Raw genomic sequence first — 144,179 nt, 5'->3', positions numbered from 1 at the left:
ATCGCCCCCAGACTCTACAAGCAAAATTCGGAATTTTAGCATAGGGGATTCAGTATACGCCCACAACTATGCAGGGGGAACGCTGTGGATGCCGGCAAGGGTAATAGGTATCACGAGTCCACGATCATACTTGCTGGAACTAGAAGATGGTAGAAATTGGAAAAGGCACATAGACCAACTCCGGGGTCGCCTAACACACTCAGACCTGCGATCAGCTAACAAGGACTATACTCCGTTGGAAAGTCAGCAACCCGAGAGCCCAAACACAGAGGAGCACAACACCCCGGAGCCCGGAGTGGAACCAGAGACCAACAATGGAGCGGAACAGCATCCGAGCGAGGAAAGCCTTCCACCCCTCGACTGCGGAACGGAACTAGACAAACAAGCCGCTCTCACACCCATTCCAGCTCAACCTGAACTCAGACGATCCACTTGCGTAAGACAGAAACCAACGTACTTAAAAGACTTTATTACTAACCGGAACACTCTGTCTAAGAGGGGAGGGGTGTTAGATATTAGCATATATCGGGTAAGTCTTCACTCAGGTCCACCGCTAGGGCGGGAACTAGGGATCATTCTGATTGGTCGAGAGGCGTACCCGATCCCTATAAAAGGGGAACCCTCAGACCACACACCAAGCTGGATCACTACTATTACAAATAAAGAGCTGTTAAGTCACTACGAGTCCGGAGTCTGTTCTCTCGTTGCCCAAATCTAACATTTATGTTTTCCACTCTTTTCCTTTCTTTTTTTACACTTCCATTCATATTCTTTCTTTTTTCTTTCTTTTTATTGTTTCTCTGGATTGTTAGTTTATGCTGCCTTTTTATGTGTGTGCTTTGCAAAATGTAATAACATTACTGGAAAATGAAAAGATAGCCACAGTCTATCTTCAAGACTTCAATGGAAATATATTCCTCCAATAAATTTACCATCATTCAACAGTCATATAAATTTAGAAATTCCAGAAAGAGACATAGAGACCAATCAAGTAAACATTCTACAGTTTAAGCTTAAGGAGAATTAGATGCTTGCAATATTGCTAAGATGTTTATTGTATGCCACCCAGATTTGCATCCAGTGAGATGGGTTGCCATATAAATGTGATAGATGAGTGGACGGGAGGGAGGAAGGGAGGAAGGAAGGGACAACATTCTAAGACAAAATAATAGTTTTGAAAATCACCGATATAACCCATTGGTTTTAAAGCACTATAATTACATCTGTGCTCCCTATTTTTCCCTAACATACACATTTAGTTTATTTTACTTCTTGATTTGCTAGGATATCAGTCCTATAAAAAACATTCAAGAATCATGCTTCAGGCCCATTAAAATTTGCCTCATGCATGGTGTTGCTCCATCCATCCAGTGCCTCAGGCACATATATCTTTCTTAACCTTATTTGAAGAAAATAGTGGTTGAATTGGAAATCCTTTCCATACAGAATGATGTGCAATTAAGCCCCAAAGGAATGTCAGCTTAGTATTCACAACTGTGGGGTTTCTAAGCCACTCCACCCAATAAACCATTCCAAATTGGCTACCTTGCATTTGAACAGCCAGAAATTTCTGGGGATCCAATAGTTATTTAAGATGTAGAAAGAAGGCAGTCACGAAATATTGACTATTGTAACAAACCCCTGAGTTCCGATGAAAGATCCACCTGAAAGATGTTAAAGAAAACTCAAATGGGAAATTATTGACCTCTAAGTGAGAAAATAAAAATTGTTACTCAAGTATGGCTCAGTGCTAAAGGCCTGGAAATTAGTCCTTTCTGAAGGAAACTTAGCATGAATTCCACAAAGGCGTCTCACCAGTCTTTTAGAGTTTCTTCAGAATGTCAGATTGCAAATAAAGATGCCAACGTTGTAATGTTCTTATATACGAAACAATGGTGTGTCCACATTTTCAGGTATTGCATAATATTCAGGTAGATCTTTATAGATCTATATTATCTGTCATTCCTAATGAATGTGCAATTCTGATATTGATAGATGGGAGTTATTAAACCTTACCCAGACACTTTCAAAATGAATATTATTCCCAGATTAATTTTTATTCTGAGAGGAATCTCAGTTCATATGCTTAGAAAATATCCTGTATACTACAGGATTCTTTGATTCCAAGAATATTGCAGAAAATGCAATTACCAATTAACACAGAAGAATTTGGTTTTCAAAATCTGGAGCTATATAATCATACTTACCTATTATCAAATATTAAATATTGGAAACCAAGAATTGGTATTAATTTTCCAATTTGGACAATTTTGGAATTTAAATATATATCGCCTTTGATTGGATGGATAGTATGAGAATTAAAATACACTAGAACTCTAGTATGTCTGGAAACAATTATGTCAGTTAGAAAGTTATGAAATGTAATGTCTATTAAAAGAAGATTTGACCCCTTTTCCCATGCTAGATTGACTTTATGGAAAAACTCAATTTTAAAAATTAGGAAATGGTAATATGGAAAATATTTTCATTAAAAGTTTTTTATTTTTATTCTCTTATATATAGTTACAGGTATACATTCACATAGTTATTCTTATTTATCTTTATCGCTTTTACATGTTTGTTTTTCCATATAAAAAGTTAAAACATACATCCCATTCACCTATTCTGTATTGTCACCACTCTATTTTTTCTTTTCACCCTCCCTCCCTTCTCTACTTTCTTCCTTCTTCTTCTCCTCTTTGGTAATATGGAAAATGTTGATGGAAGCAGGCATGTTGACTTTGGACCAACTAATACACAATGAGTATTTAATATGTTAATAAAATAATAGAATAACTTTATTGTCACTTTGAATGTACACTCATCGGCATACATTAAAATGAAATTTTGTTGTATACAGCTCTCAAAAGGTAGTCCCCTCCAATATATATACTACATAAACAGGACAAAAGAAATAAATAAATACAAAATTATGCATATACCCACATGTATTATATGACACAGAGAAACAACACAGTCTAGTCCGGATGTATACATGTTACATGGCAAGAAAAACAAGTCTTGCAAGTTTACCAGAGGGATGGCATAGGGAACAAAGCTGTTACAGAATCATGTAGTCCTGCTAGAAATACTTCGAAATCACACGATGACGTGTGGAGAGACCAGTTCAGATTGTTAGTTATCTGCACCCCCAGATACTTAACAGTGTTGACCATCTCTATAGCTGCATCTTTGATATGGAGTGAAGTATGATCATGCCGGCTCTTTTTAAAATCTACAATGATCTCCTTTGTTTTATTAACATTTAGAACCAGGTTAGTTTTATTGCACCAGTCCACCAGAGACTTCACCTCTTCCCCATAAAATATCTTCATTGTCATCCTGGATACGTCCCACCACTGCTGTGTCATCCTCATACTTCAAATAAGATTCATAGCAGATTTCAGATAGTATAGTCTTGATTGTCATTGCACATCATGTATACAACGAAATTGGCTTTAGCCTCACTGATGCAATCCATGACAAAAAATACAAAGAACATAAATAGTATAAAGAATAATCCCTATGCAAGTAATTAGGAAAAAAAATAGTCGTACGTTTCTGTGTGTGCGTGGAGTGATTGTTGTTGTGCTTAAGAATCTGACAGCCCAAGAATAGAAATTATTTTTAAACCCATTTGTTTGTCTGGCTATGCTTTGCTGTCTTCTGCCCGATGGTAGAAGTGTGAAGAGACTTCTAGATTTCACCCAGCAGTCATGGGTCATCCAAGTGAACAATAGCGGATGCAAGACACAGCCCTGTGCGGAACCCTTACTCAAGGAGATGGAACTGGAAACTTTTTTTCAACTTGCAGAAACTCATGTGGGGGCTATTAATTAGGATATCCAGTATACAATTACATAAAGAAGTATTAAAACCCAATAGGCCCTGTTTGTTCACCAAATGCTGAGGAATGATTGTGTTGAATGCCAAACTAATCAACAAACAGCATTTGCACATCAGTATTCTCCTCCACATGTGCCCAAGCTAAGATGAAGAACACAGGAAAGTGCATCTTTTATAGAGCAGTTCTTCTGATAGGCAAACTATATTGAGCCAAATGTAGGGGGGAGGCATGAAACCATGCAGTCCTTTACCAATTTCTCAAAACACTTCATCATAATGGAGGTGAGTGCAACTGGACGGTAATTGTTGGCAACAGCCCTTAGATTTATATACTGCTTTGCAGTGCTTTACAGCCCTCTCTAAGTGGTTTACAGAGTCAGCATATTTTCCCCAACACTCTGGATCCTCATTTTACCCACCTCGGAAGGATGGAAGGCTGAGTCAACCTTGAACTGGTGAGATTCGAACTGCCAAATTGCAGTCAGCAGAAGTAGCCATTAAGGCATCTGATGATAGTTTTTTGGGGGCACTGGTACAATGATTGCAGCCTTAGAACACGATGGCATGATACAATGAGAGATTGAAGATGTCTGTGAGAACAATGGTCACTCCTTAACTACTCACCCGAGGATATTATCAAAACCAGCAGCTTTCCAAATATCGACTTTCCGCAGAATCTTCCGAACACCAGTTGTATCAAACCTCAGAACCTGCTCATCAGGGAGGAGAACAGTCGTCCTTGCTGGATCGTTGTTTGTGACCTCAAGCTGTCCAAAATATATTTAGCTTGTTTAGAGTATCCATGTCAGCAATAACCTGAATACCTTGTCACATAGGTCTCACGTCCATCGGACTGTGATGGTGAATCTATGGCACGCATGCCAGAGGTGGCACTCACAGCCCTCTTTGTGGGCATGCGCTCCATTGCCAGCTTCTCTTCTACTTTTTGGCACGCACATGTGCGCTGGCCAGCTGGTCTTCACGGGCGCTGGAGCACCAGAAACCAGCCGAAAAATGGCCTGAAAACGCCCCCAAAATGGTGCAAAAAAAAGCCTGAAAAACAGGCACGTGCGCACCATCCAGCTGGTCTTTGGGTTTCCAGTGCTCTGATGTACGCAAAGATCAGCTGGCTGGCCTGCACATGCACACCAGCCAGCGTGTCTTCAGGTTTCCGGCGCACACACATACACGTGCATGCACGCATGTTCTGGTTTGGGCATTCAGTGCCGAAAAGGTTTGCCATCACTGCCATAGGATCTTGAAAGTAATTCTGTATTTTCTGACTATAGGCCCACTTTGCTGTTTTTATACCATGTCTCCAATCAGATGTAACCCAATGGCAATTTTCACGCCTACAACATTTGTTAACAACTTTATTAGATCCCCCAGCATTTTCATATTTGGAGACACCTACTAGAACAGCTTATTAAAACTAAAAATACTTACTATTAATATCATAAATATTTGATATTTGTTATTTATTATCAATACATTAGTTTGATAGGAAGGTGTTAAGAAATGAGTAGAATTAAGAGCTGGAAGTTCCTATATTGCCTAGATAATGAGAAAATGTCTTCACTTCTATATCATGAGTATCAATGAGTATTGAACTACAATATATAATAAAAATATTTAGAATTTATTAGAATGCAGGATTTACTTCTGTACATTATGTCTGTACAGAAAATAATTGTCTAGGACAGCATTTTGTTGGAGATGTGATAAGGATAATGCTTCTTTAAAACTCATGCTTTTCACAATGTACACTTATTAAGTTTTGGGGGAAAGTAGTTGATTATATAAATATGACTGTGTTACAAATATTAAAATGTTCAGAGGGTAATAGTCTCTCACATTACATATTTCATGAAATTTGACAATTGGACAATGTAAATGGATTCCCCCCGTCCTTAATAAGGTGAAAAGAACAATAATCCAGCATTGAAAAGATAAATGCACGGCCCAATTTACTGGATAGATTAAAGCAGGGGTCGGCTGCTACTGATTCACCTGGCTTTGGGAGAACCGGTATCTAACATTATGGCCGGTTCAGAGAACCTCCAGATCCCACCCCTGGCTGGCCTTGCCCATCCCACCCCACCCTTCCCAGGAGTCTCCACGCACCCCTTTTTTGATGAAAGGTAAGTTCAGGGCCCATGCAGAGCCTTGGGCAGGGGGAAAAACGGGCCTCCTGGAAGCTCCGAAGGGCCTCCGGAGCCCGGGGAGGCAGTTTTTGCCTTCCCAGAGGCTCGAGGGAAGCCTTCGAAGCGTGGACCCTAACCCAACTATGCCACGCCCATGCCCAACCAGCAAATGAGCAGAAAACCTGTTGCTGAAATTTTTGAAGCCTACCCCTGGATTGAAGTCGTGATTGCCACCTATGATAGACTGCTAAAGATGTAGACTTTGGATAATTCAAAGGACATAAGGGATGCATTTATACAAAGGATAAATAAAAGTTAAAGATAAATAATAGTTGTATAAATGTGTGCATATATATGTACGTGTGTATATGTGTATTCATTTTTCTTTCACTTAAAAAAACCCCACTTTTTATGCATTGTTTCTTTTTTATGAGAATGTATGTATCTACACTACAATTGTTCTTCTGTTTTATAAGATTCCTTTTTCTGTTATTACTTTAAAAGCAATAAAAATAAAATATGCATTTCCTATGCAATACTCTAGGTCTAGGAATTCGCGCCATGGCACTGTGGCTTTAGACTGTGCACAATCCTAACTTTGCTTAATCATATCAGATGACGTGGACCATCATTTGCTGGAATAGCCCTGGGGGTAGTGATTGCATTATAAAACAAGAGAAAGATTTTATGTCAGAAAGCCAGTTTTCTTGGATTCTCAACCACATTACTAGGCTGTTCAGCACTATTTGCTCTCCATAAAATACAGTCAGTGCTATCAACTGATGGAAAGATGATGGAGTCCTTCTGTAAGTGAATTATTTTGTTCTGAGTTTCCAATGCAGGTTAAAATGCATAACTATTTGTAACTCAGTATTATAATAAGCCTATGAAGCCAGAGATTTAGTTCCTGATTTTTTTCTGTTGAAAAAGTTGCGTTTCTCTGTAGTAGAGTAAGCTAAACTTATTTTTATTATTGTGTTTTTCTGTGATATACTGTGCCATGCTGAGTGATGATAGTAGAAGTCAATGTACGGAAGGCGCTATATTAGGAACCGTTAGGATTAGGCAGACCAATAATCTGATTTTGTATAAATGAATGAACCAACCAACTTTTTATTAAACTAGTAGGTTAACTGTGAATGCAGTAGGATGATTTCTCATAGTTAAAAAAATAGATAGAATGTTGAGCAGTGGAGTAAATGAAAAATTGTTGATTTAAGATATTTTGCCACGTATCAATCAAAATAATTTAGCATTTTAGTACTTGCATTCCTCCATTTATTTTATCTAGTGTTTATGTAGTGTTGCTATAAAGCAAATTTTCTAATGGAAATTCATGGCACAGATCTTCTTTGATTACTCATTTTTAGATCTTTGGTGGGGTTTTCCAGATCTCATAAATGCAAGTGAGATAGAACCTATGAAATGACAGAATAAAGGATGCAGAATTATTATAAATACATCATTCAAGTAGAAAGCTTTTGTTTTGCCCCTCAATTAATTTCAAAAATAAGTTTATTAGATCATGAATCATATATTCCCTAATTAATCTTTGAAGCATTTGACCACATAAATGAGTCAGGATTTAGTATTTATGATCCAAAGGCATAAAAGAGGAAATCTTAGAATAGCACGGGAGTTGGAGAACAGGAAAAGTGACATATCAGGGCTGCCAATTTTTGCTTTATTCTTGTTGGGTTCTGTTACTTTTTAATTTTTATTTTGTATTATTATATTATAGGCTTTAACTGTATATACTACTCAGTGCTGCCTATATAAGATGAGCAGCCATATAAATTAAATGTTACAGAAACATAATTAATTGCACTTACATCAGAAGAGGGTTGCTCCCGGTTTGGCCCGGATCGGGTGAACCGGTAGTGGCCGTAGTGGGAGACTCCGGCCACCTGCCTGGACACTTCTGCACATGCACGAGCAAACCAGTAGTAAAAAAAATGGAAACCCACCACTGACTTAGATTATTTTGAACTTTGTGCACATTATTCAAAACAATTTGGAATTCCTCAGGATAATTATAATATTATAAATTCAACTGCACAAAATATAGTTTTAAAAAATCCTCTGTGTTACAGTATATTGGAAAACAAATGGAATATATATTGACAATGACGATGATAATGATCTATCACGATTGTCATTGAGATCTTATGCATTGAAGACAAATTCCTTCTGTGTCTAATCACACTTGGCCGATAAAGAATTCTAATTCTAATTCTAATCCTAATTGTAATTTTAATATAAGGCTGTGATTCCACATCCAGTCGGCTTGCCTTTATATTGAATTTTTGGGGGAAGTCCATCATCAACAATATTTTAATCCACCATTAACACGATCTTCCATTTCCAATCATACTCAAGACTTTTCATAAAAATCATACTGGATTATTAATGGAAGTAGCTAGATTTTTTTTGGTGGAATGTTCTTACATTAATATTAACCCCAGTCCTTGTCAAAACATAGTCACACTCATGCAGTTTTCTTGGCAACAACTTCAGAAGTGTTTTGCCATTCCCTGTTTCCTAGAGCTGAGGGAGCGTGACTGGCTCAAAGTTCTCCAGCTGGCTTTGTGCCTAGAGCAGGACTTAGAGCTCATCACCTCCTAGTTTGTAGTCCTGGCCTTAACCACACCAAAAAAACCTGTTTCCCCCTTCCCCCAAAGAGGATGCCCAGTAGACATGATGATTAGCTGCTGTGTCGCATTTTCTACCGTGGGAAAATGGGAGGGGACCTGAAGGCCCAAATGTAAAAGACGGTTTCCAGGTCTGACATGCTGGGGATGAGGACAGAAAATTGGGGGAGGAGCCAGAGGGATTGAAGTGTTCCAAACTGTGACAAAATGGACTCCATGTTGCAATGTTTGTCAATCTATTGTCCATACTCTAAAGCAGTGTTTCTCAAACTTGGCGACTTTAAGTCCTGTGGACTTCAACTCCCAGAATTCCCCAGCCAGCCAAGTTTGAGAAACACTGCTCTAAAGTATTCAAAAGCTGTTAGATGCAACTGAAGTAGATATTAGTAGAGAATAAGAAGATATGTTTAGGATAAAAAAAATAAATTATTACTTGTTTTTGCTTATTTCTAGTACTACTTCTTTTAGTACTATTCTTGAGTGTGCCCAGATCAGAAAATCATGTTACCAAGGTGGAAGAGTGTTTCCAAGAGCCTGAATATGAGAACTGGCTGGCTACTGCCAGGCATGGTCTAAGAAGGACCTTGAAACCTAAGACGATTGTGATTGTCGGAGCAGGAATTAGTGGATTGACTGCTGCCAAATTACTCCGAGATGCTGGACATCAGGTAACTTACCCAATTGCCTTTTTACTCAGCTGACAAAAAGACAAATTAGATGTGTTTGGGATGGTTTCGGAACACAAAGCAGTCATTGGGATTGGCAGGTAGAGGTAGTCCTTGACTTTCAACTGTTTGTTTAGTGGCCTTTCGAAGTCACAATGCTACTGAAAGAAGTGAGTTGCAACCAGTCCTCATACTTACGACTGTCGCAGCTTCCCCATGGTCACATGATCAACATTCGGATGCGTGGCATGTATTTATGATGGTCCTGTGAATCACCATTTGTGACCTTCCCAGCTGGCTTCTGATAAGCAAAGTCAATGGGGGAAGCTGGGTTTGCTTAACAACCATGTGATTTGCTTAACAACCATGGCAAAAAATGGTAAAATTGTGCACACCTCACTTAGCAACTGCCTTGCTCAGCAATGGAAATTCTGGTCCCAATCGCAGTTGTAAGTTGAGGACTATGTCTATAATATTTGATGCATAGCACTTAGCCCTTAGTTATGGCACTTATATACTACTTCACAGTGCTTTACAGCCCTCTCTAAGCAGTTTACAGAGTCAGACCCAAGAATCTGGGTCCTCATTTTACCCACCTCAGAAAGATGAAAAGCCGAGTCAACCTTGAGCCTGGTGAGACATGAACTGGCAATCATTGATCAGCAGAAGTAGCCTGCAGCCTGAATAATATAAAGACTAAAAATGAATTATTATTTGTGAATATTTACTTCAATTATTTGATTATTTGATTAAATTCATGGTCTCCTAGAGGAGCCAGAATAGTGTAGACCAGGGACGTGCGATCGGGGGAGGCAGGGGAGGCAGAGCCTCACCGCTCTCATCATGAAAAAAAAAGGGGAAAGGGAAAAGGCGCTGAGGAGCCTTGGGGAATGGGACTGCGCGAGCTACGGTCCCCTTCATGTTGACTCAGGAAGGCGGGGAATGGGACCACATGTGCAGGACAGAGGGAGGTGCAGGAGGCTTCTCTAGCCTCAGCTTCCCTCCTGCACAGATGTCCCATTCCCCACCTTCTGTCGGGTTCTGACGCCGGAGCTCATGTTCCAGGGCGAATGCACATGCGCGAGCAGCTCCCTTCCTCGCACTGAGCAATGGCAGGTTTACGGGAAGTTGCTCGTGAAAGCAGAAAGTGCAACGGAGTTTTTGGACCGTCAGCTACCGTTTCCCTGCCAGCTCACTCACGAAAGGACCCTGGAAACCGAGTCGTAGCCAGTGCCTTGTTAAGAATTCCCCACCTTTCTGATGACGTCACCAGCCTCACCAGCCATAAACCTCACCGCACGTCACTGGTGTAGACAGGGTAGAAACATTAGAGACTGTGAGTTCTAGTTCTGCCTTAGGTTCAAAGCCAATTGGATGACCTGGGCCAACCAGTCACTCTTTCTCAGACCCTGGAAGGAGGCAATAGCAAATCACTCCTGAAAACTCTTTTCCAATAAAACTGTAGCGACTTGTCCAAGTAAGCTTTGAGGGAGGAAGGAGGAGGAATTAAAGGACCAAACTTTATAATAATTGCTGTAATATATTAATAGCCAACAGAGAATGTAACTCCAGCCAATAAGGATTTGCAAAGGTAAATCAAGGTTCATGTGAAATCAAAGGGAGATTTGCGAGGGGAGGCACACATAGGTACAGATCACCAAACACTTAATGAGAAGAGAAAGAAATTAGAACAACCCATTCCTCTTTTCTCCTAGGTTGTGATCCTGGAAGCCAGCAACCGGGTGGGAGGACGCATAAAAACTCACAGAGAAGACGACTGGTATGTGGATGTGGGGCCGATGCGATTGCCCAAAGCTCAGAGGTAAGGTTGATTGAAAGGTCTTTCTCCATCCATCATCTGATGTGAGAGGCAAATTCATTCACATTTAATAAATTGTTGCCTTCCTGAAATGCTAGATATATTGTTAGAAGATTTAGAACTGTTAAATTGCTTACTGGAACAGGACAACCGTTGTGTTGATAAGACTTGGCTCTGAAAACTATCCAGAAAGCTTGCACTAGTACATCTTGCAACATCATTTTTGGGTGGCCCATCAGAGGTGGTATTCAGCCGGTTCGGACCTGTTCAGGCAAACCAGTAGCTCCCACAATCAGTTGGCCCCACCCACCCACCCACCCACGCCCTATCTTGTCCTTTATTTCCGGATTTCTAACTCATCTCAATCACGCGGCACAGTACCCCCCCCCCCCCCGGTTCTACTTATCATTGCTGACTTGGAAGGTAAACAGCTGAGCTCCTAAACGCTCCATTTTCAGCGCTGTGCACAAGCACGTTAGACAAAGCACGCGCTCACTGAACCAGTTGTTAAATTGGAAGCATCCCACCACTGTGGCCCATACAAAAGTAAAATTCATTTAACGACATCTAATAACAATAGCTATAACTAATCTCTATAGAGCAGCAACGGTGGCCAATTTCATGGGCCTCATCAATGTGCTGAACCTGGGGAAATGGACACATTTTAAAAGTTTTCACAAATGCCGGCTGTGTCAAGGCCAGCTAGATTTTGGATGGTGGTGGAGAGTTCCAGAGAGGAGGAATAAAATTGTATAATTTTAGAAATGGTACTATTGTTTCAAACTTTTGTACTAAATTAAGGATAGATACTTCCTTCAAACTGTTTGACTCTCCTATAAAGACTCTGCTTCTGTCATGGAAAGCTGAGGCGGGGAACTTTTTTTAAAATATAATTTTACAGTGGGGGTTATACCAATTAACGGAGGATCTTACCTTGCTATCAAAGCAAGAAGTCATTAGGATTACAAGTAATGGTGGGATTCAGCCAGTTTGCAACCATTTCGGGAGAACCGGTTGTTAACTTTCTGAGCAGTTTGGCGAACTGGTTGTGGGAAGAAATCATTAGGGCAGAGAACCGGTTGTTAAATTATTTGAATCCCACCACTGATTATAAGGTATTACCTGGATCATGGCCAGTCTGTTTCTAAGGTGCAATTTCAGGAGAACAATGGTAGGGACAGACAATTATCCTTGGTGGTCATTGAGAACCAAATAAGGCTAGAGCAGAACAATCCTTAATCTGACAAATTTGTGTTTTTCTCTTGCTGTGATAAAGAAATAAGTTCGCAAATAAATCTGGGTCTCTTTCCCCTCACAGAATTGTACGTGAATACATTAAAAAGTTCAAACTTCATCTAAACTCCTTCAATCAGACTGATGGGAATGGCTGGTATTTAATTCGAAATGTCAGGGAAAAAATGTCACCCCACAATCCTGAAAACTTTGGATACCAACTTAACCCCAATGAGGAGGGAAAGTCTGCAAGCCAGCTGTTTGAGGAGACGCTGAACAAGGTAGTTTTAAGGAGTAGACGGGATGTACAAATCTAATGTACTCGCATACTTATGGTTTGTATTGTGAGAGTGGTAGAATAATATTGGGGATGGGAAAGGTTGGGGAAGGCTGCTATAATACTGAAATAATGTGCATAATGCATTTTATGTCACATACAAAATATTATATTAAATGACATGAAATATTTTAAAAGTGCACATTAAATAACAGAGTCACACAATTCAGTCTAGTTTTAATAATTTTAATAATCTTAATGATTTTAATAGTGTTATCTTATGGTTATCTCTCTTTCTCTCTCTCTGTCTATCTAGCTCTATGTATGTATGTATGTATGTATGTACCGTATTTATTCGAGTATAACGCGCACACGTGTATAACGCGCACCCCCTAATTTTTGATTAAAAATCGGTATAAAATTTTGTTTCACACCAAGCATTGTAATAGTAATGACTATTGCCGCCGGCGGGGAGGGAAGGGGGCGGAGGCGCGCCAGCTTTTGCTCTAGTCAAGACAAAATAAGACCAAACTCGCGGGAGGCATTGTAATGAGTAGGCGATTGCTGTATAGAGAAGAGGAAGAGCAGGCTAAAGGTCCAGCATAGAAGCGAAGCCGAAAGAGATCCTTGCGAGGCTCTGCAGGCTTCCTCGGAGTAAGGAAGGCAACAGCTCCCCTCACCCCCCAGAAAGCAGCGGGGCTCATCGCGATGAAAAAGGCAGCCCTGATGCCGAGCGCCGCTGCTGCCACCGAACGCTGGCAACAGGCGCGCACAGGCTGCCCACCAGACTGGCGAAGCTCCCCCCGCTTCTTTTGGTGCCTTTTCGGGCTTTTCCTTTCCGCCTCCTTGCAAGGCTCTCCTCGGCATCAGGGCTGCCTTTTTCATCGCAACGAGCCCCGCTGCTTTCTGGAGGGTGAGGGGAGCTGTTGCCTTCCTTACTCTGAGGAAGCCTGCAGAGCCTCGCAAGGATCTCTTTCGGCTTCGCTTCTATGCTGGACCTTCTGTAGGTAGAACAAGCGATGATTCCTTGGTTTAAACGGCGGCAGCAGCGGCGGGGAGACAAAGGAGGGGAAAGGCGGCAGGCAGCTGAGTTGCGACTATTGAGCACGGCGTGGCGCCGCCTGAGGCCAGGATCAAGGCTGCAGTCCGGAAATTTACAATTTACAATTCGCCACTGCCACCCCAGCCCAGCCCTCATTTATAATGCGCACCCAAACTTTGACTTCTTTTTTGGGTATAAAATTCTGCGCGTTATACTCGAATAAATACGGTATGTATGTATGTATGTATGTATGTATGTATGTATGTATGTATCTATGTATCTATGTATGTATGTATGTATGTATCTATCTATCTATCTATCTATCTATCTATCATCTATCTATCTATCTATCTATCTATCTATCTATCTATCTATCTATTTATCTATCATCTATGTCTGTCTGTCTGTCTGTGTCTGTCCGTCCATCCATCCACCCACCCACCCACCCACCCACCCACCCATCCATCCATCCATCCATCCATCCATCCATCCATCCATCTATCTCTACTGTATCAGTTCCATCTGGCAAATGTTCTAGAAAAGTTGCAAGCTGGTAGTAGATACAGGATATTAATTTTTCTGTTTCAAAGGAATCAGGTGAAAACAGAGGCTGCATTTAATGTGAAAGTGGTCATCCCTGTTCAGATGTGTTTTCCCAAAAGAGAGCAGGTCTTCTTAATGAGCAAAAGAAAACATTCAAAGAGTGATACACATTACCCAAAGCAAAACAGATTTTTTTTGCTTCATTTATATGGGGAGACCAACTTAGTTCAAGGCAAATGCAAATGGAAGGAAGCTGCAACTAACTATATGTATTTTCCTGCTCAGGTCACAGACAATTGTACCCTTCTGAAGGAAAAATACGATTCATTTTCCACAAAGGTAAAACTGACGTTGTTATTCATTCTTTTCACAAAATGAAAAGCTTCACTATCTTTTTCAGTTGATTATGTTGTAGGGGTCTGAGTATGGAATTAAAGAAGAGTGAATCACATTAATAACTTTCTATGGCTTTTCAACACTTAATAATAAGGGAAAAGGTCACATTCAATTGACAATACAGTTTTGAACCAGTCTAATGAATGAACTGCAACTCGCTAAGGTCCATGCTTTTTCAAGTTCGCAGTGTAGTTTACCAATTTAAAAAAAATCTATCAGAGAAAACTTGCAGAAAATTGGATGTATTAAGAATCAAAGTACAAAATATATTGAAGAACATGAATTGCCAAGCCTAGCCATGCTTGTCAAAATTTTAAAGAAAAGAAAAGTATGTTTGGAAAAATGTATATCAAACGGAGATACATTTTAATATGAACATGGTTAGAACTGCTCAAAATGGTAGGGAATTGCCTGGTTGAATTTATCAGTGGAGAAAAAAAAAACCCCAAAAGAAATGAAAACATCTGCAGCTGACAGAATTGTACAAAGAGATTACTAAAAATAAAAATTGACCCCTGCGTTTATCTTTTACTCATTGTGCATCATCCTATATTAATGTCAAGGTCGAAGGATCAGGACAATCCACTAAAATGCAGCATAGAATGTTTATTCAAGCCTACACCAAAGAACCCAGCTAAAGTTCAGCATGACATTGGAGCTAGATAAGGGTCAATGGAATTCTGTGGGAACCTAATGAGTCTTAGCTGATGGTGGACGTAACTTCACCTCCTCACCAATGTTCCCTCTAATTTTTTTTCGATGTGAGCAGAAAAGTATAGTGTTTGAGCGGCACATTTTCATGCCTGAGCACCCGAATTTTTTTCACAGATGTCACCTAAGACAACAACAAAATCAGTATTATTTGAAACTCAAAGTTATGTTTCTTCAAGGTACCCGCTTAATTCAAAGTGTTATATAATATCAGTATCACTTAACAACGCTCCTGCTTAGCAACCAAAATGTTGGCTCAGAAACTCTGGCATTTGAAGCACGCAACTCTTAAAGCTGTCAAGTTACAAGACCCTTGCACCCCTAACCCTTTAGGGAAAAAAACCCCCAGGGGTCTTCAAACCTGACAGTTTTAAGATTTGTGGACTTCAACTCCCAGAATTTCTCCTCCAGTCCTGTTGGCTCAGGAACTCTGGCATTTGAAGCATGGAAGTCTTAAAGCTGTCAAGTTACAAGACCCTTCCACCCCTAGAAAAAAATGCAGAGCTCTTCAAACCTGACAGCTTTAACACTTGTGGACTTCAACTCCCAGAATTCCTCCTCCAGTCATGTTGCAGCGACGTCATCTGCGTGGATCTGCTCCATCTCTGCTTTCTTCATTGTGGGCAGGGCTGCTGCTGAAGTTGCCGACGAGTTGCCACCAGAATAACTGCTGCTACCTCCTCCTCCTCCAACAGCACCACCAGATTTGCTCCTGAGCTCAGCGCTGGGTAACCCGTGCCCGCTCCTCCTCCTCCGTGCTTTTGAAGAACCATGAGGCTTTTTCCCCCCCTGCTCCCTCCCCGCCTTCCTACTGTCTCCCGCAGCCTCATGGCTCTTCAAAAGCACGGCGGAGGAGGAGGAGGGGGCAGGCAGTGGTAACCCAGCGCTGAGCTCAGGTGCTCGAAGCAGAGGGGAGGCGCCGCTGCCACGCGCCGAGATGCCGGCTGGAGCTTTGCTGGCTTCATCTCAGCCGCAGCGCCGGGCGGCAAATCCGGCAGTGCTGCTTGTTAGAGGAGGAGGAGGTGTCAGCAGTTCTTCCGGTGGCGGTGGGGGCTTTGGGGCTTCACAACTAGCCTCAGTCGCCCCGTGCTCCTCAAAGCAAGTCTGGGGAAGTCCTTTGCAGGCGGCCCGTTCTAGCTGCCTGCAAAGGACCTCCCCAGCTTCCAAAGCCTGTGGCAATAGAAATCACTGCGCGGCAGTTGAAAACTGCTGCGCGGTGTTTTCTTGCCACCTGCGCGCTAGCGCAGCCGCGCACCTTAGAGGGAACGTAGCTCCTCACCCCATCCCATTCTACCTGTTCTTATCCTACAATTTACAATGTAACTGGTTTTTCTGTCATTGGTGTGTGTGTGTGTGTGTAGGATTGGCAACATAACTTCTTATTGTTTTGAGGCAGAAAGGGGTACGAGCCTTGGGGATTGCCCTTGTGATCCACATTTTTCAGGATTTGCCACAAGCCACTTACCTTCAGGTCAGAGGTGGCATTCTATCGGTTCGTTTGCCCAAAATCGCAGGTAGCCCCACCCACCCACGCCCGACTCTATGGCATCCCATTTAGGCCATTTTTCTCACCAAAAGCGCACGCACGGAAAGTGGCATGCGCACAGTCACATTTGCAAACCGGTAGGGAAGGTATACCACCCCTGCTTCAAGTGGTGTTTTCGTTCTGTTGGCATACCCCTCAGCCCACCTGAGGCTTATTTGGGTCGCGTTACAGCTTCATTCGTAAAGTGGCTTCAAAGAATGCTCTTCCGCAGCCTTTGCAACCTACAAAATCCATGAGAAATCTCATCCTCACCTGATTTTCAGAGGCTCCAAATGACATACAAGAGCATAGTCCTCTTGCATGACCTCCAAGGTCCCCAAAAGTCACGTGAGAATGGAGCATGCTTTCGAGAATTGTTGTTGCTGGATGTGGGTGAACATTGGCATGTCACCCAAAACATCATGATGTGTCACCTTTGTCACATGTGTGATAGGTTTGCTATCACTGTGGTAGCCTATGGATATATTGCTATACTGTTTCCCTCATTCACCTACCTCCTGCACTTTTCCAGAAAGTTTAGTTGACCTCCTAAGGTTGTCTTGCCTTTGCATTAGATCCATGCAATCAAAGCAGAATTCTACTGTATATTCATGAGTGACAAAATTCAGTATTTCCCCCATCAAATATTCTTTGCATATTAGGAATATCTCATTAAGGAAGGAAATTTGAGTAAAGGAGCTGTTGAGATGATTGGTGATTTCCTGAATGAAGAAGCTGGGTTTTATTCCTCATTCCTCCTTTCTGCTATGGATCATTTCATTTTTTCGAATACCAGGTAAACAAGATGGTGGTGGGAAACCAAAGGCTACTTTTAAAAATAGTTAATTTCGTGTATTATTCTCCCCTTCATTTAGTGCATTTCTTGCTATTTGTTTTGATTGTTAAATTTTGTTTCTAACTTTTTTTTAGAATATAAATTATATTTGCTACCTTCTTGGCAATTATGACAGTTAAAAAGCTACCGAACTGAAACAGAAACTAACCTTTGATCTCAAATAGATGGGCTAAAATAACTGGTATTGGACTGCATTAACTGTCAAGGTTCTGTTGTGGCCTGCCAGTGGAGCTGGCAGCAGATTTGGACAGTGAGGAGAAAGTTGGGGAGGAACATGGGCCAGTCCTGGAGTCTGGGGAAGAGCTCTGAGGAGGACTCTGTGTCGGAGGCAGAGCGGGGGCCAGAGCTGTTTGGCAGTTGTCAGCTGCCTTCAGAGTTGGACATCAGTGGGGCAGAAGAACAGCTGGAGCCTGTTCCCAGTGTGCGCATGCGCAGAGTTGCCAAACAAAGGGAACAGTTAAGGAACAGGGGTCGATTCGGGAATAAAGCCATAGATGGACAGTGAATGGCCCCTCCCATAGGGAATAAAGAGGAGCAAAAGGGGAGTGGAGTTTGCAGGAGACAATTAGTTTACTTAATTAGTTTGTGACTCCCTGAGACTCCTTGCCAAGTTCTGCAGATATTGGCCTGTCAGCTCTCCAAGCCAGATAAGGTCTGTGACTGTAAATCTTCCCCTGAAAGACTTTGCTGGATGTGAATGAGCAGAATTCACAGTCAATTAATAAAAGGGGTTTTTGGTCGGGACAAGGACTTTGCTTCATGCTCTTGGGAAGCCTAGATCGGAATAGGTTCTGACTGATGAACCCAAACAAATCAGTACTCTGAAACGTCATCTTCTTCAAAGCACTAATGTATTGAGTACATCAATTGGGCATAGATGAGCTTAAAAACAACTCTGGCTATTTCCTGCTCTTTTGCATAGTTAAAAGTTAAGCATTCCCCCCTGCTCCCCTAGGTCACAGGTCCTGTTGTCCAATTGGGTGCTGTGACATCTCCTTGGCAACAACAATAATAATAATTAATAATTTATTAAATTTCTAGACCGCCCCCTCTCCCCGGAGGGACTCGGGGCGGTGTACAGGAATAAATTTAAAAACATACAAACAATCATATACATAGCTAAAAATCAAATTAAACACCCCCTGTACAAATTTATAAAAATTAAAAACATTAAAAACAGACCCTAAAACCAATCCTAAAAATTTAGAAATAAAACTGAGGTGGGAAAGATGGAATTAGGCCAAGCCGGCTAGCTGGAATAGGTGGGTTTTAAGTTTCTGACGGAAGAAGCGGAGATCCATAGTCATTCTAATGTCGGGGGGAAGGTCATTCCAGAGGGTCGGGCCCATCACAGAGAAGGCCCTTCCGCTAGGCGTCGCCCGCTGGCACAGCCTAGTGGACGGCACCCGGAGGAGTCCCTCTCTGTGTGAGCGAATCGACCGAAGGGATGTATGGAGCAGGATACGATCCCGCAAATAACTAGGTCCTGTGCCATGGAGCGCCTTAAAAATGATGGTCAACACCTTGAAACGCACTGGGGTTCAGTCTCTAGTCAGTGACGGTTGGGATGACCTTGGTTCCCAGGAGATAGCAAGTTGTTTTGGCAGGTATGTATTCTGAGCCTCTTCCGTCTCTGTCCCCTTCCCGAGGTGTCTGGCAACTAGAAACAGAAAGATGGCTGTGACAGGTCTGACCCATTCCAGAGTTGACATAAATTGCATTGTCTTCAGAAACAATGAACATTTTTTGGAATAACTTAGAAATACCTGATAAACTGTACATGTATTTGGTTTTTTTTCCTTCTCTCAAATTCAGTTTTGATGAAATTACTGGTGGCTTTGATCAACTTCCTCAAAGTTTCTTCCGGGAAATGGTTAGAATTGTCCATTTCAATTGCACTGTGGAGAAGATACTTCGCACCAAAAACAAAGTGAGAGTCTTCTACAAATGGTTGTCCAGGTCTACATCTCTAGTTGCTGACTATGTCCTCATCACAGCTACAGCAAGAGCCGTGCGACTCATCAAGTTTGTGCCACCTCTTTCCATTCCCAAGAACCGGGCATTGCGGTCTTTGACTTATGCAAGTGCTACTAAAATTGCCTTGGTTTGCACTGAGAAGTTTTGGGAGAAGGAGGGGATCCATGGAGGGAGATCAATCACAGATCTCCCATCACGAATAATTTACTATCCTAATCATGACTTCCCCCACGGACTAGGCGTCCTTCTGGCATCCTATACTTGGTATTCTGACTCTGATTTCTATACGGCACTCAGTGATGAAAAGTGTGTTGATGTAGTGATGGATGATCTTGTGGAAATCCATCAAGTATCTAAAGAGTATCTCAAATCGGTCTGTGGCAAATACGTGGTCCAAAAATGGAATCTTGACCAATACTCTATGGGAGCATTCAGCACCTACACCCCATACCAGATTACCCATTATACTCAGATACTGGCCCAGAATGAAGGGAGGATCTACTTTGCTGGTGAATACACAGCTCATCCACATGGTTGGATTGATACTTCCATGAAATCTGCCATAAGGGAAGCAATTAATATCCACAATGCATAAAAAAATAATTTATTGTGGAAGAATTTACTTGTTTATTGAAGAATAATTTACTTACAGAAGAAATATTTGGCTGTGATTCCAGATTAGAGTTTGGCATCAGCTCATGATGTTGTTAGCTCACAATGACAAACTGTCAAAAGCTGCCTGCCAACAGACAATGCAAATAAAAACAACTAGTTATAAGAGAAACTTGGGAAAGTATGTCAGGAGTTGGAAGCATGACTCGGAAGAGTTATGATCCCCACCTGCAGGAACTTTCCCACTAAAAATGTTCCAGCAAAACGTGCATTAGTATTGCACAAGGACCTTATTTTTTGTTTAATCTGCAATTCCGTATTAAATAACAATAGCACTTAGACTTATATATCGCTTTACAGTCCTCTCTAAGCAGTTTACAAAGTCAGCCTATTGCCCCCAACCATCTGGGTCCTCATTTTACCCACCTCAGAAGGATGGAAGGCTGAGTCAACCTTGAGCCTGGTGGGATTTGAACTGCCAAATTGCTGTCAGCTGGCAGCCTGCAGTACTGCACTCTAATCACTGCAAAGTCCAGATTGACTTTTTATCAATGATGTGCACATTCTTGGGTTATAATTGAAATGTTTTTGTTGTTTCTAATCCATAATGCTTTCTAATTTCTAAATAAAATATTTTAAATCTCAATTGTATTGTTTATACTGTTTCTTTATTTTTCTGTTGATGGTCTTGCTATATAAAGACAGATCTACTGCAGAGGTGGGTTGCTCCTCGTTTGGCCTGGTTTGGTTGAACTGGTAGTGTTATTTTTGCCTGGGTCGCAGAACCGGCACCGGCCCAGGCTTGCCACGCTCCCCAACTAGTTCCCTCACCGCCGTTGATGCCGCCGCCATGTTGTTTTCTAGTGACCGCTCATGTGCGGTTCAATGTAAATTGTTCTGCGCGTGCACAAATAACAATTTACATTGAACTGTGCACACGCATGTGGGCAAAGCGCGCGAGAAGCGAACTAGTAGTAAAACCAGCAGCAACCCACCACTGATCCACTGCCTCAGCAGACTAGCCAAAGCAAGGCATTTTTGCAGAATGTGATCTCAACACAACAGCCAATGCTATCTGGCATCCATAATTACACAATATTATATATTTTATATAAACTGTCTCAACATACTTCTATTCATTCTAATATTATCGTCGTTAACTACAAATTAGGGGATGACACATTGCTGAGGACACTTTCCGTGGTCCTGAGGCCAGCATGACTATAGACCAAGGCGCATGGAATGCTGTTGCATTCCCACCGAAGTGGTACCTATTTATCTACTCACATTTTCATACTTTCAAACTTCTTTCAAACTGCTAGGTGGGCAGAAGCTGTGGCAAAGTACGGGCACTCACCCCATTGTGCAGCACTCGGGCCTCGAACCCAGGCTGTGAGCTTTCCAGCTGACAAGCTCAGTGTCTTTAACCACTGAGCCACAGTGCCCCCTTTATGGGAAGGGATAGACTACCCCAAAACATTACTTTAACCTACTATCATCTTGGTAGAGGACACAATATTGCTGCAAAGAACTACAATGCTATCAGCTGTTTGCTTTTCCTAACAGATAGGAAACAGCAGGTGAAGCTAGGCAAAATCATGTCAGATACGTGTACAATTAGTACAGGAGCTCAGGGCTGGGTGCTCTCTCCACTTTTCTCTATATACCAATGATTGCATCTCAAACAATCCATCTGTTAAACTACTGAAGTTTGCAGATGATACAACAGTGATTGGTCTCATTCGAGACAATGATGAAACCGCATACAAACGGGAGGTTGAACAACTAGCTTCGTGGTGCGACCGGAACAATCTGGAATTGAACACACTCAAAACCATAGAAATAGTGGTAGACTTTAGGAGAATACAATACTAGACAACACAGTATCAACAGTAGAGACCTTTAAATTTCTAGGTTCTATCTTATCTCAAGATCTAAAATGGACACCTAACATCAAAAGCGTCATCAAAAAAGCACAACAAAGAATGTTCTCTTCCAAATAGCCACATTGATTGGCTCTGATGTGGCCCTTGTTAGGTGGGTTAGATATGCAACTTACATTTCTTAATGTGCTTTCTCAGTTCTAGTAGCACATCACGGTTCCTCAAACTGTATATCAAGGGATTTAGCATAGGAGTCACAATGTCACAGAACAAAGAAGCCACCTTATCCTGTTCTGGTGTTCGGTAAGACCGGGGTCTCATATATTTAAAACCTGCTGCCCCATAGAAGAGCCCCACCACACAGAGGTGGGAGAGACATGTACGAAATGCTTTATGCCTTCCTTCCACTGATTGCATTCCCAGGACCGTCAAAAGGATAGAGATGTAGGAAGCCAGGATGATGGAGAAGGGACCCAAGAGTAATATACTGCCAGTTAGGAACAACCAATTTTCATAGGTGGATGTTTCAGAACAAGATAATTTCAACAGAGCTTGGACTGTGCAGAAGAACTGATTCACTCTATTAGACTTACAGAAAGGCAGCTGGAACACACAAAAAGTGTGCACAATTGAATGAAGAATCGCCCCAAACCAGACTCCACCTGACATGGCCACACATACCCTCCTGCCCATGAGAACTGGATAGTGTAAAGGTTTGCAGATGGCCACGTACCTGTCATACGACATGACGGTCAGTAGGAGGCACTCTGCTCCTCCCATCATGAGGGTGGAAAAAATCTGAATCCCACATCCAGCCAAGGAAATTGTATTGTCTTTTTTCCAAAAATCCATGGACATTTTGGGGACAATGCTAGAAGTCTGGCAGATGTCTATAAAGGAGAGCTGGCTGAGGAAAAAGTACATAGGGACTCTGGAATACGAACCTACGACAATTACAAAAAAGAAAAGACAATTTCCCAATAAGGCAACAAAAAAAGTCAATAGGATCGCCCCGAAGAAAATGGTATGTATCACCGTGTGATTCAGAAGTCCAAGAAGAACGAATTCAGTCCACAAAGTTCTATTCATGATTTACCTTATAAGTTCTTCTGAAAACGTAACAGAAAATATTGGAATTAAAGCTAGAAAATCATGGGAGGTTGAGATGAAAACTGAATCAAAGCTGGTAATAGTTGGATAAGAATCACATCTAGGTCATGACTGAGAACCTCTACAGACTTTTAGTTATACAATTTGGGAGGAACAATTTGAATAGTATGGGAGTAGGAATGGATTTCCAGAGGACAAAATTGCAGACTACATAACCATTTGCACCACTCAGGTGACCCTGAGGTCACAGATTAACCTCCAAGTGCTTCAAAGACCCTCTAAAAGGATGCAAATGACTAGCTGTCTGCAAGGAGTATAAATCCTTCCATTCCTCACCATCCACTCAGAGCTGAAGAAGCTTCTTGGATGAGAAGTGAAACATCTTCAAAAGAAAAAAAAAACAAGAAAGTCCAGTTGCCTCCTGAAAAAGCACCTTTGGGACACACACACACACACACACACACACACACACACACACGAACACACATACAAACACACATACCTGTTGTCAGAAAATCCTTGAATCCTTTGGTGAGCTATCATCCACTATCAAACAGTTGGCTTTTTTTTTTTAAAAAAAAAACAAGTTCTTTAGTATTAGGAATAATATCCTGGCTTTAAATTCTACCCATTTCTTTAGAGAAAATTGGGGACCTGAACAGATGTCCTTTCATTATTACATCTGCAGTTGCAGTCTCTGGGTGAAAAAAATGTAGGTCTGGAAATGCATTTGATTCCCCCACCCCCAGGACTCCAATTATTATTCTAAGCAACAAGATTGTGTCTCACGTCCATACTTGCTTTCTTACCTAAGCGTTCAATCATCTACCTTTGTATTATGATCTTTGCCCTGACGAAAATTGGGGCTAAAGTGATGTCTGATGCCTGATGATTATTCTTCACAACAACCCAATGTCAATCCCAAAGCCATTATTACCTGCTAGATAGTATATATTACTTTCATTCATGATTTTCAGGGTTTCTCCTCCCGCTTCATTTTTAGCGGCATTCCTACATGCTTTCCACTGTCTAGTAACTTCTGTTATGTTGAACAAGCGATAGTAAGTAATTGTTTTATTTTGAAAGAATGGCTGATTAATTATTGCATCAGTTAGGCAACTGAAAATCTCACACCTCCAGGATAAAAAATAAAAATCTTCCCTCACTATTCCCAAGGCTTTAATTTGGGACTCACTAAAGTGAGTAATTCCCCTTGAGAAGCAGAGTGACAATGAAATACTTGTAGTCCTTGACGTACAACAACAATTGAGCCCAAAATTTCCATTGCTAAGAAAGGCAGTTGTAAGGTGAGTTTTGCCCCACGTTATGACCTTTTTGCCACAGATGTTAAGCAAATTACTGTAGTTGTTAAGTGAATCATGCAGTCGTTAAGTGAATCTGGCTTCCCCCATTTACTTTGGTTGTCAGAAAACAGCTGAGGGGGGGGAGGTAACAAATGTTGATCATGTGACCCTGGGACAGTACACCCAAAATAAAAGCAATAAGCACCAAAATTTTGATCATGGGACCATGGAAATGCTGCAACAATTATAAGTGTGAAAACTGGACATAAGCCACTTTTTTTCAGTGACATAACTCTGAAGAGTCACTAATTGAATGGCTTTATAGCAAACCATCATTTTCGGTGATTAGACTGGACAAGGTCGTCTCTAATATGCCAGCTATTCTGACTCCAATCTGCTGCACCAACAAGTTCAGTTAAAAGAGGTTGGTGGATTACTTTATTGATTTGGATGAAGGGAACATAAACAATAATCAGTAAAATGATTTGGGCATCATAGAACTGTAGATGGAACTGCATTTGTTTTATCCCATGGTTTATTTATTAATTAACATTATATGCCACTCATCTCTCAGTTGGAAGTGACTGAATGGCTTACAAGATCATGAAACGTAGAGATATAAAGACAATTATAAGTATAAAAACACATTAAAATCACCAAATGTTAAATACAGACTAAGGGACTGCTGGTTTGGAGCACAGCTGTGGTGGCACCTTCTCTGACATTGCACCAACGCACCTCTGGCCTAGAGCTTCTCCATCAGGGCCTCATACCAAAGGGCAGATCCAGGGTTTAAGGCTGTCCAGAATGGTGGGGGCAGATCTCACTTTGGTGCAATATGTTCCAAAGGGTGGGGGCCATGGCAGAAAAGGCTCTTCTCATGGACTCCACCAACTGAAATTCTTTGGCTGATGGAGTTCATGGTAGGCCTCTTCTGCCCAGGTTTTTTTTTTTTACTGCCGGTTTACTCAGGGACGCGCATCGGGCGCTTGCTATGAGCTATATGTGCATGTGCAGTAGTAAAAACAAGATGGCAGTGCCTATGGCGCGCTGATAAAACCGGTTCAGGGACGTGTTAGGCCGTAATTAACCTATTCGGCTAAACTGGTCCGAACCAGTAGGAACCCACCTCTGCTTCTGCCAGAATAGGTGCGGTAGGCCAATCCCATTGGGATGAGATAGTTCTTCAGGTAACCTGCACCCATGCCATGATCCATTCTAACAAAGCTATTTTGACCCAGTAATTATAATTTGGGGATGTATCATTTTTTCAAAGATTCAAACACAGCTCCTAGCTTCTATTTTTCTTTCTTTCTTAACTTTCTAGATAGTCTCTCTAAGGAAATCAGCCCGTCTAACTATCTTCTTAAGAATGAATTGATCTGCTCTGTAGCAATTAGAAGGCTATAATATTTATTTTCACACAATGGAACATTTTACTTTTAAAATTTTGGGGTGCCTTTGAGTATTGATTCTTGGTGACTGCCTAGAAAAGTCACAGAGGTCTCCTTGGCAATATTTTCAGTGGTTTGCCCTTGACGCCTTCCTCCTATGGCTGAGAGAGAAGGACTGGCCCAATGTCACCCAGCTGGCTTCATGCCCAAAATGGAACTAGATCACAGCCTTCCGTGAACATGAGCATAGAAATGAATATTACAGAAATATGCTATAATGTCTGTCTGTAAAAGTATTTTTTTATGTGTAGCCCAGTATAAAAGGTAAAGGTTCCCCTCGTACATATGTGCTAGCTCCTGATTCTAGGGGGCAGTGCTCATCTCCGTTACAAAGCTGAAGAGCCAGCGCTGTCCGAAGACGTCTTCGTGGTCATATGGCCAGCATGGCCAAATGGCAAAAGCGCAAGGAATGCTGTTACCTTCCCACCAAAGGTGGCTCCTATTTTTCTACTTGCATTTTTACATGCTTTTGAACTGCTAGGTTGGCAGAAGCTGGGACAAGCAACAGGAGCTCACTCCGTTACACAGTGCTAGGGATTCAAACCGCTGAACTGCCAACCTTTCTGACTGACAAGCTCAGCGTCATACTGAGCCTGATATATAGAAAGACAAAAGCAGTGTCCTTGTGAGTTGGGGGCTCATTTGTGTATCCTGCATAAATTATAGCATGGTTATAAAATAGTCCTCTTCTTTACATTTCCCCTTTTAATAAATAATATACATGTTCATTTATTGTATGCAGACCCATTTGCACAGGGCTCCTTTGATCTCCTTGTTTCTTAGAGAGTAAATACATGGGTTCAAAAGAGCAGATACCACATTGTAAAAGAGAGAAAACTTCTTGTCTCTTTCTGGCTTATAGCTGGAAGCTGGGCGCATATACATGAACATGGCAGCACCGTAGAAGAGAGTCACCACTGTAATGTGTGAGGTGCAGGTGGAGAAAGCTTTGAACTTCCCTTCTGCTGAGCGGATCTTCAGGATAGCGCTCAAGATGAACATGTAAGAGGTCACAATCAAAGAAAGTGGGGTCATGAGCAGGATCACCCCCAACACAAAGTCCACCACCTCATTGACACGCGTGTCAGCACAAGCTAATTCCAAAATAGCTGGCACTTCACAAAAGAAGTGGTTGATCTCGTTTGGGCCACAATAAGGCAAGCGCATCGTGAAGCCGGTGTGCATCATGGCAAAGAGGAAGCCACAGGCCCAGGACCCGACGGCCATCTTAACACAAATCGACTTGCTCATCATGCTAGAGTAGTGTAATGGGTGGCAGATGGCTACATATCGATCGTAAGCCATCACGGCATAGAGAACGCATTCAGTTATCCCCAAAGACAGGAAGATGTACATTTGAGCAGTACAGCCAACAAAGGAGATGGTTTTACTCTTTACAAGGAGATGTACTAACAGCTGGGGCATTGTGGTAGAACTATAACTGATGTCCAAGAAGGAGAGGTTGGCCAAGAAGAAGTACATGGGCGTGTGGAGACGAGAGTCTATTCTGATGAGGTTGATAATGAGGCCGTTGCCTAGGACAATCATCAGATACAGGATGAGGAAGACAGCAAAAAGGAACCGTTGCGTTTGCAGCTTGGTTGAGAAACCCAGAAGGATGAATTCAGAGACAGAACTTTTATTTTCCCATAGGAGATTGTTTGCCATGTTCACCTAAGGTAAAAAAAAAGAAAGGAATTTATTATTTTTTAAAAACAAAAATCATGCAGAATTAAGGAGGGCTATTTTTGCAAACGATTGTGAGCTAAATAAAATAGAGAAAACTGGTGCCATTGAATAATGAGGTTTGTGTGGAAACGCATATAAGTGTCGTGCGAAGCAACTATACTGCAGTTTTTCTGCCTATTCCTGTTTAGTTTGGTGAAAGAGAAATCAAATGGAAAAAGAAATGTGGAGAAATACTCAAGAGTTAACAGCCGTGTTCCAATTTAGCTATAAGAAGGTGCAGCATATATATCATCATTTAGTCAAATGGTTTCCCACATTTGCATTAAATTGTGAAGGAAGATATTCCTCCAAGTGAAGCAACCCCTTTTTTATTTTAAAAAAATGCCCTTAAGCTTAAATATGTAAAAGTTCTTTCAATAAAGATTGAAGAAACTGACCCAGTGAATGCCATAAAACTTGCTGTTCTAAAGGTTCTTAATATTTGAAAAACAGTAAAAAAAACAAACCCCAAAGGTAATTAAGAAATTAGGCTTAGCGGAACATTGTGTTCATAAAGGCTACATTACAATTATGAGCTTAATTGGAATATCTCAACTCCCAGCTGCTGCGCAAAAACCTCAGTTCCTACAGTGTACTCATGAGGAGAAGCAGTGTGGAGTACATGTGATCAATCTCACATTTTCTCCTTTCTGCAGAGTGATTTTGCCAGCCAAGATGCACCCTCTGGCCACCGATTTCACTGTAATGTTGTCCCCACTCCTTCAGGGATCTCTAGTTTACCAAGTCCTCACCAAAATTCTCCAGAAATAACGGTTTGGTGAGCTTTCTAGAATGCATTTCTCATGAGAACTTTGCGTTATTTAAACGAATGGTTTGGCCCCATCCTAAAGTATCTATATACAACAGTCATAAATAAACATAAATGTACGCCAGCTGAAAAAAAATAGCCTCTTGGGAAACGTAGTAACACAATAGCTCAATTTTATTTTCATATCCCAAATAATCACCATATTTAGGCTTAGGCCCAGGGTACCTGCGAGACCACCTACTGCCACCAGTAGCCTCTCACCGTCCAGTACGATCCCACAGAGTTGGCCTCCTCAGGGTGCCGTCGGCCAGACAGTGTCGGCTGGTGACCCCCAGGGGGAGAGCCTTCTCTGTGGGAGTGCCTTCCCTCTGGAATGAGCTGCCCCCGGAGCTCCGCATAATCCCTGACCTCCGGTCCTTCCGACGCGCCCTAAAAAGTTGGCTTTTCCAGGAAACCGGCCTAGCCTGTTAATTTTATCTAATTTTTAAAATGTTATTGTCATATTAATTGGGTTTTTTGGGGGGGATATTTATTTAATTTCCTTTTAACTTTTGTGATATGTGTTTTTTAATGTTGTACGCCGCCCTGAGTCCTTTGGGAGAAGGGCGGCATATAAATCCAATAAAACTATTAAACTAAAAACTAAACTATATTTAGGAATAAGAAATATTTTTTTCACCAGATAAAAATGGTAATTGATCCCATATTCTGCCACTAATTTCTCTATATTGTGGAATTTTGTCCATTAATTTCATTCACCTAAAACGGTTTTATTAATATTCCTCCTATGCGTTGGTTTGTGATCTGTGCATGGAAGGGTCTGTGCATGGAAGGAGTTGCCCATTGTCTATGGATGCTGCATTAACTCTGCAGTACCGAGACTACCCTTCCCTAATTTGGTGCTAACCAAATGTGCTGGGTTTGCAATTCCTTAGACTTCTCAGCTGTTTTGGGAAGCTGGTATAAACTGAAGCCCATTGTGCCTAATGTGAATAATTTCTTTATCTGGGACACTGTATTTGATTTCATGTCCATTCCACCTGTGGAAATCAATAGTAATAGCAATAGCACTTACACTTATATACCTCTTCACAGTGTTTTCCAGCTCTCTCTAAGCAGTTTACAGAGTCAGCCTATTGCCCCCAACAATCTGGGTTTTACCCACCTTGGAAGGATGGAAGGCTGAGTCAACCTTGAGCCTGGTGAGATTCGAACTGCCAAATTGCAGGCAGCCGGCAGTCAGCAGAAGTAGCCTGCAGTACTGCACTCTAACCACTGCACCACTGCAGCTCTTCAAAGGGCACTTCAAAGGACACTTTCACATCATTCTCTTAAGGCAGAAATAATTGATCCATGAATGTCTTCACTACTGTTGATCTTGAAATCGGAGAATACACAAGGAACATCGCTTCCCCTCACTTTATCAATACTACAGTGCAAAGGACATCCATTAACCAATGTCCAGGTCCCTGAACCATCAACAAATATAAAGTAACAAAAGTCCTTGCACTTCCATTCCATATAACACTGAAATAATATAAATTGCTAATAGTTCTACCTGTAACTTTTCTTGCAGGCATAGTGCTGTATGCTTCTCATTTGCCTCCTTTATAGATTAAAAACTCAAATGCCACAACTTTTATTCAGAGGGAAGCTGTCCAGCCCCTTCATCAACCTAGTTGTCCTCCTCTGAACCAGAGGTGGGTTGCTTCTGGTTTGGTCCGGTTCGGCCAAACTGGTAGTGGATTTTTGGCCTGGGTCACAGAACCAGCAATGTCCCAGGCTGGCCACGCCCACGAACCATTTTCCTGGTCCCTGCTGCCGTTGCTGGCATGTTGTAGTATGCCCTCATGTGTAGTTCACTGTAAATTGTTCTGCGAATGCACAAAAAACAATTTACATTGAACTGCACATGCCCATGCAGCCCATGTCTGGTGCGCACGCGAAGCGAACTGGTAGTAAAACCAGGAGCAACCCACTTCTGCTCTGAACCATCTCTAGCACCACTATATCCTTTTTGAAGTGTCGCAATCACACAACCGCACAAAATATTCTGATGCACATGGTTACACTTATTTTGCTATTTTTACAGTATCTGTGATTTAAACTGTGGCTTTGTTTCAGTTTTGAATGCTTGTTTGCCAGCCCAGAGTCCTTCTAGCCATAAGATGGACAGCTATAGGAATAGTTCTAATAAAGAAGCAAACAAATTGGATTTTGTCAAGCTGCAAACAATCTACTGGAATGGGCAGCTGTCACACATTTAAATAACAACAATAAAACATTTCTTCCCCTTCACTGCCTTCCTGAATGGATTAATCACAAATGGGCATTTGCTCCCTACAGAGAAAAAGGAAAAGGAGAGAGAAATCTTGAGTGATTATTCAGCTGCCTTCATGATTTCAGACTTTCTTTAAAAAAGAAAAATCTATTCAGCTCTGGTTACTGTGCAACATAATGAGATATAGAATAAGAGCACAAGAAGTTTAAAGATATTGGATAAAGTTACCAAGCGAGGGGTATCCATCTCTGCTGCAGTCACAGCAAATATTTTCCACCCTCTGATGCCAGGCAAAAGTCATTTTTCTGACCACTGCTGCATGTGTACAATCAAGACAATGATTGTCTTGACACTGAGTTACAAAAGAGGCAATGGAAACAGAAAATGAAAACAGCAGTTCAGTTTTTAGCTTGACAGCAAATCAGCTGTCAGGAAAACCTATACAGAGAAGTAATTTCATTTTACAGACCCGAGTGATATACATAAAGAGAGACACGAAAGCAAGGAAGAGCCATCTCTGTTGTTATCTGCAGAATAAAATGCAAGCAGCTTTGACTTGTGCAAGACAGTTGACTTGTGTAATTAAACAGCCAGAGTGAGGTGCAGAAGTAGAATTCAAGATTTCTGAATCCAGGACTTTGATCTCAGTATACATTCTGAATGGGACTGCTCAGTCTTTCCTTGCTACAACTCTCCTAACCACGCCACATTTCCCTTGTTTCAACAACATAGTTTTGGGGGGGGGGAGTCATTCTGTTGTTGTTATTGTTAAACAATTCTGAGCCTAAACCTTCTACTAAACTATTGGACACTTGGAGATCTACCAGTAGGTTTCAATGTAACTACATGGATGTATGTAAACATTACATTGACAGGACAGAAGATAATAGCAAATTAACAAGTTTTAAATTCAGATTAAGCTACATAAGATGTTTGTTTATATAGATTCAGTCCTAACAATCTGGATTGTTTGTCATATAATATCTTACCTTCATTCATCTCTGTTCTTTTTCACCTGTCTCTCACAATGCTTTTTTCTTTCTTTATTAGTCATTTGACCAGAATATTGCCTCATTATATTAACATGAGATCTCGCTTAGCTGCTTTCTTCCTTTCAGCTATCAGTTCTTATAGTTTACATATCTGTTGACTACATTTGCAATAATACACTTATAATATTTTAAAAAAGAAATATATAATGGCTATTTTTTTGTTTTGATGAGCAAAGTTGGTTTCTTTCTTTCCAATAATATCATAAGAGAGACTGTTGATGCAATATTGAAGAACCTAGAAAGAAAAAAATCAGCATTAATTTATATCCTTCTCATATTTTTTATCAATCCCAAAAGATTGCAAATTTTTTTCCCAAGTAATTAACTTGACTGCTTGTTATTTCATGATGATTAAAGCAGAGCACAGGAGATAGGAAATGAAAGGAGGCATTTGGACAATGAAAAAACGATGTAACTCATTGATTGATTTATTTGGCTGAGTATGAAAGTTGCAGAAAAATAGTCAAATATTAATATTCATTTAGTATAATATAATATTGATATTAATATATCCATAATATATCCATTCAGAATGAATGTATAAATGTCTCCACCTCTATTATCTTTAGCTTAAAAAAGGATATTTTAATAAACGAAACAGGAAAATAAATCATACAATGCTCTCTTTTGTTTCGTGTATTTACTTCTCCACATAATCACTGCTGTTCACTATATTCCTCTGCCCATAATGGACAAGCTTTATACAGCTCCACATTCTGTCTCTTCAACGAGATCCTGAAAGCTCTTTCCCTCTTTTTAATGTAAGTCAGACAGATGTCCACAAAGGTACATCTTCAATTTTGGGAAAAGGTAAAAGTTGCATGGCATGGCACCAAGTCTGAATTACGTAAATGGTGTGTTGGGCAAGATGATGAGATCCAACATCACAAGTGCCTCTTGGGTGTTGCATAAGGTGTGAGGCCTAGTGTTGCTTATTGTAATAACATTTTTTTTGAACTCTGCTAGTAATCTTTGTTACTAGTTCAGAGCCACTACACTGCAGCATTCAAACCTTTGGGTCAAGGAACTCCATGTGAATGATGCTAACCCTGTCCCAAATAATTGTTACTGTTATATTGTCTACTGAAACCTGAAGTCTGACCATTTCCCTTCACAGATGAATCTTTCTACAGTAATAATAATCAATGGACTGATAACATTTTCTGGGTCACAATGATGAGCTTATATTTTGTCAACTCTCAAAATGCTGTGAAGAAATTCCTCACCTTCATTCCTGCAATATGGGAACAGTTGCTGGTAAATTTCAGCTCCTGCAGCTTTCATGTCTGCCATCAACATGAGAGGATCCCTTTGTGTACAAACCTTTCAGTATTGAAGAACATCAACAATGTGACTCACATATTCCTGTTAAAAACCAAGCTTGGCAGTGATTTCCCTTTGAGTGATGTCCAATGATCCTTAATCAGTTTATGACCCTTTCTCAGCTGAAACTTATTGGTTACTGTCACAGGTCTATGACTATTCATGGTATTCTCAAGTGTGTATTCCAACACCAGAATACAAAAGCATTTATGCTTTTCATTCTGCTTCAACACACTTTACATACACATACCAGCACATATAGATAATGCAATGCAATGCAATGCAATGCAATGCAATGCAATGCAATGCAATGCAATGCAATGCAATGCAATATAATAGCAGAGTTGGAAGGGACCTTGGAGGTCTTCTGGTCCAACCCCCTGCCTAGGCAGGAAACCTTATACCGTTTCAGACAAATGGCTATCCAACATCTTCTTAAAGACTTCCAGTGTTGGGGCATTCACAACTTCTGGAGGCAAGCTGTTCCACTGATTAATTGTTCTAACTGTCAGGAAGGTTCTCCTCAGTTCTAAGTTGCTTCTCTCCTTGATTAATTTCCACCCATTGCTTCTAGTTCTACCCTCGTGTGCCTTGGAGAATAGTTTGACTCCCTCTTCTTTGTGGCAACCCCTGAGATATAGGAACAATGCTATCATGTCTCCCCTAGTCCTTCTTTTCATTAAACTAGATATACCCAGTTCCTGCAACCGTTCCTCGTATGTTTTAGCCTCCAGCCCCCTAATCATCTTTGTTACTCTTCTCTGTACTCTTAGAGTCTGAACAACTTTTTTATATCATGGTGACCAAAAGTGGATTCAGTATTCCAAACGTGGCCTTACCAAGGCATTATAAAGTGGTATTAACACTTCACGTGATCTTGATTCTATCCCTCTGTTTATGCAGCCTAGAAGTGTGTTGGCTTTTTTGGCAGCTGCTGCACACTGCTGGCTCATATTTAAATGGTTGTCCACTAGGACTCCAAGATCCCTTTCAGAGGTGTTACACGAGCAAACCTAGGGGTTATCATTACTGTGCATCCTGCTGTGTTCTGAACCAGTCGAAGTTTCTAGGTGGTTTTCAAGAGAATCCTGATGTAGAGTACGCTGCAGAGTAATGTATAATAATGGACAGGAGGGAGTGACTCAGGTAATTCTGTGATCTTCATTGAACAAAGAAAGAAGAAAAACAAGGACTTAATGGAGAGAGGAAGGGATGAGAGTCTTATAGGCAAGGAAAGAGCACCTTAAATAATGGGGAAAAAAATCTTTTTCTTTGGCTACAATTGCGAGAGAAAGGATGGCTGAACTGATTCTTTTTTAAACTACTTATGGAAACTTTGACTTTGTTGTTTCCTGATCACCTGTACTGGCTGAGCCAAGATGGCCAACTTCCTCCTTCTTCTTTGTCTTTATGAATGAGACTCCTCCCTTGGAAAACTTTATGGCTTTCAACTAACTTCCACCCCAGAGACTTCCAGGAGCCTCTTCAAACACATTATTCCCCTGGATTTGGAATATTTTGACCCACCTATCTGCTTTAACTTTTCTGCTAGAGGACGTGTTCTCCTTTGGACCTGCTTGTTTGGTGATCCCTGCCGGCTGTGCTCTCCCACAGACGCCATCTCTTTGTACAGAATAACAATTAACTCTGAGCCTCATGATGGGTCCAAAGAAATTGCCACCTGGTAAGGCCTCGTCGGCCCCAACATCTTCAACGTCCAGCCCTGCACACCAGTCACAAATGGGATCTTTCCTACAACCTAAAGCCTCTGAAGAGAGTGCGAAAGACCTGTTTACCCAGCAGATGCTTCAAAACATCTTAAAGGGACAGGACGAAATGAAAGAGCACAAGTACTTTGGTTAGGGGTTTTCTCATTGTCAGCTTGCCCCATCATTTTTGGAAAATAATTATGCAAAACATATTTTTACTTCTTAGAGTTCTATTTTCACTCGAGTTTCTTTTACTACTTGCTTTCATACCCAATTCTCCCAGGATCCAGACTTAATGCTTACCAAGAAATGGCTTATTCCATATTCAAAACTTCTCATGACCTATCTATCCATCAGCAATTGTCTCAATTTCATTATCTAAATTTTATATTACAATAATACAATAGCAGAGTTGGAAGGGACCTTGGAGGTCTTCTAGTCCAACCCCCTGCCTATACCGTTTCAGACAAATGGCTATCCAACATCTTCTTAAAGACTTCCAGTGTTGGGGCATTCACAACCTCTGGAGGCAACTTCTGTTCCACTGATTAATTGTTCTAACTGTCAGGAAGTTTCTCCTCAGTTATAAGTTGCTTCTCTCCTTGATTAGTTTCCACCCATTGCTTCTCTTGTTCTGTTAACTCTTTTACCTAATGTACAAATCAATACATATCTGGTTAAACCACATATTGGAAAAGTGGAGATGCCCTGACTAAGCAAACACTGGCTAATTACCATACTACCGCCCCGAGTCCCTTTTTGGGAGAGGGGGCGGTTTAGAAATCCAAGAAATAAATAAATAAATTTTATTTTGGGGGTCCAGATGTCCCAAAATGACACTCTTCCCACCAATCCCTTCATGTCAACAAACAGAATATTCCCCCCACCCCCAAATCTACTGTGACAGAAGTTTGCCCTCTAAACTCATGAATTAACATGGAGCTATTACCAATCTATGGGTTCCTCCATAAAAATATTTTTGTTGTGGATTATGAGTTGGTTGTACATCATCAGAGTACATTAAAAGTGATTATCCATGTTATTTAGCCATTTTCCAAGACTTGGTTTTCACTTTTAGCAGTTTCCCCTCCTACTTTTCCAAGTTGGATGTGTACAGGCATTGGGGAAGTTGGGGGTAGGAGGAAATGGAGCTAATCAAAAATTTTGGAGATTCCACTTATATTGATAATTGGAAATTGAAAATAATATATGGATAATTTATATAATAAGGTGATAGAAAATAACCTATTAGATTTTGTTATGAGACGTGTCTCTTCTTAGCTGAAAAATAATAGCATGGATAATTATCCTATAGTTAATATTTTCTACCAATGCAGCCCAATTAAACATAAATACTTAAATCTTTTGAGAGTCTGCACCCGAGACTTCAAAATATCTCAAGAGCTTCTTTGACTTTCTTCAGAAAGTAACCATTTCCCAGAAGCAAAGAATCTCATTATCTGAAGCTTTTCCTCTTGAGATTATGCTTTTTAAAATAGTTCTTAAACAACAGCTCTATTGAAGCCTGTTAATAAGTACTGATGGGTCTACTTGAAGTTGATTATTTTCACTCTGATCAAGAGCTTTTAATGAGAAAAAGTTTTGCAAGTCAACTTTTCCGGGCAAAAAGAAAAAATGCAAACATTGTAAACAGAGAATTTGATTGCTTCATTGAGATAGAAGCTATTTGTGTATATTTGTAATTGAAATGGAAAGAATGGTACTATTGGTTATTCTTTTTATGATTAAATGTCTTTCATTGAATCAAGTTGGTGTAGAGATGGTTTGCATGCTTCCATGTTTCCCATTTCCCCATCCCAGGCTTGAATTTTTATGTGTGCATAATTTCTGGACGAATGTGTTTTTATGTCTGACTCTAAATTAAGTACATTGATCAATGTCAAATGCAACAAAAGTGAACATAACTGCTTTAGAGATAAGCAGATCAGGGGTGTTGGGTCACGGCCCCAAATTTACAATGTGGCAAGCCCAGTGTGATAATCCATGTCTCATCCCTCACTATAAGGCAATGAACTCCAGTGTAACCCAAGGAAGTGGGTTTTGGATTGCGATGTTGTACCTGATATATTGCAAATGATGCTCTCCTCCCCAATAGAAACCACCCTTAAGTTAACCCTCCCTTGTCTTATGATACATTAGTTATTTTATCAGGGCCAAGGTTTGCACTCCTTTGCACCTTCATTGCAAGCAATCTTGGTCATTAGTGAATTGAATATAGTGCAATTGAACTTTGGAAAAGTGAAAAAAATCTTAAGCAACATTCAACCTGACTACTCAAAGCTGGAGAAAGCGGAGGTTTCTAATATAGTTTTATATGCTTTTTTGTTTTAATAACGTCTTTTTGCTTTATTTTTGTATTGGTTTTAATTGTTTTAAGACATGCAGAGTCATATATTTGTGATGTGCAATTATATAATCCAAATAAACAAAGAAGTGTGCATAGCAGTGGTGGGTTTCAAATTTTTTTGGAACCTACTCTGTGGGTGTGGCCTCCTTTGTGGGAGTGGCTTGCTGACCATGTGACCTGGTGGGAGTGGCTTGCCGACCATGTGACCTGGTGGGAGTGGCTTGCCGACCATGTGACCTGGTGGGAGTGGCTTGCCGACCATGTGACCTGGTGGGAGTGGCTTGCCAACCATGTGACCTGGTGGGAGTGGCTTGCCGACCATGTGACCTGGTGGGAGTGGTCAAGATGATGTCACTGAATTCTTTGCCCCAATGGGTGAACTACAATAAGATTAAAATAAGTACAAAAACAATAAAAGAGCTACTTACAGAAGGAGGATGACTGTTCTTGCCAGTGTTCAGTATCACGGACTCCAGTGAATGGGCTGCACAAAGAAAACACACAGAAATGAACTCTTTCATTGCCAGTTTGGGATGAAACCAGCACACAAAATAGAAAAGGAAAATTACTGTCCTTTTTTGCGTCTTCTGCACCACCACCTCACCACCTGGCTCCAACAACCTGCACAAAGGAGAGACGCAGAAAGCAAGACCTTAATTGCATGCACTGCATTAGGATGAAACAAGCACACAAAATAATAAAAAAGGAAAACTGTCCTTCTTTGCGTCTTCTGCACCACCACCTCACCACCTGGTTCCAACAACCTGCACAAAGGAGAGACACAGAAAGCAAGACCTTAATTGCATGCACTGCATTAGGATGAAAAAAGCACACAAAATAATAAAAAAGGAAAATTACTGTCCTTTTTTGCATCTTCTGCACCACCTTGCTCCAACAACCTGCATAAAGACAGACACAGAAAGCAAGACCTTAATTGCATGCACTGCATTAGGATGAAACAAGCACACAAAATAATAAAAAAGGAAAATTACTGTCCTTTTTTGCGTCTTCTGCACCACCTTGCTCCAACAACCTGCATAAAGACAGACACAGGAAGCATGAAGGGCTTGCACTTCACCATCTCAAGGATGAACACAGCACAGACCACACCACACAACCAGCAATAAACTCAGCTACTTACAGAGGAGAGATGACCAGCTTGCCCATCTTCTGCACACCACCTTTTCAATAGAAGCCCAAAATACCTGCATAAAGACAGACACAGGAAGCATGAAGGGCTTGCACTTCACCATCTCAAGGATGAACACAGCACAGACCACACCACACAGCCAGCAATAAACTCAGCTACTTACAGAGGAGAGATGACCAGCTTGCCCGTCTTCTGCACACCACCTTTTCAATAGAAGCCCAAAATACCTGCATAAAGACAGACACAGGAAGCAAGACCTTAATTGCTTGCACTTCACCATCTCAAGGATGAACACAGCACAGACCACACCACTCAGCCAGCAATAAACTCAGCTACTTACAGAGGAGAGATGACCAGCTTGCCCGTCTTCTGCACACCACCTTTTCAATAGAAGCCAAAATACCTGCATAAAGACAGACACAGGAAGCAAGACCTTAATTGCTTGCACTTGCACCTTACATAAGAATAGCACAATGAAAGAGATACACTCAAGTACTTACTTGTGTTATTGCTTTTCTGGTTGTTGATATCTCCATAGTGTTCTTAGGCTTCCAGATTCCTCTGTTGCAGCTTTCTTCGTCTTCACTCGTGGATCATCAGCTGTGTGGTGGTGCGCTCGGAGCCAAGCTTTCACTGTCGGAATTGGGTCCCATCTCTCAACAGGTATGCCAACAACACTTATCACCATCAGATTACTTATGTTTTGTACAGTTAGGCGTGTTCTTTGTTCGGAACATATGAGGTTCATTTTTGAGAACCCCCTTTCCCCTTTGCTGAACTAACAGCAATTGTCCTGACAATATCTCTAGCTTTCCGGATATTGCCAGGAATTTTGTACTTCTGTGGATTTTTCTTTACATTTTCCAAAAAATCTCTGTAGTCGTTAATGTTAATGTTATGATTAAAAATATTGCCAAATGCATCCAATGCTTGCTCTGCCTCAGCCCATGGAACGACTACATCTTCAATGTGCCAGTAATCTGGCTCCAGATAAGTGATAAAGTGCAATTTGTTTGCTGTTGGCAATAGGCTACCTGTTCTTAGATGGTCGCAATCCATCAGCCTTTTCTTTAAATTGGTGATGATGCTTTCCAAAAGTATTCCACGAGGAAGGGCAACAAATCGGTGATTTGGAGCTAAGTTGATGTTTTGGAAGGCTTCTGTTTTTAGTAATTCCACAAGTACGTTTTCATAGTTGCCTTTACCCCGTCTAAGCACTTCAAAAGAATCGATTGTCCGCAATACTAACTTCTGGGCCATGATGATATTTGTCTCTCTCCCCTGTAGAGCATCTGACAGATGAGAAATCTCATTTAGGATGTCGATCATCAGGGCCAAATCCTGCAAAAAGTTTAGATTTTCAAAACGGGAAGCCATGCTCGGGAACCTTTCATTTCCCTGAAAAAACTGATGTAGCGCTGGATAAGCACGCCACACAGCCATGGTTGCCCTTAAACTACAGGCAGCCCATCTTGGTCCCAAAACTCTGCCAATCTTCACAATTTCTATGCCCAATTGTTCAGAGATTTGGAAGAGCTCATTCTGGCTCTTGCAGGATTTGTGGAAGGTGGTGTGTACTTTGTCCAGGAAGATCTTGAAATGGTTGATCTGCTTCACTTCTCTTATTGCATCATCCAGCACAAGTTGCAGGCAGTGGTTCAGACAGTGCCAGATGATGATGTTTGGGAACTCTTGAGCTATTCTGGCGCTGACTCCAGATTTTCTTCCAAGCATAACGTTGGCACCATCGGAGCAGAAAGCGATTAAATTCTTGCGTAGATATCCGGTGGTAAATCCAACTCTATGCAAGCTTCCCATCGCTGCAGAAAATATGGTCTCTGCATCTTGTCTCTGTAATTCCAGAAGCTCAACGAAGATGGTTGCTGGGCACTCTGGATCCTCAACTCTAACAAAAACTATCAGCACTGCTCTCATTGAAAGTGTTGAGGCTTCATCAATAATTAGACACACCTTTTGATTATTTGCAATAATCCTTGAAAACACGGTGGTCTTGATTTGGTTTGCAATGAATTCAACGATTTTCACTGCAGATCTCCGTGAATGCAAGCCAACTCCCACATCCACTCCAACCATATTTAGCAAATTTACTTGCGCTTCGATGTCTGAGAAGGGATTACATCTTTGCGCCAGATCGTAAACGGTAGTAAATATTGTGCAAGTAGTGGATAAATGTTTCTCAGTTGACTTATCCACGGATTTGGTAAAAGCTTCCTGCTCCCGTTGCTTACTGGTCTCCACGCAAATAAGGTGGGCTTTTGACTGAAAATGTTCCCTTAATTTTTTTCGGAGTGATGCTTGTTGTACATCCTTGCTTTTCCCTGCTGGTGCCACCTGGAAATGTTTCCACTCTTTGGAAACATGAATACCTTGCTCTAACGAGAACATGGGTTTTGCACAGTACTCACAACCCAGCTTCTTGTCGGATACTGCCAGTCCATCATACTTGTCCTTGAAGTTACTGTATTGCTGCAAATTCCAGCAATCAGGAAGTTGTGGAACTACAGTGGAGTCGATGGACTTGCTGCTTTCACCGACCTCAACTGGTGGTAGTGGTCGTGCTGGTGGTGCTGGCGCTGCTGGTGGTGTTGGCGCTGCTGGCGGTGCTGGCGGTGTTGGCGCTGCTGGCGCTGCTGGTGGTGCTGGCGCTGCTGGCGCTGCTGGCGGTGCTGGCGCTGCTGGTGGTGCTGGCGGTGCTGGCGCTGCTGGCGGTGCTGGCGCTGCTGGTGGTGCCTGTTTTGGATCAGCTGATTCCTCAACTCTTGGTTTTTTGGAGAAGAAAGCAGTCATACTCTGTTGCCTCTTCATTATGCTAAGTAATACTAACTGCCTGCCAAAGAAATAAAACAATATTGGACTGAGGGTTGTAAGCTGAGGACTACAGGTAACAGAAGGGACCTCTGATTTCAACCAACAATGTATAGTCTTTTCAGGAAGGATGAGAAACAGGAAAGATATAGTCTTCAGTTCAAGAATGAATGTCATAGGTAGATTTAGTTCTCAGTTCCAAAAAACAAGAATATATGCAAGTAGCTATTCAGAAGTTAGTGGTTAGAAGCAATGGTAAAGCAAGATATGGAATTAAAACCAGAAATATTTTGTTGGCTATTTGAAAGGGAGTACAATATATATTTAATTTTACACATGTTAGCAGTTGCTGGAATTGTGTTTGCACAACAGTGGAAAAACAGAGTTATGAAAATGAATAAATATTACAATGTGCAGGAATAAATAAATTGACAATTAAAATCAAGAAGGCTTTGAATACTTTGTCACATGGGATTTGTTTTAGCAATTGCTAACGGAAACAGAAAAAACTATGAAAGAAAAGAATAATTAAGCCTACCTGCGGACATTACACACCCACACCCATACAAACTATGAAGTGCCAGGAAAAAACAAAAAAATAATATCCCCCCCCCCTGCCAAAAAAAAAGACTGCAAATGAAACCAGTTATTTTTTCCCTCACCCTAAGGACAGGAAAGACAAAGCCACTGGAATAGAAATTATCAAGACATTGTGGGAAATTATAAAGGACAGTGCCATGAAGCTCACAGAGCCATCAACCACCTCAGAATTACCTAACAAGAAGGGTGAAACACACTAAATCTGCCTTGCACCTGGCCTGCCCATAGAAAAGCACCCACTTTAAACCATTTAAAAATATTCCATACACCAAAAATTACAATAAAACTATTTTAAAAAATTCTATGCACAATACATTTTAAAGCATTGAGTATATAATATTTTAAAATTGTTTATTTTAATTTATTGGGGATAGAATCTTTTTTTAAATAGTCTAAGACAATTTTAAAAAAGGATCTGTCACATACAATTAAAAAGGAAACCAGTTAAAAATATTCCATACACCAAAAATTACAATAAAACTATTTTAAAAAATTCTATGCACAATACATTTTAAAGCATTGAGTATATAATATTTTAAAATTGTTTATTTTAATTTATTGGGGATAGAATCTTTTTTTAAATAGTCTAAGACAACTTAAAAAAAGATCCACACACAATAAATTGAAGTAGACCATTTTAAAATATTCTATGCTAAATACTTTTAAGTAAAACGATTTTAAAACAATTCTTAAATAAAATATATTTTAAAATACATTAAAAAAAAAAGAAAAAAAACCAGGTCACTTACCAGCAGGCAGAATCAGCAGCACTCCGATGCGATGGATCAGACTCCGGACTCCGATGCGATGGATGCCCCACGCAGAGACTGGCAGCAGGAGAGGTAAGACACCTGAATTCGGACAAGAAATCGAGTAAGCACGTCGCCTGGCAGGCTCAGCTAGCCAGGCGAGGCTGGAGAAGGGGGTGGGGGGTTTTTTGGCCGCGGGGCGTATGCGAGGCCGTGGCTTTTGCGAGGGAAGGCCTAAAGGCCTTCCCGCGCAAAACTAGGCCGCCGCCGCTCACCTGCCTTCGGCCACATCGCCTGCGCGAGGCCACGGCTTTTGCGAGGGAAGGCCGCCGCCGCTCGCCCGCCTTTGGCCACATCGCCTACGCGAGGCCGTGGCTTTTGCGAGGGAAGACCTGAAGGCCTTCCCGCGCAAAACTAGGCCGCCGCCGCGGCTTGCCCACCTTCGGCCACATCGCCTACGTGAGCCCGTGGCTCACGCAAGTTAGGTCGCCCCCGCCCTCCCGCGGCCGCGTGGCCTATGCGAGGCCGCGGCTTTTGCGAGGGAAGACCTGAAGGCCTTCCCGCGCAAAACTAGGCCGCTGCCGCTCGCCTGCCTTCGGCCACGTGGCCTACGCAAGCCCGCGGCTCGCGCAAGTTAGGCCTCCGCCGCCGCCCGCCCGCCTTCTGCCGCGTGGCCCACGCGCAAAACTAGGTCGCCGGCGCTCGCCCCCCGCTGGCTGCGTGGACAACGCGAGCCCGCGGCTCGTGCAAGTTAGGCCTCCACCGCCCGCCTGCCTCCCGAGTGCAGCTGCCCACCTCCCGCCGCCTCGTGCGCCTGCACGAGGCCGCGGCTTCTATCGGGAAGGCCTGAAAAAGGCCTTCTCTCGCAAAACTCTCCCTCCGCCGCCCACCCGCCTCCCGCCGCCCCGCCTTAGTTGCTTACCTGAGGGAAGCAGCTCCTGGAAGGCGAAGGGAAGAAGAAACGAAACCCCAGACCCGGTCAGCAAGCTATCGCAAGCAAAGACTCTTTTGAAAAGAGAAGTCTCCAAAAGAGAAAGACTCTTTTCAAAAGAGGAATTTTGGCCGTTGGCGCCACGTTTTTAAACAGGTTGCCTCCAGCTGATTGGCTGGACTCCAGGCTGGAGTCTCCAGCCAATCAGTGATCGGTGGGCTGGGCTAGACTAGTGCGGACGGGCGGGGGAGCGAGCGAGCTGCGATGGGCGGGGGAGCGAGCTAGCTGTAACGGCGAGTGACAGGGCCGGTGCCGGTTACTTCCGGGTTCGGTTACTTCCGTGTTAGGAACCCACCACTGGTGCATAGCTAATATGGCTTGCCTTGCAATTCTTCCTTGCCATCTGACATTTGTTTATTATCTACTCAATCAATCAGAATAGAACTGGAAGGGACCTTGGAGGCCTTCTAGTCCAACCCCCTGCTCAAGCAGGAGACCTTATACAATTTGAGACAAGTGGTTGTCAAGTCTCTTCTTTAAAACCTCGGTGATGAAGCAGCCACAACTTCTTAAGCCAAGCCCTTCCACTGGTTAATTATTCCCACTGTTAGGAAATTTCTCCTTAATTCCAGGTTACCTTTCTCCTTGATTAGTTTCCACCCATTCCTTCTTGCCCTGCCTTCTGGTGCTTTGGAAAATAAGTTGACCCCCCTCTTCTTTGTGGCAGCCCCTCAAATACTGGAATACTGCTATCATGTCACCCATAGTCCTTCTTTTCTCTAAACTGGCCACACCCAATTCCTGCAACCGTTCTTCATATGTTTTAGTCTCCAAGCCTTTAATTGTCCTAGGTGCTCTTCTCTGCACTTTTCCCAAAGTCTCAACATCTTTTTTGTAATGTGGTAACCAAAACTGGATGCTCAAAAGCTTCTAGTTCTGAATTTGCTTTTAAGTGTTGGAAGGGATGTCCTTCTGGGCTCGGATCTAAGTGGGGAAAAAGACACTGGAAACATGGAGGCTGCTTGGAAAGATGACTTAATGGTGGACAGGACTGTTGGATTGGGTGAATGAAGGCACACTCAGGCTTCAGAGTAACACACAGCTCTTTATTAGCACAAGTCAACTATGTACAATCCAGCGAAGGTTCAGTCTGACAGCAGCCCTTTTATAGGGAGCTGTCAGACCCTTCGACCAATCAGATTGAATCTCTGTTCCCGCAGGAACAGAGGACTTTGGTGTAAACCATTACCAATGTTTCTGGTATCTAACAAGGACCACACGGCTTGAGGTCCTGAACAGAAAAGGGGGATCACATGCTTCCAGATGTTGGGTGAAGAAGAAAAGAGAGAGAAGAAGGGGCTTGCTGGGTTTTTTTATACTCTCTGTTCAGCCCCACCTCTCTGTTTCCTGTTCCTGTGTAAGAAATGTATTCTGATTGATTGTCAGACTCCCATGGAGCCATGCAGGGGCAACTCTCTAGGTTGTGTTCTGAGTCCAAGTTTGGTTGAGTTCCCAGATGCCTTATGGCCCATTGAGAAAGCTGGGGGCTATTAAGAGTGAGTCTATTTCATGCCTAAAAACATTTTCCTCCATTTCTGATCCAGGGAAATATAATATTCTGACTTTTCAATATTTCCCAGGATATTTCATTTTTGTAGGAGAGGGGTGGGTGCTAACTTCCTACATAAGGATAAAACTACATTAGTCTTTATTCAATAACAGTTCAGTCTATGAATCTCTGCTTCCAAATTTCAAACATTTGCCTTGGAATGTTTTTGTAGGTGGAATAGATTGACCGAAACATGAATTTTTCTCTTCTTTTGCCTTCCAGTCATATTGCAGTCCCATTACCTGCTGACCTAGCAAATAAGGGCTGGCTTTGTAACCCATTTCACTGGATGCCCAGAGCCACAGAACTCAATCCTTATTGATCTGGGCATTAACCAATACAGTATAGAATTCCAATTTTGTTTTCACAGTTGTTAATGATGGTTTCTCTGTTGAGGCTTCTCTGGACTGCTTGAAGCTTCTGGTTGTCAACGCATTGTCATTAGTACCTATATTAAAAAGATTTGGATATCATCAGTATAAAATTAATAATAAAAACCTTGATAATGTACCAGGAAGTCAAAGGAAAGGGTACGAAGGATAAACAAAATAAGAGATGGGATTGGTCCAGAGGTAGTATTCAGCAGGTTCTGACCAGTTCTGGAGAACCAGTAGTGGAAATTTTGAGTTGTTTGGAGAACCGGTAAATACCACCTCTGGCTGGCTCTGCCCCCATCTATTCTCTGCCTCCAGAGTCCCAGCTGGGGATTTTGCAGTATCCTTCCCCTGGAGTGGGGAGGGAATGGAGATTTTACAGTATTCTTCCCAGAGGTGGGCTGCTCCCGGTTTGGCCCGGATCAGCTGAACCGATAGTGGTGGCAGCAGGAGGCTCCACTCACCCGCCCGGACATTTCTGCACATGTGCAGAAGAATTGCGCGCACAAGCACGAACAAACCAGTAGCGCTGGGATTTGAAACCCACCTCTGATCCTTCCCCTGCCATTTCCCCTCAAGCCATGTCCACCGAACCGGTAGTAAAAAAATTTGAATCCCACCCCTGGATTGGTCCTTACCTTTACAGTCCCTGAAATTTCCAGGAATGTAATTCCCATGGAATTCTCTTTCCATATTTTTATAGTCTGGGATGACAAAAAAATATAACAAGACCTAGACAGTTCAATTTTATTTTAATAATCTTAGTATTAACTGCTTGGTTCTTCAGGGATTTTTTTTGAATAGCAACATTTAATGAGCCAAATTCTCCAAAGGAGGCAGCCCATCAGTAGCTTCTTCATACATGCTGCAATGCCTGAGTAGGCGGAATGATGCAAACACCATCCTGTGTTCAGACCAAGCAGAATGACTTAAGCCCGTGATGGCGAACCTATGGCACACGTGCCACAAGTGGCATGCGGAGCCATTTGTCAGGGCACGCGAGGCGCTGCCCTGTTAGCTGGCCAGCGCGCATGCGCGCGCTGGCCAGCTGAATTCACCTTTTTAAAAGCTATTTTTCACCTTCCCCAGGCTCCAGAGGCTTTATAGGAGCCTGGGGCGAGCGAAAAGAGCCTCCCCCGCCCCCCGGAGGTTTCAGGGACCGTCCGAGGCTTCCCTGATGCCTTCGGAGCGCTTAAAACCACCCTCCGAGCAACCCAGAAGTCACTTCAGGTTTGCTCGGAGGGTGGTTTTAAGCATTCCGAAGGCTTCAGGGACTGTCCGAGGCTTCCCTGATGCTTTCGGAGCGCTTAAAACGACCCTCCGAGCAAACCGGAAGTCACTTCCAGTTTGCTCGGAGGGTGGTTTTAAGCGCTCTGAAGGCTTCAGGGACCGTCCGAGGCTTCCCTGATGCCTTCGGAGCGCTTAAAACGACCCTCTGAGCAACCTGGAAATCACTTCCGGTTTGCTCGGAGGGTGGTTTTAAGCGCTCCGAAGGCTTCAGGGAAGCCTCCGGACAGTCCCTGAAGCCTCCGGAGGGCCTCCGGGGGGTCGGGGGAGGCTCTTTTCGCCCTCCCAAGGCTCCTATAAAGCCCCTGGAGCCTGGGGAGGGCAAGAAAAATGTAAAAATGGGGGGGTCACGCATTGTGCGTGCATGCGCACTGAGGGGGTCGCGCGTTGCATTATGGGTGGGGCACGCCCGCACTCGACCCCCCTGCGCTCCCCCCACTTGTGGCACGCCAGCCAAAAAAGGTTCGCCATCACTGACTTAAGCTATATAGATCTAGATTCTGGCAGATACTTCTGTTAATCTTATACCAGTCTTTTTCCACAAATCAACATACTCCAGAGTGGAAAAGTTAGGACTGAAGAGTAACAACATCAATCTTTTTATTAGCATAAAACTTAAAATAACTGAAAACTTAATTTTCTTAAGATCCAAACAATTCTCTTCCTCTTAACGCATGGACGTAGGAAGGTAGGAAGTATGTGTGTGTGTACGTGTGTTTTGTTTTCCAAGTAGATGTAAAAGTGGAGTGGGCAATATAGTTCTGCCTATATTTCCCATTAGAAACCTTTCTAACTTTCCTATAACAAGTTAGTTTTTAAAAATTAGTGTTTATTAAAAAAATAATCATATTCAGACGCTGAAAATTATTTTGCTAGCAGAATAATCTAGCCATCTTTTGACAATTATGTTTTCAATTAGACAGCATTAAGCAATACTTTATTGTTAATTTTATTGAAATTAAGCATATGGGATATAGATTTAAATTTGGCTTTTTTGTACTGGTTCTTATTTCTGCCTCTAAATGAACAAAGCAAACCTTGAACCAGGCATCTTTCATAAGCAGGTTTTATTGGTTGTATTTCTATTGATGATTCCATATGCACGCTACCTTTCCAATAAGATATTACACACTATGCTTTGAAGAAAAATCCTGCTTAATGGTTGGGACTGAAAGATTGAGTTTGGCCTAATATTACTCAATGAGTCCAAAGCTGAGAAAAGGGTCCTTGGTTCTCTCTGAGCCTGGAGGTTTTCTTGCAGACGTTTCATTACCCAAACTAGGTAACATAGAATAGAATAGTTGGAAGGGAACTTGGAGGTCTTCTAGTCCAACCCCCTGCTTAGGCGGGAAACCCTACACCACTTCAGACAAATGACTGTCCAGTCTCTTCTTAAAAACTTCCAGCGTTGGAGCATTCACAACTCCTGGAGGCAAATTGTTCCACTGATTAATTGTTCTGTCAAGAAATTTCTCCTTAGTTCTAGGTTGCTTCTCTCTTTGATTAGTTGCTTCTTGTTCTGTCCTCAGGTGCCTTGGAGAATAGCTTGACTCCCTCTTCTTTGTGGCAGCCCCTGAGATATTGGAACACTGCTATCATGTCTCTCCTCATCAGTGCAAGTAAAGGGCCCCTCATTTTGGCCCTGGGCTACAAATATTCTCCTTTATTGGTACTTCTAAAGCCCATTCAAATATTTTAGCCACATAACATACCAGCTCTTTGTTTAAAATGTTTTACTGCGCATTTAAGCACATTTGTCAAGCTAGGTGAGTGTGGTAGAAAGTACCGTAGATCATCCTAGATGTTTCAAACCCATCCGATTCAGAGATTTTTGCAATGGCTCATTTAAATGAAAGTAACTCTGAACACCATATCCCTTCCACTGAAATGAACTTATTTTTTTTAAAAAGCATTAAAACCATTCATAAGGGATATACTGTAAGAGATATACAAGAAACCACATCTCTATTAGCACAAAAAACCTTGAAATACTGTATGATATTTCTGACTATATTTTAACTCAATTATTTTTACTGGTATTTCAATGACCCTTATAAACTTTGTCTTTCAGTCTTGAGCACAAATCCAGCCAAACAAAAACACCATGGGAAACGATAATGTAACTTCATGGACAGAATTTCATCTAATTGGACTTAGTCACCTGAAAGCTCCCACTGTTTTCTTTGTCGTTGTTCTGTTTATGAGTCTTATTGCTCTGATGGGAAACTCCCTTCTCCTCTTTCTAATCCAGATGGACGCCTCACTTCATACCCCCATGTACTTCTTCCTGAGCCAACTGTCCTGTGTGGATATGGGCCAAATCCTCATTGTAGTCCCTAAAATGTCAGTCATTTTTTTAACTCAAAGAACCACTATTTCTCTGGGAGGCTGCATATCACAGATTTTTTTAACTCTGACCATGGGGACCTCAGAATGTTACCTTTTGACTGTCATGTCATATGACAGGTATGTGGCCATCTGCAGACCCTTGCAGTACCCAATTCTTATGAGGAGAACCATCTGCCTCCTCATGAGTGTAGGAATCTGGTCTTCTTCATCGCTTATCATTATGGTCATAGCGATTTATGTACAATCGCTACCTTACTGTAGGTCAAATGTAAATGACCATTTTGTCTGTGAATTCCCAGCTTTGATGAAACTAACATGTGCTGATACATCTGGGTTTGAAAAAATAATATACGTTGACAATGTGTTGATAATTCTCTTGCCCATCTTAGTGATTATCTTCTCATATCTAGCCATTCTTGTGCAGATTTTGAACATGCACTCAATTGAGGGAAGACACAAAGCATTGGGCACCTGCTTGTCCCATTTATGTGTCGTGAGCATCTTCTATGGGGCAAGTATCCTGACATACAGTACTCCTGTGTCTTCTTACTCAGCCCGTAAGTCCATGATTTATTCAATTTGCATCACAGTTGTCCCTCCAATGCTGAACCCTTTTATCTATAGCTTACGGAACCGAGATGTTATAGCAGCTCTACGGAAACTCCTTGTAAGACATACATCCTAATGGAAAGAGCTGAAAGTTTTTTTTGTTAATATCCTTTTTTTAAATTACAAAAATAGATTAAAAAGATGTCGATTTTATTCACAATAATGGAAATAAAAACACCTTGCTAAGAAAGGTGATGATCGAGGAAAGAAAGGAGGTGTCATTTGATCACAGGCCCACATATAGCATGGGATACCATGGACCCTTCTCCACTAGCCATTAGCACACCATAATAATTCCATGACCTTGATATTTTTCTACGTTGAACCTTAAATTTGCTTACTTGCTTTCCTTCCTTCCTTCCTTCCATCCCTCCATCCTTCATGTGTAAGAGATAAAGTTAACAATGTGCAGCTGAGAATATTTCTTGTGTGAGCTGGTGGACTGAAGAAGTTTCAGTTAGAGTTAGTAGAGCATATTTTACAAGAGAAGGGAGTGGATTGGTGTGTGATAAAGAAGTGTGAGGAATGAAATGGTTGGATAATATGAAGCAGATCTCCTTAGAGAGGCACTCTGGAGGCTGTTCATCTTCATTTGAACTAGTCTTGTAGAGTGAAGCCATAAGACACTGGTCTCTGATTGCTACATACAGGCCTGAGGAGAGGGGGGGGGGTGCAGCCGGTACATTGTTCCGGGGCCCATGGAACTCAAAGGGGGCCCATGAAGGGGCAATTTTTTTAAAAAAAATTACAAAACCAAATTTTAAAAAAGAAAATCAATATTGGATTATTTAAAGTATATGTTAAAACTTCAGAGGTAGCAGGAATAGAATCTGGATTTTACCAGTAAATGAACAGTAAACAAGGAAGAACAAAAGAGGAGAGGAAAATTCAACATATTAGTTGAGTGTAATTAAGGTTTGAAGGAAAGTCAAAGGCAATGTGGAATAGGTAGATCTTCAGGAACGATGTAAAAAAAAACTGGAGAAAAAAAGTGTGCTATTTTTTAAATAATTTTTTTATTTTCAAACAAACACAAACGCACAACACATATAACATAAAAGCCTCTTAAACTACATACAGTGTGTCGATTGGTTACAAGGTCTTTCTGCGTCCTTTCCATAGTCATCACTTGAATTTTATCAAAATACACATATTGTCAACCAAATATCTTTGTATACATTGTTATTATGCTTCCTTTGTTTGATTATCACTATTGTTTCTTCATTTTAAACAAAATATTCTAAATATATAACCGTTTATATTATGATTCATTATATCATCTTCAATATATCCAATAAAAAAGAGTTATTTTTTATCCTATTCTAAGTCATTCTATTATTTTAGCATTGATAACATTCTGTAATAATTTTCAATTCCATGTTTTTCCCCATTATTAGTATCATCAATCTAATATACATATATACAAATTGTTATAATTATTAAACATCCATTAAGCCTAGCTATTATTACATCCTTTCAACATAAGGCATATTAAATTTGAAGTAAATTTATATTATGGCATTTCATTACATTACCCTGAAATTATCCAATGATATTACATCTTTATATTCTATTCTATATAGAATTGTTTATCTTTTATAAAAAGGCTTTTCAACATCATCTCCATAATCCTCACTTACAGTTTGTATAAAATTTCATATTATCAATCTAGTATATATAAATGCTTTATCATAATTAATCATTTATTTGACTATCGCTATTATTATGTTGTACATAGCACTCAAAATTTAACTACATTTAACTAAATTTTATTGAGACATTTCATTTCATCATCCTGTATCTTTCCAAAAATAGTGTAGTCCAATATCTCTTGCCATTTGTAAAGTTTGTATTCTAAGTGTTTTCTTGATAAGTCTTCTGTGGATTTCTCTTAAGAACTTGTTGTTCATTGCATGTCTTATAAGGATTCGAAACCCTCTATCTGCTCCTTTTATCAGCTTAACTTTTGTTATCATTAGTGCTTCTGCTGAGATTACTCTCATTATTTCTGCCATATTTTCTCTCCTTTCTTCATCTACATTCTGACATCTGAAATAAAGTTCCAGTTCATCGATCTCTCCTTTTCATATTTCACACTTGTCATTTCCCTCCACTCTCAGTTTCCTGTCAGTGTCAATAATTTTCTTATCACTTTCATATGTCTCTGTGATTTTTTGAGCTCTGTCCTCAAACTTCATCACTGTTCCTGTACTTTCTGTATTTTGATCTATAATTTCAAATCTCTTTTCAATTCTCTCTGTGATTATTAAAACTTTTTGAATTTCTAAGACAATTCTTTGCAAAGTTAGTGCCTTTTCTTCTTCACATTGTGCCATTTTCCAGGTTATAAACACTGCCAAAACATCCGAGACTTTTTAGGTTTCAAACAAATTCAGTGGAATTTTTCAAATCAAAGCTTTCTCTTTCCTTCAAAGGAACACCTGTATAAACAAAACATATTCCACTGACCTTTTCCGTAAACAAAGCCTATAGTAATAGTAATATCAGATATTGCCAAGCCTCTAGCCACTAGATGGCAGTGTTACCTCTTTTCCCTCTGTTTTTGCCTGTTTAAAAATTATGCTCAGATCAAGCCTTACCAGAGAAGAAACTTTTAATCCATGAATACAAAAAATGGAAAAAGTATAGAGCAAGAAGGAAAAAAAGAGACCAATCAAGTTTAAAAGTAAGATGCATTTGTAAAAAGTCCATCCATAGAAAACAAACAAAGTTAAGGTTTGTTAGTAAAGTAAAGTATAACATGATAGTTTTAAACCAGGGTTAATTCGCCACTTATTTTCTTCTGTATTCAATTTTATTTTAAACTCCAAGTCTTTTGGGTTTTCCCTCCTCTAATAATAAAAAAAAATTCTCACTATTTCAACACACTGTCTCTCTTGTACTGCTTCTGTTTCAGGGGCTTGTCCCAACCTTCTGCAGCCTTTTTAGCTGCTTCTCTTGTAGCTGGCAAAAAGAGCTTTCTCCTGGATTAATCAGGGTCTTTGCGATGTCCCTGAGATCAGCAGGACATGCTCTTCTCTATCACTTCAGAACAGTTTAGGTCCAAAAGTATTGTCCAGGAACAGAGATATCGACTTCAATCCTGGAGCCCCAAGATTGCATGTCATGTCATTGCGACGTTAAGCACCGCCTCCCCTGAAAAAAGTGTGCTATTGATGTTTAGGAAAGGGCTTCCCTTTCCTGACAAAACAGGAGGATATATTTAAATATATTTTTTAAAATATATATAAAATATATATTTTTAGTATTTGCTAGTATGTTTGAATGTAATTAATAAATTTACTTTACTTTATTTTGGATTTATAAACCGCCCCCTCTCCCAAAAAGGGACTCGGGGCGGTGTACAGTCAATGAAACACAGATAAAATACATAAATAACAATATAAACAATATATAAACAATTAATATTAAAAATCCCCTTAACTTCCGTCTCCTGCACCTCTCGGGGTTCACGAACCCGTCATCAAGGCGGGCCCTTGAGAGAGCCAAGGGCCATACCTGCGAGAGAGGGGCCTCCCGCAGGCGGAGCAAGTCTAACCTCGAAAAGTTATTATTAAAATTCCAATGGGGGTTAAGGTGCTATAGATGGTGAAAAAAGTCAATGTGGTGGGGTAAGAGGCATTGTCCTGGTTCATCCTTCGATGAGGGGGGGGAGTAGGTGTCCAGATGATAAGGACTAGACAGAGGTGGCGAAGATAGTAGAAAATGGGTGAAAGCCCTAGATGGTAAATGGTAAAAATGGGTGATAGCCCTAGATGGTCCTGGATGGGCATGAGCTCAGGGACAGAGATCCCTGAGTGGGTGGGGGGGAGGCATTCTTGGCCCAGATAATCCAGGCACCACTCCAGCCTCTCCATGGTCCTAGGCCAAGTCCATGGCCCTAGGCCAGATCTTCCAGTGGCCTCTGATGATTCAGCCCCCCCCCCAGCCACCGTCAGCCACCGTCCTGTCCTAAAGCTCTGTCCTGGCTCCTTCCCAAAGGGCCCAATAATCCAGGTTCTCACCCAGCGCTCACCCAGCGCTCCGATATTCCTGGCGTTGATCTTTCAGCGTCTTCTATCAGCGCAGGCCTCCTTGCTGGCCGCCTCCACCTCACCTCCCTGCCGGCCGCTCTGTCACTCTGTCGCTCCGCTTGTCTCTCCCTCCGCCAGCGCGCACGCACCAGACGCCAAAACGCCGGACGCTGATGTGCCGCCGCCATTCCTCGCCTGCTCTCACACCCAGCCTCTTCCGCTCTTCCTCGATTTCGATCTCCCATTATTTATTTATGTGTTGATGTGTAGGTGAGGGATTAGTCTTGTTCCAGCACTTAATAATCCTCTCAGTTGCCCTGGCTACGTAAAGTATCCTTAGAGTGATAGTGGTAGAGACAGGGCAGCATAACATTATAAGCACCATTTCTGAGAGATTGGCAGTCAGGGAGGAAAGCTAAGATCAGTGCTGGTGTGCAGACTGAGGTAGCTTTCTATGAAAAATCAGCTTTATATCAGTCTTATTTTCCCCATGATTCTAAATTGTCCAAGTACAGTATTCGAAATTTGTGAGGATTTGTCACTTTTCCCTTTGGATGGAAATCAGGGGTGAAATCCAGCAGGTTCTGGCAGGTTCAAAAAAAAATATTGAATTTCACCACTGAAATCAGAGATATGAAAAAGAGGCACTAAAGGCAGCATATGGGGAAAAGATGCTTTTGTATAGTTTTTGGTGGGCGATGTTTAGGTAGCGCTTCAATTCAGCAGTGGAATAAAGTCTTAATGGAAGCAAAACAAAATCTTTGCTTCCAACTCCATCCAGATTTCTTCTTAAGTCTGTGGCACTGCAAAGAATTCTTACACTCGGTCTTTTTTTTTTTTTTTTGCATGCCTTTGCTCTAATTTAATATTATCTTTGATGAAGAGTTCTTATAATGAGAAAATGGCTCAGTATTTTCATTCATTATTGAAGGCACTGCTGTCATATGAATGGGTGGATGGAATTTTGCTTTTGATCTGAAGCATGTTAAAATATTGATGTATATTCTTTATATGTATATAAATGTCAATATATAAATGCCTATAACAACAGATATTTTGTTATTTCTCTTCCATCACTTACTATGATAACCATGCTATTTATCACTCTTTATTATCTCTGTTACTTTCCTTGGATATGAATCTGAAATATTGGAAAGAATACATGTAGGAATGCCTTAGAATTGATATACTATGTGAGGTTAGCAGTATGGCAGATATTCTCTTATGATAAAATATCAGAATGAAAGGATGTCCATGGGAATCATTTATATTTCACCTTATTTCTCTTGCCAGCTTGCAACTAAGTCAATTTGCTTAACAATGAAAAGCAGCCTTCCAATTTAAAATCTACAAGATTTTCACTGACAGAGCACTCAGGTCACCACTGGTGCCCCCGACACAAGTGACATCAAGCTGGCTATGCCTACCCTAGACATGTCCCGCAGGGGTGGGTTTCATATTTTTAAATTATCGGTTCTGTGGGTGTGGCTAGCAGAGGGGCATGTGACTGAATGGGCACAACCAAATTTACATCACTCACGCACATGCACACTCAGTCACCTGACCCCTACCTAGCCATGCCCACAGAACTGCAAAAAATTCTGTTTTGCTAGCTGGGAGGCTGGCAAAGAAGCCTTATTTTCCCTGCTGCCCGCAGGTCTCAGAAGAAGGAGGCCGGGAAGCAAGCCCTGGGTGGCTTCTCTGCCTCCTTCCTCTGAGAGCTGCCTTCGAGGATGGCCAGTCTCTCCAGCCACTGTACCCTTCACTCGCCTTCCATGCCTCCCATTTCACCTTCCACAAGACTGGGTGTGGCAGAACCTACAGCGAGGATGCATCCATGTCTACTATTACTATCACCACCAGCACCAGGTAGCGGCGGCGGCTTTGCAACCGGGCTAGAGATAACAGCCACTGAAGTGGTGCTTTGTTTGCTGCAGCTCGGACACTGGGGAGGGAGGTGGGAGTAGCACTGTCCGGGTTTGGGGAAAGACAGCCATGGCTGGGCTGCCGCAGCCGATCTTCCACTGACCCCTAAAGAAGAGGAGGCGGCAGATGATTTGCTCATACAACCAACTATCTGGCACCGCTTCTTCTTTAGGGGTCAGCCGAGGCTTGGCTATAGCGGCCCGGCCCTGCTGCCTTCCCCCAAACCCAGACAGTGCTATTCCCGCCTCCCTCCTTGGTGTCCAAGCTGCAAGCAAGCGAATTGTCACTTCAGCGGTGGTGGTCTCCAGTCAGATTGCAAAGCACGGGGAGCAGAGACCACCACGCCCACAGTTTCTCTTGGCGGGAGAGGATGAAGAGATTAAGATAAAATGCAGTAAAAGCAAGTATTAGGATATTTTTACTTTACCTTTATGAAATACCATATATCATGACTTTTAATGTAATGTTAAAATGCAAAGATATTTGTAAAAGGAATCCTATTTTTATGTGACAGCAGAAGTTCATGCTATTGTCACTGCTCTTAGCCCAAGAGGCTCTGCCTGAGACTTCGACTTCTCCAGCGGGACGTTTAACCCCGATCCAAGTCATGAGAAGGCCTCAAAGCCATCAAGGGGCCCCCAATGGCTTGGGAGGTGGAGAGGCGGTGGCTGTTCGGTCCAGGCACCTGGCTCTCAGAGGAAGGAGGCAGTGTCACTTCTCTTACTGCCCGCTGCCACCTGCCCACTTGCCGCATTCCCAGGAAGGGCCTCGGGAGGCTTTGCTGAGCCGTCCTAGAGCTGCGTGGAGGCTTCCCCACTGGTAGCTGCCCAGTATGGGAGGTGGTCGGAGGCCCCCCGCATCCCGTGGCCATTTTGGGCCCCATTTGAAGGGATCCTTGCTTGAAGAAATGGGTGCCAGGGGTCTTGCTGCTGCCAAGCTTGCACAAAGCACCACAGCCTGGGCTTCTGCAGCATCCCGGGGGCAAAGCGCCACTTCCTAACTTCAGAAGGGAGTTGGGAGAGGCAAGGCTGAGCCATGATGCTTCCCAAAAGGCTGTCCAGTAGGTGAGATCCATGACTAAAACCCCGGCAGACCCAGGCTGAGCCTCATAGGAGCGGGAGGTTGGGTTTCCTAGTGCAGAAGCCTCTGTGCAGCTCTGGGATGGCTCAATGAAGTCTCCTGAGGCCCTTCCTGAGGAAGTGGCAAGTGGGCGGGTGGGCAGCGACTGGTATGGGAAGCAAGCCTCGGGCTGGCATATCTGATCATTCCTTCCTCCAAGAGCCAGCTTGGGGAACGGCCAGCCTCCCCCACTGCTGTGCCCTTGCCTTCCATGCAGAGCCTCTGCCAGTGGGGCACCTCCCATTTTGCCCTGCATGTGCCCACTCCCCACCACCACTTCTTGTACAGCGCTGAATGGTCCATGCCCCCCACCCTCTACACACACCCTGCGCTTGCCGCTGCTTCTACAGCACTGAACATTCTGTCCCCCCCCCCCCTGCATATCCTTCAAAGCCAACGTAGATGTTCCTTTGGGCAAGCTATTGAAGCTTGGCTCTTTTGTTCCACCTCCCCTTCTGATCTTTCTCATCCAGCCCCCCTTACATGCACACAAATCCTGTGCTTGCCACAGCATGAGGTGAGCATGGTTGGGGAGAAACCAGAGAGAAGAGGAGTGGGAGGAGACAGCCGAATTCACTGCTTTCCCTGCTGGCCGCCCAGTTGACCAGAAGGGCCCTGGGTTGCAGCTGGCAGTGGGGGTGGGCTAGGCTAGCGCAAATGCTGCTTACCTGTCTGTAGGCAGGAGCCAGGAGGAGGCAGTTCTATGGATCCACATGGCAAAGGTAAGGCAGGGTGAGCATTGGAGCGGGTGGCCGTGGCCAACCAGTGCAATAAGAATGGCTCTGTGCATGCGCAGAAGCAAAACCCAAGATGGCTGTGCCTATGGCGCCACCGGGAGAACCGGTTTGGGTGTGTGGCCAGGTTGCCATTACTACCAGTTCGGAAAAGTACACCAGATTTTTACTCCCTATTCTGGCGAACTGTACTGTATCGGTAGGAACCAACCTCTGATGCCCTCCCATTCCCCCAAGGTTAAAAACAACCCTAATGCGTTCCTCAATGAAATCGAGTTTGACACCCCTGCTATACAGAGTGATTGCAAGGAGTACGATAGATTTTACACACACACACACACACACACACACACACACGACAAAGATTGTCAAGAATAACGGGGCTAAGATTCTGTGGGACTTCCAGATCCAATGGACAGGCAGGTACTGGCCAAACAACCAGACATTGTGGTAGTAGATAAGAAACAGAAGTCAGCAGTGATGACACATGTAGAGGTGCCAAGTGACAGTAACAATGAGTAACCTTGAGAATGAATAGAAGATGTGGAAAGCAAACACCAAAGCGGTGCTTGTGATTGTGGGAGCACTTGGTGCTATGACTCCTATGCTTTGAGATGGGCTCCAAACAAATCCCAGGAATGACATCAGAGCTCTCTGTCCAGAAGCGTGCAATGCACAGCTAAGATGCTGTGCAGAGCCTCGATTCTAAGGCTTCTGGTAGAGATCTCAAGATGGAGGAAGATACATACCACCCATAGGGCTGAAAAAGTGCATTTTTAAACTTCTGTTTCATACCCATTGCCTAATAATTTAATATATTTTTAAATCTTTTAAAGATATTTATTATATATTTCAATTGCTTTTCTTTCATTGCTGTTGAATGTTGTATTATATTTGGCTTTCCCAAGGCAAATAATGCCATAACCAAGTTTCCTGCAAGAATCCTAGGATTTTCCCCATAAATATTAAAACGAAATTTTAAAAATGTTGATTATTTTTCAGTGTTAAAAATGTCAAGATATCACAAAATAACACAAAAATGTTCTAAATTGAGGACTGATAAGCTCACCGAAACCTTGGTTGATTTTGTATAATTGAGTTTTCACATCCATATCATTGAGCATGCTTATATATGGTACATAAAAGGTTGCTATGTCAAAGGTCTGTATTGTGTTGAACTATTTTTCTTCCATCACAAAAGATGACAAGGTTCCACTTTCATCTTTCATACGGCTGCCATTCATACAGTGCCTGCTTAATGTCATGACGTCATGCCTCGCCTCTCATTCTCAGGCTCCATCTGTACTATCAGAATGATGAGTACTGTAGAAGAGTTTTCTAGACCAGTGGTTCTCAACCTTTTCTTCCCAATGGATCCCCTTTAAATACCTTTCATGGTCATGGAATATGGCCATGGACCATTAAGACATAACTCAAGATTTAAATCATAACATTTCTTCAAGCCTTTTTGGACCCCCCTCTGATGACCCCCACAGATCATTGTTCTAGAAAACCATTGTTCTAGGGGCATCAAACTTGATTGCATGGCAGGCCAGATCGTCACGTATCATTATATTTTTGGCCTTTGTGGAGCCGAGGTGGCCCATTGGCCACCAGTTTGACAGGCTTGTTCTAGACAATCTTCTGATAAGATGACCTTACTAAAGATGATTTTCTCTTTGATCTATGTCACTCTGGAAATGCTACGGGCAATGGACCACAGCCATGGTTGGCAATACAAGGCTGCTTTTGTCACTATGTTGAGGGCTGGTGAGGCTGGGTTTGAATTTTGTGACCTTGTGGCCATCAACACTGAAGTAATCCAGTCACGTTCTCTGCAGTCATGGCAGCAAATATTTTGAGACAGGCTAAATAGGCTTTCTACTCTTTCTCCTCCCTCTCAAATTTGATCCCTCCTTCTCTACTCTCCATGACTTCCATCCTACCTCTTGGAACCCTCCTAACTGGGGATATATTATTTCATGATATTTTTTCATATTACAAAATCATGAATCATGACTGAATGGGCAACTCGAATTGAAAAATATTAATAGCAAGGATTGTGTTAAAGGAACAAATCGATTTCCTAGAAAGATACTGGCTTCTTTCTAGGATGTTTTTAGATGTAGGTAGAACAGCATCTGGGAGTTTGAATTAATGACTTTTTAATGTTTATTCTATAATTCTGGTTCTCCATTAATGAATTCAGGACTTGCAAAATGACCATCAGATTATTAGTATTTTTATACAGTAATTAACACGCTCTGATGCTAAAGAATACTACTCCCCCTCCCCACCTGAAGAAAACTCTGTTCCAACTGCTAGTTACCTCACATTCTGTTACCTCAGTTCAAACTGGCAGACATTCCACTCCTTCATTCAGGAGCAATCTGGGGCTCCTTACAATACTAAATACTAAACTGGCAGACATTCCACTCCTTCATTCAGGAGCAGTTTGTTGGCTACTTATAATACTAAACCTCACCAAAATGTCTACGCCTTCCACTTATGGAACTGCTTCCGGACTCAAGGGGGCAGGAACGATATTCCCTGAAGGGGGCAGGAATGGTATTTAATCACCGACCACTCTGAGCCAATGGACTGAACCAGAGTGAACCGGATTTCTCCTGCTTTACCCAATCACATAGTTTTGTCAAGAAGCACAGGTATCCATATATATCTGGCCAAGGAATGCTGGGGATTGAACAAAATGCAAGATGACCTCTGATGTCCCTTCCAATTCTATGATTTCTTTGGCATTATAAGTGTGTTAACACCTCCTTGAGGGAGATAGGTGGTCTAGAAACATAAAATATAAACAAACAAACAAGTAAGCAAGTAAATAGTTCAGCACCTGGAGCAAAAATTTTTTAAAGATGCTTTCAATTAATGAAGGGGAAAGAGAGAAGTTCATGAAAATGGAATTCATTCTACTAGCCACTTCCAATTAATAACAGTAAGCGAATGGAAGCAAAAGTAGGGTTGAAGGATCAACAGATAAGAGAAAGAGATTTCTGGAGAAAAGTGGAGATGGCTTGGAGATGTAGGTGAATATGGATCAGTTCCCAAATAACTGGTGTTTGTTACCATGGTGATAGCAATACCATCTTTTTAAAAGTCTAATTTGAGCCAATGAGAGCTTGGATAACTCAAAATGTCAGATTTTTACATTTTTATTACAACTTTAATTAGCAATAGAATTAAAATATGCTCAAGAAAAATTTTCTTTTTTTATGTTTAAATATCTTCCCAACTTGGGTTCTTGCGAATTTTTGACAACTAAAAAAAGGCATCTCCATTTTTCTATCTCTTAGAATAGCCCAATAGGACTACATTTCCTTATAATAACACCTGAATTCCATTTGCCTTGTTCATCCTTGTTCTTCCTTCGGAATGATTCTGTCACACTTTCATATCCTGCTCAGACATCTCCTGACACCTCCCCCCCTGTGGACCCTTTTGGTTAAATATGACTTTGGAAATAAAATATGTAAATAGGGCCTATGTCTACTCTCTCTTTCCTATAGAAAGGGATAATGTGCCAAAATGTGAAAAGGGTGGAACTGAATTTGATTTGGTTCCACCAAAAAAAGATTAAGTTAGAAAATACAATGAAAAAAGTCAAGGACTCCCCCCCCCCCCGGCCAAAATCTGAAAAATTCCTCAGAGCATCCAACTGGAGAGTCATGTGACCTTCGGAGAAGTGAAATGTAGGAAATTTGGGGATGGGGGCAAGCTAAAAGATCATAACCCAAATGGATCTTCCCAGAGTCAACTGAAAGATGGATTAGATATATGTAGTCAAATTAAGCAATTATCCTTACAAAATACAATCCCAGAGAAAGTGGTCAGCTCAGTCATAAAAATATTTTAAAGGCCAAGGAATGCTGGGGATCAAACCAAATGCAAAATAACATCCAATGTCCCTTCCAATTTTTGTTTTGCATTATAAGTTTATTAATTGCCCTCCTTGAGGGAGATGGGTGGTCTAGAAACATGATATAAACAAACAAACAAATACAAAGAGTTTGGCACATATAGCAAAACATGTTATTTTTGAAGGTGCTTTATTTGAATGAGGGAGGAAAGGAAGAAGTTTATGAATATCAGTGATGGATATTTGCAGGGGTGGAAGAAGGTGGAACTAGTTACTAGTAGAAGTGAGCAAACTGGTGAAAATGTTGTGTGGGGCTCCATTGCAACTCAGCATTCATTCATGGTCCAGAAGCCCTTTTGTCTATCTATGCACACCCATTGTTTGCTCAAACCTAATTCATAATAGACAGCTGCTCATTTACTCCAAGAAGAAATACATTTTTTCAGCAAAAGAAAGATGTGGCCTATCTCTAATAAAAACCCTGGACTTCCACATGTTGCTATCAAGTCATCTTAAAAGTGGGTGATGTAATAAAGACCGCTTTCTGGACAAACATGCAAGAGAACTGTTTTCTGGCCAAATATACAAAATATGCAATTTTATATCTACCATGCAAAAATTGAGGAGGGAATATTTTTATTTTCCTCCTTCATTCTACTAGTTACTACCAATTAGTAACAGTAAGCAAGTGAAAGGAAAAGGAGGGTTGAAGGATCAGCAGATAGGAGAAAGATTTCTGGAGAGAAGTGGGGATGGCTAGGAGATGTAGGTGGGTATGGAGTCGTTTACAAATTATCATTGTTCATTATCATGGTGATGGTAATACCAACATTCTTTTAAATCTAATTCGAGCCAATGAGAGTTAGATGACTCAGAATGCCAGATTTTTACATTTTTATTATAACTTTAATTAACAACAGAATCAAAATTTGTTCAGGAAAAATGAATGTCTACCTTCATGAATGCTTCCATCTGAATTTATCTTCATAGATCAATACAGTTAGTGCCTCTAAAATTATTTACACTTTTTGCACTTTCCAAATAATTTCTTGAGTGTGGATAAGACATCTTGATTCCTCAGACTGTATATGAAAGGATTCATGGTGGCAGGGACAATGGTAGTAAACACTGTATTAATCATAGACCTTTCAGTAGAATAAGAGGAAGAGGGAGTCATATAGGTCAACATGGCTGCTCCATAGAAGAAGCCCACCACACAGAGGTGGGACAAACAGGTTGTCAAGGCCTTGTGGCTCCTTTCAGAAGATCGTACCCGCAAAATCTGGAGAAGGATAGCAATGTAGGAGGAGAGGATGACTGAGATGGGAATGAGAAGTACCAGGAAATTTCCAATGTAGGTTATTTTTTCAAAACCAGAATTATCTGAGCAAGACAGTTGTATGAGGGCTGGATAATCACATATGTAATGGTTAATCACATTGGACTTGCAGTAGGGAAGGGGCAGGACATAAAGAGAGCAGGACAATGCTTGGAGAGTGGACCAAAACCAGGAAGCCACTGACATCATATGAAGGATGCTTTTCCTCATGAGGATGGGATATTGCAAAGGTTTGCAGATGGCCACATACCTGTCATAAGACATAGTAGCCAGGATGAGGCATTCTGCTCCTCCTAAAAGCAAAGTTACAGTAATCTGGACAACACATCCATAGAGCGAAATGGTATACCTCTTGGTTACAAAACTGACAAATACTTGAGGAACAATGGTGAGAATTTGGCAGAGGTCCAATACAGCTAATTGTTTGAGAAAAAAGTACATGGGAGTGTCAAGGCTAGAGTCGGCATTAATTACAACGAGAAGGAGACAGTTTCCAATAATTGCAATAAAGAACATGAAGCTGATAGCAACCAGAAAACTGGTGGGTGATTTTTGATGTTGGAGTCCAAGTAGAAGAAACTTTTTCCATGATGTGGAATTCTTCTCCTCCATCCCTTTTTCATGCATCTGGGGCTACTACTTGATGGTCACAGCACTGTATAAGTAATAACATAGGCAGGTTTATATTTGAAGAACGTTGAAAGTTAAATCACAGTAAACTAGAAGTGAGGAATAAATGAAATTAGGCATTCACATCCCCTCTCCTCTTTCCACTCTCTTCCTATATTTAATGATTATTTGCCATCCTTCATGTTCCCTTTGAGTGCCTCCTTCCACTTATTTTAACATCTAGATATCAAAGATCAATTCACTGGAACGTGTAGTACTTGGTGTATTAATTGAAGACACAAAACATTTCTCAATCTGTATTCCCAATTCTATCTCTTCTTTAATATTGCAATTTTTTTACAAACCATTTTTATGAACAGGTTATGCTGTTTCCCTTCCAATAATACTTGATTGCAGAAAATACAACTTCAGCAACAGTGCTCAGTGCCTGGAATTCGTTACCTGACTCAGTGGTTTCTTCTCCAACCCCCCAATTTTAACCTTAGACTGTCCACTGTTGATCTCACCCCATTCCAAAGAGGTCTGTAAGGGGCGTGCATAAGCCCACCAATGTGCCTACATTCTCTGTGCTAACAACCCCATTTATTCATATCCATTTCATGTATTCATTATTTTGTATGTATCTATTACCTTATACACGCTTGACAAAACAAATAAATAAATAAAGTAAATAAATAAGTATATCTCTGGTTATACTAAGGAAGAGCTTATATTTCAGTGCTGTATAGTTGCAAATGATGTGAATAACTATATCACCAATTGTCTGATAATCATCCATGAAGTATTTTGAAAGAAAAGTTCTTTGTAGGAATATTCTGTGTTTGTGGAATAAGCAATTTTTCCCTATTCATATAAATCCAATAAAACAAACAAACAAACAAACAAACATTCTTATGTCTCCATGCATGCTATAGTGTGTGCTCATAGAACACTGTTGTGGCCCAGCAGGATCTGGTTGAGCTGCTGATGGATTCGGATAGCGAGGAACCATATGAGTCTGCCCTGGACAATGTGGAGGACCCTGTGCAGGGTTCAGACTCAGAGCAGGGACCTGAGAAGCTGGTTGGCCACCAGGAGGCGCCTGAGGCATGGAGCAGTGGGGAGGATCAAAGGCATTTTATCCCTGATGCTAGATTGAGAAGGGCTGAGAACCGGAAGCAGCAACTCCGTAGGCAGACTCACAGAAGATGATTAAGCACAGGTAGTTGTGGATTCGCCCCTCCCAAGAGAGATTATAGATGAGGTGTTGGGAGGGAACATTTGCAGGAAACAACCGTTTGAATTAGTAGTTAAGAAAATCTATCTGTGTATTCTAGCCGTGTCTGTTCGTTTGGACTATCTGCATTGCTTCATTTAAATTATCTGGGTTGCTCTATTGAACGTGAGTTGTCTAGGTTCTCAGACAAAGGATTCGTTATCACAGTAATTAAACAGTGGCAAACAGCCAAGCCTGTGTTCTGGTTTATTCACAGGAATGGAGAGGGGGGTCAGAACAGAACACTAACCGCATTGGAGATAAACAAACAAATACGCACAAACAAATATACGTACACATTCACGCATATAGTACATGCATACATAGGGCACAATGTAACTTCAGTATCTCTATGCATGCAGTATTGTGTGCTCACAGGGCACCAATTGCATTGGAGATAAACAAATATATACACACAAGTATATATATATATATATATATATATATATATATATATATATATATATATATATATATATATATATATATATATATATATATATATATATATATATATATATATATATATATGCACATATACTTGCATAAACACAGCACACTGTAACCTTAATAATGTAAGCTTAGTAGGGGTGGGTAAGGCTGCTGCTACTGCTGGTTAGCTCAGGGACACGCTTCGCCTACGGTGCCGCCGATAGAACCGGTTCGGGGTGTGGCAGGCTGAGTTACTACCTACTCAGTTGAACTGGTCCAAACTGGTAGGAACCCACCTCTGAACCTTAGAAACAAAGCATTTCTAAAGATATTCTCTACACAAATTATTCAAGGAAGACTTCAATATTTTTTTCAGGAAATTGGAGACTAAAACATATGAAGAACGGTTGCAGGATTTGGGTTTGGCTAGTCTAGAGAAAAGAAGGACTAGGGGTGACATGATAGAAGTATTTCAATATTTCAGGGGATGCCACAAAGAAGAGGGGGTCAACTTATTTTCCAAAGCACCAGAGGGCAGGACAAGAAACAGCGGATGGAAACTGATCAAGGAGAGAAGCAACCTGGAATTAAGGAGAAACTTCCTAATACTGAGGACAATTAACCAGTGGAACAGTTTGCTTTCAGAAGTTGTCGGTGCTTCATCACTGGAGGTTTTTAAGAAGAGGTTTTTCGAATAAGGTTTTTCAGCCACTTTTCTGAAATGGCATAGGATCTCCTGCTTGAGCAGAAGGCTGGACTAGAAGAACTCCAAGTTCCCTTCCAGCTCTATTCTATATTCTTCCCACTCTTAACTTCTAATCGCAAACCCCTCATGGACTTATTTTCACTACAAAATGATCTCAAAAAGCATTCTAATACAAAAGCTTGCATTTTCTAGTATGGCAATAAAGGAAAGTATTTGTAGCTCAGGGTTGCAGGGAGGGATCCTTGGTGGTCTCTGAGTTTGGTGGTTTTCTTGCAGTTGTTTCATTACCCAAACTAAGACCATCAGTGCTAACGACTAGAAAACAACCAAGCTCAGAGAGCACCAAGGGCTCCTCCGGTAGATTATCCTTCCAATTTTGTCTATGTGGGTAGTACAGGTAGTCCTCAACTTACAACCACAATTGAGCCCCCCCCATTTTCGTTGTTAAATGAAACACTTGTTAAGCGCATTTTGGCCTATTTTATGACTTTCCCTGCCACAGCTGTTAAGTGAATCACTGCAGCTGATGTTAGTATCCCGGTTGTTAAATGAACCTGGCTTCCCCACTGACTATGCTTGTGAGAAAGTGATCACACGACCCTGGGACACAGCAATGGTCATAAATATGCACCCGTTGTCAAGCATCTGAATTTTGATCACATGATCATGGAGACACTGCAATGGTCGTAACTGTGAAAAACCATCGTAAGTTATATTTTTCAGTGCCGGTGTAACTTTGGTTACTAAACAAACTATTGTAAGTCAAGGACTAGTACTCCAATTTGGCAGGTGAGATATGAGACTATCTAGGTCTTATTGTGGGGGGGGGGGAATGCCCACTTAAACAAGGAACTAAAACGTTTGGAAATAGATGTAAGAAAGTGTCTTTCATTGGCATGCACAACTACAGTGGTCACTTGGCCCTGTGCCATAGCAACGTAGAAAAGCTCCAAGCTTCTAGTGGAGGAATGCCAAGTTTATGAAAGTGATTAGAACTTGATTTCCTTTGCCAAAGTTGTGAGCTTGGTGATTGATTGCTTTGTCTCCCAGTATTCGGACCCATGAAAAACTACTAGCAAGGAGCAGTTGTCTGGAGCGCATGTGAATGATCTCCCATCTTCTTCTTATCTGGAGAAGTTTTGAAGAACCAGTCTACTCTACTACTTTGTTCTTTGCCTCAGTTGGCGTTTCTGCTCTCTCAGAGACATGTTTAACTTGCCATTCCTTCAATAGAAGTCCTCAGCCTTGAGGCTTTTCTATGCTGCTATGGCAAGGAGAGAAATCAGATCAACACAGAAATCAGATTGACTATGTGCTCTGCAGCTAAAGATGGAGAAGCTCTATACAGTCAGTAAAATCAAGACCAGGAGCTGACTGTGGCTCAGATCATGAGCTTCTCGTTGCAAAATTTAGGCTTAAATTGAAGAAAGTAGGGAAAAGCACTAGGCCATTCAGGTATGAACTAAATCATATCCCTGATGAATATACAGTAGAGGTGACAAATAGATTTAAGGAATTAGATCTGATTGACAGGGTGCCTGAAGAACTATGGAAGGAGGTTTGCAACATTGTACAAGAGGTAGCAATTAAAACCATCCCAAAGAAAAAGAAATTCAAGAAAGCAAAATGGCTGTCTGAGGAAACTTTGCAAATAGCTGAGGAAAGAAGGGAAGCGAAAGGCAAAGGAGAAAGATAAAGATGCACCCAACTGAATGCAGAATCCAGAGAATAGCCAGAAGAGATAAGAATGCCTTCTTAAATGAACAGTGCAAAGAAATAGAAGAAAACAATAGAATAGGGAAGACCAGAGATCTCTTCAAGAAAATTGGAGTGAACTGAAGGGAACATTTCATGGAAAGATAGGCATGAAAAGGACCAAAATGGCAGGGACCTAACAGAGGCAGAGGAAATTAAGGAGAGGTGGCAAAATTACACAGAACTATACAAGAACGAGCTTAATGTCCCTGACAACCCAATGGGGTGGTCGCTGACCTTGACCCAGTTATCCTACAATGTGAAGTCAAATGGGCCTTTGGAAATCTGAGCAACAACAAAGCTAGCGGAGGTGACAGTTTTCTATTTCAAAATCTTAAAAGGCGATGCAGTAAAAGTGCTATACTCAATTTGCCAGCAAATTTGGGAAATTCAACAGTGGCCACAGAAAAGGTCAGTTTACATTCCAATTCCAAAGAAAGGCAATGCCAAAGAATGTCCAAACTATTGCACCTTTGCACTCATTACATATGCTAGTAAAGTTATGCTCAAACTCCTACAAGCTAGGCTACAGCAGTCTGTGGATCGAGAACTACGACAAGTACAGGCAGGATTTCAAAGAGGCAGAGAAACTAGAGATCAAATTGCCAACATATGCTGGATCATGGAGAAGGTGTCATAAAAACATCTACTTCTGCTTCATTGACTATGCTAAAGCCTTTGATTGTGTGGATCACAACAAATTGTGGCAAGTTAATTGTATTGTTAATTGTATACTTTATTGTCCTTGTACGTATATATACAGTATAACCATACAACGAAATTCACATAACACCCAGAGACCAAGCCCAACACACATGACAATCCCCAAACACCCACCCTCCAAAATTTCCCTGCTCCTAAAGTTCTTAAAGAGATGGGCGTACAGGACCATCTTATTTGTCTCTTGAGAAACCTATATGCGGGTCAAGAAGCAACAGTGAGAACTGGACAGGGAACCACTGATTGGTTCAAAATTGGGAAAGGAGTCCAGCAAGGCTGTATACTGTCGCCCTGCCTATTTAACTTATACGCAGAGCACATCATGAGAAAGGCAGGGCTAGATGAATCAAAAATTGGAATTAAGATTGCCGGGAGAAATATCAACAACCTCAGATATGCAGATGATACCACTCTAATGGCAGAAAGTGAAGAGGAACTAAAGAGCCCCTTGATGCAGGTGAAGAAGGAGAGTGCAAAAGTTGGTTTAAACTCAACATTAAGAAATCTAAGATCATGGCATCTGTCCCTCTCAATTCCTGGCAAATAGATGCTGGGAAAGATTGAGGACAAAAGAAGGAGGGGACGACAGAGCATGAAGTGGCTGGATGGAGTCACGGAAGCAGTCAGCAGGAACTTAAATGGACTCCAAAGGATGGTAGAGGACAGGAAGCCTGGAGGAACATTGTCCATGGAGTCACGATGGGTCGGACACAACATCACAACTAACAACAACATGGCAAGGGGTCCAGCGACTACTGTAGCTGGTCCTGCCAATAAGGAAGGAAGGAAGGAGGGAAGGAAGGAAATATTCTTTCTTAAATGCATATAACAACATATAAGGAAGAGCTACATGGATCAGCCCAACAACCCATTCAACCCAGCATTCAGTGTCCCACGCAGGCCAGTCAGAAGCATGGGCATGAGAGTAATAGGCCACTTCATTTACCCTCCCTAGCAGCTACTCCCCAAGGTAGACGTTCCAGCCAGTCATCTCTGATTCCTGAAGCAACAAGGACTCACCAGTATCAGAATCCAGGAACAGCTCAGCCTCCCCTGGAACTCCCTGCATGGAGATTACATCATCTCTAAGAGCTGGTTGAGCCACTGGTGCAAATGAGGACAGAGAAACGAAGGGAAAAGTCTTCAGATCTTTTGTCCTAATCAAGCTATTATTTCAACGCAAAGTTTTTGCAGCTGTTTTTCTAATAGCAAATATGTTCCTGCTGCTGAAATTAACACTAGACATTAACATTAATAATTTCTAGCATTCGTATGACTCAGGCGTGCCGGGGTTTAAACTCTCTAAGGAGACAGAATTAGTTTTTCCTTTAGGGAATTTTGTTTAAATATCTTTCTAGCTTGGGTTCTTGTGAATTTTTGACAACTAAAAAAAATATCCCTCTCCAGTCTTCTATCTCCTAGCCCAGCGATAGCGAACCTTTTATGGCTTGCGTGCCATAAGTGGGGGGAGCGCAGGGGGGTCGTGTGCAGGCGTGCCACATGCACAATGCAATGCGCGACACCCCCCCAGTGTGCATGCGCACACTACAGGCACGACCCCCCCATTTTTGCATACTTTTTTCGCCCTCCCCAAACTCCAGAGGCTTTATAGGAGTCTGGGGAGGGCAAAAACAGCCTCCCCTGCCCCCCCCGGAAGCCCTCCGGAGGCTTCAGGGACCTTCAGGAGGCTTCCCTGAAGCCTCCGAAGCAGTCAAAACGACCCTCCCAGCAAACAGGAAGTCACTTCCAGTTTGCTCGGAGGGTCGTTTTAAGCGCTCCGAAGGCTTCGGGGACCTTCAAGAGGCTCCCCTGAAGTCTTTGGAGCGCTCAAAACGACCCTCCAAGCAAACCGGAAGTCCGTTCCCGAACTTTCGGTTTGCCCGTAGGGCCATTTTTTTTGTCCTCCGGAGGCTTCAGGGAAGATCATGAAGCCTCCGGAGGGCCTCCGGGGGGTGGGGGAGGCTCTTTTCTCCTTCCCCAGGCTCCTATAAAGGCTCTGGAACCTGGGGAGGGCAAAAAATGGCTTTTAAAAAGGGTGAACTCAGCTGGCCAGCACACGCATGCGCGCTGGCCAGCTGACAGGGCAGCGCCTCGCGTGTTCTGACAAATGGCTCCTTGTGCCACCTGTGGCACGCGTGCCATAGGTTCGCCATCACTGTCCTAGCCCAACAGGATCTCATCTCCTTATAATAACACTTGAATTCTATTTGTCTTGTTCATGTTCTTTCTTTGGGAAGATTCTGTCACACTTTCATAAAACCTCATCCTGCTTAATTTAATAAGAACTAGTTCCCCTCCCCCAGCTAATGGTTCTCTCCCTTATAAACCCGTCTGATTAAATTTGACTTTGGAAAGAAATTATGTAAAAGGGGATCCTCTCTTTTCTATTGAAATGGATAATGTGCCAAAACATAAAAAGGGTAGAATGAAATTTGGTGTGGTGATAGAATCCGGAAAAAGAAAGCTTAGGAATCCCACCAGGCTCAAGGTGGACTCAGCCTTCCATCCTTCTGAAGTGGGTAAAATGAGGACCCAGATTGTTGGGGACAATAGGCTGACTCTGTAAACCACTTAGAGAGGGCTGTTAAAGCACTATGAAGTGGTATATAAGTGTTTGGAATAGAAGAGTGCAAAAGAATATGTCAGTTAGAGTTAAGGAAAATGGATATAAAGTGATATGGAGGTGGTACCTAACACCACGTAAATTAAATCAAATAGATGGAAATATACAAATATTTGTTGGAGGAGGTTGGAACATATAAACATATGTGGTGGGGTTGTGATAGTGCACAAAAATATGGGATATGGTGTTTAGAGAAATTAGAGCACTGTTGAATGTAAATCTAGAGATGTCACTCCGGATTGCATTATTGTTGCTGGTGGAAAAACAGGATATAAATGAAACAAAAAAAGGAATTGATTGTAAATTTGAAAATGGCAGCTAGATTAGTGATGGCCAAATGTTGGGGACGGAATTGGGATATTCAAAGAAATGAGTGGTATAATGAAATTTGGAGCATAGCAACAAATTATAAATTAACAACAGAAATTAAACTTTAAAAAGGGATGGTTAAAGTAAATAATTATAATGAAATATGGGGGGATTTTATAAAATTGGTGGGAGGCAAACGGAATAAACCTACTCACGAATATATGTTGTCTTGGAGGGCATAAGGGCACAATTGGAATATATTGTATATCTAAGAAATATAAGGGGGGGGGAGGTCCCAGGGGGTGGGGGTTGCACTGTAATATGTGTTTTTTCTTTCTTTTTTGTACTCAATTGTATATGTACTGTTTATATTATTTGTGTTTAAATATAACACAAAGACGGCAGCTCCGTTCCCATTTTAAGCCCACGCTTGAAGATGGCAGGTGAGATCCTGCCGAAACGTTGCAAAGACAATCTCAACCTTACACGGGAATTTATATATATATATAAAAAACCAAGTCTATTCCTTTTTGCTATTCCTTCTACAAAACACTGTCCCATGAAAACTAAATTTGTCAGCTCAGCAATATAAAGACTTAGAAGGCCAAGGAATGCTGGGAAAAGGTCCTGGGAAGCAAGCAGGACTCAGGGAGTGTGATGGTTCACATGGTTAGGATGCTGGACTGACAATCAAAGCTCATGTTCGAGACCTGGTTGATGCCGTGGGATGAGGTGAGCTTCCACCATATGCTCCAGCTCCTGCTGACTCACTGGTACAAAAGCGGGTGACTGCAAGTAGATTGATGGGTATCACTTCGGTGGGCAACTTAACAGGGATATGAAATGAGCTTGCAGCTGGGCATCCTCCAGACAATGATGATGTCACCATTCGACCCTTTTAACCAGTGGTGGCATTCAAAAAATTTTAATTACCGGTTCTGTGGGCATGGCTTTTTGGGTGTGGCAGGGGAAGGATACTTCAAAATCCCCATTCCCTCCCCACCCTCAAAATTTCCGCCACTGGTTCTCCAGAATCGGTCAGAACTGGCTGAATATCACCTCTGCTTTCAACTCAGAAGAGCTTCAGTGGTCCCAACATGAATGTAGGAGGAGGAGGACTCTAGGAAAGCAAAAGAAATCAATTCCCTAGAAAGAAATCATGTTCACAGAATCCTATCTCCTTATCTTTCAAATGTCCAGTGTTTTTGTAGCCCTGCCCATGATCTCATAGTTACACCTTAATGGCCTGAATGATCTCACTAAGCACTGGAGTGGGTGGCTACATTAAATCTAACCAATAACAACAACAGTGTGCTATATTCAATGAAATGCCTAGGTACTATATCCAATCACATGTATATTGTATTTAGGTTATCAAGACTGCATTGTGTCTAGTATGTAGATTCCTCTGACATTGTATGCCATACCCCAGGGGTGTCAAACTCGTGTCATCACGACGGCGTCATATGACATATCGAGACTTTTTCCACTTCGCTAAACCGGGCGTGGTCAACGTGTGATGCATCTGGTCCGTGAGCCGCGGGTTTGACAGGCCCTGCCATATGCTAAATACACAAAAGTATATTGTAATTAGTGCAATGAAGGGCTGTAATCACCTCCCTCTTTCCCTCCAGCATTATCAATAAATCAACTGGTGCTTCAATGCAATGAGTCTGTCAGGTGGGAGAGATCAGGTCCACAAGTTAAGTTCCAATTAAATTGATTTATTGCTCATGCCTGGGAATCTAGTCAACTGCTCAGCAATCTAGTCAACTTAAGACCAGCACTAATTTGGCACTAGATAAGGGTTTATGGAATTCCAGAGGGGTTGGCTTTAGACTGCTTGTGAGAACATAATAGCTCCAGGCTGATTCCCCTTTTGACTCTTCTCCCAGGCTCTGCTTTTCCTTATCCTACAGTGTCCTGGTCATTGAACCAAATTTATCCCTTAAAAATTCTACAACAGCAGACACTAAAACCCACAATGTACCAGAATCTCTGATCAATCGTGCTTCAGAGAGTAGTCATGGCTATTAGACATGGTAATTATTGTGTGCCACAATCTATTCCAATTGTTCCCAACCAGATGCCCTCCAGATACTGGTACAACTTCCAAAACTTCTAGAAGAATAGAATATAATCTGGTCAACCTTTAGTATCCTAATCAATACGTCCTTAAAGTGATATCAATGAATGATCATCAAGATGCTAACAGTTGCTCCTCACCATAATAAGCTGCTACCTACCCTATCACACATGGGATGTGCTGCCTTTGTTCACAACCCAACTTGTATAGGTGGAAAGTGGAGACCCTTTTCTGGAAATTGCATGGAATTGCTACACCTGGGCATCATTTACACCTAGATTTGCAATCTATAAAATTTACTGATTTTTCCTTTAATAAATTCAAGAGGAGACCACAATATTCAGTGTGTTAGAAGGCTGTAAACCACACAGGACAAATCTGTTAATATTGAGTGGGCTATTGATAGCTGGAAAGGCATAAAACCTCATTCAGATTAGTCCTCATCCCTGTACATTATTGTAAATATATATATTAAGCAAAGTGAAATCACAATATTTAGATTTCATAAGGCATTTCAAAACTTTTTAAGCATTCTGCATAAATAATCCTTATAGGAGTTCTGCAGGATAATATTATCATATATGTTTTATATTTCAGTTCAGAGGCTGAAGATGAAAGTAATATTTCTAGGCATACAAAAGACATCGTAAGTGAATCAGAGGACATAATATTGTAGACTCTAGTAGAGGAATACAATTGTTTGTTGATCAATAAGACAAATGGGGAATAGACTTCTATTGTCACTAAGTATTGATGTTTGCCATAGTGGGAAAAATAGGAGGAAGGTTTATCAGTTACGTTCACCACTTTAATTCCACATGTATGATGGCATAATATAATAATAGCAAGAACGTCTTCACTCCTATTGGAGCAAATGGCTAGATTTAAAAAAGAAAGTATGCTGTACCAATAATGTTCCACTATTATGTTGTACCTATCAAGTCACTATTGCAAATTGAGTTTTCCAAAGATTTTCTTCAGAGCTTCCAAGACATCTCGATTCCTCAAGCTATATATGAAGGGGTTTGTCATGGCAGGTACAATGGTAAAGAGCAGTGTATTAACCATGGCTTCCTGGGGTGAATAAGAGGATGCAGGTTTCATGTATGTCGCAAGACAAGTTACATAGAAGATCCCAACTACACACAAGTGAGACATGCATGTTCCCAAGGCTTTGTGGCTCCTTTGAGAAGATCGTACCCTCATGACTTGGAGGAGGATGGCAACATAGGACGTGAGGATAACTGAGAGGGGGATGAGAAGTACCAGGAAATTTCCAGCATAAGTTGTTCTTTCAAAATCAGAATTATCTGAGCAAGACAGCTGGATAAGAGCTGGATAATCACACATGTAATGGTTAATCACATTGGACTTGCAGTAGGGAAGCGGCAGTACATAAAGAGAGCAAGTGAGAGACTGGACAGTGGACCAAAGCCAGGCCACCACTGACATCATATAACAGACGTTTCTCCTCATGAGGATGGGGTATTGCAAAGGTTTGCAGATGGCTACGTACCTGTCATAAGACATGGTTGCCAGGATGAGGCATTCTGCTCCCCCTAAAAGCAAAGTTATAGAAATCTGAACAACACATCCATAGAGTGAAATGGTATACTTGTTGGTTATAAAACTGACCAATACTTGAGGAACAATGGAGAGAACTTGGCAGAGGTCCATGAAAGCCAACTGACTAAGAAAGAAGTACATGGGAGTCTGAAGTCCAGAGTCTGTTTTAATCAGAAAAATAAGGATGCTGTTTCCTATCAGAGCAATCAGAAACATGAAGAGAAGCCCCCAAAGGAAGAGGGTGGGTGACCATTGATGCAGAAATCCCACCAGAAGAAATTCTCTCCATGAAGTTATGTTCTCCTCTCTCATTCCTCCTTCATGTGCCAAGCTTTTATCTAAAGATACAAAAATAATTTGCGACAACTTTTATCATAAATCTGTTGAAATCCATAATTATTGATATATATCTTCCTCACTCCCTCTGCTGTGGATAGACAATGGCTAAAACAATGATGGTGATATTGCAAAAGAATGTTTCCTTTGAAAATGTTTTGCTTCTCATCCAAGCGGCTAACTTCAGTTAGAACCGAAGAAGCTTCTTGGATGAGAAGTAAAACTTTTTCAAGGGAAAAAAAAAAGGAAGTCCAGTTGCCTTTTGAAAAAAGCATCTTTAGTACAACCATGACCTGGATGATTGGGAATCCTCATAGTCCACTTGCCTATCTCTTTCACCCTGATCCAGGTCCCTGCACCTTTCTGTCTTTAAAACCCTGCAAAATATTTGTTTTAATAATAAGCACAAAAGAAAAGGCTCTTGGATGCAACTATAATATGCTGCAAGACAGAGAGAGCCCGTATGAGCAGCCCCAAGCCCCAAGTCAAAAATCTGAAATGCTCTGTTGGCCCTTGTTTAATATTCAAAACAGAAGGCAGAATGTTCTCTTTACCCAATTTATGTTGAGACAATTAAACATTAATGACCAGCTTTAGTTTTGCATCTCTGATAATGAGCAGCTAAGGAAGATGTAAGTGTTGAGTATCTGGAAAACAGGTACTTGTTGACCAAGATCAGGCAAACAAATGTGCTTATTCAAGTAAAGGGTGAGCTGCATTGTCAGGGATACCCTTAAAATGAAAAATTGAGTTTAACCTCACACAAATGTGCAGGGACACATACACCTGCACACACAGTCATGCACACCAGGAATGTCACTTACTGCCTCATGAATTCCTGGATATTGCAGGGATGCAATTATTGCTATTATATTCTTGCTATTGTGGTGTTTGTGTATATATACACACACAAACTAAACATACCTTATCATAATTATCTCTTCAGAAATGAAGCAATACATACCTGCAGATGTTGGCAACAGCCAATGAGGAAGACAAGGTTTTACAATCAAAAAGCTCCATTTGAGGTTCTGAATCTTCCCCCAACTGAATTCTTTTCCATGCCTTCTTTCATGGCTTCCATCTCAAGCCATGCAACCTCATTCTATTCAAATACTTTGGGTTTATTCTTTCAGTGCAAGATTCGCTGTCCTAAAGCCTTCAGGAGACAAGCAATTTCCATTCTGAAAATCAGTGAGACAAACTGCAGCTTTTAAAAATCAAATCAGGGAGAAGAATATGTGCTAGAAATTCATGGATCAGTGGGAAGCATTGACCTAATTTTGATATGATCAGATATATACATCTAATTCTTAAACATTTAAACTACGATTCTAGGATTACTTATGCACAACAATGGAGAGAAAGTGAGAGAGAAAATAAGAAACAGACAGTGTTAGATACTCCCCCCTATCTAGTTGTTGACAAGGACAATCACAGTCTCCACTCAGGTCCTCTCCTTTCAGGCAGAACAGGGAGACCCTGATTGGCTGAAGAGCTGGGCAGCTTCCCCTTAAAAAGGGGAGCTGCCAGACTCCTAGTCAGTGGATGCCTGTACTTGACCTAATAAAGAGCTGTTGTCATCACTTGCCTTTTGTGCCTTCATTACCCTATCTAACAGACAGTCTATTTTTTCCTGCCTGAATTATCTGAACCAACATAATAAAATGTTAATTTAATGATAAATGGAGGAAGAAAAAAACTGCATGTTCATTTTGAAAAGCTCAAGTTAGGGTCGCTCTTTTTGTCATTCTTCCTACAGCCAACTAAGTCTTTCCTATATCCCGGGAGAGGTTGAGAGGTTTCTTCTTTAGGGAATTTGGTTCTCTTTTCACGGTTTTAATTAAGGTGCAGTTTCAAAAAGGAAAATTTCAGAGCATAAGATCATATCATTTATTTCTGCAGGTTTTTTTTTTTTAATCAGATTTTCTTAAGAGAACTTCTTAGGCATTTTAGTGAATTACAAAGTGACATCATGAAAGTCATGCTAGTTCCAAAAAAGGCAAATCTTGTTGCAATAGCGTAGAAGAAATTTGCATCCTAATCTAGAGTATAGGCAAGGTCCCACTTAGTTCTGGTACTGTGCCTTGTTGTTTGAGCCTCAAACTGAACTAAACCCCAAACCTTTCTCTTCAGATACAATACAATACAATGGTAGAGTTGGAAGGGACCTTGGAGGTCTTCTAGTCCAACCCCCTGCCTAGGCAGGAAACCCTATACCGTTTCAGACAAATGGTTATCCAACATCTTCTTAAAGACTTCCAGTGTTGGGGCATTCACAACTTCTGGAGGCAAGTTGTTCCACTGATTAATTGTTCTAACTGTCAGGAAATTTCTCCTCAGTTCTAAGTTGCTTCTCTCCTTGATTAGTTTCCACCCATTGCTTCTTGTTCTACCCTCAGGTGCCTTGGAAAATAGTTTGACTCCCTCTTCTTTGTGGCAACCCCTGAGATATTGGAACACCGCTATCATGTCTTCCCCCAGTCTTTCTTTCTCTTAAACTAAACATACCCAGTTCCTGCAACCGTTCTTCATATGTTTTAGTCTCCAGTCTCCTAATCATCTTTGTTGCTCTTCTCTGCACTCTTTCTAGAGTCTCCACATCTTTTTTACATTGTGGTGACCAGAACTGAATGCAGTATTCCAAGTGTGGCCTTACCAAGGCATTATAAAGTGGTATTAAAACTTCACGTGATCTTGATTCTATCCCTCTGTTGATGCAGCCTAGGACTGTATTGGCTTTTTTGGCAGCTGCTGCACACTGCTGGCTCATATTTAAATGGTTGTCCAGTAGGACTCCAAGATCCCTTTCACAGTTACTACTACTGAGCAAGGTACCACCTATTCTGTACCTGTGCATTCCATCTCAGGGCTGCCCGTGTTCTTTACAGAGAATATGTCTCAGTAACAACAGACAATCAACAATCAGACCATGACCCAGAAGTAGCAAGCAACATCCACACTAATTTGCATCACATTAAAAAAAAAACCGTATTTAAAGATCAGTTCTCTGGCAGAAGAGGACAATTCAAAACGCACTGACCATGTCTCCTCGAATGGTGATGAAACGTTTGCAACCAAATTGCCAAGCTCAGAGCTCAAACCAATAGCCCCACTCAGGGGTGGGTTCCTGTACCAGTTGGTACTGGTTTGCTCTGCGCGCGCTTTGCACATACTTTCTGAAGGCCCAATGCAAAAAAATGGCTCCCAGGCCTGACACTCAGCATAACATACATTTCATTTCCCATTGCTAACACCTCCTCCAGATCAAGTTTAACTCTGCATGAGCATCTCTCTGAGATTTCTTAGCATTAAGGGAGGTGTTTCTACTCTGCTTTCTTCTCAAAGGCTTCAGCAGACGAGAGCACCCAGACAATTGGAGTGATTCCAGAAGCTAAGCAAACCAAGATACATCCACCTGCAATGATCAAGTTCAGCCTAGAGTTGGGCTATTGGTTTGAGCTCTAAGCTTGGCAATTTGGTTGCAAATCACCATTCGAGGAGACTTCCTTAGTGCATTTTGAATTGTGCTCGTCTGTCAGAACACTGGTCTTCAAATACCATTTTTTATGTGGTGCAAATTACTGTGGATGTTGTTTGTTACTTCTGAGTCATGGTCTGATTGTTGATTGGCTGTTGTTACTGAGACATGGTCTTTGGTTTTAAGTACCATCTGTGTGAAGTAAATTAGTGTTGTTTGTTCAAATGCTTCTGAGTCATGGTCCAGTTTGGGACTGCTTGAACAGCTGGTTGTTGTCACTGAGATGTGGTCCAATTTCTTGTAAGCTGATGGCTTGCCATTTTTATTGTTGCGTAGTGAGATGCCTGTTTGTTCATTTAAAATGCTATCTTCGGGATCACGGTTGATGCAGTTCTTTTGTTCTCAGCGATTGGTAGACCAGATCAATGTCAATGTATCTTGTTGGTGGAAAACCAGGCTTCAAGGAGTTCTCTTTCTCTCCTTGATTTCACCTGGTATTTAAAGACCAGTGTTCTGACAGACAAGCACAATTCAAAGCACACAGATGATGTCTCCTCAAATAGTGATGAAACATTTGCAACCACATTGCCAAACTTGGAGCTCAAACTAAGAGCCCAACTACCAACCCGCTGCCCTGAGTCCTTTTGGAGAAGTGCGGCATATAAATCCAAATAAATCTAAACCTAAAACCTAAACCCGAGCTACTAATATTCAACACATCTCAATCAGCCTAGAGTGCCATCTTTTTCCATGGTGTCTCTTTGAGTTGACATCTTGTATCCAGCCATGAAACTTCCATCCAAGAAATGTCCATATCTTACTCCATTTCAGGCAGAGTTGTCTGGCATCCATTAGCTGAGGGGGTGATTTTACTGCAACTGTTCAGAAGACCGTCTTTCATTATTCTGCCTAATGAACCCATGATGGTTGGGAATAGCTATGATCATTTATCTCACACCTTCCTTAGGCATACAGCCCTGTTCTGACCCCCCTCTCCACGCCTGTGAATAAGCCAGAACACAGGCTTGGCTGTTTGCCACTATTTAATGAAGGAGATAGCAAGTCCTTTGGCTGAGAGCCCAGACCACTCACGTGCCAACAGAACAACACAGATAGTCCCCAAGAACAGACACAACTGGAAATACACAGAACTTCTCAATCACCAATTCGAATGGTTGTTTCCTGCAAATGTCCCCTCCCAATGCCTCACCTATAAGCTCTCTTGGGAGGGGCCAATCTACAACCACCTGTGCTAATTATCGTCTGTGAGCCTGCCTACAATGCTGCTGCTTTCCCTTCTCACTCTAGCATCAGGGACTGACTGCCTTTGATCCTCCTCACTGCTCCATTCCTCAGGCGCCTCCTGGTGGCCAACCAGCCCCTCCGGTCCCTGCTCTGAATCTGCAACCTGCACAGGGTCTTCCACATCATCCAGGGCAGACTGAAATGATCCCTCGCTATCCGAGTCCATCAGCAGCTGAACCGGAACCTGCTGGGCCACAACACAGCCCCACCTGTTGGATGGGCATCAATTTATAGGAATTTATTTATGAAATGTAGAGGCTACATAACTCAAAGCGACTCTGAGGAGCTTTCATTAAAAAGTAGCAGTAGAAACATTAGTCCAGCCACTTAGAATAAACCTATGTTTGGGGTCTGAGGAACTCCCTAAATATCCAGCTTCGCAGAAGGATCCCTTTAAATTTTCCAACGTGGAGGATGTCTTCAAATATTGCATGGAATTCTTTATGACAAATCATGAACTGATTTTTTTAATGTGAATTGGGAATTTCCATCCAGTGTGTTGAAAGCTAATGTCTGCGTGAGTTTAGAGGTCATGCATCTCATCTTGGAAAAGAAGCTGCTCTTTAATGTTCAGGCTGCTGGATATCTATTGTGCGTAACCTCTTTATTAGTTTGCCTCCAGTGCACTTCCAGTCAGTCCCAAAGGTGCTCTTTCAAGAGGCAACTGGATGTTCTTGTTTTTAGAATAGAGCAGAGCTGGAAGGGAACTTGGAGGTCTTCCAGTCCACCCCACGCTCAAGCAGGAGAACTTATACCCGTGATGACAAACCTATGGCATGCATGCCAGAGGTGACATGCAGAGCCCTCTCTGTGGGCATACGTGCCATTACCAGCTGCTCTTCTGGTTTCCGATACCCATGCTGATCTTTGCAGGTGCCAGAGTGCCAGAAAATGTCCTGAGATCACCCCCCCCCCCAGTGGTAAAAGAAACAGGCATGTGTGCTGGCCAGCTGGTCTTCGGGTTTTCGGGGCTCTGGCACATGCACATACACGCACATTCTGGTTTGGGCACTCGGTACTGAAAAGGTTCACCACCACTGACCTATACTATTTCAGGCAAGTGACTCTCCAGTCTCTTCTTAAAATCCTCCAGCGATGAAGCAACCACAATCTCTGAAGGCAAGCTGTTCATGAGTTAATTGTCCTCGCTGTTAGGAAGTTTCTCCTTAATCCAAGTCGCTTCTCTCTTTGGTTAGTTCCCAACCATTGTTTCTTGCCCTGCCCTCTGGTGCTTTGTCAGAAAAGACCTTCTTTGAAGATGCTTTGCTTGTTCAGCTCTGGATGGATGGTGGGTAGCTGAAGGCAGAGCTGAAGAAGCTTCTTCAACGAGAGGAGAAATATCTTCAAAGAAAAAAAAACAGAAAGTCCAGTTTCCCCTTGAAAAAGCACCTTTGGGACAACCATAACCGGGATGACTGAGAATCTCCATAGACACTCCCAAATCAATCCCTATATCCAGGCCAAAACAAGCACTCATGTTATTCTCACCAGCTCCACTACAAAAAAAAAAAAAAAAAAAAAAAGCTTGGTGAGATTTATTTATTAAATATCAGCAAATCTTAAAAGTATTAAGTGGCCAGAAAGAGATTAAAAGCAGCAAGGCAATGGAAGAGAGGAATAGAGAGACATGGACACTGGGCAAGAATGTACAGCGTTTACACATCTATATGTCAAAAGGCACAGAATTTTCTAATGCTACTAGCAACGATACAGAAGCTGATTATAATGAGCAGGTTTCTATAGGTTGGGAAACCTAAAGGATTGTTACTCCTGCAGAGCTGTGTATTTAGGAACCTCACCAGACAAAACACAGGTTTCATTCTGCTGGACTAATAGCTCTTACTTTTTAATGAAATCTGCCCAGAGGTGGTATTCAGCAGGTTCTGACCAATTCTGGAGAATCGATGGTGGAAATTTTGAGTAGTTCAGAGAACAAGTAAATACCACTGCTCCCCCGCATCTATTCCCTGCCTCCTGAGTCCCAACTGATCAGGAAGGAATTGAGATTTTGCAGTATCCTTCTCCTGCCACGGCCACCAAGCCATGCCACGCCCACCAAGCCACACCCACAGAACCTGTAGTAAACATTTTTGAACCCCACCACTGAATCTGCCCAAAGTTGGCTCAAATCAGGCAGCCTATAAATCCAATAAACAAATTCCTATAAAATTACCCCGTTCTCATTCCTTGGCAGAAGGGGATGTAAACATCTTGGTGATTGGGACCAATCCTCACCCTTTGAGATAGGATGCTTAAGAAAAGTGTGAGACAAGCCATCCTAGCTAAAACATATCATATATTATATGATAAAATAAACTAAAAACCCTGCAAAATAAACAATGTAATCTTATGCTTCGAACTTCTCACTTTTGAAATTGCATCTTAATTAAAATCTTGGCCTGAGAACCAAACTCCCTGAAGTAGTAGTTGCTCAGAACCTCTCCCTGCATATAAAGTTGGCTGCAGTGAGAATGACAACAACATCTTCTCTAACTTTTTTTCATAATGAATAGGCAGTTTTTTTCTCCATTCCTCAGTTATTAAGTAAACATTTAATTATGTTAGTTATAGTTAATCTATGAGATACTGTGTCTATTTCTTATTTTCAGTGTGTGTGTGTGTTTTGTATCTGTGCCAGTATCTGTAAGTGACTCTACTATTAGAGCCTATATTTTTTAAAATTAGATCTTTATCAGATCAGAACAAACTGACACCAATGCATGGGCCCATCTGTACATCTGTAGCACAATGTTTTCTCCCTAATTTGGTTTCTAAAAATTGCAGTTTGTCTCACTCATTTTCAGAATGGAAGTTGCTTGTTTCCTGAAGGATGTAAGACAATGAATTTCGCATTGTAAAAAATATTCCCAATATATTTGAATAGAATCAGATGGCATGATTTAAGGAAGCCATGCAAGAAGCAATGAAAAAAATCAGCTGAGCGAAGAATCATAAACTCAAATGGAGCTTTCTGACTTTAAAAGACCCTGCTTTTTCCGTTTGCTGTTGTGAACATCTACGGGTATGTAATTCTTGATTTCTGAAGAGACAATTGTTCCTGGAAAGCAGATATTTTATAAAAGTTCATACCGCAAACATCCAACTCATAAAACTGTATTTAAAAACAACTTTCAGGCAGACAATTATAATTACAACTTGAAAACAACTATAATTTGATCGATATACACAGATAGATAGACAGACAGATAGAGCTATAAATATAGATGCATCAGTAAAAGTATAATAACAATAACATTATTGTTATATGTTGTACACTATACTATACTATACTATACTGTACTATGTACTATGTACTATGTACTATGTACTATGTGTTATACTATATTATATAATATATATTATATTATAATATAATATTATCTCTCTCCCCTCTCATGTGGGAGTGTAGGGGTGTGAAATCTCATTTTAACAGCATGACTGGCAACAGAGATGACCCTTTGCTTCATTAGGAACAAACCAAACTGTTTCCTCATCTTGATAAACAAATCCTTATTTTTTCATTGTTCAATAATATTGTCCTCCTTTACCAGAGATGCAAAGCTAAAGCTTCTCATTAATGTCTAATTATTTAGACAGAGTTGGATAAAGAGAATATTATATTTCCTGCTTAGAGAAAGGATACCTTTTGTCTAATGTATATTTTGTGTATATACTGTATTTTGTGTATTGCAGATTTTTTTGTTTGGGACCTGTGACTGCTCATACAGGCTCTCTCTTGTGCAGTATATTATGGTAGCATTCAAGAATCTTTTCCTTTGGGCTTACTATTAAGGAAAATATTTTTCTGGCTTTTAAAAACTCAGACCTGTGCAGGATGAAAGAGATAGGCAACAGATGCTTTCAAAGTGAGGCCAGGGAGACAGAAGAGCAAAAGAGAACGAATACCCAGATTAGGTTCCTATTTCCTCCAGGACTTTGAGTGGGTCAATTGCTCTCGGTCAACCCACTCACAATATTCTTTGTTGTGGGGAAATTTAACCCTCCTGAGGTAGGATAGAAATCTAAGAAATGAACCCATCAACCCCCAAGCTTTGCTCTAAAATTCAGATAATCCTTGACCATGACAACAACTAGGGGGTTGTGGATTTTATAATTCACATATTTGTCAAGCTTGAACATGCCATTCATTTTTGAAGATGCTGAAGACATGCATTTCCACTCCCCCCAAAAATCTATTTTAATGTATCTTGTTTCTTTTTAGTAAATATTTATATTCTATCTATATCTCTTATCTATCTATCTATCTATCTATCTATCTATCTATCTATCTATCTATCTATCTATCCATCCATCCATCCATCCATCCATCCATCCATCCATCCATCTATATTTCTCTATCTACCAATCATACATACTAATCAGTTTGAACTAATTTGAAGTTTAAGATTTGAAAATTCAATTACAATTTAAGATTTGCAGGTAAGGATACAGAATTGAATTGGATTGGTTGGATTTAAATATAATAATCTTAGAAATGTCTATAGGTATGTGCATGTGTGAAAACACAAGACCCTAAGTTCTAATCCCATCTTAGTCATAAAGCTAGCTGAACTAATTTTGGGCCGGTCACTTTCTCTCATTTTTTTTTTAGCACATTGATCCCATCTTCTAAGCTAATTTAACATATATAACTCTTAATATAAATTTCTCCTAAAATAACACTTTCTCTCAACCCTGGCAAGAAGGAGACAAGGGCAAACCATTGAAATTTTCCCAGAAATTACACCCAGACAAATCCCAAGCACATTTGTCTAGCCAGTTACCAGGGACAACCAGAAAACACCAAAAAATATTTAAAATATGTTCCAAAGAAATAATCTGTGATAGTTAGTTTATTAGATATTTTCCCCTCCTTTATTGTTTATAAGTAACCCAAGGCAGCGAACATATAAACATAATACTCCTCTTATCTTCCATGCAAAAACAATCCTATGAGTTGGGCTGGCCTGAGAGAGAATGACTTTGCTTTCATTTATTCTTTTTGGACACAAATTCTAACAATTTAATTAGAAGGAGCGCAGAGAGGATGGCAAATGGTCTCAACTAGTTGTTTCTGTGTGGGCATCAAACCGTTGGTATTAAGGTGCCCTGCCGCCCTGTTTCGGGTGACCCGTTCCCTCTTGTTTGAGAGACCACGGGAAGCCCCACTACAGGGCAGAGCAGAGGAGTTTGGGAATTATCTACAGGACAAAGTCGCTCAAATCCGGATGGGATGGACCCCTTTCAGTGGTTCAGTAGAGACGCCCGTTGCGAGTCTTGAGGGACCGCTTTGGGAGGAGTTTGACTCGGTTGCCATCGAGGATTTGGACAGGTTGCGTGGACGTCTGCGACCCACCACATGTTTATTGGACCCGTGTCCCTCCTGGCTTGTACTGGCATCCTGGGAGGTTACGCGCGACTGGCTCCTGGGCCTGGTGAACGCCTCGTTGGGTGAGGGGTCTCTACCGGCCGCCTTGAAAGAGGCGGTGGTGAGGCCCCTGCTCAAGAAGCCTTCCCTGGACCCAACGGACCTAGTCAATTATCGTCCAGTCTCCAACCTTCCTTTTTTAGCGAAGGTTGTAGAGAGTGTGGTAGCACAGCAGTTCCCACGTCACCTGGAGGAAAATGATTATCTAGACCCGCGCCAGTCCGGCTTCCGACCCGGGCACAGCACGGAGACGGCCTTGGTCGCATTGGTTGATGATCTCTGGAGGGCCAGAGATAGGGGTTGTTCCTCTATCCTGGTCCTATTAGATCTCTCGGCGGCGTTCGATACCATCGACCATGGTATCCTGTTGCACCGGCTAGAGGGGCTGGGAGTCAGGGGCACCGTTTTACGGTGGTTTGGCTCCTACCTCTCTGGTCGGACGCAACGTGTGTTGACAGGGGAGCAGAGTTCGACCCGGAGGCCACTCACATGTGGAGTGCCACAGGGATCGGTGCTCTCGCCTCTCCTGTTCAACACATATATGAAACCGCTGGGCGAGATCATCCGTGGTTTTGGAGTGGGATATCATCTGTATGCTGATGACACTCAGCTATACATTTCCACTCCGAACCACCCCAATGAGGCCGTCGAAATGATGTCCCGGTGTCTGGAGGCCGTACGGGTCTGGATGGATGGCAACCGACTAAAACTCAACCCTTCCAAGACGGAGTGGCTGTGGCTTCCGGCCTCCCGGTTCAACCAGGTGCTTCCATCTCTGGCCATCGGGGGCGTCCAACTAGCCCCCATGGAACAGGTGCGCAATTTGGGCGTCCTCCTGGATGCCCGGCTGTCCATGGACAACCATGTAACAGCCATGGCAAGGGGGGCGTTCCATCAGGTCCGCCTGATGCGCCAATTGCGCCCCTTATTGGACCGGGATGCCCTACGCACAGTCACCCATGCGCTAGTGACGTCTCGCCTGGATTACTGCAATGCTCTCTACATGGGGCTTCCCTTGAGATGCACTCAGAGACTACAGTTGGTCCAGAACGCGGCCGCGCGGGTGATTATGGGGAGGACTAGATACTCCCCTGTAACACCTCTCCTGCGCGAGCTGCACTGGCTGCCTGTGGTCTACCGAGTGCGTTTCAAGGTTTTGATTATGATCTTTAAAGCGCTCCATGGCACAGGGCCTAGTTATATGCAGGATCGCATCCTGCCCCACACATCCCTACGACCAATTCGCGCACACAGAGAGGGACTTCTCCGGGTGCCGTCCGCCAAACAGTGTCGGGGGGCGACACCCAGGAGCAGAGCCTTCTCTGTGATGGGCCCAGCCCTGTGGAATGACCTCCCCCGCGACATCAGGATTACTTCCGATCTCCGCTCCTTCCGTGTACAGCTGAAGACCCACCTCTTTCAATTATCCGGCCTGGCTCAATCGCAATCGTAATTTTCCCATTCCTCCAAACTGTTTTTTAAATTGTCCTTAAATATTAATTTTTTGGGTTTTTACAATTGGGGTATTTTAAAGCTGATTTTTAACTGTCTATTGATGTAATTTGTTTCCTCCTCCGTGTATGTATGTGTGTTGTGTATATATGTACGTTTGGTGTTGTTATATATTTTTTATGTTTTATGCTCCATTGTACGCCGCCCCGAGTCCTACTTGGAAAGGGAGCGGCTAATAAATCCAAATTTATTATTATTATTATTATAAACCTGAGCCTTGAGTCTATCAGTGGTCAAGCTGTGGAGCAAAGCAGCACCACCGCTCATCTGAGTCTCTCGTCACAGATGTGCATCCTTCTTGTGCACACACTGGTGTAAGAGCAAATGTACTCTCTCAGCCACTCGTGCGGTGGGCCTTCCCCCCCAGTATCAGACATGACAGGGACAGACAAATAAGGAAGCAACATGGAGTGGTTTCTTGATTCTAGTTTTCAGTAGTGCATGAGGAAAATGAAAGGGAATAAAGCTGGGTGGAAAAAGAAGAGGTCAGACAGATTGGACAGACTGACAGCATATTCCAGGTTGGACCAATATATGGAGATGTAAAGAAAGATGCAAATGGCTATGGGGAAGTAAAGTGCCCCATGAGAAAGAGAAAACCAGAATTAAATTAGGAAGATGATAAAGTTTTGAAGGCAGTTGAAATCAAAACTTCAATATTTTGGACACCCCTCAAATATATGGGTATCTGTTTTATTCATATTTAAATCTATGGATAGATGGATGGATGACAAAGATAGATAGATAGATAGATAGATAGATAGATAGATAGATAGATAGATAGAGATAGAGAGAGATAGAGAGAGAGAGAGAGAGAGAGAGAGAGAGAGAGAGAGAGAGAGAGAGACTTAGTTCTACATTATATTTATTTATTTATTAAATATATATACTACAGAATAATATATATATCAAAATGAATAGATAGATGACAGATAGATAGACATAGCTCTACATTGTACTATTTCTTTATTTATTAAATTTATATGCCACAGAATAATATAAATTAAAATGATATTTTTCAATGATGCCTTACAAAATTTATAAAAATTGTAATTTGTTAAACTAACTAAAATTGTGCAACACCTGGCACCAAAACACCTCTTGGAACATAGTCCCACACATAATACCAGAATTTAACTTTTCAAAGCAACTGTTTTTTGTGGGGAGGGGATTAAAGATGCTTGGAAGAATTGCAAATAAATGCTGCTTTCATACTTTTCCACATTCTAAAGTACCTTTTTAAAAGCAAATCTGAAGCAAACAATACCTAATTCGTTAACAGAATGAAAATAATGCAACCAAGTCAGTTTTCATACAGGGATGCTTCAAAATTCTGGAAATCTGATCTCAACATAAGTGGAAGGTAGTGAATGGCACAAGGCTGACATACCCTAATGAAGAATTGTGCACATTCTTGTGCATTTTCTAATACAGCCCTGTTCCTCCTGGACATTAGTAATAATCTTATCAGAGGTGGCCCATGGAATACTGTTTGTTCAAAATGAGGAGGGGTGAATAAGAAAAATCTATTAATAATTGTGGATTTCAACAGATTTATGACAAAAGCGCTTCTAAATTATTTTTGTATCTTTAGATAAAAGCTTGGCAAATGAAAGAGGAATGAGAGAGGAGAACATAACTTCATGGAGAGAATTTCTTCTGGTGGGACTTCTGCATCAATGGTCACCCACCCTCTTCCTTTGGGGGCTTCTCTTCATGTTTCTGATTGCTCTGATGGGAAACAGCCTCCTTATCTTTCTGATTAAAACAGACTCTGGACTTCAGACTCCCATGTACTTCTTTCTTAGTCAGTTGGCTTTCATGGACCTCTGCCAAGTTCTCTCCATTGTTCCTCAAGTATTGGTCAGCTTTCTAACCAAGAGGTATACCATTTCACTCTATGGATGTGTTGTTCAGATTTCTGTAATTTTGATTTTGGCAGGAGCAGAATGCCTCATCCTGGCAACCATGTCTTATGACAGGTACATAGCCATCTGCAAACCTTTGCAATATCCCATCCTCATGAGGAGAAACGTCTGTTATATGATGTCAATGGCGGCCTGGTTTTGGTCCACTGTCCAAGCTCTCACTTGCTCATTTTACGTACTGCCCCTTCCCTACTGCAAGTCCAATGTGATTAACCATTACATGTGTGATTATCCAGCTCTTATCCAGCTGTCTTGCTCAGATAATTCTGCTTTTGAAAGAACAACTTATGCTGGAAATTTCATGGTACTTCTCATCCCCCTCTCACTTATCCTCACGTCCTATGTTGCCATCCTCCTCCAGGTTGTGAGGGTACAATCTTCTCAAAGGAGCCACAAAGCCTTGGGAACATGCATGTCTCACTTATGTGTAGTTGGGATCTATTACATAACTGCTATTGTAACATACATGAAGCCTGCATCCTCTTATTCACCCCAGGAAGCCATGATTAATACACTTTTTTTTACTGCTATGCCTGCCATGATAAATCCCTTTATATACAGCCTGAGGAATCAGGATGTTTTGGAAGCTCTGAGAAAAACCTTCCAAAAACATAGCTCGCATGACTGACTAGATCAGTGGTTGTCAACCTTCCCAATACCGCAACCCTTTAATACAGTTCCTCGTGTTGTGGTGACCCCCAACCATAAAATTGGTGTCTTGGTTCCTAAAACCATCGAAAATATGTGTTTTCTGATAGCCTTAGAATGTGAATGGGTCGCTCCACCCCCAAAGGGGTCCCGACCCACAAGTTGAGAACCACTGGACTAGATAATAAAGGCATACTGCTAACATTAAATATTTTCTGTTTGAAATCTGAGCATCTGCTCCAGGAGAAGTACAGTTATTGATATTTCATAGTATTGGATGTCTCTTTTTAATTGCTGTTATTTTAGTGATGGATAGGGGACATGTGAATCCAAAGACTGCATTATGGAGCTGGAGTCTAAAATGTTATGATATTATTAATATACCCAGAGAAAGTGATTTTTTCACTTTAAGCATCTGAATTGCAATAGGTGCTTGGTAATATGGAAATATTGTACAGAATTATTTGAGTTTTTCTATGAGAAATCTTCAGATCTCTCAATTCTAAGATGGTTAAATCTAAGAATGGTTATTTCCCTTATTTAACTCAGTAAATACTTGTAAAATAATAATGTGTCAAGGATTAATTGAGGTGTGATATGGTCACTTCTACCAATAAGGCAGTCAAAGTTATCATGCTGTCTAAATTATCCCTAAAGACATTGAACATAATCAATTTATATTGTATTCTATTATATTAAAGTGGAAAGCATTAGACTTTGTAGTCTAAGACTTAATTGGAATAGATTTATCCAGTGACGTGCGGTGTGGTTTATGACTGGTGAGGCACTGACACAGTCCTGGGTTTCAAATATTTTTAGACTTATGGACTTCAACTCCCAGAATTCCACAGCCAGGCATGCTCAGTTCCAATTTAAAGCGACAGCATTTGTTTTTCTCCTTTGCTCCTTCTTTCTTTTTCTTTTTCTTTTTCTCCTCCTTCCCCTCCTTCCTCCCTCTCTCCCTTCCCCCCCTCTCTCAAACAAACACACACACAGAGAGAAGTTGGATTGGACTATCTCTCCTACCCCTTCCCTCTCTCACTCACTCTCAAACAAACCCCCCCCACACACAAAAGTTGGATTGGATATCTTTTCCAGTGGCTTGAAAGCAGCTCCTCTGCCATCCCCCCCCCCATTCCCCTGCTGCCTTCCCCAAACACCTCCACCATTGCAAATGCAGCCTGCTGTCTGGGTGGGAAATGCCTGGAACACAATAAAGCCCATCCACCACCTCCTGCTGGCAGGCTGGGGTGAGAGGCGAGGCAGAGAAGCCGGAGGGGAGCCGATCTGAGCCTTCCAAAAGAAAGAGGCTGGGGGGAAGTGTGTGTACTACAGCATGGCTCTTTGCCTGGCTTCCTGCCTCCTCCTGTGGTCTCCTCAGTGCTCGCTTGTGCTCTCCCTCCCCAAGTGTAGTTTGATTGCAGGCGGAGCCACGTTGCCTTTTCAAACTTGTAATCAGTGAAGCTGGGCTAGATTTTTATATAGTTTTATCCAGCTGTGTGTGTGTGTGAGAGAGAAATGAATGGGGGCCTGGGGAGGAAGTCACTACACTTGGGGAGGGAGAGCACCAGTGAGGAGACCACAGGAGGAGGCAGGAAGCCAGGCAAAGAGCCATGCTGTGGCACACACACTGGCCCCACAACGTGGCTCTGCCTGCAATCAAACTACTCTTGGGGAGGGAGAGCACAAGCGAGCCAGGGTCCTTCCCTCCAGCCTTTGCCCAAAGCCCTGCACAGCACCAGGAGGATGAAGTTTGAATTCCCCCCCCCTCCCTCCAACCCACACGTACCTTTTCCAGATTTTTTTTAACAGTTAAGCAGAGTCATCCATGGTGAAGCAGTAACTAGCTCAGCTTTTTCCTTTTACTTTTTTTTTTCATGATGAGAGTGGTGAGGCTGTGCCTCACTTGCCTCACCTAACTGCACGTCACTGTATTTATCCATCATCCACCATCCACCATCCACCATCCACCATCCACCATCCACATAACAGAATAACAGAGTTGGAAGGGACATTGGAGGTCTTCTAGTCCCACCTCCTGCTTAGGCAGGAAACCTTACACCATTTCAGACAAATGGCTATCCAATAGCTTATTAAAACTTCCAGTGTTGGAGCATTCACAACTTCTAGAGGCAAGTTGTTCCACTGATTAATTGTTCTAACTTTCTCCTTACTTCTAGGTTGCTTCTCTCCTTGATTAGTTTCCATCCATTGCTTCTTGACCTACCCTCAATTGAGAGGGTAGAAGGAGAATGGATTGACTCCCTCTTCTTTGTGGCAGCCCCTGAGATATTGGAACACTATTATGCCCAACTGAAAGTCTTCCACCTGATTCTTGAAGCCTTATGCTTCCTATAAAAGCTATCGTCTTTCCACCTATACCGGCTGGGTTTATGAATAATGATAATGGATCCCATGTTGATACTCTAAGAATAACCTTATCATGGAGAGGAGCAATTGACTTCTCAGATAACATTTTGATGCTGACTCATAGGATATTATTGTTCAGCTGCTAAGTCCGACTCTTCGTGACACCATGGATCATAGCAAGCCAGGCCCTCTTGTCCTCCACTGTCTCCCAGAGTTTGCCCAAATTCATACTGATTATGTTGATGACACTATGTAGCCATCTCATCCTCTGCTGTCCACTTCTCCTTTTGCCTCCAATCTTTCCCAACTTCAGGGTCTTTTCCAGTGAGTTCTTTCTTCTCATTTGGTGCCCCCAAAGCATTTGAGCTTCAGCTTCAGTATCTGTCCTTCCAAAGAACAATCAGAGATTATTTCCTTTGGGACCCTATTGATACTAAAGGTTGACTAGATGACACTCTTCTCTTCTAGAAATTTTCAGAATTGCTCTTCAAAATACCTGAAGGACATCTCGTTGTATAATAGAATATGTGGATGACCTTGGGAAATGAGGGGAAGAGATGCTACCTAGGAAACAATATGATAAGGGAGACAGAAGACCTCAGTGGCTTAATAGTCAGGGAAGAGGCTGAAGAAAATCTGCCCTAATGGACCAAGCAGTAAAAAGTGGCAGTGAGAAGTCCATACTTTCAGATTGGCATGATTGTGTAATGTGCCCTTAAGTAGGATTAAATCATCTTGTGTGGGAAGTGAGGGAATGGAAAAGCAGAGTGGCCCTGCCTCTTTCAATCAGATTCCTTGAATTTAGTTATGTATGCTGTTGCACTCTTAATATTGATAGTACTGTATGTCTATAACAGTGGTGGGATTCAATTTTTTTTACTACTGGTTCTGTGGGCATGGCTTGGTGGGCATAGCATGGCTTGATGAGTGTGACTTGGTGGCTGTGGCAGGGAACGGTTACTGCAAAATCCCCATTCCCTCCCGATCAGCTGGAACTCAGGAGGCAGAGAACAGATGGGGGTCAGAGGTGGTATTTACCAGTTCTCCAAATTATGCAAAATTTCTGCTATCGGTTCTCTAGAACTGGTCAGAACCTGCTGAATACCACCTCTGATCTATAAGCCGGAAGTGTATTTAATACATGAAATCATAGAATGGAAGAATTGGAAGAAGATGTGAAGTTCATCTGGTCCACTGGTGCATCCCCAACAGAGATCTACCCTGCTTTTGTTCACATTTCTCCAGCACAAGAGAATACAAAAAATTAATAATAAGAGAGGGGAGGAGGGCGGAGGGAATATAGTCCATTCTTGGACAGCTTTCAGTATTAGGAATTTTCTTGTTGATGTTTTAGGTTGTTTGTATTGTGATGAGCAATAAAATTTCCAGAATCTCTTAAGAGTAATTTATATAGTTTTTGTTGGGAGGAGAGGGGTTATGAGTAATCTATTTTAAGATGGGGGAGAGGAGGGGGTAAAGTGTTTGGTATAATATCTGAATGTGAATTTTTGCGGGGGGGTTGGGGGGGTATAGCATTTGTATGAGATTTATATTGTGTGGAGGGGGGGGTGAAAAGGGGGAAAATTTGTTTGTACAAAACTCTTTTAATAAAAATAAAATAAAATAAAATAAAATAAAAAAAATAAAATTTCCAGAATCTCAGAATTAAATTAGGCAAAAGTTCTAATGATAGGAAAAATTGGCGATATATTTGAGGGAACTTTTTTCTCCTTAGTGGATTTTTTTTTTACAGAATCCTGAAAAACTCTAGTCTAGGGTACAGATAGAACAGAAACTATGCAAGTGTGTCTTCTTAGTAACTTTATTGTTGATTAGCCAATATCAACATACAGAATATAAAAAACAGAATGTTGGTAAGACCATATGTAAAATGGAATAAAAGAAACAGATTAAATAAAAAGAATAAAATGAAGAATTTTTGTATCATCCCTGTAATTCATCCCTCAGATCTCTCCCTCCCTCCATATGTATGTATGTATGTATGTATGTATGTATGTATGTATGTATGTATGTGTGTGTGTGTGTTACAACCCCTGGTATGCCCAAATATGGGAGGGAGTTTACTACTCCCCCTTTCTGTCCTTCGGCTCATTACAGAGGACCATCCAGGCAGAAAACCATATTTTTATTTTTAATGTTGCCTTTTTATATTTGTGTTGTATTTGTGCTGATAAATAAATAAAGGGAGACTAGTATAGATCTATTTCAACCTATTTAGGTCTCATCAGCTAGCCATACCCTTACTGGGAATCGAACCAGGGCTGTATTGCATATTAGGCCGATGTAATTGCCACTAAGCCACAGGCTCTCTTCCTTATCAGCTAGGCCAGGGAAATAGGTATGTATTTGTGTTACAACCCCTGGTATGCCCAAATATGGGAGGGAGCTCACTACTCCCCCTTTCTGTCCTTCGGCTCATTACAGAGGACCATCCAGGCAGAAAACCATATTTTTATTTTTATTGTTTATTTATTTATCAGCACAAATACAACACACACACACACACACACACACAGAGGGGGGGAGGGATATATATATATATATATATATATATATATATATATATATATATATATATATATATATATATATATATATATATATATATATATATATATATATATATATATATATATAATCAACTGAATTATTTTATTCAAATAAATTCAGATTTTAAAATGAAATGTGTTGTTTTAATACAAGAATCCCAATAGGTTGTTCGTCTAATGTGTTGTCCAAAATGATATTCCCTCTCTTTCTTATGACCTCTGGGTAAGGAAAGGGGTTAACAGTTCCTCACACTTAGGAAGGTTATGGTGTCTCCATGGTCTCATAATCAGAATTTGAGTGCTTGGCAACTGGCATGTATTTACAAAGGTTGCAGCATCCCAAGGTAACATTTTTGATCTTCCCAGGAAACTTCTATCAAGCAAAATCAATGGGAGAAGCCCCCCCCCATTTTGGAGCAAAAAAAGGCCATAAAATTGGATGCAGCTCACAATGACCACTTTGGTTAGTGACTGAAGTTCCATTCCCAATTGTGATAATAAGTTGAGTACTACCTGTGCTACATCATCCTTGACCATTATTTTTTTTCCCTTCATGTGCAAAGGTTCACATTTTATCATAGCACACATGCCACTCTCCACAGTTCCATTAGCAAAGCACATGGCTTGATGACATTCATTTATTAAACATGAGGAAACCTCAAAATTATTAAATGGCCAAAGAAAGATAAAAAGCAGGAAAAGTATCAGGAGAAAGAGACATGGACATTGGGTGGGAAAGTACAGTATTTACACATCTATGTATCAAAAGGCATAGATCATGAACAAGACTTTTTGAGCTAGTCACCCTCCTTTTCAAGAAACAAATCATTCCAATTTTCCAAAACAGGACTTTATGGCTTGTCCGATCCATAGCTTACAGTTGCTCCTTTTTTGAGGTGCAAAAAGGCATTAAAGCAAAGACGGAGACTTATTTGTTTCAGAAATGAGCCAGAAGGCCTAAAAGTTGACATGCTCCTGGCTTCAAATGGGGAAAGGTTTGCAACAAAGGGAACAAATATGCTGAATTCTTTCCACAAAGTCCAGTTAATTTTAGGATTTTGTTCTTGCTTGGAACTTTCCAGAGGTTCTGGAAATGATACGGAAGGGCAATCCTTAACAGAATGGTCTTTGGTTATTCCATGTAGAGCACTTTTAATATTTATGCATAATGGCATCAGAATAGATAAAGGTAAAGGTTCCCCTCGCACATATGTGCTAGTTGTTCCCGACTCTAGGGGACGGTGCTCATTTCCGTTTCAAAGCCAAAGAGCCAGCGCTGTCCGAAAACGTCTCCATGGTCACGTGGCCCACATGACTAAATGCCGAAGGCGCAGGGAACACTGTTACCTTCCCACCAAAGGTGGTTCCTATTTTTCTACTTCCACTTTTATATGCTTTCTAACTGCTAGGTTGGCAGAAGCTGGGACGTAACAGGAGCTCACTCCGTTACATGGTGCTAGGGATTCAAACTGCCGAACTGCTCACCTTTCTGATCGACAAGCTCAGTGTCTTAGCCACTGAGCCACTGCGACCCTACAGAATATCAGAATAGATGTGAACATTTAAACTCTAAGAAATTCGTCCTCTATTCTGAACTATGAAAGAAACATTTTTTTGTAAAAAAAAAACACCAACCTCAAATAATAATTCTGTACAATATCTGTACATCACTATGCACCTACTGCAATTGAGATGCTTAAAGTAAATGTCACTTTCGCTAGGTATGCTAATAATTTGAGTAGATTAGAGGTTTTAATATTTTAGACTCACTCCATTATGCAGTCTTTGGAGTTCACTTTTCTATCGGTAAAATAACAGCAATTAAAGAGAGACATCTAATGCCATCAAATTTCAATAACTCAGTAGAATGCATTTCTACTGAATCAGATACCCAGATTACCAACAGAAAATATTCACTGTTATGTTTTTCCTACTGAGTCACTGATGCAAGCTGTGTTTTCCAAAGGTTTTTCTGAGAGCTTCCAAGACATCTCGATTCCTCAGGCTGTATATGAAAGGGTTTGTCATGGCAGGTACAGTGGTAAAAAACAGGGTATTAATCATGGCTTCCTGGGGTGAATAAGAGGATGCAGGTTTCATGTATGTTGCAAGAGCAGTTACATAGAAGATCCCAACTACACACAAGTGAGACATACAAGTTCCCAAGGCTTTGTGGCTCCTTTGAGAAGATCGTAGCCTCACAACTTGGAGGAGGATAGCAACATAGGAAGTAAGAATAACTGAGATAGGGATGAGAAGTACCAGGAAATTTCCAACATAGATTGTTTGTTCAAAAGCAGAATTATCTGAGCAAGACAGCTGGATAAGTGCTGGATAATCACATATGTAATGGTTAATCACATTGGACTTGCAGTAGGGAAGGGGCAGTACGTAAAGAGAGCAAGTGAGAGCCTGGACAGTAGACCAAAGCCAGGCCGCCATTGACATCATATAACAGATGCTTCTCCTCATGAGGATGGGATATTGCAAAGGTTTGCAAATGGCTACGTACCTGTCATAAGACATGGTTGCCAGGATGAGGCATTCTGCTCCTGCCAAAATCAAAATTACAGAAATCTGAACAACACATCCATAGAGTGAAATGGTATACCTCTTGGTTAGAAAGCTGACCAATACCTGTGGAACAATGGAGAGAACTTGGCAGATATCCATGAAAGCCATTTGACTAAGGAAGAAGTACATGGGAGTCTGAAGTCCAGAGTCTGTTTTAATCAGAAAGATAAGGAGGCTGTTTCCCATCAGAGCAATCAGAAACATGAAGAGAAGCCCCCAAAGGAAGAGGGTGGGTGACCACTGATGCAGAAGTCCCACCAGAAGAAATTCTCTCCATGAAGTTATGTTCTCCTCTCTCATTCCTCCTTCATGTGCCAAGCTTTTATCTAAAGATACAAAAATAATTTAGAAGCGCTTTTGTCATAAATCTGTTGAAATCCACAATTATTAATAGATGTTTTCCTTCCCCCTTTCCCCATTTTGTTTTAAATTGATCAAACAGCATATCATGGGCCATGTCTAATAAGATTATTACTAATGTTCAGAAGGAATGTAGCCGTATGTGATAATGAACAAGTAACATGATTTGGAATCTGTCTTAGATTTAGATACGATAGCATTCTCCAACTCACTACCTTCCAGTTATGTTGAGGTTAGATTTCCAGAATTTTGGGGTGTCCCAGAAGATCTTGAAAGGGCCACTCCAGGGAAAGTTGAGTCATATCTGACTGCACAAAGTCTCTCTGTTAGTCAGATCGGCAGTCTCTAAATTTGATATATAAATTAAATGAAGAAAGAAATTGACCAGGTTCTCAAAAGTAGCTTTGTGCCTAAGATGGGACTAGAACTCAGGGTGCCCCATTTTCTAACCTTGTGTCTTAATCAATATACGGTACCCAACTGGCTCTCTAGCATACATAAATATATGCATACCTATACATCCTTACACATCTCTAGGATTATTGTTTTTAAAACCAGGCAATCCAATCTGTTGCCTTACCTGCAAATCTTAAATTGTATATTTGCACAGAGCCTTCGCCCTATCAGATCTCACATCTTAAATAATATTGGTTCAAATGGAGGCAGAGAGGCAGGCAGACAGACATACAATAAGAGTGTATAATCATTTACTGAAATGTAATAAAATTTATTGATATACAATGAAATGATGATAGAGAGACAATAGGCAGATAGATGATGGGTAGGGGGAGAGAGAGATAAAGAGACAGACAGATAGACAATGCATGCAAGTGTCTTCCATCTAAAAATGAGTGTCATGTTCAAAGTAGCTGTGCTTAGGACCTTTTGGTATGGAGGATGAAAACTTTGGGCAATCTCCAAAAATGTCTGAATAATAATATCCATGAACCCCAATCAGTGTTCATTATCAGAGATTATCTGAATTTTAGTTTAGGGGATTGATTGGACTGCTTTCTTAGATTTCTATCCCATCTCAAGAGAGGTAATTTTCCCCACAACAAAAGTATTGAGAGTAGTTGGAGTGAGGACAAATGACCCACCCAAAGTTCTGCAGGGAATCTGAACTTGGGTTCTTCTTTCCCCATCGCTCTTCTGCCTCACTGCACTGGCTTCATCTTGCGAAGCATTTTGGAAAGCATCTGTTGCCTGTGTTGATACCCTGATCCAGCTTGCTACATTTTTCTGAGTATTTAAAAGGCCCCAAAACAACTTCTTTAGTAATAAGCACAGGAGAAAAAGCTCTGAAATACTACCACAATATGCCATAGGAGAGAGAGCCTGTGTGAGTAGTCATAAGCCCCCAAAACCTGAAGTGCTGTGAATATACACACAAGAGGCGACTTTTGTCTAATACTTAAAGCAAGACAACTTCTTTGAGACAATTAACAACAAGCTTTAGTTTTTGCATCTCTGACAAAGAGCAGCAAAAGAAGATGAAATGTTGGGCATCTGGAAAATAAGTACTTGATTTTTCAAGACCAGGCAAACATATGTGTTTGTTCCTATTCCTGCAAAGAGTGATTTGCATTGTCAGGCAAACTTTTAAAAATAAATTTTGATTTTTTTAAACAAAGGGACATATACCTGCACACAGCCAGAGTGTCATTTATCACCATATGAATGATAAAGCAAGGATACAATTAGTAATGTATGTGTAAATAAAATAATGATGTAAAAATAATAAAAAATATAATAAAAATATAAATAAAAGTGCATGCATAAATACACCATTGTACAATTTATGCAATATACTTTATCATAACATGATTTTAGTTATACACATACTATTGCAATTATCACATGGTAATTATCTTTGCCTGTCTGAAAGTTATTTGCAAATATAGTTTTATGAGTTAAATAATTGCATTATATTACTGTTTAAGAATATCAGCTTATCAAGAATAATTATCTCTTCAGAAATGAAGCATTACGTACCTGCATGTGCTTGCAACAGCAAATGGGGAAAAATAAGGCCCTTTAAAATCAGAAAGCTCTGTTTGAATTCTGAAATTTTGTCCAACTGAATTGTTCTTCATTGCTTCTTTCATGGCATCTTCAAATCATGCAATCTGATTCTATTCAGATGGTAAATATTCTTTCAGTGCAAGATTTATTGTCCTACATCTTTCATGAAACAAGTAGCTTCCATTATGAAAATTAGTGAGGCAAGCTGAAAGTTTTAAAAATCAAATCAGGGAGAAAAATCTATGCTACCGATTTATAGATCAGTAACAAGTATTGATCTGAGTTTGACCTGCTCAGATACAAATCTGATTTTTAAAATCTAAAGTCTAATTCCAAGCTCATGTGAGGGTAAAGGAGGGAAAGAATAAGAAATCTATTTTTCCATTCCTAATTATCTGTAACTTACAAAATTAAAAGTTTCTTTAATAATAGAGGAAAGGAGAAAAAAACTATGTATTCACTTTGGAAAAAACTCAAGTTACAGCCAATCTACTTTTCATTCTCCCTGCAGCCAAGTAAATCTTTCATATATCCAGGGAGAGATTCTGAGAGACTTCTACTTTAGGGAATTTGATTTTCAGTCCAAGATTTTAATTAAGATGCAGTTTAAAAAGTGAAAAGTTTCTAGTATCAGGTCATACATTTGATTACTGCAGGTTTTTTCTTCACTTTCTGGTTTCCTTGATAGAACCTCCTATGATTTAGTGAACTAGGGGAGACATGATAGCAGTGTTCCAATGTCTCAGGGGTTGCCACAAAGAAGAGGGAGTCAAACTATTCCCCAAGGCAATAGGGTAGAACAAGAAGCAATGTGTGGAAACTAATCAAGGAGAGAAGCAACTTAGAACTGAGGAGAAACTTCCTGACAGTTAGAACAATTAATAAGTGGAACAGAAAATGCCTCCAGAAGTTGTGAATGCCCCAACACTGGAAGTCTTTAAAAAGATGTTGGATAGCCATCTGTCTGAAACGGCATAGGGTTTCCTGCCTAGGCAGGGGGTTGGGCTAGAAGACCTCCAAGGTCCCTTCCAACTCTACTATTGTACTGTATTAATTACAAAGAATTACAAAGTAACATGCTAAGCATGTCAGTTCCAAAAACAAATTGTACTGCAATAACCGCAGAAAGGATAGATCTGCATCTTAGAGTTTAACTGGCTTCACATAACCACTCCCTAGTCAGAATTACAGTGTGAAGGTTCCAAGAGTTGCCCTAATTAATTTACGAGCGCCTAAGGCGTTTCCATACAGAACAAAAGAGTTGGAAGGGACCTTGGAGGTCTTCTAGTTCAATCCCCTGCTCTGGCAGGAAACCCTATACCAGTGATGGCGAACCTTTTAGGCACTGAGTGCCCAGATCGGAATGCATGCACATGTGTGTGCCGAAGCCCCGGAAACTTGAAGACCAGCTGGCCGGTTATATGTGATTTCCCAGACATAGCCTTGGCTTGATGACCTGTAATCAGTCAAAATTAGAATAGACTTTTAATGATATGGATTGAACTTATTGCAATTGCTAGTTACATTTGGTGATTTATATTGTGTTGCACATTATTACTCATTCTGAGCTATACTATCCAATACTATCCAATATAAAGGTAAAGGTTCCCCTTGCACATAGGTGCTAGTTGTTCCTGACTCTAGGGGGTGGTGCTTATCTCCGTTTCAAAGCCGAAGAGCTAGCATTGTCCGAAGACGTCTCCGTGGTCATGTGACTGGCATGACTAAATGCCAAAGGGACACAGAGCGCTGTTACCTTCCCACCAAAGTGGTCTGTATTTTTCTGCTTGCATTTTTACATGCTTTTTTTAAAAATTAAAAGTTTTAATAAATTTTACAAATATTACCCCTTCCCCTTCCCACCTCCGACCCTCCCTCCCCCCAACCTCCCAGAGCAAAATACAGGGTATAAACATTTAACAATCATATGCTAACATAAGCTAACTGATTTTAACATCCTACCTCCTCTTGTGCTTTAATTCCCCTTTTGTTAAGCTAACTTTAGGTAAATTGTAACATTCTTTGTGCCTTCATTCATAAGCTAATTGAAATTTTTTAGTCCGATATTGATTTTGAATATAGTCAATCCATCTTCTCCATTCCAACTTATATTTCTCATCCGAATGGTCCTTCAAATATGCTGTAATTTTGGCCATCTCTGCTAGATTTACTACTTTTAGCATCCATTCTTGAATAGTAGGCAATTCTTCCCTCTTCCAGTACTGCGCTACCAACAATCTTGCTGCCGTCGTTAAGTTCAAAATCAAGTTAGTCTCTATAACTGTACAGTCTGTAATTATACCTAACAAAAACAACTGGGGCATAAGCTTTATTCTTTTTAAAAGTATATTTTGAATAACCCACCATATTTTTATTCACAATTATTTGACTTTTTTGCAAGTCCACCATATATGGTAATACGTAGCATCAGCACAATCACATCTCCAACATTAAGGTTGTAAATTCGGATACATACAAGATAATTTTTTGGGATCTAAATGCCATCTATACAACATCTTATAAAAATTCTCTCTCAAATTCTGAGCTTGCATAAATTTTACATTTCTTACCCAAATCTTTTTCCATGTTTCCATCATTATTGGCTCTTCGAAATTTTGTGCACATTTTATCATACAGTCACATGCTTTTGAATTGCTAGGTTGGCAGAAGCTGGGACAAGTAACAGGAACTGACTCCATTACACGGCGGTAGGGATTCAAACCGCTGAATTGCCAACCTTCTGATCGACAAGCTCAGCGTCTTAGCCACTGAGCCACCACCTCCCTTTTTTACTACCCAATATATCCAGTAGTAATTCTTAGTCCCTCAATGTGACATATATTATATATCTAATCATTCATAGTACATTAATGATATTTCAGAAAAGTATAACCTTACAGACATTTTTAAATATCTGATTTATTTATATGTTTCAGATTTTTGTAAAAATTCTTTTTTTTCCTCCTGTGCTACTCAACTACCACAACTAAGAGGGAAAAAAGGAACAATTTTTTTTAAAGGCAGTGATACAGATAGTCCTCAGGTTACAACCATTCAGTAATTGTTCAAAGTTATAATGGCACTGAAGAAATATTATTTATGATAGGTCTTTATAGTCCCAGCTGTCACAGCATCTGATGATCATACGTCTGAAACCCAGTTTTTTGGTGCCCAGTCTGCAATCACAATGTTGCCTGCCATGTGACCATGATTTTTCCAACATTCTCTGGCAGCTTCCCACAAGCACAGTCAATGGGAATGCCTGCAGGAAGTCAGAAGTTGAAAATTGTGGTAATGTGGGGTCCTCATTTAACAATCCACAAGGGCATTTTAACAAAGGCAAGTGGGACTGCCAGAATTGCCATTACTATGAGACAAGTGATGTCACACTTTATGACCGTGTCACTTAGCAATGGCAATTCTGAACCCTATTGCCATTATAAACCAAGTACTACCTGTAGTGTCTTATCAACTTTGAGAAATCTCTTCACTACATACTCTGCACAAGTAAACAAACATGTAAGTATTCTGCACTTGAGCATCTTATCTCTTCTTGGAGGGATGCTGAAGATACGCATGAGATTTAAGTCCTCACATAAGGGCTAGAGCAAATTTTTTGTGATTGTCTTTTATTTTGATATTCTTTTTTGAACCAAGCCAAGCCTTTTGTTGGAATGTATGAGTAAAGTTGGTTTTGATGACACTATGTGCCTTGTCTTTGTCTGCATTTGCCATTTAGTAAGAACTTTTAGCCTATAAGCTTGGACAGAATGTGCTTTATGGTGTGCTTCCAACCAAAAAGAAGGTTTTTTTTTTTACTTAGGAATGTCAAGTTCAATAGGTCAGAACAGGTACTTCATTATATACTCTCTATACAATATTGTGGGACTCTCTAGTCTATTTTGGTTGATTATTTTATCCTGTTCTGAGCACTGAATTTTTGGAAGGATATCAACAAACTGGAGCACACCAAGAAGAGAAGAACCAAAATCTCCAAGAGGTTCAGCAGAAGAAACCTATAAGCGACTATCGTAAGCAATAGGTATATTTAGCCTGGAAGAGAGAAAACTGGGAAGACATGATAGCTATCTTCAGATAGTGTCATTAGGAAGATAGGGCAGAATTGTTCAGAATTCTTGCAGAAGTCATAACAAGAAACTCCATGATCTCCAAGATCCCTTCCAGCTTTTGCATTCCGTGAACTTGTATGTGAAGAATCATAACTTCCTCTCCAAAGGCTTGCCTGGTATTTGGATTCTCATGGTGAATTCACTCTTCACAGCCTTCTTCTGATTTTACGGCTGCAGCTAATAAAGTGTATTTTTGAAGTTTAAAAAATCATGTGATCAAAAGGAAAAAATATACATATGCACAAATAAGCAAATAAACCTGCAGTACATGGCTTTGATCTTCCCCAAATTGGTGGTGAATATTTGCAAATTTGTCCATTTTTAAGTACCATATTTTGATCAAATCTTAACAAGTCTTTGCCAACTTTACTTTCTGGTGATAATTAGGAGGAGGTCATTGCATATACTGAAAGGTATAGTTTTTCTACAAAACATTCTGAAAATGAATGAAATATCCAGTACAATCTTACCCAGTGGAAGACTCCATATTTCTTATACCTTACATATTATTCAGTAAATAAGTGAAGACTTTTATATAATCTATGCCATAACCACCATAAGCACTGGTGGGATTCAGCCAGTTCGTACCACTTTAGGAGAACCAGTTGTCAACTTTCTGAGCAGTTTGGTGAACTGGTTGTTTGAAGAAATCATTAGGGCAGAGAACCGATTGTTAAATTATTTGAATCCCACCACTGCACATAAGGTTGCAGATTTAGTCCAAACTTAGAATAGGGCAGTGTTCTTCAATATTAGCCATTTTAAGATGTGTGGACTTCAATTCCCAGAATACCCCAGCCAGCAATGGGAGTTGAACTCCATATATCTTAAAATAGGTTGGGAAACAATGGAATAAGCGACTAAGGATATTTATTGCCACATGCTATTCAGGTGCTCATCATATGGCGTAGCTCCACACAGATCTAGCACTTTTTAACATCCTTATTCCAACGGTCTCTTCTTCACTCTGCATTAAGCAAACATGACAAGTTTTTAAAGTAAGCGTTTATTTTTATTCATGTTTGGTAATACTATAAATTATCAGCATTATTATTCTAGCAACCAGGATCATGAAATAATCTTCCATTTCCTCTTTATAATCTATTGTCTTAAGAAGCAGCTATTATCACAAACAGATCGCCATCAACAGCAAGAAGCAGGAAGTAAATTTTCCCCTCTTTTATCTGAAAGAGAAGCTGAATCACCAGACTGATTCCTTCAGCTCCTGGGATATAGATTTACAGGCATTAAGATGAATGCTACTTGCTGCTCTTATAGCTGATTTCATTGCACTCTCAATCCAAGCAAAAGGGTAAGTTGTGTGTTCTCCTGCAAAATACACGCTACCTTCATTCTGAAACAAAGCCTTGAGAAAAAAGCTATACTGGTATGGGGTAGGAAAAGTAAAGGCCCCCATGGAGAATTTATCCAGGGCCCATTTCTGAATCACGTGCCTGTTGCACACACTTTCAAGATAATACTTGGAGATGTTGTGGATTTTTGAAAGGTCATCCATAACTACATCAAGACACTCACCATCACTAAGAGGAGCAAAGAAGTCAGCATCATCATGCAGGGTGTATGAGACCAGGAGCACCCCAAGGCCACTAGGGAAGTCATGACTGGGATAGTAGACTAATCGTGTTGGGAGGTCAGTGAGGGACACCCCACCTCGGATTCCTTCCCTCTCCCAAAATTTGTCTTTGCAAACTAAAGCAATTTTAGTAGCACTTGTATAATGCAACGAGCGTAGAGCATAAGCCTTCAAATGGGAAAGAGGGGGCTGGAATTTGATGAGTCGTGTGGCTTTTGCCGTTGCTGTGACAAGGACATAGTCAGCAATCAGAAATGATGAGTCATCTTCATCCTCCTTGTGGTAAAACACCTTCGCTTTCTTGCTGGAGTGAATTATCCTTTCCACTCTGCTGTTTAAATGGATTATCTTGGACATTTCCTGACAGAAGCTGTTGGGCAGCTGGTCAAATCCGCCTGTGATTTCCTCAAAACTGAAGAGGTTGAGGTAGAAGGAATAGGAATAAAGAAAGAAGTGAACGAATAATCAGAATAATCAAGCAAAGTCAATGGGAAAGCCAGATTCATTTAACAACTATGTTACAAACTTAACAACTGGAGTGAATTACTTTATAATTGTGGCAAGAAAAGTTGTAAAATGGGGCAAAATTCACTTAACAACTGCCTTGTTTAGCAATTGAAATTTTGGGTTTAATTGTGGTCATAAGTTGAGGACTACCTGTAGTGGCCCACCAGCGGCCAATCGATCTAACAGCAGATTCGGATTGTGAGGAGGTTGGGGAGGAACATGGGCCAGTCCTGGAGTCTGGGGAAGGCTTTGATGAGGGCTCTGCATCAGAGGCAGAGATGGGGCCAGGCTGTCTGACAGTTATCAGCTGCCTTTGGAGTTGGACATCAGTGGGGCAGAAGAACAGCTGGAGTCTGTTCCCAGTGTGCACATGCCCAGAGCTGCCAGGAGAAGGGAACAGCTAAGGAACAAGGGCCACTCGGGAGCAAAGCCACAGGTGGATGGTGGATGGCCCCTCCCATAGGGAATAAAGAGGAGAGAAAGTGGAAGAGAGTTTGCAGGAGGCAATTAGTTCAGTTCATTAGAGTGAAGACCTGTTCCTAACTTCTTGCCAAATATTGTCTGCTACAGAGTGGCATTTGGAAGATATCGGCCTGGCAGCTCTCCAAGCCTGAAAAAGGTCTGTAGTTGTGAAATCTCTTGAAAGATTGTTGGCCGGGACTTTGCTGGAGAGGAATTCACTTTAAACTAAATAAAAGGGGTTTATCGGGATGAGGAGTCGGCTTCGTGCTTTTGGGAAGCCTAGGTCATAACACTACCTATATTTAGGAAGCTGTCTGAAAGCCATTAATTCTTGAAACAGTTCTGTTCCATCTTCTACCTTGCAGCTGTTCAGATAGTTGAAGAAAACTATTGTGTCTCTCTTCTCCAGGCCAAACACGTGCAACACCTCCCAGCCATTCCCCATAAGATTCCTTTCAAGCCCCTTGTCATTATAATTGTTCCTCTGGACATTCTGAAGTTTGTCAATGTACTTTCAAAATTGCAATGTCTTGGTTGAAACCTGATCAATAAGCTATCTGTGTGTGAACACCGTTTCATAACGATCAAGATAATAGAAAAATCCTACCCATTCTTATCTGAGAAGGATATGTAACCCAGGACAGAAGTAAAAAATGACATATAGTATCCGGCACCTTCGTTCAAAAAGTCTCCAATCATCTCTACTGCCCCACTGCTCAGATTTCCTTCCTTAATTAAATATTCCTGTTAAAGAAAAAATGGTGAGGGAAAAATACTTCCTTTTTGAATTGCATCTAATTTTGTAGGAGAAGAGCAGGCAGAGCTGGGAGGGGATGGAGTTAAGCATGTCATCGGTTTAGAATCATTGTGTTGCCACAACCAATTTAATGTTGAACTTGACCAGATTAACCTCAGGTGTAAAGAACTTAACCAGATTAATGTCAGGTGCAAAGAATCAGGAATATTCATAAGGATGCAGCATAGAAGATTTATTCAAGTCTATGCACAAGAATTTGGTCAACTAAAATTTAACATTAATTTGGCACTAGATAAGAGTCAGCAGAATTCAGGAGGAGTTGGACTTCGTGAGTTTGCTGGAACACAACAAATCTAAACTAATGACACCTTAACACCACTGACCATCTCTGCCTATCTTTTACAAATTTGTTCTTAATTTCATTTTCAACCAGCTCAAAGCAAACACAAGGCTTGATCCAGAATCTTCCTTCAACGTATAAGGATTGCCATCTTCTCAAGAAACTATAATTCAATTCCCAAAAATGCTTTTTCAAGAGGCAATTGGAGTTTTTTTTCTCTTTCTTTTCTTAAAGACATTTTGCTTGTTATCTAAAAAGCTTCTTCACTTGAAATGAACCAAAGGAGCTTCTTGGATGAGAAGAGAAAAGTCTTCAAGGAAAATGTCCAGTTGCCTCTTGAAAAAGCACCTTGGGGACAACCATGACCTGGATGACTGAGAATCTCCATAGACATCATTAAACTGAGATAATTTCTGACTTATCTTTAACTTCTTTTTTGTGGGAATATGTAGGGAGTCATGAATACATTCAGAACCCATTACAAAAACAAACAGTATAGAAGCATACTTTGAATCTTGGGAAAGGCGAAAATATTAGGAAGAAGCTTGGGCTGGCTCTTCTCTGATTCCCTGGAGGAAATGACGGGAGGAACTGAGGATGGGAAGGGGAAACTTGGAAGATTTGCTTAACATAACCTATCCCAATAAACCCATTACTCTAATCTTTTTGTAGTTTCCTTGGTTATCTCTCATTTGGATTACCATAATGCAATCTTAACCAGGTTGCTCTTAAGACCACTTTTATCATGTGATTCTCTTACCTTGGTGGAATATGAGTCATATTTCATTTTCAGCCTCATGCAGTTTTTTGTTGTCTGACGAGAGCCATAAACAAAGGAAGCAGATAAGAACAAAGATATATATACAATTCCCAAAGCCATGTTTTGTATGCTCTCTACTCTCAGTATTCTAGATGGTTTCCAGGCATACAATCAGAGGTAGTATTCAGCCAGTTCTGACCGGTTCGGATGAACCGGTAGCGGAAATTTTGAGTAGCTCGGAGAACCAGCAAATACCACCACCACACGGGTGGCCCCACCCCCATCTATTCTCTGCCTCCTGAGTCCCAGTCAGGGACGTGCGGTCAGCGGAGGCAGGAGAGGCAGAGCCTCACCGCTCTCATCATGAAAATAAAAAAAGGGAAAAGGGAAAAGGCGCTGAGGAACCTTCTGCACACGTGGGCCAGGAATGGGACCACATGTGTAGGAGGCTCCTCTAGCCTCAACCTCCCTCCTGCACACATGGTCCCATTCCCCACCTTCCTGAGTCAACATGAAAGGGACCGCGGACCGTGAGCTGCGGTCCCGCGGAGCGCACTCCGTGGTCCCCTTCATGTTGACTCAGGAGTCAGGGAGGAGGGGAATGGAACCACGTGTGCAGGAGGCTGAGGCAGCTTCAGCCTCCTGCACATGTGGTCCCATTCCCCGCCTTCCTGAGTCAACATGAAGGGGACCGCGGCTCGCACGTCACCAGCCTCACCAGCCATAAACCTCACCGCACGTCACTGGTCCCAGTTGATCAGCTAAGTCTTCTTTTGTTGCCCTGCACAGGAAAACAAAGCTGGAAAGCAGGATAGTGGGGTGGGGAGGGAATGGGGATTTTGCAGTATCCTTCCCCTGCCACACCCACCAAGGCACGCCCACAGAACCGGTAGTAAAAAAATGGAATCCCACCACTGCATACAATACAGTTGGTTCTCAACTTACAACAGTTCATTTAGTGACTGCTCAAAGTTACTGAAAAGGCACTGAAAAAAGTGACATGACTATTTTTCACACTTTATGACCTCATGGTCATGTGATCAGCATTTGGATGCTTGGCTACTGGTTCATATTCACGGCGCTTGCAGTGTCCTGGGGTCATGCAATCCCCTTTTGCAACCTTCTGACAAGCGAAGTAAATGGGGAAGCCAGATTTACTTAGCAACCATGATACTAACCGAACAACTGCAATGATTCACTTAACAACTATGGCAAGAAAGATTCTAACTCGGGGCAAACTTCACTTAACAACTGTCTCATTAACAACAGAAATGTTGGTCTCAATTGTGATCCTAAGTCAAGGATTACCTGTATTATAGCAAATAATGCAATTGAGCTGTTAAAACTTATAAATTTGATGCATACTTTGCGTCTTCATCTGTGTTTAGGCAATCATAACAGAATATGATTATTATCTCACCATTGGGAGAGAGAGGAGTCAGTATCTGAACTGAGCAAAGTAGCATCTTGGCAATGCTATAAAGCAGGGGTGTCAAACTGGATTTCTTCGAGGGCTGGATCAACATTGTAGTTCTCCTCCGCGGGCTGGCTGGGGTGGGTGAGAGACGGGATGAACATCTCCTGCAGCATTTTACCAGCCAAGCTCTTCGCTAGCAGAGGCACTGCAGGCCGGTACTCAGGGGTGGGTTCCGGCCAGTGCTCCTTTTGTGCGCATGCATGTGCAGTTCAATAGAAATTGTAAAAAAGCAAGATGGCGGTGGCAACAGTGCCAACCGGGAAACCGGTTCGGGGGCGTGGCAGAACTGGGTCACTGCTGGTTCCAGTGACCCAGTCCACCATACTACTACCAGTTCAGCCGAACCAGCCCAAACTAGTAGGAACCCACCACTGATGGGTTGCACCAGTGATGTGCAGTGAGGTTTATGGCTGGTGAGGCAGCAATTTTTTTAGACTTGTGGACTTCAACTCCCAGAATTCCACAGCCAGGCATGCTCAGTTCCGATTTAAAGCGGCAGCTTTAAACTTATTTAAATACGTTTCCTTCTTTCTTTTTCTTTTTCTTCTCCCTTCCCCTCCTTCCTCCCTCTCTCCCTCCCTCCCCCTCTCTCAAACACACACACACACACACACACACACACACATACATACAGAGAGAGAAGTTGGATTGTAGTGTTTAATTCCATGTAGCTGATTTACAGTGCAAAGGAGGAGTTATTTTTGCCCTGTCCAATTGCATTTTCTTTGATAAAAGGGTCGGAAAGATGTTCTTTGAGTTCCCTCTTTGAATGAGAGAATCCGTTTTAGTCAAAACGTTCAAATGTAATAAAATGATCTTCCTGTCTCGATCTGTTTCATTGGAAAAGATGCCCGCCTGAGGAAAGAGCCTTTCACGTCTCTGAAAGCCAGCCCGGAATAGGATCTCTCCAGGATGGGCGCAAGATCGATTCACGTTCACCAGCAAAGGGCAAAACTCTCTTCCATGGCCTCATTTCCCACCCGAAGCTTCCCTGTTTCTTCTCCATTCTTTTGCTTTCTGCAAAAACAGGGACCCGCTTTGAGAAGGCGGGAGCCCGGAAGAGCCCACTGGCACCCGCACTGCCCGCTCTGGAAGCCGAACTGCCGCCAGGACTCCCCAGCTCAGCTGCTTCCCAGGCCGGCAGCGCCTGCCAGATGGGGTGACGGGAGCTGTGAGGGAGCGCCGTGCTCGGTGGAAGGGCTCCTGGGGCTCTGAGCTCCCACCTGCCTGAGCTGTGCCGCGGGCAAAAGAAAGCACTTTAGTCAGTGGGGTGTCGGGGGAGAGGAGAGAATGCACATTCTCTCCTCCTCTCCCCCGACCCCACTGACTAAAGTGCTTTCTTTCAATGCCTGAGCTGTGCCACGGGCGAAAGAAAGCGCTTTAGTCAGTGGGGTGTCGGGGGAGAGGAGAGAATGCTCGGCAGTGCTGAAGTGCTGAAGTGAGGCTAGCTAGCTGCTGCCTCCCCGTGCGTGAATGACTCCCTGTTTTAAAAAGCCTCTAAAGCTCTGAGCTCTGCCGCCTCACTTCAGCACTTCAGCACTGCCAAGCATTCTCTCCTCTCCCCCGACACCCACTGACTAAAGCGCTTTCTTTCCCCCACGGCAGAGCTCAGAGCTTTAGAGGCTTTTTTAAACAGGCAGTCATTCACGGTGAGGCAGCAGCTTGCTAGTCTCATTTCAGCACTCGCCTTTTACCATTTACATTTTTTTCCCTTTCCATGATTGACAGTGGTGAGGCTGTGCCTCCCCTGCCTCCCCTGACTGCACGTCACTGCACTACTGGTACTTTGCTATTTCCAGGCTGGCCCCATAGGCCAGATTTAAGTATTCCATGGGCAGGATCCAGCCTGTGGGCCTTGAGTTTGACACCCCTGCTATAAAGTCATACCTACCTTGTCCAATGCACTCCTGTAGAGCGCCTCAGCAGATTTTCCCAATTCAGTGCGACGCATTGGATATCCAAAGACATTTGGGTTTTCATCCACAGCTGCCACACTTTCTCTTCTATTTCTGAACAAGCACCAGGCATTTTTATTCGACATAGCAAAGGGGTTTAATGACAGATTGAACTTCTTAATATATTCATGAACAATTCTGGTGGGGAAAAAATGTAAAAAAAGTGAGTCACTGCAGGTTAAAGAGAGATCGTTAAAGAGAGAGTAGGAAAAAAAGATGGGAATATATTTCGCTGCATCTGGTTTAGTATCTCCCTTAGGTGCTCCTTGCTGATGTTCTTCAAAAGATAACACAAAGTTTTCAGTTTCTGACTGCTCTTTAGAAGGCCGGATCCTGAAGATGAAACGCAAGTACTTTGGCCACCTAATGAGAAGGAAGGACTCATTGGAGAAGAGCCTCATGCTGGGAAAGACTGAGGGCAAAAGAAGAAGGACAGAGAATGAGGTGGCTGGATGGAGTCTCTGAAGCCATAGGAGTGAGCTTAAATGGACTCCAGAGGATGGTAGAGGACAGGAAGGCCTGGAGGAACATTATCCATGGGGTCACGATGAGTCGGACACGACTTCGCAACTAACAACAACAATGGGAAGTAATCTAGGAAAATATGAAAAGGTATTTAAAAGAGAAAACCAAGTATTGTCAAGCAAGGCAGTCACTAGAAGCATAGGAATCACTCAATGAATCAAGGCAGTCGCTTGAAGCGAAGGAGTTACTAAGTGAAACCACCAGTGTGCTTGTGATCTTACTTCAGCTTTCCTTTGCTTTACAGACCTGCAAAGTTTGTAAAAGCAAGAATTGGTCATAAAGTTACTTTTTCATCAACGTCATAATTGCAAGTGGTCATTAAACGAGGTAGTTGCTAAATGAGGGTTAACTGTACTATGTATCGTACTTTACTAGCAATTGGATTACATGTTGATTGACGTAGCAGAAGCTTAATGTGCTGTCTGAAGTTCAGCTTTGCCAATCACTAGTTCGAGATCTGTATGGGGAGTCTCCCCTCTAACTAGATTTGAGCTTGTGGGGACGAGTTACAATTCAACGTTTGGTTGAAATCTTACAGTAATTCTAACCAGGGGTGTCAAACCCAAGGCTCACGGGCCAGATCTGGCTGCAGGGTACTTAAATCTGGCCCATGGGTCTGCCCTGGAAACAAGCTGCTTTTGACAGTGAAATGGAGCTCAGGAAGGCTCTGTGTGGCCCTCTTGAGCTACATTTTCACTGGCAGTGGACTGCAGGAGGCCGTCACAGCCAAAAATGGAGCTTGTGAAGGTCACTGGTGAAGCTCTGTTTTCAATGGCAGAGTGCTCAGGCCACCATAGGGGCCCCCAACACAAGTGACGTTGAGCTGGCCCCGCCCAACCTGGCCATGCCCCCCTCTCCTCCCCAAGGTCAAACACAACTCTGATGCGGCCCTCAATGAAATCAGGTTTGATACCCCTGTTCTAAACAGAAAAACGGTAATGTGGACAGAATGGCAGGAGTCAGGCTGCTGTTCTATGCTCATTCTTGTGTGTAAAGTACAGGAATTGAAAACTTAATGTTTTCAGCTAGTTTACAACAATGCGACAAAACACCCTGTGATCAAAGCCCAACAACCTTTTTACTTGCATCACATGTATGCTGCATTTTAAAAAGAAATGGGCTTTCCATTACATAGTCATCAGTGCCATGTTTTTTTTTGAAAACCCTTGTGAATGCCCCTACAATATGAACAGAGGTGGGTTTCAAAAAGTTTAGCAAGGGGTTCTTCGCCCAGTGCTGGATGGGCACGGCCATGGTGGGCATGGCCTAGTCGGCCTCCTGCACCATGGTGGTGGCGGGTGTTTTTGCCTTCCTGGGCTCCGGATGCATTCATCAAGCTTCCGGGAGGGAGAAAATGGCTTCCCTGGGCTCCAGGGGCCCTCTGGAGGCCTTCCTGAACTTCCGGTAGGCCTGTTTTTCACCCTCCTGAGCCTCTGCGCGCTCCCTGCACTTACCTGTATCCAAAATAGGCCACATGGGGACTCCTAGGAGGGGAGGAGGGGCGGGGCCAGCCAGAAGTGGGATTTGCGGGTTCTCTGAACTGTACAGAATCTTAGCTAGAGGTTCTCCCGAACCCCTGTGAGCCCCTAGCAGCCCACCCTTGAATGTGAAGTTTGTAAAAATCTAAAACTGTGAGAATTCTTAGGGACCTTAAAGGCCTTAAGTGGTTGGCATGAAAAGTCAGAAAGCTAATTGGGAAAGTTGGGCAATTGAATATTGACAAGCATGAGAAGAGGACCTGGGTAAGATTGTGGAAAAGATCCAAAAAGACAGGAAAAAAGGAAGAGAGTTTTAGGAAGAGAGGAACAAGTGATGAGAGAAACCCTGGAAGCCATTACTGAAGCCAGAATACTAGAAGGTGTGTGTGTGTGTGTGTGTGTGTGTGTGTGTGTGTGTGTGTGATTGGTTTCACAGCCTCTTTATTACCTGTGGGCCTTAGGTAGGCGCATTGCTCCCAATTCCACATACCAATCTTTCTCGCGATGAGTCTTTATCCGCCCACCAACACGATCACTAGCCTCTAAGACATGAACCTAGGAATAAATATATTATGACAGCTTTTCTTGCTTCCCCCTGCCTCTTTCTCTTTGAGGAATTAAAGGTAAAGGTAAAGGTTCCCCTCGCACATATGGGCTAGTTGTTCCTGACTCTAGGGGGTGGTGCTCATCTCCATTTCAAAGCCGAAGAGCCAGCACTGTCCAAAGATGTCTCCGTGGTCATGTGGCTGGCATGACTAAATGCCAAAGGCGCACAGAATACTGTTACCTTCCCACCAAGGTGGCCCCTATTTTTCTACTTCCATTTTTACATGCTTTTGAAGTGCTAGGTTGGCAGAAGCCGGGACAAGTAACAGGAGTTCACTCAGTTACACAGCGCTAGGGATTCGAACCACCAAACTGCTGATCTTTCTGATCGACAAGCTCAGCGTCTTAGCCACTGAGCCACCATGTCCCTCTTTGAGGAATTACGATTCCCAAATATAAGAAACTCCAGGTTTTTCTGGGCAAGCAATGTTTCTAATTGATAAAAAAAATTCATATTCAAACATCTGTGGGAAGCATACGAGCAGCACTTTTAACAGTTAGTTTAATCTAACAGAATGTTTTCAATTGACCAAGAAACATGGAGACAAAAATGCCATCTACAAATAAATCTCTTAATTTGTTGAGATTTGGCATCCTATCAAATAGCAAGTAATATAGAATGTAGTTTATTGAATATGTATTGAGACACAGAACACTGTTATCTATGTTAATTTTCAAATACTGCAAATGCAAGATTCGATGCTAATTATCAAAAATTTGATCTTTTGATAGAGAGCATCCATTAGGAAGGGTCAGTATATATACTCCAGCACATGTGTTTGTTGAAGTGTGTGAGACATTGGTAGTTTGGATTTAGTTCTTTGCTTAGCCATCTCCTTCGATATAAAGCAGTGGTTCCTAAACTGGGGGCAATTTAGGCGTAATCTGGAAGGTAATAAAGGGCATAGTGGCTCAGTGGTTAAGACTCTAAGTTTTAGTCCATTAAAGATCCATAGCTCAGCCGTTCAAGACCTGAGTACAGCGAGACACAGTGAGCTCCCATCGTTTGTCCCAGATCCTGCCAACTTAGCCATTTGAAAGCATGCAAATGCAAGTACATGGATAGGTAACACATCCGAGCATGTGGCAAGATAACAGTGTATCGTATTTCACCATACACTCTTATCAGTGGTGGGATTCAGACGGTTTGCACCACTTTGGGAGAGCCAGTTGTTAGCTTTCTGAGCAGTTTGGTGAACTGGTTATTGGAAGAAATCATTGAGGCAGAGAACCGGTTGTTAAATAATTTGAGTGTGACGTCATGCTAGCCACACGACACAGCAATGTCGCCAAACAGCAGTGGCTCTTTGGCTTAAGAAACAGAGAACACTGCGTCCTAAAGTTGGTCATCACTAGCAAAGTAAAGCTCCCTACAACATCCAGGAGGGTAATAGGGGGATTTATAATTGCTTGGTTGTGAGTCAAAGATCCAATTTGGGGCCACTGCTGCAAGCTACTTGTTGTAAAATAACACCGTCTGGTTTTGTGTTTTGCTTTGCTTTGCTTTGTTTTTGTGAAGATAATGGCTTTACTGGAGACTGGGAAAAGGGATAATATGGTCAAAGAGCTTAAGAATCACTGGTGTAAAATTTGAATTATGCTGACTTATCTTTTTCACTTGGAGCTCCTATTGAGATATCACGCTGGAACCCCAATATGTTTCATACCTGTCCCACCACTCACCACAAGTACCTCTCCATATTGTTGAGGGTTGAGACGGAAGATTGGTCCCTTCCTGGATCAGGATGCTCTGTGCACAGTCACTCATGCCCTCGTCCTTTCTCGCCTGGACTATTGCAACGCTCTCTACATGGGGCTGCCCTTGAAGACCACCTGGAGGCTTCAGCTGGTCCAGAATGCAGCCGCGCGGGTTGTCATGGGGGTACCTAGGTGCTCCCATGTTACACCCCTTTTAGGCGGCCTGCACTGGTTACCGGTTGTCTTCTGGGTGCGATTCAAGGTACTAATTATGACCTTTAAAGCGCTCCATGGCTTAGGCCCAGGGTACCTGCGAGACCACCTACTGCCACCAGTAGCCTCTCACCGTCCAGTACGATCCCACAGAGTTGGCCTCCTCAGGGTGCTGTTGGCCAGACAGTGTCGGCTGGTGACCCCCAGGGGGAGAGCCTTCTCTGTGGGAGCGCCTTCCCTCTGGAATGAGCTGCCCCCGGAGCTTCGCATAATCCCTGACCTCCGGTCCTTCCGACGCGCCCTAAAAAGTTGGCTTTTCCAGCAAGCCAGCCTGGCCTGTTAATTTTATTTAATTTTTAAAATGTGAGTGTTATATAAATTGGGTTTGTTTTTTGGACTGTTTCTAATTTCCTTTTAACTTTTGTACTATGTGTTTTTTAATGCTGTATGCCGCCTTGAGTCCTTGGGAGAAGGGCGGCATATAAATCTAATAAATCCAATCCAAATCCAATCCAATCCTATCAACACCATTACCTGATGTCCAGCATCTTTTAGTAATTTGGCAGCAGTGAGTCCACTTATTCCTGCCCCAACAATCACAATTCTTTTGGGGTTTGAAGTCTTTTCCAGCCCATTTCTGGCAATATTTAACAGCTCCTCATAGTTAGGGTCCTCAAAACATTTCATCCAATCTTCCTGTTCATTGGCATGGTTTGCAGAGACCCAGATGGCTACGAGAAGTGGTACGAGTGACAAAATTGCTAGGGAAAAAAAAAGCCAAGCTTTGGTTGAAAGGAAGGGAGACAGCAAATGAAAATACGTTTTGGCCAGCTTTCCTGAGTCAGGTATTTAATTCTGGATCTTTTCTGGATAAATCTTCATTCAAGAAAGTAACCATTTGGTGTTAGCGCAACAGTTGGGACAGCTGGTTAGTTGGGTGGATGTGTAGCATCAGCAACTACATTTCAAGTAGCTTAAAGGACTAGTTAACAAAATGGCTAAAGAAGAACATCAAAATAGCAATAGCACTTACACATATATACTGCTTCACAGTGCTTTGCAGCCCTCTCTAAGCGGTTTACAGAGTCAGCCTATTGCCCCCAACAATCTGGGTCCTCATTTTACCCACCTCGGAAGGATGGAAGGATGAGTCAACCTTGAGCCTGGTGAGATTTGAACTGCCAAATTGCAGGCAGTAGTCAGGTGAAGTAGCCTGCAGTACTGCACTCTAACCACCATGCCACCTCCTTTTTTCACACTCATAATTGCTAATAGATGAATGAACAATGATCTCACTTGTGACAATTTTAACCAATCTATGAATTTATGCAAAAACATATGTGGTAATCATCTATGAACATTCTTTTTTTTTTCCTTATCTGTATAACCATTCTATCATCCTACTACATGAAGATGAAAGGAATCTTGATTAGGAGGGATGTAGAAAAATCTACTGACAAAGATCAGAATCATGCAAGCCATGATATTCCCTACTATGGCATTCTATGGAAGTTAAAACTGGACTTTAAAGAAGCAGGATAGGAAGAGATTATTGGTGCCTTTGAGCTTTGGTGTTGGACAAGACTCCTGAGAGTACCATGGACAGCCAGGAAAACAACCAATGGCTCATCAAACAAATCAACACAGAATCCAGTTATCCTGCTTTCAGACAAATGGTGCAAAGACATAGCTCTCTGGAGAAGGCTTGGATGCTGGGAAAGGTGGAAGAAAAGAGAAGAAAAGAACAACCAGCCAAAAAATGGACACAGTTACAGTGGGGGTGACTGCACTATTGGGAGTCTTGAAAGACCAAGTTAGGCATGATTAGGTTAGATATTCATGGAGAATATCTGTGTTGTCACTAGGAATTGAAAATGACTTGATGGTAGTCTCAATCAATCAATCAATCAATTGACAGTTTAATTAACTACCATCTTGCCCTTGAATGCAATATTTTATTTTGTTTTTTCCTGAAATTCCCCATAGTGGGATATTAGTTTGGGCCATGAACCTGGGGTAAGATGGCTTTAACCCTTTACTTCTTACTATAGAAAGGATAAAGAGGTAGTTTGATGTAGTGGTTAAGACATCTATCTCTTCCAACTTATTACTGTAATGATGATGTTTGTATTTTTCAATTTATATTGTTTTTATTTGTTTCCTAGTACAATTTCATAGCTTATTAGTAACCTTGACTATCACTAAGTGTTGTATCTTTTTATTCCTGAGGAATTTATTTTATTCTCTTTATGTACACTGAGAGCATATACACCAAAGACAAATTCCTTATGTGTCCAATTACACTTGGCCAATGAAGAGTTCTATTCTATGTTAGGCTAGAAACCTCAAGTCTGAGTTTTAGCCCTACTTTGGTCACAAAGACAGCTGGGCCAGTCACTTTCTCTCAGCCCTAGGATGGAGGCAATGGCAAACTACTTCTGAAAAACCTTGCCAAGAAAACTGCAGTGTCTTATCTAGGAAGTCTTCAAGAATGGTACATGACTGAACATAAGGGGGGGGGAGCAGAAAGGCAGCAATATTTGGGCAGCTACAATGTAGAGGACCAATAGAGGGCAGCAAGTGAATATATTGTACATCTTTATTGCCATTTAATGAGCCTCTGGTTATTTACAGTTCTAATATGCTAACCTATGCTATGGAGAGACGAACAAACTGTCGTTTTCAAGAGCAGCAAACTTTGGTAATTAAGGTGTTACGTTACGACTTTTGCCCTACAACCATACAAGGTGACTTTGGGTCAATCATTCTCTACCAACCTCACAGAATGGCACAGATATAATAGCAATAGCCCTTAGACTTGCCATGTTTCTCAGAAAATAAGACGGGGTTTTATTTTCCTTGGACCCCCAAAATAAGTGCTTGGACTTATTTTGGGGGAGGTTTTATTATTTTTGAGCTGCAGGAGGCGGTGAGCGTGGTCACCTCAAGGCTGCTGCTGTGTCGCAATGTTTTCAAAGAGGGTTTATTTTCAGGGGAGGGCTTATTTTAGGGCATGCACTCAAAAGCCTGATTGGGCTTATTATCCGGGGAGGTCCTATTTTGGGGGAAACAGGGTATATACCGCTTCACAGTGTTTTACAGTCCTCTCTAAGTGGTTTACAGAGTCAGCCTGTTACCCCCAACAATCTGGGTCCTCATTTTACCCACCTCAGAATAATGAAGGGAAATTTTGATGGAAACCCCCTGGAGCTTTTGGAGGAATGGCAGACTAGCAGTCTAAAGCTAAACAAACGATTTAAAATGCTTCACTTAATCCAGCATTATTTTTCCCCCCTCATGCATGTTGCTGAATTAGAGAAATCGAATCGTATTTGGAGGAGGATGTTGGGGAAGAAGTGAAGGACTTAGTAATACACTATTCCCCAGTTCTGTCTGTGGGGAAAAAAATGTCGAGACGAAGAACGTACAAATGAATTTTATGAATTATGGTGAACCCAGTAAATCGAGTCTTTTTGTCGAGTCATGGGCATTAAATACAGCCAATTCCCCCCCCCAAAAAAAACCAGACTTTTCAGCAATGTTTTGGACAAATTATTTTTTCACTAGGAAATTAACAAATAGAAGTGACTCGTGGTAACCTTTAACTTTGGATTCCAAAAAAAGGAGAAGCTTTGGAGCATGTCAAGATATGCTGGTAGCTCTGTCAGCAATTCTTTAACCCAAACAATTTAAGGTATTTAAATTACCTTAATTACCGTGATATTCTCCAGGTTTTCAAGAAGGGACTAGATAGCCACTCGTCTAGAATGGTATGGTGTTTCCTGCTTGATCCGAGGCTTGAACTAGAAGGCCTCCAAGATCCCTTCCAGCCCTATTATTCTATTATTAGTGCAGAAGGTAACCGCATGATCCAGAGACCCACCTAAGTAGATGCTGACAGAAGCACTGCAAAGGAACTTCTTCCTTTTGATTCCAAAGGAAATTCATCATATGCAAGGCTATAATTATTGTTCAGGTTAAAAGGCTCATCATTATACCCCAAAGTACATAAGGCTTCTAAAATAATGTCTATGCAGAAAATGAAATACTTACAGCACTTGGCCATGTTCGATTAGGAGGGTAAGGATGCAAATCTGTGCTCTTATTTATACTCAAGAGGTGCCTGGTTGGGTGGGGGAATGGATCCAACTCACTGCAGCCAGGTGGGCGTGACTCAGTGGGGGTGGCCATTTGAGTGTCACCAGGTGGGCATGGCCAGGTCAACATGAAGGATTAAGTGCAGCCAGCTCAACACGGATGATTCTGGGTGGCTGGGTGAGCGTGGCCAGGTGGATGCAACCAGATGGGTGTGGCCAGGTGAGGGGCACCAGGTGGCCATGGCCAAGTGGGTGCAGAACAAGTAGCCCCAGGCAACTGGACATGGAGCCAACTCGGCACCATGCCAGAACAAAATCACCTGGAGACATGCTGGCAAACAGGAAGCAGGTAAGCTGGCAAAATTTGAAAGCCAAAGGGTGGATTCCCCCACTCTGGAGAAATACTTCTTTTTCCTTTCTCCTTCCCAGGGAAGGCTTCTCTGCTAAGTTTCACGAGGAAGTGGGTGGATTCCCTCCCCTCTTTGAAAAAATGCTCCTTTTTTCCTTTCTGCTTTCCAGGAGAGGTTTCTCTGCTAAGTTTCACAAGGAAGGGAGTGGCAAGGTCGATTCTGCCAAACTTAGCAGAGAAAGCTTTCCTGGGAAGCCGAAAGGAAAAAAGGAGTGTTTCTCTGTTGGAAGAAATGTCTGGGTTCAGTTCCAAGTTGGGGGAAAAGACACTGGAAACATGGAGGCTGCTTGAAAAGATGGGTTAATGGTGGACTGGATCACATGGCTTGAGTTCCTGAACAGAAAAAGGAATCACATGGTTCAAGATGTTGGGTGAAGAAGAAAAGAAAAGACAGAGATGCTGAAAGTCCCTGGTTTTATGCCCTCTCTGGGCTTTGAACCTGAGCTTGAATTCTGATTGGTTGTCAGACTCCCATGGGTCCATGCAGGGGCAATTCCCTAGACTGTGTTTTGAGTCCAGGTTTGGTTGAGCATTGCTTCTTCCCACGTGCCCTGTGGTGAGTACCATCCATGGCTAAACGGCTAATACTATCATGCCTTAATCCTATCACCCTGGAGCTGAAGGGGGAATCTTTGTTATGTAGAACAGACTGGCTCAGGCCTTTTAATGGCCCATTGACAAAGGTGGGGGCTATTAAGAGTGAGTTTGTTTGCTGCGTAAAAACATGTTTCTCCATTTCTTATCCAGGGAAATATAATATTCTGCCTTTTCAAAATTTCCCAGGATGTTTCATTTTTCTAGGAGAGGGATGGTTGCTAACTTCCTACATCTTCAAATGGAGGAATCCAGCCAGTGGTGGGATTCAAATAATTTAACAACCAGTTTTTGGCCCAAATGACCAGCCCGGCAGGCATGGCTGAGTACAGTGACGTGCGGTGAGGTTAATGGCTGGTGAGGCTGGTGACGTCATCAGGAAGGCGGGGAATGGGACCATGTGTGCTGGAGGCACACATTTCTGCCTCCACCCTCCGCAGCTCCCGGGTGCGCACGGATGGAGATAGGCAGAATGGCGCCGAGGCAATCCGGCGGGCGAGCGACCGAGGATCGGGCTGCCTCGCTCGCTCTTTCGTCTGCCCGGATCGCCTCAGTGTCGCTGTGGCTACCTCCGTCCGTGCGCGCCCTGGAGCTGCGGAGGCAGAAATGTTGGCATTTCCGGATGACTGTCGATTGTCGCTTTCATGCCTTCGTCATCCAGGAGTGCCGACAACATTTCTGCCTCTGCCCTCTGCAGCTCCCGGGCGCGCCCGGATGGATATATAATATTATAATATATATATATATATATATATATATATATATATATATATATATATATATATATATATATATATATATAGATATATAGATATATATATATATATACATACATACATACATACATACATACATACATACATACATACATACATACATATATATATATATATATATATATATATATAGTATATATGTATATATATATATATAGTATATAATATTATATACTATTATTTCATGAAGAGAGGTGAGACTCCGCCTCACTTGCCTCCCCTGACCGCACGTCACTGGCTGAGTAGGCATCAGAGATTTGTTGCTACCGGTTCGCACCATTGCAGGTGAACCTGCAGTGGAAATTGGGACTGGGTTGCCGAACTGGTAGGGATGTTAGACTTGCCCAGCCCCCGAATTGGTTCCCCAGTTGCCCATGCCGGCATGTTTTTAGGCATTTTATAATGTTCTGCACAAGTACAGAACAATGTACAGGCAACTGTGCATGCACAAGCAACATATGGCGGGTGCGCATGTGAGCCAACAGGCATTAATGCGTGCAAAGTGAACCAGCAGTAACGCCAGCAGCAGCCACTGCTGGTGGGCATGTGACTGGGTGGGCATGGTCAACTCAATGTCATTCATGTCAGGGGCCACCTCACCTCACCTGACCCGACCTTGTTCCTCCCCGCCCAGGCACTCCTTGTCACCACCCAGCCGCGTGGATCCAGTAGTTTTCAAATGGAAAGAATGCCTGCCTTGGCAAATAAATAGCAAGACATCTTGACATCAGGTTTGATGCAACTTGCAAAGTATTACTGCTCATTCTAGTCTCCTTTCCTACTAACAGGTACACTTCAGATTGTAATTTGCTACGACCTCTCTTGTCCTTTGCATCATTCTATGAGAGATTATTCTGAAATGCTGTCTGTGATGTTTGCATATTTACAATTTTGTATCCTGTGACCCTGTTTTCACATGCAATTCCTACAATTTATCTTGACATTCCTTCCTCCTTTTTAGACAAAGTAGTGGTTAAGGTGCTGGCCTAGATACCAAGAGACTCTTGAGTTCTAGTCCCATTTTAGGCTTGAAAAAATGGCTGAGTGACCAGTCACTCTCTCCCAGCCCAAACCAAACCACTTCTTAAGATTATAGTTGTAGGGAAACTAAGAGAGGAAGGAATATTAGATAAATTCTCCACCTTGAGTTCCTTATAAAACAATAAAGACAGGATAAACATCTAACAAAAAAAAAAAAATTATTCGTGAGAATGATGTCCTTCTAAAGGAGAAGGAGTGCCGACTGCCTTGCCACATGCTTTATACTACTGCATTTATTTCATTTTTATCCTCTTTATTTTTCTCTACTTTTTGGTTTATTCTTCAATGATGGCATAGCCTGTGACATTCTTATCTATCTCACATGCCAGGGTTATGTGGGAAAGCATCAGGTAAACACATCCACATGACTGACAGGCAATGGCAGCAGAAATCACTAAGCAGCTACTTTAAGAGAGAAAGGTGGAGGTACCAGGATGCAAAAAACAGAGGATTTCAGGGAGAAGAGAGCTGAGATCAAACTGGCACAACCTACAGAAAGGTAGGAAAGTCATCCATGCCTCTTTTATGTGCTCTTCCCATTGGAAATTTTGAGATAGTTTCAAACTGGCAGTGCAAAAATTGCCCCTGCTCTACAAGATTGCAGATCTTTTGAATGATCCTTCACTTTTTATCTAGAGAAGTGCTGACAGGATTTAAAAAGCAAATTCAACCATGCCCCTTTTTTCTGTTTAATTTTGCCAAACATCTTCCCAACTGACAATAAAACAGCACTCACAACTCACAATAAAATAGCACTTTTCCAATATTTGAGGGGCTCCTATGAAGATGAGGGGGTCAACCTATTTTCCAAAGCACCAAAAGGCACAAGAAACAATGGATGGAAACTAATCAAAGAGAGAAGCAACCTAGGTCCTAGGACTAAGGAGAAATTTCATAAGGATCAACCAATGGAATGGCTTTCCTTCAGAAGTTGTGAGTGCTTCATCACTAGAGGCTTTCAAAAAGATGGGACAACTATTTGTCTGAAATGATATAGGGTCTCCTGCTCGAGCAGGGAGTTGGACTAGAAGACCTCTGAGGTCCCTTCCAACTCTATTATTCTATGTTCTCTATGTTTAAATTGAGTGCTTCACAGCAGAAGGAATACAGCTGGCAGGACCACACTTTAAATTCAGGACCTGTATGATCAAGTTGCATCATTGTCCCATCCTGTATCTTTTCCCCCCAGGAAGAAACAAGATGTAGCCAACACTGCAGCAGCTCTAAAAGGTCTTGGGGAACTCCTTGGAGTATCAACTGATCACAGAAGTGTTACTTAATATCCTTTATAAGGAAAATGTTTGCAATCTTATCCTTCTTCCTGAAGGGAAGAGGTTAATCCCATCCCTAGATGGGCCACTGATGGGTTTCCTGGGTGTTTCCCTGCCCTAATCCTGTCAGTTTCTATTGTTTATTCAAAGCGTATGCCAGCTGCATTGCTGCAGTTTTGTTATCGCAACTAAATATTCACCTGTTAAGTGGTTCTTGGCTGTCTGCCCGGAGATAGCAATAGCAATTTGATTTATATACCAATTCATAGTGCTTTACAGCCCTCTTTAAGTGGTTTACAGAGTCAGCCTATTGCCCGCAACAATCTGGGTCCTTATTTTACCCACCTCGGAGGGATGGAAGTCTGAGTCAACCTTGAGCCTGGTGAGATTCGATCTGCCAAATTGCAGGCAGCCAGTGATCAGCAGAAATAGCCTGCAGTCCTGCACTCTAACCACTTTGCCACCACAGTTCTGTATTAACTGAAGGGACACAGAGAAGGAAAAATATCTCTCTTGTACTTTATTTTCAGCCGGTTCGCCGAATGGCACAAAAAGTTAGCTACCAGTTCTGTTGAACCAGTGTGAACCGGCTGAATCCCATCACTGAATCGACCCTTTGCCTTTCAAATTTTGCCACTTCCCTGCTTCCTATTTGCCAGAGTGTCTCCAGGTGATTTTTGTTCTTGCATTGTGCTGAGTTGGCTCCCTGTCTAGTTGCCCAGGGTGACTTGTTCTGTGCCCGTCTAACAGAGTTAGTAGGGAACTTGGAGGTCTCTTAGTTCAACTCCCTGCTCAAGCAGGAGACCCTATACTATTTCAGACAAATCATGGTCCAGTCTCACCTTAAAAACCTCCAGTGATAGAGCACCCACAACCTCTGAAGGCAAGCTGTTCAACAAATTAATTATTCTGTCAGGAACGTTCTCCTTATTTCTAGGCTGGTTCTCTCCTCGAATAATCTCAATCCATTTAGAAAAATCACTTTAGAAAATAGGTTGACCTCTATTCTTGTGAATATGATTCAGAATTCCCATGCATAAGCACAGAGCATCATTTAGCATCCCATGTTTGCAAGGATCTTGCAGTAGCTGTAAAGGATGGGCACATGAACCCAGGAAAAGATGCAGATGTTTCATTTAATCCTCAACTACCATATTTTTCGGAGTATAAGACGCACCTCCCCCCCCAAAGGTGAAAATCCGGGTGCCTCTTATACACTGAATACAGCATTTTGGGCCTCCTAAAACTCCACCCCCTTCACAAAAATGGACGTGCAGAGGGTTTGGGAGGCCTGCAAAGTGCTCCCGGGGGCTGGGAAGGGCAATAGCAACTGAAAAATGGGCTGTTTTTTGCTTGTCCCCACCCCCCCCACAGCCACCAGGAGCACTCTACAAGCCTCCTAAAGGCTATACATGGCCCTTTTTTGGCAAAAAACAGGTCCATTTTTGTGAAAAATGGCCCATTTTTTTCTCATTTTTGCCCTCCCCTCATTTTCACAAAAAATGAGGCGTGCAGAGGGTTTGGGAAGTCTGCAGAGTGCAAAAACTTTTTAAATTTACCCCTTCAAAATCTTGGTGTGTCTTATACTCTGGTGCGTCTTACACTCCAAAAAATATGGTAGATAATTTTAGTGTACTTATGACTAATATACAAATGTTTTTCTATGTCACAAATTCCTCATTTCCTATAGGAATTGTTATGCAATTTGGGACTTTCTTCTGTGTTCCTGGCTTCTGCTGGCAGTAAATACTTAAACTCTTAGATATATAACCCTATAGTGCTTTACAGCACTCTGGGGACTTTACAGTGTCAGCATACTGACCCCAACAACGTGGGTCCTCATTTTACCAACCTCGGAAGGATGGAGTCAACCTTGAGTCAGACAGAATTGAACTCCAAATTGTCACTAAGGCAGTGGTGTCCAAATTTGGGAACTTTAAGACTTGTGGACTTCAACTCCCAGAATTCCCCAGCCAGCATGGCTGGCTGGGGAATTCTGGGAGTTGAAGTCCACAAGTCTTAAAGTTCCCAAGTTTGGACACCCCTGCACTAAGGAATACCAGATTATTGACTCTTGAAGGACATGATCTATTGCTGGAATGGCATGCCTTTTTATGGTACAAGGGAACTAAAACACAGGGGTATTTTAGAAGACATTACCTACAGGAGGCCTTGCTATTAAATTGGAAGAAGGTTAAAAGACAATATTATTTTAAAATTCCAGACTGGCTATCAACGATTGAAGCTTTTTCATACGCAATAATATACCGAAAGGAACAAACAGTTAGATATGGTGAAATATTGAATGCAGAGGGTGAACTTAAATCTATGCAAGAATTGGAAAAGGAAGGTATAAAGATGAATTGGTTTCATATATGCAAATACAAGCTAGATATGATAAGGATTGTAAAGAGGAAGGTTTTTTATGGTAAAATGACAAGAGTTAGATAAAATTTTGATGGGTACTGATGAAAAGGTAATTCAAAAACTCTATGGGCACTTGCTAGATGTTAAGTTAAAAGAAGAACAGGTTAAAGGATCTATGATAGCCTGGGGGGGAAATTTTGGGCATAGGATTGAACTAGAGAAGTGGCAGAAACTGTGGTCTCAAAACTACAAAATGACAATGTGAACAGCATATGAAGAAAATGTGTGTAAGATGTTTTACAGGTGGCATCTACCCCCGATGAGAAAAGCAAGAATGTTCAAGAACAAATCAGAAAAGTATTGGAAATGTCATCAGATACCGGGTTCATATTACCATATGTGGTGGACTTGTATTGAAGCTAAAAGATACTGGACTAAAATCCACATGTGGTTGGAGAAAATGATACACAAACACATAGACTTTAAACCAGAGACTTTTTTATTGGGAATTATACCAGAAATATACAACCAAGATTTGAAATATTTGGTTGCAAATGTTTTAACAGCAGCTAGAATTGTATTTGCAAAAACTTGGAACGCAGGAGGAAATTATCCAAAAAATAATGGAATGTGTGGAAATGAGTAAATTGACATTTGAAATTAGAGAACAAGAAGACGAACAATTTTATAAGGTTTGGGATTTGTTTTATCAATGGTTAGATAAAAAATTATAGTAATGGAAAATATTGAAGATTTTTTTATATTTTAAGAATAATAGAATAATATATGCAATATTATAAGGGTTTAGCATTGTTAAACAGATTAGAATGATGTAATGGAATGATGTATGCATGAATTCAATATTTAGAATATTCTATTTAAAATTAAGGAATAATAATTATAGTTGAAGAATTGATATATAATAAGATACTTATGTTTATAATACAATAGTAGAGTTGGAAGGCACCTTGGAGGTCTTCTAGTCCAACCCCCTGCCTAGGCAGGAAACCCTATACCGTTTCAGACAAATGGCTATCCAACATTTTCTTAAAGACTTCCAGTGTTGGGGCATTCACAACTTCTGGAGGCAAGCTGTTCCACTGATTAATTGTTCTAACTGTCAGGAAATTTCTCCTCAGTTCTAAGTTGCTTCTCTCCTTAATTAGTTTCCACCCATTGCTTCTTTTTTATATATATATTTGTTTAAACATGCTTTTATCTAGAATCATTTTTATTTAAGGACACAACCACATACTGGCATTCGTTAGCTATTTCTATAAATTTCAGGCTTATATCCAATTGCTTTCACCAATGCCAACCCATATAAAATCATTAAACATTATCCATTAACATTTCGTTATTATTATTGTAGTTATCTAACATCTTTATAATAAATCTAGACAAAAATTTATTACTAGAATTTATAAGTACCCAGGAAAGTACATCTTTATAACAAAATCTAAACAAATATAATTAATGAATCTTTTCCCCAGGTCCCATATTATAGTTTATATCTAAATTGTAGTAAAATTTATAGGTACCCAGAAAGAATTACATCTTCATAACAAAATCCAAACTAAAAAGTATTAATAAAATTGATAAGTCTTTTTCCCAGGTCCCAATTTACAGTTTATATCCAAATTATTTTCACTAATTAGAGTTGTTATTTCACTATTATTATCATAATGAATTATCTGTTAATGAATAAACATTTTAAAAAGAACAAGAACATTCTATGAGCATCTACAAAATCCTACTTATTAATCACCAAAGATTAACTAAGTTTTTAATTATCAGCATTCATTGTCAACCTGTGTCTATCCAGTAACAGAACACTCTTATCTCTTTAGCCAGTCGTTGCGTCAATTCTCTTATTAATTTCTTTATTTCTTTATTTATTTATTCTCTCCACACTTTTTTGCTCAAAAAATCTCTCAAGTAGTCTCGTTGCCCTTCAACTGGAATTGACATTAACATATCTTTGATTATCAAATGTCTTTCCAAAGCTGCTTCTCCTCCTAGTTCCATCATCAAATCCATATATTGAGAAGAGGGATAGAGCTCCAAATAATCAAATTCACTTTTCCATATCTTTCCATTTTCACTCATAGGTGCTTCATTAGTAAGTTCATCTATTATCTTGCCTTTATCTTCTATATCTTTATTCTCTTCTTTAGTTTTGGAAGCTCCAATCTCTTCCACTTTTTCTGCGCATAGCAATAATTTATCCAGCTTCTTTCCAAATCTCTCAAATCCTTCCAATATATTTTGAAGTTCATCCCAAACATCTTGTAAGCTTGGGGTTTTCTCAGCTGTATATGGATACATATTTCCAAAAGGAAAAAAAAAAGATCTAAACTCCACTGCCACTTTTGCCTTCAATATTTCTTTAATGTATAAAAATGCCTTTATTTTGGATTTACTTAAGCACAAGTTTCTTCTAGTTTTTTCAGAAGAGGGGGGTTCTATCTTTTCTTTGCCTTTCCTTGCCCAGAATATTTCTCACAGACACTGTAGAGAGACAGTCCATGTCCTTGAGTTGTTATCAGTTTCCATTAACAAGCTGCAAACCCTCCAACTTCAGTAAAATCAAAAAAAGTAAGACAAGGTATACATTGTTTCAGAAGAAGAAAAAAAAACCAAGTTCTGGCTTCCGAGTGGCAGATTCAACTTTTTCTTATTTGTTTCAGGCTTAAAGAACAGAACAAAAATCTCTAAGTGTCTTTAATAGAATTTAATAAACAGTAGGAGGAAGAGTTGTTAAGATAAAAAAAGGGTTTTAGTTCAGCCAAAAAATAAAGTAACAAGAAGTAGAAAAAAAAATCAATTTATTTACTTGAGAGGAGAAACAGGAAGCAAACAATCACTTCAATCCACAAAACGTTGTTACATAGAAAAAGAAGAATAAAAACTTTCTAAGGCAGTCCAATTAAGATAAATTTCGCCGCTTTGTTCTTAGCTTAAAGGACTAATTTATCTTTAAAAAAAGGTTTTTTCCCTTGGGCAGTCATTCTCAAAGAAAAAAAAAATCTCACCCGATCGACTCACTTTCATTTTCACTGCCTTTCCTCCGGAGCCATCTCTGACTTTGTCAGCCCGGGGGCTGTCTATTTACCGCTGATTTGGAGAGCTTCCCTTGGGTCAAACAGGGACTTTGCGATATCCCTGTGACCACCAAGGATTTGTCTCCCTTTCACCGTCTCTCCTGGACGGCTTAGGTCCATACGGACCGTTACAGCGGCAAAAGAATCAATGGCGGTCTCGGACTATCGAGACCGCACATTGTGTCGTCGCGACGTCTGGCTCACGAATTCTGCTATTATCTCCACCCATTGCTTCTTGTTCTACCCTCAGGTGCCTTGGAGAACAGTTTGACTCCCTCTTCTTTGTGGCAACCCCTGAGATATTAGAACACTGCTATCATGTCTCCCCTAGTCCTTCTTTCTCTTAAGCTAAACATACCCAGTTCCTGCAACCGTTCTTCATATGTTTTAGTCTCCAGTCCCCTAATCATCTTTGTTGCTCTTCTCTGCACTCTTTCTACAGTCTCCACATCTTTTTTACATCGTGGCGACCAAAACTGAATGCAGTATTCCAAGTGGGGCCTTACCAAGGCATTATAAAGTGGTATTAACACTTCACGTGATCTTGATTCTATCTCTCTGTTGATGCAGCCTAGGACTGTGTTGGCTTTTTTGGCAGCTGCTGCACACTGCTGGCTCATATTTAAATGGTTGTCCACTAGGATGGTGGTTGTCCACTTATCTAATGAACAATTTGTGATTTGATATATAATTATAAGTGGTGACTATGGAAAGGACGCACAAAATTTTGTAACCAAACAACATGCTATATGAAATGGCAGAAGGTTGTATATGTTTACGTTTTTGTTTGTCTTTGTCTATTTAAAAAATTAAAAAAACTTTTCAAAAAGAAAAAGAATTGAACTCCAAATTGTGAGCAGAATTTGCCTGCAATATTGCTTTCTAACCACTTGTGTGCCATAACTTTTGGCTATCTTTGGTAGATCTGCTGGTTGCCTCCTTTCCTGGAACAGGAGACTGTGAAAACAGTAGCAATTGCCCTTTTTATCTTTCAGCCCACCGCAACTCACTTTGACTTGGGTTGCCTTTGAAGAAAACTTCATATTCTGTACAGCTGTAACACATTGTGATGATCTCTTACTGTCCTATGTTAGCCATTTTACCACGCAATAGCTGTTCCTCAGGTGAATTAGAGACTCTCAGGCCTACAGACCTAATTCTCACAAACACATGAAAAAAAAATCTTAGGAACAATTGCAAGGTCCTGACTGAAGTCCATGATGTACAATTGATGGAAGAAAAATTACATGTAACATCTAAAGAACTATTTTGATTAAAAAGAAAAAGAGACTGTTTCCAAACAGAGTGATGAAAACATGAAGAAAATCACGATTCTACTTCCGGTTGTTGAGAGTGACGGACGTGTCTCGTCCGCCCTGTGCTCTCTTGGTGGGCTCCCCTCGGCTGGGGGGGGCACTGGGTGCCTTGAAGTGGTGCCCTGCCTTATGGGCTGCTCGCTGGGGGTCCCCTGGAATGGCGGCGGCCGCGGAGGGGGTCTCTGGCATTGTCCCAGGAGCCGAGAAGCAAAAGGGGGTGCGCTCCCGCACGCTTCGTGTTGAGGCAGCTGGATGATCGATAACTTGAAGGCTGCAGCTGAAGTGCGGTGAGATGGGAGCCCTCCCCAATTCTCCTTTGACTTTTCTTTGATATTTAAATGAAAGATTGTCAGCTTTTCAAGAGATCTTCAATCCTCTCTTGGGAAGTGTGATCGGAGGAAGGGGGATTTCCCCCCACTTGCAGAGAAGCGGCTTGGAGCTATCTCCTCTCTCGGAGGAGAGAGAGAGAGTATTAAAAGATCACACTCGCTACAAGCAATGGCAAAATAAATGTTTAAAGCAATTGGGAAAGAAAAGAGATGATCTGATTGTTTTAAAAACTTTGAAAACTTTTGACTTGTTGCTTTCTGAGCCCCAGTGTTGGCGAAGCAAGATGGCACACTTCCGCTGTCTTTATGCCCCTTGAAATTAGACTTCTCCTATAAAAACTACCGGCATTGTATTTTTGCCTCCGTGACTCTCAGAAACATCTCTTGCTACATAGAATCTTGGATCTGGAATATCTGACTTAATTGGCTGGAATCGGAATATATAGAAGGTTTCTATCCCTGTCTGGACTGCCTGCCTCGTGATCTCTCTTGGTTGTCCCTCTCTACAGTCACCATTTCTCTGTACGGACATAGATACTCCTGAGTTCTTTTTCTTCTATGATGGTTCCGAAGAAACCACCTGGGAAGCCAGGTTCTGCTCCAACATCCTCAACATCCAGTCCCATTGGGCAACAGTCTTTAACATCCTTTCTACAACCCAAAGCCCCTGAGGAGGAATCTGTAACTCATTAGTTGCTTCAAAAGATTTTAAAAGGGCAGGAAGAAATGAAAAACCAACTGAGAGAGATGAATGAACAGCTCAGAGAAAATCAAAATCAAACGGCACAAAATAAACAGAGATTGGACATTCTGGAGGAGGGGGCAACTGAGATGAGGGGGGAGGTGAGGGGGGTCCAGAGAGGAAATTTAGAACTTGAGAACTACATGATAAAAATGGAATTTGAAAGGATGTCTTTTTTCCTTAGATTTCAAAATGTAATTGAGACTGACAATGAAGACTTAAAGGAGATAATGACAACAATCTTAGCTGAATATATTTAAAAAGACAAACAGCAGTTAGGGTGGGATATTGACTTCGTCTATAGAGTTAATTTAGCTTATGCTAGAACACACAATGTTCCAAGAGAGGTTCATATCAAATTTCTTAGAAAGGCTACAAGAGATGAGATTCTGGGGGCACAAAGGGGGCAAACATTAAAATACAAGGACAGAGAAATAGCCATTCTGAAACAAATACCGAAGAAAGTAAGAGATAAGAGAAAAAAATATGCACAATTAGCTAAAAAATTATTTGATAAAGGATTTTGGTTTCGGTGGCTTCTGCCAGAAGGTATGCTGATTTTCTGGGAGGGCGGTAGAGTTAGAATTAATACAACTATGGAGGCGGAGGCCTTCATGGAAAAAACCAAAGCTCTCCTAGACAAAGCGGAGGACATTACACAAGATATGGGAGGTGCGGAGGCTTTGCTGGCAGGCGGGGGCGGGGGGGAAGAGGCAACAAAGAGAAAACTCAGATCACAAAAGTAAGCTAGAAAAATAATGCAATTGCTGATATAATGAATCTTTTTGTATGATACAAAGTAAATGATTGAAATTATTGAAAGATACAATGTAAGAATAAGCTGTCAAAATCTAGTTAAGTAATAACATCTTATTTATCATTTTGTAAAAGTTATGAGTCTTGGGGGGAATACCATTTCCTGCACGATGTAGCTGTCAAAATTTGTACACATATCCAATACCCCTTTCCTAAAAATTTTGCAAAACCAATAAAACTCTTTAAAAAAAAAGAAAACATGAAGAAAATCACACTGATAAAAGCAGTGACCAGTTTTTGATGGAGGAAACAATCTTAGTTCATTGCTTCTTTATTTGACTGCATTGTGTCTAAGAGCTCACGTAGAATGCAATGGAACTGTACTGTAAATATTGTATAATTTTGTACTGTGACAAAATTGAATCTTATTATTAATCTTATCTATGAAAAATATGTTGAACTTTTTGTTGCCTGAAACAAGTATTTCTTTCTATTAGTATAAGAGTAAAGAATTATGAGCTATTCTTTGTTAAATATGCAATAGTACAAAGGTAATTCTGAAAAATCTGTTACTTATTTTTATTTATTAAATTTTTATGCTATTTCTATCCTCTATAAGATGACTCTGTGTGGAGAAGTTATTAATTGTTTGGACTGTGTACCCACAATTTGCATACAATGGGATAAATAAGCCAATGCTTAAGCATTCTTCTTATAATTTACATTTTTTAAAATGTCAATTTGACTCATTATCTCTCAGTACAATCTACCTCCCTGCACGTATTTTGGGAGTGGTGGAATATTACATCTGAAAAAAATGAGTCACTGGAATTCAATTTAGAGTTCTGTGATGCGCAAATGCACATACGGTACATAATAACAGTTTTAAAAATTATTTATCCAAGGTCATAATCAGATAACACAAGATTTTTCCATTCCTAAACAATTCAATATTGGGCCTTTAACAATGACAATAGGTATATCAAGCTTCTTAGGCAAGTGCCTGGACTGGAACAGTTAATTGCAAGAATCATTTATCAATTAGTCAGACAGCAATTGTTCTATTTTCAATAAGCAACCTGCGTGTAAAACATTTATGGTGATGTTGTTTAAAATAAATTAGCAACCACAGACATCACAACGATAATATTCATATTTTCTTAATCTTGTTAATGATGTAGGTAGGGGATAGTTTCAAGTTGTTATTATCAGAATAGAAGCATAAAGAGTTAACTAAGTTTGACCCAACAGGCTAATGGATAGATACAATATAATAAGTTATAATTGTCCATAATGTACACTAGTACATAGCTTGTTTTATGTTCTTTGTTTACTTGCCTGGAGTTAGTATTTTAAAGTATAGTCACAATACTACATAGCTAGAGCACAACCATAATTTGACCGATGTGTAAAACCTAGATACACCAGCTTCTGGTTTGAGATATGTACCAGGTACTGGGTTGTACAGAAAAACAAGATAAGAGAATACCAAGAAGACAAGAACTGAAGGGATGGGGGAGGTTGATTGCTTAGCAAGTTTGGGTGACAATAAGGCAATGGTGGGATTCAAAAAGTTTTACTACCGGTTCAGTGATTGTTGCTTGGCATAGCATGGCTTGGTGGGTGTGGCTTGGTGGGCGTGGCAGGAGAAGGATACTGTAAAATCTCCATTCCCACCCCACTCTAGGGGAAGGGTACTGCAAAATCCTCATTTCCTCCCTATCAGCTGGGACTCAGGAAGCAGAGAATAGATGGGGGCGGGGCCAGTCAGAGGTGGTATTTACTGGTACTCCAAACTACTCAAAATTTCCCTACTTGTTCTCCAGAACTGGTCAGAACCTGCTGAATACCACCTCTGCAATAAGAGCTTAACTAATTTTATACATTTAGGGATAATAGTAGATTATAGGTGGTCAGAAAGCATGTGACTGAACCAGATCTATCAACTGGGCCTGGCTAGGAAGGACCTGTGGCGGTGAAAGAGATGTATAAAATATGCTGAGATCTGTAAGTTGGTGTGGACTTCTGTTGCTGTCTTATCCTGAAGCTCCACCGGCTTTTGCAAAAACCTATAATGAATCTTACTTTTCTGGTTGACCCAAGTTATTAGGGTCCCAAATAGCATCCATAAGTAAATCAGAGTCCAAGGCAAAGTATTGCTCAAAGTTCCAATTTATTAAGAGAGCCATGTTGGCACATCTGGGAAAACCCGAATCCGAAAGCTTCCCGGTTTTCCCCACCTAGTTGAAAATTCAAGATCTTGTCCCCACACCCACAAGTCCATCACCTAGTCCAAACTCCCTCTGTCATGCTGGCAGTTCCATCCAATTCCGGTCAGGTGCAGAGGTGCAGAGACAAAGGATGACCTTGGCTTTCTAGAAAGAATTTTGTTGTGGCTACATAGCATCTAACTCCTTACAATCCGCCCCCCCCCCGCAAATTTTCCCACAATAGAAAATGCATAGCAGAATAATAGAAAGAGTGGCAGGCCAAAGACCCAAAAGAAAATATGACTGCAGGCCTGACCCAAGTATTGTGTGAATTTGTTACGGACAATTTAATCATAAAGTGGATACTTAATTTTTCCTCTCACATCTTATACATATAATACAAGATCACCATGGATATAATGGTGGACATTGAAAAACCCTCCGCCCTCCATTGAGACTCTAGCCCACTGGTTTTTAACTATTAACTTTTATATCATCTGCACCCCTACCCTATCGGGATGGTCAACAACCTACCAATTTACTCGAGGACAGACCTGCTTCGCCTGCGGGAGGCCCCTCTCTTGCAGGTATGGCCCTTGGCTCTCTCAAGGGCCAGCCTTGATGACGGGTTCGTGAACCCCGAGAGGTGGAAGAAGAGGAAGCTGAGGGGCTTTTTAGCAAAATGTTTTATACTGTTTTTAGGGGGTTCTGGGAAGGGGGGGATAACCAGGCCAGGAGGGAAGCCAGTGCCACACGAACAGGTGAGTCCAGGAGGGAAGTGAGCAGAGTGGGGGGGGGGAGAGGGAACAAACTATTCCAGTAGAGGGTTGTTTTATTACAACGGTCGCGGGGAGGGGGGGATGCGAGGACAAGAGAAGATCACAAAGTCGGTTGGGAGACCGTGGCTGCTGGCTACGCCCGGTCGTTTGTACCAACCCCCGCAACCTAGGTGGTCGGGATCTACAGAGACAGGGCCTGCGGCTGATGCTTTGCAATGCAAGGTCCGTGACCAACAAGGCCCCCCTCATTAATGAGTTGATCTCTGAGGGGGAGCTGGACCTTGCAGGAATAACAGAGACCTGGTTGGGTCACGAGGGTGGTTTGCCCCTCGTGGAAATGTGCCCACCAGGTTTCCATGCATTTCATCAGCCCTGGGCCCTGGGTAAGGGTGGAGGGGTGGCGGTGGTTATACGGGATGGTCTAGAGCCGAGGGAGTTCACTGTTTCTCAGATACCCGGGTGTGAGTCACTTGGTGTGAAATGGGGCCCAGGGAGGCAGTGGGGTCTGCTGATTGTATACTTGGCTCCTCGCTGTACATCAGCAGCCCTGCCCGAGCTCCTCGAGCTGATCTCGGAGACGGCGGTGGAGATCCCCAAACTTTTGGTTATGGGGGATTTCAACCTGCCGTCGACGGGAGCAGCATCCGAGGTGGCTCGGGAGTTCATGGCTTCCATGACAGCCATGGGCCTGACCCAACTAATTCAGGGCCCCACACATGAAGGTGGCCACACACTGGACCTTGTTTTTGTATCTGAGCAGTGGACGAGTGATCTGGGAATAGGGGACTTAGACATTACTCCCCTGTCATGGTCAGATCACTCCTGTCTCCGGCTAGACTTCCCTGGCGCTACCCCCCACCGCGAGGAGGCGGAACCAGTTTGTCCAAGCTGGTACCGCCCCAAGCATCTGATGGAACCTGATAGGTTCCAGACGGAGCTTGGGCCGCTACCTGTAGCCCTGACCCGCACTCGGTCGGAGGACCTAGTGGCCGCCTGGAATAGGGCGACGGCTGGGGCCTTGGACCGGGTTGCGCCTTTGCGACCTCTCCTACGGCAGCGACCCACCCGGGCTCCCTGGTATACCGAGGAGCTGAGGGTGATGAAGCGCCAGAGGAGACGTCTAGAGAGCAGGTGGAGGTCCTCACGCTCCGAGTCTGACCGAACACAGGTAAGAGCCTATTTACAGACTTACCTTGTGGCATTGAGAGCGGCCAAACGTAGACATTGTGCCGCTCTTATTGCGTCTGCGGATAACCGCCCTGCCGCCCTGTTTAGGGTCACCCGCTCCCTCTTGGTGCAAGAGACGCGGGGGGCACCCTTACAGGGTAGAGCCGAGGAGTTTGGAGAATATCTGCAGAACAAAGTCGCTCAGATCCGGAGCGAATGGGCCCCCTCCAGTGGTCTGGATGGGCCGTCAGCAGTGAGTCTTGTGAGTCCACTCTGGGAGGAGTTTGACTCTGTTGCCCCCGAGGATTTAGACAGGTTGCGTGGAAGGCTGCGACCCACCACATGTTCATTGGACCCGTGTCCCTCCTGGCTGGTACTGGCATCCTGGGAGGTGACACGAGGCTGGCTTCTGGGCCTGGTGAACGCCTCGTTGGGTGAGGGATCCTTACCTACCGTCTTGAAAGAGGCAGTGGTGAGGCCCTTACTCAAGAGGCCTTCACTCGACCAAATGGAGCTAGCTAATTATCGTCCAGTCTCCAACCTCCCTTTTTTGGCGAAGGTTGTTGAGAATGTGGTGGCGCAGCAGTTTCCACGTCACCTCGATGAATCCGATTATCTAGACCCACGCCAGTCCGGCTTCCGACCCGGGCACAGCACTGAGACAGCCTTGGTCGCGTTGGTTGATGATCTCTGGAGGGCCAGAGATAGAGGTTGTTCCTCTATCCTGGTCCTATTAGATCTCTCAGCGGCTTTTGATACCATCGACCATGGTATCCTTCTGCGCCGGCTGGAGGGGATGGGAGTCGGAGGCACTGTGTTACGGTGGTTCGACTCTTACCTCTCCGGCTGGATGCAATATGTGTTGACAGGGGGGCAGAGATCGACCCCGAGGCCACTCTCTTGTGGGGTGCTGCAGGGGTCGGTTCTCTCGCCCCTTCTGTTCAATGCATACGTGAAGCCGCTGGGCGAGATCATCCGTGGTTTTGGGGTTGAATACCATCTGTACGCTGATGATACGCAGCTGTACATTTCAACCCCAAACCACCCCAACGAGGCTGTTGCAGTGATGTCCCGGTGTCTGGAAGCCGTCGGGGTCTGGATGGGGGACAACAGACTCAAACTCAACCACTCCAAGACTGAGTGGCTGTGGCTTCCGGCACCTCGGTTCAGCCAGCTGACTCCATCGCTGGCCATAGGGGACGAGCTACTGCCCCCTGTGGAACGGGCGCGCAATTTGGGCGTCCTCCTAGATGCCTGGCTGTCAATGGATGACCATGTGGCAGCCGTGGCAAGGGGGGCGTTCCACCAGGTTCGCCTGGTGCGCCAATTGCGCCCCCTACTGGACCGAGATGCCCTACGCACAGTCACTCATGCGCTGGTGACGTCTCGCCTAGGTTACTGTAATGCTCTCTACATGGGGCTTCCCTTGGGACGTGCCCAGAGACTGCAGCTAGTCCAGAACGCGGCCGTGCGGGTTATCATGGGGAGGTCTAGATACTCCCACGTAACACCGCTCCTGCGCAAGCTGCACTGGCTACCTGTGGTTTTTCGGGTGCGTTTCAAGGTCCTGATTACTATCTTTAAAGCGCTCCATGGCTCAGGACCTAGTTACTTGCGGGATCGCATCCTCCCACATACATCCCTGCGGCCAATCCGCTCTCACAGAGAGGGCCTTCTCCAGGTGCCGTCCACTAGGCAATGCCAGCGGGCGGCGCCGAGGAGTAGAGCCTTCTCTGTGATGGGCCCAACCCTCTGGAATGACCTCCCCCCCGACATTAGAACCACCTCGGACTTCCGCTCCTTCCGTCAAAAATTGAAGACTCACCTGTTCCGACTAGCTGGCCTGGCATGATTATAAATGTTACATCTATGAACTCCTGGTAGTATATTCTCATCTGGTTATTTTAAGGGTAATGTTTTAGTTTTAATTGTTTTTAGGGCTTTTAGCCTCATATTTATTTATTCTTCTGTATTCTTTAACCTCCTTCACATACATACATGCATATATTTATAGCCCTATTTATATTTGTATTTTATCTGTGATTTATTGTGGACTGTACACCGCCCCGAGTCCCTTTTTGGGAGAGGGGGCGGTTTAGAAATGTGAATAAATAAATAAATAAAAATAAATAAATAATTCCAATAGATAAATACAATATGGTTTACCCAGGATCTATTTTGCAATAATCTTTCCGAATGCAGCTAAAACATCCTGGTTCCTCAGGCTATATATGAAAGGGTTCATCATGGGAGGCAAAATAGTTGTAAACACTGAGTTAATAACAGCTTTTTCTGCTGAATAGGAGGAGATAGGTGTCATGTAGGTCACAATAGCCGCTCCATAGAAGAACCCCACCACACACAAGTGGGACAAGCAGGTGCCCAAGGCTTTGTGGCTTCTTTCTATGGACTTCATCCTCAGGACTTCCAAGAAGATGGCAAGATAAGAGGCAAAGATGACTGAAATAGGGATGAGAAAAAGCAGAAGGCATCCAAGATATACTGCCTTTTCAAAGGCAGAATTATCTGAACAAGACAATTGTATGAGGGCTGGATACTCACAGAAATTGTGAACTATAACATTAGTCTTGCAGTAGGGAAGAGGCAGGACATAGAGAGAGCAAACCAATGCTTGCACACAAGACCAAAACCAGCTACATAATGACATAACACAGCATATTTTACTCCTCAGGAGGACTGGATATTGCAGAGGTCTACAGACTGCCACATATCTGTCATAGGCCATGGTAGCCAGGATGAGGCATTCAGCTCCACCCACTGCCAGGGTGACAAAAATTTGGAGAGCACACCCATAGAGAGAAATGGTGTAGCTATTGGTTGCAAAATTCACGGTCATCATGGGAATAATTGCAAGAACTTGGCAGAGGTCCATGATAGATAGTTGACTCAGGAAAAAGTACATTGGGATGTGAAGCCGAGGATCCACTTTAATGAGGAAAAGGAAAAGACTGTTTCCCATCAGAGCAATCACAAACATGGAATTAATCACCCCAACAAAAACACTGGGTGTTTTTAGATGGAGAAGTCCAGTTAGCACAAATTCTGTCCACAGTGTTATATTCTCTTCTCCCATCCATCCGTCATTGCTTGAATTTAACCTATTTTTTTAAAAAAAACAGTTTATGGAAGTTATCTACTATATCTACTTTAGCTATCTATTTTAATTGTCTATTTTATAGCATTTAAATATGCAATCAAGAAATAAAACAGAAAAGGTTTTCAGAAGCAAAACCTAACCAGAAAAGAGATTTACAAGCATTAGAAGATTTCAAAAAGTTAGAGTAATATTTGTTTGTTTATCTTCCACCTTTATTATTTTAAAAAAATAACTCAAGGCAGTGAACATATCCACCTTTCTTATTTTCCCTGCAACAACAACCCTGTGTATTAACCTTAGTTCTGTATATTAAAATGTCTTGTATCAGTTTAGAATTTTAGACCCTTATTGAAAGTTCCAAGATGGTGGGAATGGAGGAAGCATTATTGCATCATGGGGAGAAAAGTTGTTATTAAACTAAGATAGAACAGTAAGAGGAAAGGTGGAGCAGGAAAGATAAGTCATAGAAAAAGAAAAAAAGACTGGAGGAAGGAAAAGGAGAGGAAAGATTAGAGAAATTAGGAGGAAAACATCACCAAGGGGTGTAGCCCACAGTAAACTTTGCCTGCTGAGAGAAGCCCAGCTGCACCCAAGAGGCTTACCCAAGAGACCGGAGGCCAGGGGTGAAATCCAGCAGGTTCTAAAGAACCGGTAGTGGAAATTTTGAGTAGTTCAGAGAACCGGCAAATACCACCTCTGACTGGCCCCAGAGTGCGGAGGGAATGGAGATTTTGCAGTATCCTTCCCCTGCCACACCCATCAAGCCACGCCCACAGAACTGGTAGTAAAAAAAATGAATTTCACTACTGCCTGAGGGCCATTGAAGTGAGGTGAGTGCAGAGGAAAACCAACTGCAGACAGCTGTAGCTAACATGCTTAACGACATAAATACCACATCCTTTGTCAAGCTAAAGCACCTGCTAAATACGCAGAAACGCTAAACCACAAAGCCTGTCCGGAGAACTCCGGGCATGAGAGAAAACCACATCCTATAGAAAGCTTTTAGCCTGCTTAAGTTTTGCCCGGCAACAGGTTTTTAACCAATCATGTAATCGTGTGTTGTATTACGAAAACCCTTCTTGTATGCCTTAATAAATACCGTCTCAATCAGCCAGTGGGGGTTCTTTTTGGCATCCTGCTGAGCTGGTTGGTGCGTTTTTACACACCTTGGTGTCCGTGCTTCCTTGGCAGAGCCAGACCCACCTAGCTTAGGCTCACCCTAACGAGGGTTCTCACCCCTTCGGGGGTCCACAAGCCTAGCTCAGGTGCACCCTTGCGAGGGTCCCAAAAGCAGACGAGGTCGTCACCGTGTGGCAGCCAGCCGCACAATCACAACTGGTGACCCCGACGTGCCGAATTGCCTTCGGCTGTCTCACGCCGAGTCCCGTGTCCACGTGTTCGGCGCCTTGATTCTCATCTTACGCACCTGGCGGGCAAGCGCTTCGTAAGTATGGGCACTTCACCCTCAAAGTCTCACGCCTCTCACAGGCTTGAACTTTCCCTTTTAATCAAGCAAGCCAATAGTCTGCAGAAACTCAACGACACCACTGTCTACCCTCTTTCTAAATCTGATATCGATCAACTCCTTTTTTATGTCTATCGCCATTGCCCGGCTTACCCTGAATCTGGAACTCTTAAACGTTCCACATGGGAACGCCTTGGCACTTATCTCCATTCTTCTCCGCGCGCCCCCTTTGGCGTTATCTCTTCCTGGCGCGCTGTTATGTCTGCCCTTGAGATCGTCTATCCCAAAGATTCCCTCCCTCCTGCTCCATCCCCCCCCTCCTCTTTCTCTTCTGACACAGTCTCTTTGTCTGTTCCTGCAACTGCTGATCCTCCCCCTCCCTATCTTCCTCCTACGGCTCCCGATTGTCCTCTTTCGCCCCCTTCTCTTTCTCCTGCCTGTTCTCCCCCCTCTTCCTCCCCCCCTTCTCCTTCCCAGGGCGGTCACATCTCCTCCCTTCTTCGCTCCCCCTCCTTTTCCCTTGACTCTTCTGATCTTCCTGCTGCCTATCCCCTCACGTTTGTCCCGGGTGCTCCCGGTCCTCCTGTTCATTCCAACATAGAACTGCGTGTTTTAAAAAATCTAAAAGAAGCAGTTTCCGCTTATGGCTTACAGTCCCGTTATACTCAAGGTTTGCTGGATTCTCTCGTTTCTGCAACTTCTGTAATGCTTTTGTATGACTGGAAAACTCTGTTCTCTATGCTGATGAATCCTGCTCAATATGTTGTTTGGCTGTCTGAATATGAAAAACTAGCTGACGCTGAAGTCCTCAAAGGTCTTCCGCCTCAAGTTACTGCTGACCATCTTAAAGGCACAGGCGCATTTTCTACTCTTGTTCAGCAACAAAATTGCCCTCGGCGTGCCTTTGCCTTGATTCATTTATTTGCTATGAATGCTCTAAAACGAGTAGATGACTCATCCACTGAAGCCACTCAGGCTTTTTTGAAAATTATGCAAGAATCTAATGAATCATATTCTTCCTTTATTAATCGCTTGCAGACTGCCTTAGAAAGACAAATTGACAATGAGGCTGCAAGGAAAGAACTCTTGGTTAAATTGGCTTATTCTAATGCAAATGAGGATTGTCAGAAAGTTTTACAAACTGTTGCTAATAAACCTGGAGTCACTATCGCTGAGTTCTTGCAACTTTGTCGTGTCATAGGAACAACGTCTCATAAAATGGGGGCTCTTGCAGCTGCTATTTCCTCCTCCATTTCTGCTGCTATCCCTCCCCCGCCCGCTGCTACGGCATCTGACACACTTGCTCTCTCCCGCCCAGGCAACTGCCATAATTGTGGAAAGCCTGGTCATTTTAAAAGTCAGTGCCGTTTCCCAGGCGGTGGAGGCCAACCTAGGGGTTCTCGGGGTCCCCCTCCCACCCCTACGGTGAAGCCTAAAACCATCTGCCCTCGCTGTCGCAAAGGTTTTCATTGGGCTTCGCAATGCCGTACTAATCCCCCTCCTGAGACCCATCCCTCGGGAAACTAATTTCGGGGTTCTCAGCCAACCCCACTCCAAAGGCTGATCCTCCTATTTTGTCTATTGCCTCTCGGCACTCTTTGGTGCATGCTCCGTCCCCTGACATGCTTTCTTTACCCACCGCCTATCCGGTGGCACTTTCAGAAGCTTTTACTTATGATGATCCTGGCTCAGTGTTTACTCTCCCACTGTCAGTTACTTTATTGACTCCACTTCCGCCTTCTCAACCCCTTTTGCTCATGCCTAACTCCACCCTCATCCTCGAAGGTGTGGTTGCTGCTCCTTTTCTTTATGACTCCTCCTCCTTAAAAAATATTTTTCTCGCTGGCATCGGAGACCGATGCTTCCACCTAGCGGCTGATACTATAGTTGCAACTCTTTTAATTTTGCCTTCTTCTGATACTTCTTCAGTTTATGCTTTATATCAACCTGTCCAGCCTAATAAGCCTTTGCTTACTGTCTCTCTTAATGGACGTCCTTTTACAGGACTGGTGGATACTGGAGCTGACGTCTCTGTCATCCAACAATCCGAATGGCCCTCCTCCTGGCCTTTGACTGATTCTCCTTCAGTGCAAGGTGTGGGCGGAGCCCAATCGGCCAAGGTTAGCACCAAGTGGCTTTTTGCATCTACTTCTCATTCCTCTCTTACTGCTTACATTAAACCTTACGTCTTACCTTTGTTTATTAATCTTTGGGGACGTGACTTGCTTTCTCAACTTAATGCTACCTTGAATATTCCTTAAAATCATGTCATTATTTTCTCTTAAGCTTTCGCTAAAAACTAACACCCCCATCTGGATTGATCAATGGCCTCTTCCCATTGAGAAACTACAGGCCCTTCATGCACTGGTGGATGAACAATTGCAATTAGGCCATATTGAACCATCCACCAGCCCTTATAACACACCTGTATTTGTTATTAAAAAGAAAAATGGGAACTTTCGTCTCTTGCAAGACTTGAGGACCATCAATCTCATTTTACAACCCATGGGAGCGCTTCAATGTGGGCTCCCAAATCCAAATTTAATCCCACAAGATTTTGATCTTGTTGTTATTGACTTAAAAGACTGCTTTTTCTCTATCCCATTATATCCTGAGGATAGACTTCTTTTTGCCTTCACCATACCTGAATATAATAATTCTAAACCAACTGCTCGATACCAATGGAAATCTTTACCCCAAGGTATGATGAATTCTCCCACAATGTG

At 42.0% G+C, this 144,179-nt stretch overlaps 10 protein-coding genes across 12 annotated transcripts; 3 read left to right on the top strand and 7 right to left on the bottom strand.

The window, feature by feature from the left end:
* Positions 1-6,780: 6,780 nt before the first annotated feature.
* LOC309388938 (L-amino-acid oxidase-like) lies at positions 6,781-20,280 on the top strand (the record flags this gene model as incomplete). Its single annotated transcript, XM_081946733.1, has 7 exons — positions 6,781-6,796; positions 9,095-9,309; positions 11,022-11,128; positions 12,444-12,639; positions 14,506-14,559; positions 17,515-17,648; positions 19,524-20,280. The coding sequence occupies 7 exons, from the start codon at positions 6,781-6,783 to the stop codon at positions 20,278-20,280; spliced, it is 1,479 nt and encodes a 492-aa protein (XP_081802859.1).
* A 2,059-nt stretch (positions 20,281-22,339) lies between these two features.
* On the bottom strand, positions 22,340-23,104 carry LOC309384154 (olfactory receptor 2T27-like; the record flags this gene model as incomplete). The annotated part of the gene is made up of 1 exon (XM_081937358.1): positions 22,340-23,104. One exon carries the CDS (start codon positions 23,102-23,104, stop codon positions 22,340-22,342), a length of 765 nt encoding a protein of 254 aa, XP_081793484.1.
* Positions 23,105-25,698: 2,594 nt separating this feature from the next.
* Positions 25,699-33,190, bottom strand: LOC309385082 (olfactory receptor 2D3-like). Of its 3 annotated transcripts, none has more exons than XM_081939170.1 (3): positions 33,105-33,190; positions 31,816-32,113; positions 25,699-27,722 (listed from the first exon to the last, which is right to left on the bottom strand). In XM_081939170.1, the coding sequence occupies exons 2-3, from the start codon at positions 31,819-31,821 to the stop codon at positions 26,778-26,780; spliced, it is 951 nt and encodes a 316-aa protein (XP_081795296.1). In that variant the 5' UTR covers positions 31,822-32,113; positions 33,105-33,190; the 3' UTR covers positions 25,699-26,777. The 3 variants fall into 3 exon arrangements, with proteins under 3 accessions (XP_081795296.1, XP_081795295.1, XP_081795297.1); XM_081939169.1 differs by lacking the exon at positions 33,105-33,190 and adding an exon at positions 32,495-32,597; XM_081939171.1 differs by lacking the exons at positions 31,816-32,113; positions 33,105-33,190 and adding an exon at positions 30,104-30,212.
* Positions 33,191-48,908: 15,718 nt separating this feature from the next.
* Positions 48,909-49,838, top strand: LOC309384153 (olfactory receptor 2T2-like; the record flags this gene model as incomplete). The annotated part of the gene is made up of 1 exon (XM_081937357.1): positions 48,909-49,838. One exon carries the CDS (start codon positions 48,909-48,911, stop codon positions 49,836-49,838), a length of 930 nt encoding a protein of 309 aa, XP_081793483.1.
* Positions 49,839-62,467: 12,629 nt separating this feature from the next.
* On the bottom strand, positions 62,468-63,418 carry LOC309384152 (olfactory receptor 2D3-like; the record flags this gene model as incomplete). Its single annotated transcript, XM_081937356.1, has 1 exon — positions 62,468-63,418. The coding sequence occupies one exon, from the start codon at positions 63,416-63,418 to the stop codon at positions 62,468-62,470; it is 951 nt and encodes a 316-aa protein (XP_081793482.1).
* Positions 63,419-74,252: 10,834 nt separating this feature from the next.
* LOC309384151 (olfactory receptor 2AK2-like) lies at positions 74,253-75,014 on the bottom strand (the record flags this gene model as incomplete). Its single annotated transcript, XM_081937355.1, has 1 exon — positions 74,253-75,014. One exon carries the CDS (start codon positions 75,012-75,014, stop codon positions 74,253-74,255), a length of 762 nt encoding a protein of 253 aa, XP_081793481.1.
* A 13,712-nt stretch (positions 75,015-88,726) lies between these two features.
* Positions 88,727-89,491, top strand: LOC309384150 (olfactory receptor 2D3-like; the record flags this gene model as incomplete). The annotated part of the gene is made up of 1 exon (XM_081937354.1): positions 88,727-89,491. The coding sequence occupies one exon, from the start codon at positions 88,727-88,729 to the stop codon at positions 89,489-89,491; it is 765 nt and encodes a 254-aa protein (XP_081793480.1).
* Positions 89,492-96,389: 6,898 nt separating this feature from the next.
* Positions 96,390-97,133, bottom strand: LOC309384147 (olfactory receptor 2AK2-like; the record flags this gene model as incomplete). Its single annotated transcript, XM_081937343.1, has 1 exon — positions 96,390-97,133. One exon carries the CDS (start codon positions 97,131-97,133, stop codon positions 96,390-96,392), a length of 744 nt encoding a protein of 247 aa, XP_081793469.1.
* Positions 97,134-104,530: 7,397 nt separating this feature from the next.
* LOC309383382 (L-amino-acid oxidase-like) lies at positions 104,531-120,084 on the bottom strand. Its single transcript, XM_081935865.1, has 7 exons — positions 119,966-120,084; positions 116,447-116,673; positions 113,844-113,950; positions 111,329-111,530; positions 107,961-108,014; positions 106,711-106,847; positions 104,531-105,546 (listed from the first exon to the last, which is right to left on the bottom strand). The coding sequence occupies exons 1-7, from the start codon at positions 119,976-119,978 to the stop codon at positions 104,742-104,744; spliced, it is 1,545 nt and encodes a 514-aa protein (XP_081791991.1). The 5' UTR covers positions 119,979-120,084; the 3' UTR covers positions 104,531-104,741.
* Positions 120,085-139,043: 18,959 nt separating this feature from the next.
* LOC309384146 (olfactory receptor 2T10-like) lies at positions 139,044-139,727 on the bottom strand (the record flags this gene model as incomplete). The annotated part of the gene is made up of 1 exon (XM_081937342.1): positions 139,044-139,727. One exon carries the CDS (start codon positions 139,725-139,727, stop codon positions 139,044-139,046), a length of 684 nt encoding a protein of 227 aa, XP_081793468.1.
* Between the last annotated feature and the right edge of the window lie 4,452 nt (positions 139,728-144,179).

Source organism: Natrix helvetica (genome assembly GCF_964273705.1).
Source record: "Natrix helvetica genome assembly, chromosome: 1".
Lineage (NCBI taxonomy): Eukaryota > Metazoa > Chordata > Lepidosauria > Squamata > Natricidae > Natrix > Natrix helvetica.
The sequence above is the reverse complement of the archived record's forward strand: the minus strand, read 5'-3'. Positions and strand labels throughout refer to the sequence as shown.

Coding starts and splice junctions, on each gene's coding strand:
- LOC309383382 (XM_081935865.1), bottom strand. Junction 113,951..116,446: donor TAAAAGATGCTGGACATCAG/GTAATGGTGTTG, acceptor ATTTATTCCTAG/GTTCATGTCTTAGAGGCTAG. Junction 106,848..107,960: donor ATGACTCATATTCCACCAAG/GTAAGAGAATCA, acceptor TTTCTTTAACAG/GAATATTTAATTAAGGAAGG.